Here is a 144,179-nt window from a genome sequence, read left to right as displayed (position 1 = left end):
ATATGATATCACTTATATGTGGAATCTAAAAAAAATGATACAAGTGAACTTATTTACAAAATGGAAATAGACTCACAGACATAGAAAACAAATGTATGGTTACCAAAGGGGAAAGTGGGGGAGGGAGGGATATATTAGGAGATTGGGATTAAAATATACACACTACTATATATAAAATAGACATCCAACAAGGACCTACTATATAGCACAGGGAACTATATTCAATATCCTGTAATAAACCATAATGGAAAACAATACGAAAAAGAATATATATCTGAATCACTTTGCTGTGCACCTGAAACTAACACAACATTGTAAATCAACTATACTTCAAGTAAAGAAAAAAAAAAGAAAGGAAGAAATATGTAACTTGTTGTCCCACTGCTTTCCAGGCCCTGAGAGTACAAAGGTGAGTTAGCTGAGATCTCTGCAACTCACAGACAAATGTAAAAGGATGAGATAGGGCCCAACGGAGGCTATCAAAGACCAGCAAAGAGCACAAAGGTAGGAAGAACCGCTGAGGGAACTGGGGGTGGGGGCGGCAGGTTAGAAGACAGAGCCTGGACCCCCCCTCCCACCCCCCAACACATACACAAAACACATTTCAACTAAAGCAGCTGCACCTTTATCTTATTATTGTAGGTCCTTCAGCAACATTTTGTTTCAATAAGATATTCCACTGCTATGAAAAAAAAACTTGTTTGCAAAAATGGATAAATGATGGGAGAGACTGGAGGCAGATAAATCTAATAGGAGATAATTGTAATAGTCTGGGTGAGAATAATAAAACTGGTTCAGCCAAATCTAGTTGAATGGATGAATTAAACCTCATAAACCAATATGAATCACATTGCCTAGATATAAGGTCTTTCCATGATATATGTAATAGGAAACCATGCCTCTAATTTATTTTGGCATGAGATGGGGTACAAATGAATAAATAAAATAAATGAGAATAGCACTTCTCAAACTTTTGTGTATAGACATCACCTGGAGATCTTGTTAAAGTACAGATTCTGATTCCCAGGGTCTGGGGCGGCACCTGAGATCCTCCATTTCCAACAAGTTCCTAGGAGATATGTCCTCCAAGGACCATAATTTGAGTAGCAAAGTATCAGGGAATCTACAGAGAATTCCCAGTCCAATGAAAGAGCAGGGGCTTTGAAATCAGAGATGTTGGACTTAAGTCCAGGATTCACCACTTACAAATTACAGCTGACCTCTGAGTCTAAGTCCTCATCTAATGATGGTACCAGACTAGCTGGTGAGCTGTTGCGAGGATTAAGAAAGACAATACACATAAGCTATTAGCACAATGCCTAGCTCATAGCGAACATTTAGTAACCGGTAACTATTACTATTATTTTCTAAAAGCCAATTTTATAAAAGAGTGATCCACGAATCCCCTTTGCCAGAATCACTGGTGGTGCTGGGTTAAGATGTGGACACCTGGACCCCACATCCAATCTAATGAATCGGAACCTCTGAGGGAGGACTGGCCGGCATTTTTAACAAATCCCTTTGCACATCAAAGCTGAAGGATCACTGCTGGAAGCTACATGCATGTGTGGCCAGACTTGATCAGACCACTTCCAAATAACATTTATTTAGCACGCAGGGTAGAGCTTGGCTTATACCATGACCTGGCTTCCTGGAGTAGGTGAAAGGTGAAAGGCGGTGTGGTCACTGGGCCACAGAGATTACAACATTCTTAGAATTGAAGGAGAAATCTATGCTCTGCTTCCCTGTGTTCCTTGTCTGGTAAAAAGCTCATGTCCTAGGACAAAAAGTGTCCTCTCCAGCCTCCTTCCCCCCTTCCCCACGTTCACGCAAGATTTCTCATGAAGATAAGTTAGGAACTGCATCTTTTCAGACCAATTCTGGGCAAAGCTGACCCTGGACTGAATATCAAAGTCGGTCCAAGTTATTTCTGAGGCCTTTCCACTTTGCCTTTTTTCCCCTTTCTCAGGCCTACCCTCTCTTCTCACCCCCTGGTGCCATGTGCTACCTTGTTTTTCTCCCTCAAGGTGTTCTCCCTCATCTACAGTCTCATCCTCCTTCTTACCTAGCACACACACTACTTCGGCAGAGGTGTAGGGATAAGCAGGTGGGAAGGTGTGCATCCTTTAGAAGAAGTGGGTAGGCTGAACCAAAGTCCCACCTCGAAGGATCCAACCTAACTCCATGACTAGAGGGACCAAAGCTGGTACAAGCTACAGACAAAGCCAGGACTGTACTTAGGAAACAAGGTTAAATCCGCTCTAACACATGATTAAATGACCAGTGAGGTCCCCAGAATTACAGGGTATAACTTAGATGACTTTAGCCTAGAAAGAAGCAGATATTACTAGTTGTCCACCATAGCCACAGAAAAATCTCAAAAGTGGTCCAGAAGAAGATCTTTTCTTCCCCCTTTGCTAAATTCATTTTACTTTTTCATTTAAAAATTGTTTGGAAAATTTTCAAAATTACTTAAAAGTAGAGAGCCTAGCACAGTGCACCTTCATGTCCCCAGGAGCAATTATCAGGATTTTTGTCAATCCTTTTTTTCCCTGGAATCATTTGAAGCAAATATAAAAAAGACCACATCATTTTGTCCACAAGTATTTCTTAGGTCAATACACTGTAAAAGATGCCTCTATTTGACATTTCTGTCCTCAAGAAGATCCATTTTTGATCAAATAAACTTTTCAATGAACCTGTTAGGGCCAATTACTCATGTTCTAAAATCTCTTGCACCCATACATATTAGGCTAGTCAACAAGTTATCTGGGGCATTGTTCTAGGCTCTGGGGATGCTACTGCATAGATTGCACTTATGTGTTTATTTTTTAAACACATAAATAAGTTGATTTTAGTTGATCATAGAATCATACACTAGTAAATACTACTAGGAAGAGAAAACAGGATACGATGACTGGACATGCGGGTGGGGTGGCATTCAAGTTGAGATCTCTATAAGGGGAAGGTGGTAGCCATGTAAACATCCAGGGGAAGAGCATTCTCAACAGAATGACAGTAACGCAAAGACCTTGAGATGAGAACAAGCTTGGCATGTTTCAGGGACAGAATGAAGGCACCCGATATGTGTTTGCATTAAATACGTGGATGTCTAATATCTCCTGAAAAATGTGATTGGAGCCTCATGAGAATCTGAACTGTGGCATTAACACATTATTAATTGCTTTTCTTTTAATTCAATGAGTACTAATTACCCCTCGGGTGGCAGGCTCTATGCTAGACGCAGATGATAAGAGGTGCGTTTGGAAGTGTTTTCCCTGAGTAGCTCATAACTGGTGGTGAAGACAGATACTTGAGCACACAGATAAAGCAACCTTCCAAGTGAGTTACAGCCCTGGAGTGGGAGTGTCACAAGGGTCCATGGAAGCTCAGAGGAAGGTCTACTCCTTCAGGAGAATGCAGGAAGCTCTTACATAAGAGGTGACCTGTGAATTGAACCTGTAAAGATGAATAGGATTTAAAAAGATGAATTGTTCCCAGCAATACTGTGGAATAAATATCCTAAAAAACCCTCTAGTTACAAAATACCAGAACTGTTGAATTAAATACAATAACTATCCTTTGAAAATCAGGAACGTAGAATGGTGAACCAGTGCTGAAGTCCTTGCTTTATTGAAGGCATTTGCTGAAACTAGGAACCCAGAGCCCTTGGGTAAGGCTGGGTGGGGGCTTCTGGGGAATAGGACACAGGAGACAGGAACTGGAAGTGAGACACCCACATAAAGTCAGGAACCTGAAGGGTCACACCCTCCTCACAAAGGTAGGAGAGAAAACTCTCTGCCCCTTAACAAAGGCAAAGCATGAAAAAATGTAACTTATTTGTCTCAGTCCTGGTGCTGGGAAAGGAAAAAAAAGGAAAAGATAGGTCTCCTGAGAGAAGTAGTAACCAGAATCAGTCCCCTCACTCAGACTGGGGCTTGATTACATTACTAACTCAATATACACCCCAGAATCCCCAAAGGCTCAAGAATGGGCAGTACCACATACTTCACGAAGATGGCATGAAGGATGGGCTAAAATTAGGACTGTTTGAGAAGCAGTTAGTTAGGTCCACCCTGAAAATCTGTGCATTTCTCTCTATGTACATTATATCTCAATAAAGTTTTTTTCAGAAAAGAAGAAAAGGAGGAAGAGTAGGATGAGGAGAAAGAGGAGAAGGAGGAAGAGGAAGAGGAAGAGTTAAATGTCCAGATCTATTCCCTGGTTTAGGTCTCTAGACAACCTCCCCTAGACTAGAGCTCTCCTCTCTGGAGAGGGCAAAAGACCGTCTGTAGAGGGGAACATCAGGCATAGTTGAGGGTACAAATACAATGAGCAAAAACAATAGGTGAGCATGTGTACTACCCTAGTCTTCTTTCCTCCACTTGGTTCCCAGAACTTGGCAGCTACAGTCAAAAGATAAGGACCCTGCAGTCTCCCTAATAAAATGGCCCAGCCAGGTTACCCTAAAGGGAAGGCAAATTCCACCCTGTGCTCAGAGCTTCCAATCAGCTTTTTAGTCTTTCTCTCTTAAGCACAAGCAGACAACCAAAGGTTACTAGACATCTAAAGAAAACCTCCACTGTGGAAGATAGAGGTCCACTCAAGCAAGAAAGCAAACAAACAAGCAGCATACAAAAACAGAAACCAGGGCTTCCCTGGTGGTGCAGTGGTTGAGAGTCCGCCTGCCGATGCAGGGGACACGGGTTCGTGCCCCGGTCCGGGAAGATCCCGCGTGCCATGGAGCGGCTAGGCCCGTGAGCCATGGCCGCTGAGCCTGCGCGTCCGGAGCCTGTGCTCCGCAATGGGAGGGGCCACAACGGTGAGAGGCCCGTGTACCGAAAAAAAAAAAAAAAAATAGAAACCAACCAGAGGAAATAAAACTTTTTAAATTTGAAAAAGATCCTTACAGACATGGGTATTGCAATCACAAAATAAGAACAGGATGCTATAAAAAGGAACATTTAGAAGGAAAAAAAGAAGAGGTCTTAAAATTTTAAAATATGAAAGCAGAAATGAAACACTCAATAGCAGAGTTGGAACATAATGTTGAATTTTTCTACAAAAGTAAAGTAAAATGACAGAGGCAGAACATAGGAGAAAAAGATTACAAAAATTAGTGTCTTTGTCAGTTTGGGCTGCTATAATAGAGTAGCATACTCTGAGAGGCCTGTGAACAATAGAAATTTATCTCCCACAGTTCTGGAGGCTGGAAGTCCGAGATCAGGGTACCAACATGGTCGGGTTCTGGTTCTGGTCCCGGTCAGGTTAGGGTTGCAGACTTCTTGATATCTTCACATGACAGAAAGAGAGTGAGTTAGCTCTTTGGTCTCTTCTTATAAGGGCACTATTTCCATTCGTGAGGGCTCCACCCTCATGACCTAACTACCTTCTAAGGACCCCACCTCCTAATACCATCACATTAGATTTTAACCTATGAATTTTTGGGGACACACACATCAATCCATAACAGAGGGCCAGTATATGAGGTAAAATATCTAATAGGCATTCCTAGAAGGAGAACATAGAAAGCTGAGTGAAGTAAATATTTAGTGAAGTAATTCAAGGACGTTTCTTAGAATCTAAGGATGTGATCTGCAGACTGAAAGGGCCCACTGACAGCTCAGCACAATGGATAAAATAGACACACATCAAAGCACAACATTATGAAATTTTACAATACTAACATGAGCTTCCAGGGATGAAGTAAAAATAACAGCAACAACAAAAAATAACTGATCATATATAAAGGATCAAGAATCAGAATGGCTTTGGACTTCTTAACGGTAATACTGGAAGCAAGAAATCAGTGGAGCATTTCTGTTTCCAGTTAATGGCACGCCAGGAAACTGAGCCATCGTCCTGCTGAAAAACTGGACAAAATTTATTTCTGAAAATAAAAACACTTTAAAAACAGTAAAGATATAAAAAGGCAGTTAGGAACTCTCAGGTCACTTTTCAGACTAGAGCTTGTAGCCAGAGAGGCAAGCAGAACATCAGAGCAATAATGGCAAACCTGAACTAGACTCGCCCTGCTTCCCCTGAGCCGCAGGGACCTGGGGGGAGGACAGCAGAGGAAAAAGGGGGGAAAAGGAAAAGAAGGTGTCCTAGGGAGGTTGTACCCATGGATTGGTCCTCACGTGAAATTGTATTTAGAATATATCCAACCTGGTTGGGCCAGGAACTCTCAAACCTTGATGTGGTCCTTCCTGACAGTGCCCATAGGCACCTGGCAGAAACATATGCAAAGCCCTGCAAGAAGGCACATCCAATCAAGGACTCAGAGAACCACAACAAATCATTTTTCTAGGGTGATGTCCAGTAAGCAGTGGAAACACACCGGAAAACAGAACATGAACCTCAATGAGAATCAATGTTGGAATGATCAGTCATGAACTTTAAACTATGCTTACCAAGTTTAAAGAACTAAACTTAAAATATCTTCAGAAAACAAGGCACTGTGAGAATGACATAGCAGTTTTGAAAAAGAAGCAGAGAATTTTCAGAAATGAACAAAAATTTTTTAAAGGCAGTAGAGTCATGCCTTCATAATTCAGAAGGAAAAGGATTGCTGATCTAAAATTCTCAACCCAGTTAAACTATTCATAAATTACCAGGCTAGGATAATGAGAATTTCAACAGGCAATATTTCAAAAAACTTACCTCTCATGCACCCTTTCTGGTGAGGTTACTATAGGGTGTGGTCTGTCAAAGTCAAACCCTAGACAAAGAAGATATGGGAAACAGAAAACAGGAGATCCAACACACCAGCGAGGCAAAGGGAATCTCCAGGAGGATGTTGAAAGGAGATACCAGGATGATAGCCACTCACCAGGTACAGAGGAAACCTGTCTCTACCAGAGAAGTGGAATGCAAGAAACAGACATATTGAAAACCATCATCACCAAAATCTCTGCCACCATTCTATGTTTCTTTTCCTTTTTGGTTTAACCTGAAGACAGAATGTCTGGCCATAGTCTTATATATATTTAACTTTTTTTGACCATTGCTATAAAAATTCCTGTTCTCCCCTCCATGTTTTTTGCTTGGATACACTAAGGAGCTCATTCATTTCTAAGTGATTTGACCTACTCCTGAGAGCAGGAGGCAGGTCATCTGATCTTAGAAGCAGGAAATACAGGGCATCCCACTTCCTTTGATACTATTTTTTATGACAATCTGTATGTACCACCCTGCTGCCCTGCCAGACGCTCCAACTGTGGTCAGCCATCTATTTCCCAGAACTCATTCTTTTCCTAAAAGTTCTCAGAACTCAATTTCCTAAAATCAAACAGTAAAACACCAACATACCTACATGAAAGTAAACTCCCATATTAGGATGTATGATAATTAAACCACCACTTATTTGGACCTTACAATGAGTAAGACTGTTGCAAACCCTTGACTTGTGAGATCCAGCGACATCCAACCTGCACACTTGGTGCCCTTTTCAAATCATCCTCAAGTCATTCTGCCATCTCCCAATTGTTTGGGGGAAGTAATTTGAGACTTTACCTATGTATAATTTTGTTTAAGCTATTGGATTTAGGGGCATAAATAAAATTTTTTTCTCCACAAACTTCAGCTGAAAAACGTGTTGAGAGGCTGCACTCTGTGAAGTTGGAGTATTAAAAGCCAAGGGGTTGGGGGACTTCCCTGGTGGTCCAGCGGGTAATAAGACTCTGCGCTCCCAACGCAGGGGGCCCGGGGTTCGATCCCTGTTTGGGGAACTAGACCCTGCATGCATGCAGCAACTAAGAAGCCCGCATGCTGCAACTAAAAGATCCCACGTGCCACAACCAAGACCCGGTGCGGCCAAAATCAATCAAAAAAAAAAAAAAAAAAAAGCCAAGGGGTTGTCCAGCAGGAAAACATCACCAGAGAAACATTGCCAGCTGCCTTGTGCCCTGGAAATCCTTCCTTCCATGATATCACCCAGAGCTGAACGCCAAGCCAGCCTCAGCAGGAGGGAAGGCCTACTATCAACTTTGTTCCTGGGAGTTTCCACCACCCAAAATAAAGGCTGCCTTAATGGGGGAGGGGGAATGCTCACTGAGAAATTCAGATACCCAGATGTTTTCCTCCTCTTGTCTGACTGGTGAGTTAAAGTTTGATGATTCAAGTAGTTCCAGGAAATAAGATTCATGAAGTCAATTTGTGCTGACAAGTGTCTCAGCCATTCGGTTCCCTCCTTGTGAGGGGCTGCACTTAGCGGCATTACAAAGCCAGGTGGGGTCAATTACCGCATAAATTTCACTAGATACTTATTTTAGCGCCCACACCATTAGAAGAAATTCTGCCAAGAAATTCTCCCAGTCTTAAATGAATTAATATGACCCTGACACAATTTTTAAACAATTGTTATGCTTCAGGTTGGAAGTTTGCCAAGAAAATAAAGTCCCGGGTGCATCTGTCTATATTTCAAGGGTTAAAGTGATTACATAACTGAGTTGAATCATGATTTGCTAATTGAAAGCAAGCTATTTTTAATGGTTTAAATAATTGGGTTACTTTTACTTTTTCAGGCTTTTAAATTTGAAAGTAAAATGTCTCATTGACGTTTTCCTTAAAGTCTTTCATTAAAATTAGGAAACATTCACTTTGCTGTTTAATAAATGCCTGATGATGATAAGGGTTTATTTTAAATGGTTTGTTTTAAATGGTTTATTTTAAAATTAATGGTTTATTTTTAAAAAGCAGGATGAGAAGTTGTAAGGTAACGATTCTGACTGCCAATTCCAACGGTGGGGAGTGTCAGTGGGCAGCTGGGCGCGGGGGGAGAGGAGGGTGATGGGCGTGTCTGGGACTGCTGCTCTCCCATACCACCAAGCAATTCTCCGACACCACCTGGGTGTCATACAATTTAATTTAATTCTGACACTATGTACCTGAAGACAACATCAGATTCCACAGGTTATGGGCGCAGTCCTACAAGAATATCCCACACTTCAGATGCCAATCAGTAGTACTGGTGGTCACCTGGGCTTCTGACCCATGGGTGGATCAGTAGTTTCAGTGAGCCCCCTGGTCCGGTTCAATTACTTTGCAAGAGCAGCTCACAGAACTCGCAGAAACATCTTACTTACCTGATCACTGGTTATCATGAAAAGATGTAACTCAGGAACAGCAAGATGGAAGAGATACATAGGGCGAGGTATGGAGAAAGGGCTCAGAGCTTCCATGCCCTCCGGGTGTGCCACTCTCCCTGAATCTCCGTGTGTTCACCAACCTGGAAGTTCTCCAAACGCTCTCTTTTCGGGTTTTTTTGGAGGCTTTATTACATGGGCATAACTGAGTAAATCACTGGCCAGTGGTGATTGATTCGACAACCTCTAGCATCTCTCCCTCCCCTCCCGGGGGGATGGGACTAAAAGTTACAACACTCTAATCACATGGTTGGTTCTCCTGGTAACTAGCCCCTAACCTTAAGTGGGTCCAAAGTCACCTCATTAATATAACAAAAGACACCTCTCTGGCTCTCATTACTTAAGAAATCCAAGGGTTTTAGAAGCTTCGTGCCAGAAACAGGGATATTCTTATGACAGATCACAATATTACATAAGGTATATAACTTAAATGATTATATGCTTGGTCAGAGTTTGAGCTGAAGGAAGACATACAAATGATAAAAATCAAATATTTTGGATTGCTGCAGTTTCTCTAAAGGCAATATATTAGTCAGGATAGGCTAATTGCTTTAACTAACAGCCCCAAAATATCAATGGTTTAATATAGTAGAAGTTTATTTCTCACTCATGCAAAGTCCAGGGCAGATGTTCCTGAGGACTTAAGGAAGTTACCTTTTCAAGGAAGAGACTCGAGAATTTAGCATCCTTCCATCTTGCAGCTCTAACCATCTTCCTCATGAGGCCACCAAGTTCTGAGAGAGTGAGAGTGGAGAAAGGAGGTCACCTGCACACAGTTCCTTCCCTGTTAAGTGACACATCTTGGTAAGAACTAGTCACAATCTCAATGGTGTGCTGTAACCAGCTGGTCCCAGCTTCCGAAAGTTGCTTATGTGCCTTTTTTCCCCAATTCCACATTCAATGACATCATGTTGCTGGCTTGAAACAGGCCTTTGTGGAAGATTTACACAAGGGAAATAGGCAAATACTGCAGATGAAGCCTTTTCCTATCCGGAAAGCCACGTGTTAAAACATTTACCAGCACAGCACACAGTTCCACCCAGCTAGAGGCAAAGGGTCCTGGAGAGGCGTTTAGTTGTGCATCTGAGAGGGATGAACGGGTTTGGTGAATATCTAGCCTCTCTCTGTCACGTGAAACAAATGAGAAAAGGATAAATAATTTCATTTGACTTTGGAAATGATCTCTTGTAACTATTCTTTAAAAAGGAACATTACTCTGTTTTTGGCTTTTTATTATCGTGTCTCTGTGTCATTTATATACCCTAAACTCAGGGAAATTGTTTATGAATTGCCTAACTGAAAATATATTGCTGTTAGGTAAGTAAGATGCCATCCTGTATGTGGGATTTTCTTCAGGGCAAGTTCCTTTCTCTTTTATTTGATGTTTTTGGTCTTCTCTTCCCCACTCAAAATACTACATACCTCATACAATCCCTTAAAAATATTTATGAGCGGGCTTCCCTGGTGGCGCAGTGGTTGAGAGTCCGCCTGCCGATGCAGGGGACATGGGTTCGTGCCCCAGTCCGGGAAGATCCCACATGCCGCGGAGCAGCTGGGCCCGTGAGCCATGGCCGCTGAGCCTGCGCGTCCGGAGCCTGTGCTCTGCAACGGAAGAGGCCACAACAGTGAGAGGCCCGTGTACTGCAAAAAAAAAAAAAAATTTATGAGCATTTTTTTCTGATTTTTTAAAAATAAAGTGGCCCATACACAATTAGTGTTTTTGCAGGTAATAAATGATCAAATATCAGCAATTTCGTATGGCTCAACCTATACTAAGCATAGTTTCTGTTTTCAAGTCCCATCGGAATTTCCTATCATCTTTTGATTTGTTTGATAAAGTTTATTGGATTACCTTCCAGGACTCCTTATTAGCAATATAAATGACCAGAAGTTAAAAATTTGTTAACCTTCCTTCACAATTCAAACCTCTATAACTCTTTGAAACTTCCAAGGGGACTGGCTTCATAGTCTCTGTACAATCCCCATGATGATGCCCTTGCTCTTTTCTGAGGGACAGAGACCCCATTTTTGCCACAAAGGCGTCTGGCCACACATAGTACTGTTTTTCTCCTGGAGTCCACAAGGCTGCTTTTCTATGGCTCTCTCTACTTTTGTCTACTTTTTGGAACTTGTAGAATTCTTGAGAACTGTACTGGGACTTCTTGCAAAGCAATATATAAGAATCATTATTCACTGTCATGGTTGGTTGCAAGGAGTAGGTTATGTATCGAGAACCAAAAGGGTACAGACCCTGCTGGGAAGCCAGAAGAACATAGGCTGTTTGTCTTCCCCAGACTGAGCCTCTCCCCATCTCTCTCCTCCCCGCTGGCTTCAGGCAACATCCCCTAGGCTTACATGATACGCAGTCATCCCATCCCCCAAGATGATGGGAAGTTTTATCCTTATCCAACCCCTTCCCAGAGAGATAGCAAGAGAAGATGCACAGTTGTCTCTGCTTGTTCAGGGTGGTGGCACTGGGGCTAGGAAGAAGTTGAACAGGATACCCCAGAGGGGGTTCAGACTGTCACCTGGTCTGGTATGGGAGTGATCCAAGCATGAACACAAACAGATCTTGACTCATGCTTACCCCGGGGCTGCCTTTCTCCTTCTGTTTGCCTGTCCCCACTTTCTGTGCCTTTCACTTTTCCATCATTCAAGTCTTCTCATTCACCTTCTGCCAGCTCTCCCATCTGACATTCTAGAGTTCGTAAGCTCTCAGATACAAAATGGGATTGTAGGGTAGGTAGGAAGATATGTATACACCCACTTCAAATTTTACCCAGGACACCAATTGGTCTGTCTCCAGGGAACCTTTAAATATGCCTTATACACATCATTGTTCTTCAAAATACTAGTGATAATAATGTGACATTTTGTCCTCTGCACCTCTTTGTTGTTTGGACTTGAGAAATGATTGAGGTCCATTGTGATATTTATACAGGTCACTGTCATGTTAGTTATTTTCTTTGATATCACAATAATTTTGTGAGGGAGGTAAATAGGGTAAGTAGTAACCCCTTAAAGTGCTGAAATGGGCCGTCAGAAAATTTGGGCTTTTCCCAAGGCCCCATATCTAGTTAGAGCTGATAAGTGGTGATTGGGGGTAAGGAAGAGAGGACTTGAACCCAAGTCCAAGGGCTTCTAATTTCAAGATAGGGTGCATTCCCTTACTGGGCTTTGCCTCATCTAGTGTAAATGCTAAGACAGCGTTACTGTAGTCTTCATTTGCCACTGTTTGATACTACATTTAGGTCCTTATCTTTATCCAAAACACATCTGGGCAAAACACATTTGAGAAGCATGTCACCGTTTTTCTGTATTCCAGGTGCTTTGTTTTCCCTTGCCACTTTTTATTTCTAGTAATGTAATGTAAATTCTCTATGTGAGAATTAGGTTAATAATTCTCAGATTTTCCTTTCTATATTATCAAAATTTATTTCCCTCATATGAATTATTTCTCTCATGAAATATACTCTTTATTCCCTGACTTCAAAACAATTACTAGGATGTCATCATCATTTTCTAATCATATAAACACGAGGGCTCATTTGTTTCTTCTTTGTAACTTTTGACAAACTTTGAATCTGTGATCAAAATCTCCCACCATGATGGACCATTTGTCTATTTCTCCTTGCAATGTGTCCAAGTTTGTTTTACATATTTTTAAGCTATGGTGTTTTTTTTTTTTTTTTTTTTTTTTTTTGCTGTACGAGGGCCTCTCACTGTTGTGGCCTCTCCCATTGCGGAGCACAGGCTCCGGACACGCAGGTTCAGCGGCCATGGCTCACGGGCCTAGCCGCTCCGCGGCATGTGGGATCTTCCCGGACCGGGGCACGAACCCGTGTCCCCTGCATCGGGAGGCGGACTCTCAACCACTGCGCCACCAGGGAAGCCCTGAAGCTATGTTTTTAAATGCATAATAAAAAATTAACATTTTTAAATATTCATGATTTTTTTTCAGTCAGAATGAAGTGATTCTTTCTCTTCTATTGCTTTTGTCTGATATCAATATAGCTACTGCAGCATTCTTTTGATTAATATTGCTTTTTTTCCCCACCCCTTTCCCTTCAACCTTTCAATATTTTGGTATGTAAGATATGTCTCTTGCAAAGAACATACTTATTTTCCCAGTCACAATATTTCTTTTGCCTTTTTATTGGAGTATTCTGTTTCTGTTCTAAGTATGATTATTAGTATATTTGTATTTAAATCTATCTTATTTTGTGTCCAATCTGTTGTTATATTTCTTTTCCCTTTTCTTGCCTTCCAATTTTTTTAAAAAATAAATTTATTTATTTATTTTGGCTGTGCTGGGTTTTGTTTTTTATTTTTATTGGAGTATAATTGCTTTAAAATGGTGTGTTACTTGCTGCTTTATAACAAAGTGAATCAGTCATACATATACATATATCCCCATATCTCTTCCCTCTTGCATCTCCCTCCCATCCACCCTCTCTATCCCACCCTTCTAGCTGGTCACAAAGCTGAGCTGATCTCCCTGTGCTATGCGACTGCTTCCCACTAGCTATCTATTTTACGTTTGGTAGTGTATATATATCCATATATACACTACCACTCTCATACTTTGTCCCAGCTTACCCTTTCCCCTCCCCGTGTCCTCAGGTCCATTCTCTACTAGGTCTGTGTCTTTATTCCCATCTTGCCCCTAGGTTCTTCATGACCATTTTTTTTCTTTAGATTCCATATATATGTGTTAGCATACGGTATTTGTTTTCCTCTTTCTGACTTACTTCACTCTGTATGACAGACTCTAGGTCCACCCACCTCACTATAAATAACTCAATTTCATTTCTTTTTACGGCTGAGTAATATTCCATTGTATATATGGGCACATCTTCTTTATCCATTCATCTGTCGATAGACACTAGGTTGCTTCCAAGTCCTGACTATTGTAAATAGAGCTGCAATGAACATTGTGGTACATGACTCTTTCTGCATTATGGTTTTCTCAGGGTATATGCCCAGTAGTGGGATTGCTGAGTCGTATGGTAGTTCTTTTTTTACTTCTTTAAGGAACCTCCATACTGTTCTCCATAGTAGCTGTATCAATTTACATTCCCACCAACAGTGTATGAGGGTTCCCTTTTCTCCACACCCTCTCCAGCATTTATTGTTTGTAGAGTTTTTGATGATGGCCATTCTGACCGGTGTGAGATGATATCTCATTGTAGTTTTGATTTGCATTTCTCTAATGATTAATGATGTTGAGAATTCTTTCCTGTATTTGTTGGCAGTCTGTATATCTTCTTTGGAGAAATGTCTATTTAGGTATTCTGCCCAGTTTTGGATTGGGTTGTTTGTTTCTTTGATATTGAGCTGCATGAGCTGCTTGTAAATTTTGGAGATTAATCTTTTGTCAGTTGCTTCATTTGCAAATATTTTCTCCCATTCTGAGGGTTGTCTTTTTGTCTTCTTTATGGTTTCCTTTGCTGTGCAAAAGCTATGAAGTTTCATTAGGCCCCATTTGTTTATTTTTGTTTTTACTTCCATTTCTGTAGGAGGTGGGTCAAAAAGGATCTTGCTGTGATTTATATCATAGAGTGTTCTGCCTATGTTTTCCTCTAAGCGTTTTATAGTGTCTGGCCTTCCATTTAGGTCTTTAATCCATTTTGAGTGTATTTTTGTCTGTGATGTTAGGGAGTGTTCTAATTTCATTCTTTTACATATAGTCCAGTTTTCCCAGCACCACTTATTGAAGAGGCTGTCTTTTCTCTACTGTATATTCTTGCCTCCCTTATCAAAGATAAGGTGACCATATGTGCATGGGTTTATCTCTGGGCTTTCTATCCTGTTCCATTGATCTATGTTTCTGTTTTTGTGCCAGTACCATACTGCCTTGATTACTGTAGCTTTGTAGTATAGTCTGAAGTCCGGGAACATGATTACTCCACCTGCATTTTTCGTTCTCAAGATTGCTTTGGCTATTCGGGGTCTTTTGTGTTTCCATACAGATTGTGAAATTTTTTGTTCTAGTTCTGTGAAAAATGCCAGTGGTAGTTTGATAGGGATTGCATTGAATCTGTAGATTGATTTGGGTAGTATAGTTATTTTCACAATGTTGATTCTTCCAATCCAAGAACATGGTATATCTCTCCATCTATTTGTATCATCTTTAATTTCTTTCATCAGTGTCTTATAATTTTCTGCATACAGGTCTTTTGTCTCCTTAGGTAGGTTTATGCCTAGGTATTTTATTCTTTTTGTTGTAATGGTAAATGGGAGTGTTTCCTTAATTTCACTTTCAGATTTTTCATCATTAGTGTATAGGAATGCAAGAGATTTTTGTGCATTAATTTTGTATCCTGCTACTTTACAAAATTGATTGATTAGCTCTAGTAGTTTTCTGGTAGCATCTTTAGGATTCTCTATCTATAGTATCATGTCATCTGCAAACAGTGACAGCTTTACTTCTTTTCCGATTTGGATTCCTTTTATCTCTTTTTCTTCTCTGACTGCTGTGGCTAAAACTTCCAAAACTATGTTGAATAATAGTGGTGAGAGTGGGCAACCTTGTCTTGTTCCTCATCTTAGTGGAAATGGTTTCAGTTTTTCACCACTGAGGATGATGTTGGCTGTGGGTATGTCATATATGGCCTTTATTATGTTGAGGTAAGTTCCCTCTATGCCTACTTTCTGGAGGATCTTTTTTTTTTTATTATAAATGGGTGTTGAATTTTGTGAAAAGCTTTTCCTGCATCTACTGAGATGATCATATGGTTTTTCTTCCTCAATTTGTTAATATGGTGTATCACATTGATTGATTTGCATATATTGAAGAATCCTTGCATTCCTGGGATAAACCCCACTTGATCATGGTGTATGATACTTTTAATGTGCTGTTGGATTCTGTTTGCTAGTATTTTGTTGAGGATTTTTGCATCTAAGTTCATCAGTGATATTGGTCTGTAGTTTTCCTTTTTTTTGACATCTTTGTCTGGTTTTGGTATCAGGGTGATGGTGGCCTCGTAGAATAAGCTTGGGAGTGTTCCTCCCTCTGCTATATTTTGGAAGAGTTTGAGAAGGATAGGTGTTAGCTCTTCTCTAAATGTTTGATAGAATTCATCTGTGAAGCCATCTGGTCCTGGACTTTTGTTTGTTGGAAGATTTTAATCACAGTTTCAATTTCAGTGCTTGTGATTGGTCTGTTTATATTTTCTATTTCTTCCTGGCTCAGTCTTGGAAGGTTGTGCTTTTCTAAGAATGTGTCCATTTCTTCTGGGCTGTCCATTTTATTGGCATAGAGTTGCTTGTAATCTCTCATGATTCTCTGTATTTCTGAAGTGTCAGTTGTTACTTCCTCTTTTTCATTTCTAATTCTATTGATTTGAGTCTTCTCCCTTTTTTTCTTGATGAGTCTGGCTAATGGTTTATCAATTTTGTTTATCTTCTCAAAGAACAAGCTTGTAGTTTTATTGATCTTTGCCTCCGTTTCCTTCATTTCTTTTTTATTTATTTCTAATCTGATCTTTATGATTTCTTTCCGTCTGCTAACTTTGGTGTTTTTTTGTTCCTTTTTTCTAATTGCTTTAGGTGTAAGGTTAGGTTGTTTATTTGAGATGTTTCTTGTTTCTTGAGGTAGGATTGTATTGCTATAAAATTCCCCCTTAGAACTGCTTTTGCTGCATCCCATAGGTTTTGGGTCATCATGTTTTCATTGTCATTTGTTTCTAGGTATTTTTTGATTTCCTCTTTGATTTCTTCAGTGATCTCTTGGTTATTAAGTAGTGTATTCTTTAGCCTGCATGTGTTTCTATTTTTTACAGATTTTTTCCAATAATTGATATCTAGTCTCATAGTGTTGTGGTCAGAAAAGATACTTGATATGATTTCAATTTTCTTAAATTTACCAAGGCTTGATTTGTGACCCAAGATATGATCCATCCTGGAGAATGTTCCATGAGCACTTGAGAAGAATGTGTATTCTGTTGTTTTTTGGTTGGAATGTCCTATAAATATCAATTAAGTCCATCTTGTTTAATGTATTATTTAAAGCTTGTGTTTCCTTATTTATTTTCATTTTGGATGATCTGTCCATTGGTGAAAGTGGGGTGTTAAAGTCCCCTACTATTATTGTGTTACTGTCTATTTCCCCTTTTATGGCTGTTAGCATCTGCCTCATGTATTGAGGTGCTCCTATGTTGGCTGCATAAATATTTACAATTGTTATTCTTCTTCTTGGATTGATCCCTTGATCATTATGTATTGTCCTTCTTTGTCTCTTGTAATAGTCTTTGTTTTAAAGTCTATGTTGTCTGATATGAGAATTGCTACTCCAGCTTTCTTTTGATTTCCCTTTGCATGGAATATCTTGTTCCATCCCCTCACTTTCAGTCTGGATGTTCTTAGGTCTGAAGTGGGTCTCTTGTAGACAGCATATATATGGGTCTTGTTTTTGTATCCATTCAGCCAGTCTATGTCTTTTGGTTGGAGCATTTAATTCATTTACATTTAAGGTAATTATCGATATGTATGTTCCTATTCCCATTTTCTTAATTGTTTTGGGTTTGTTATTGTAGGTCTTTTCCTTCTCTTGTGTTTCCAGCCTAGAGAAGTTCCTTTAGCAGTTGTTTTAAAGCTGGTTTGGTGGTGCTGAATTCTCTTAGCTTTTGCTTGTCTGTAAAGATTTTAGTTTCTCCATCAAATCTGAATGAGATCCTTGCTGGGTAGAGTAATTTTGGTTGTAGGTTTTTCCCTGTCATCACTTTAAATGTGTCCTGTCACTCCCTTCTGGTTTGCAGAGTTTCTGCTGAAAGATCAGCTATGAACCTTATGGGGATTCCCTTATGTGTTATTTGTTGTTTTTCCCTTGCTTTTAATATTTTTTCTGTGTATTTAATTTTTGATAGTTTGATTAATATGTGTCGTGGCGTGTTTCTCCTTGGATTTATCCTGTATGGTACTCTCTGTCCTTCCTGCACTTGATTAACTACTTCCTTTCCCATATTAGGGAAGTTTTCAAAAATAATCTCTTCAAATATTCTCTCAGTCCCTTTCTGTTTCTCTTCTTCTTCTGGGACGCCTATAAGTTGAATGTTGGTGCGTTTAATATTGTCCCAGAGGTCTCTGAGACTGTCCTCAATTCTTTTCATTCTTTTTCCTTTATTCTGCTCTGCAGTAGTTATTTCCACTATTTTATTTTCCAGGTCACTTCTCCGTTCTTCTGGCTCAGTTATTCTGCTATTGATCCCTTCTAGAGAATTTTTAATTTCATTTATTGTGTTGTTCATGATTGTTTGTTTGCTCTTTAGTTCTTCTAGGTCCTTGTTAAACATTTCTTGTATTATCTCCATTCTATTTCCAAGATTTTGGATCATCTTTACTATCATTATTCTGAATTCTTTTTCAGGTAGACTGCCTATTCATTTGTGAGGTCTGCTGGGTTTTTACCTTGCTCCTTCATCTGCTGTGTGTTTCTTTGTCTTCTCATTTTGCTTAACTTACTGTGTTCAGGGTCTCCTTTTCGCAGGCTGTAGGTTCGTAGTTCCAGTTGTTTCTTGTGTCTGTCCCCAGTGAGTAAGGTTGGTTCAGTGGGTTGTGTAGGCTTCCTGGTGGAGGGAAATGGTGCCAGTGTTCTGGTGGATGAGGCTGGATCTTGTCCTTCTGGTGGGCAGGTCCACGTCTGGTGGTGTGTTTTGGGGTGTCTGTGACCTTATTATGATTTTAGGCAGCCTCTCTACTAATAGGTGGGGTTGTGTTCCTGTCTTGCTAGTTGTTTGGCATAGGGTGTCCAGCACTGTAGCTTGCTGGTCGTTGAGTGGAGCTGGGTCATGGCATTGAGGTGGAGATCTCTGGGAGATTTTTCCACTTGATATTACGTGGAGCTGGGAGGTCTCTGGTGAACCAATGTCCTGAACTTGGCTCTCCCACCTCAGAGGTACAGCCCTGACACCTGGCTAGAACACCAAGAGCCTGTCATCTACACGGCTTAGAATAAAAGAGAGAAAAAAAGAAAGAAAAAGATAAAATTAAATTTTAAAAAGAGTTATTAAAATAAAAATCAAAACATAAGTATTAAAAAATTTATTTTAAGTAATTTAAAAAAAGAAAGAACAACCAAACCAAAAACAAATTCACCAATGACAACAAGCATTGAAAACTATATTAAAAAAAAAAAAAAAAGGACAGACAGAACCCTAGGGCAAATGGTAAAAGCAAAGCTATACAGACAAAACTGCACACAGAAGCATACGCATACCACTCACAAAAAGAGAAAAAGGAAAAAAAATATATATATATCATTGCTCCCAAAGTCCGCCTCTTCAATTTGGGATGATTTGTTGTCTATTCAGGTATTCCACAGATTCAGGGTACATCACATTGACTGTGGAGATTTAATCCACTGCTCCTGAGGCTGCTGGGAGAGATTTCTCTTTCTCTTCTTTTTTCTCACAGCTCCTGGGATTCAGCTTTTGATTTGGCCCTGCCTCTGCGTGTAGGTTGCCTGAGGGCATCTGTTCTTCACTCAGACAGGACGGGATTAAAGGAGCAGCTGCTTCAGGGGCTCTGGTTCACTCAGGCCGGGGGGAGGGAGGGGTAGGGAGTGCAGGGCGAGCCTGCAGCGGCAGAGGCCAGCATGCTTTTCTTGGCTTCTTTTGAATGAACTTTTTTATCATTCAAATCCCTACTCCCCAATAGTTTAGAACAATATACTCTGTTTCTTTTCTTTTGTTACTTTATTTAGTTATTTTGCTCTTTGGATCTCTTTTTTTAAATAAATAATTAATTAATTAATTAATTTTTTTGCTGCGTTGGGTCCTTGTTGCTGTGCGTGGGCTTTCTCTAGTTGTAGCGAGCGGGGGCTACTCTTCATTGTGGTGTGTGGGCTTCTCATTGTGGTGGCTTCTCTTGTTGCGGAGCATGGGCTGTAGGCACGTGGGCTTCAGTAGTTGCAGCATGTGGGCTCAGCAGTCGTGGCTCATGGGCTCTAGAGCACAGGCTCAGTAGTTGTGGCACATGGGCTTAGTTGCTCCATGGCATATGGGATCTTCCCAGACCAGGGCTCAAACCCATGTCTCCTAAATTGGCAGGCGGATTCTTAACCACTGCGCCACCAGGGAAGTCCCTGGTTTTCTTATGGTAACTCACACCTTCTATACAGGATCATTTTCCTTTTGCCTGAAATACATCCTTTAGTGTTTCCTTTGGTGATAGAATGCAGATGATGAATTCTGATTTTGTTTATCTAAAAACATCTTTGTTTGGCTCTCATTCCACTATAAGACTCTTAGAGGAAAACACAGGCAGAACACTCTTTGATATAAATCACTGAAAGATATTTGTTGACCCACCTCCTACTAATGAAAATAAAAACAAAACTAACAAATAGGATGAAAATAAAACAAAACTAACAAATAGGACCTAATTAAACTTAAAAGCTTTTGCACAGCAAATGAAACCATAGACAAGACGAAAAGACAACCCTCAGAATGGGAGAAAATATTTGCAAACGAAGCAACTGACAAAGGATTAATCTCCAAAATATACAAACAGCTCATGTAGCTCAATATCAAAAAAATAAACAACCCAATCAAAAAATGGGCAGAAGACCTACATAGACATTACTCTAAAGGAGACATACAGATGGCCAACAAACACATGAAAAGATGCTCAACATCACTAATTATTAGAGAAATGAAAATCAAAACTGCAGTGAAGTATCACCTCACACCAGTCAGAATGGCCATCATTTAAAAATCTACAAACAATAAATGCTGGAGAGGGTGTGGAGAAAAGGGAACCCTCTTGAACTGTTGGTGGGAATGTAAATTGATACAGCCACTATGGGAAACAGTATGGAAATTCCTTAAGACTAACAATATAACTACCATATGACCCAGCAATCTCACTCCAGGGCATATACCCAGAGAAAACCATAATTCAAACAGACACGTGAACCCCAGTGTTCATTGCAGCACTATTTACAATAGCCAGGACATGGAAGTAACCTAAATGTTCATCAACAGAGGAATGGATAAAAAAGATGTGGTACATATATACAATGGAATATTACTCAGCCATAAAAAGGAACAAAACTGGGTCATTTGTAGAGACGTGGATGGACATAGAAACTGTCATACAGAGTGAAGTCAGACAGAAAGAGGAAAACAAATATCGCATATTAACACATATATGTGGAACCTAAAAAATACTGGTATATATGTTCTTATTTACAAAGCAGAAATAGGGACACAGACGTAGAGAACAAATGTATGGACACCAAGGGGGGAAGGGAGGGTGGGATTCATTGGGAGATTGGGATTGACATATGTACACTGTTGATACTATATATAAAATAGCTAACTAATGAAAACCTACTGTATACCTCAGGGAACTCTACTCAATGCTCTGTGGTGACCTAAATGGGAAGGAAATCTGAAAAAGAGGGGATATAGGGATATATATATATATATATATATATATATATATATATATATATAGCTGATTCAGTTTGCTGTACAGTAGAAACTAACACAACATTGTAAAGCAACTACACTCCAATAAAAATTAATTTTTTAAAAAAGGGGGGTTGCTCTGAAGGTGTTTTGTAGATGTGTAAAGTCCAGAATCAGTTGATTTTAAGTTAGGAAAATTATCCTAGATAATCTGAGTGGGCCTGATTCAATAATGGAAAGGCCTTAAAAACAGAGCTGAGGCTTCCCAGATTGAAGAAGAAATTCTGCCAATGGACTGCTGTTTCAGCCTGTTTCAATGAGTTCCGGTCCACGCTTCTGAGGGCCTGCCATAGAGATTTCAGACTTACCTAGCCAGGCCCCACAATTGTGTAAGCAGATCCCTTGCAACAAGTACCTTCATATGTATCTCCTGCTCGTTCTGCTTCTCTGCTTGAACTCTAATGCAGCAGTTATTTTCTTTCAGCTGATTTTCTTTGAGACATTATGGCATTGTTTCCTGGCTTTCATTTTTTCTGTCAAGAACTCAGTTGTCAGTTTAACTGCTATTGCTTTGAAGATATACTCTCTTTCCTTCACCCTCTGGCTTCTTTTACAATTATGATGTATTTCAGTGTGAAAATCCCAAGCGGCAAAAATAAAAAGATATTCTGAGTCTCTGGAATCTGTGGATTGGTATCTTTCTGAAAAATGCTCTGCTATATATTATCTCTTCAGATATTGCCTCTTCCCAGTCTCTGTCTCCTTCTGGGATTCCAATCACAAACAGGTAAGAATTTCCCACCCTGTCTTTCATGTCTCTTACTTCTCCACAGTATTTTTCATCCTTACATTTGTTACACATTCTGAGTAATCTTTTTTTTTTTTTTTTTTTTTTTTGGCTGCGTTGGGTCTTTGTTGCTGTGCGCGGGCTTTCTCTAGTTGTGGTGAGTGGGGGCTACTCTTTGTTGAAATGCGTGGGCTTCTCATTGTGGTGGCTTCTCTTGTTGCGGAGCATGGGCTCTAGGCACATGGGCTTCAGGAGTTGTGGCACATGGGCTCAGTTGCTCCACGGCATGTGGGATCTTCCCAGACCAGGGCTCAAACCCATGTCCCCTGCATTGGCAGGTGGATTCTTAACCACTTTGCCACCAGGGAAGTCCCCTGAGTAATCTATTTTGATCCATCTTTCAGCTCATGAATTTTTCTGTTACCAAACATGTCTTTGAGTTTTCATTTGGATTGCTGTAGCATTCATTTCTAGAATTGCATTTCCCAAATCTGCTGTCACTTTTAATGATTTCCTTCAGATAGTTTCAAGCTTGTCATTTATATAATTCGTGCCTGATAATTCTGACATCTTAGATTTAGTTGAGTCTGTTTCTGCTGTCATGTTTTTCTACTGGTTTTCATTCATGTTACCTTGCTTTCTTGTGTATGTTTGCTTGCTGATCATCACCTTTAAGAAAAACTTGGTGGGTTCTCTGGTTTCTAGGCTAAATGAACCTTATGTCATAGAGGTTTTCTGCCAAGTGCTCAGGCACCCCAGACGTGGACCATCTCACCTTGAGATTCTCTGGTTCACCCAGGCTATGCTTATGCAGGATACAAATTCTTTTAAGGACCAGCCTATGACTATAACTTTTTTTTAAAAAATAAATTTATTTATTTATTTTTGGCTGTATTGGGTCTTCATTGCTGTGCGTGGGCTTTTCTCTAGTTGCGGTGAGCGGGGGGCTACTCTTTGTTGCAGTGCTCGGGCTTCTCATTGTGGTGGCTTCTCTTGTTGTGGAGCACAGGCTCTAGGCACATGGGCTTCAGTAGTTCTGGTACATGGGCTCAGGAGTTGTGGCTTATGGACTCTACAGTGCAGGGTCAGTAGTTGTGGCACACGGGCTTAGTTGCTCCGCGGCATGTGGGATCTTCCCAGACCAGGGATCGAACCCATGTCCCCTGCATTGGCAGGTGGATTCTTAACCACTGCACCACCAGGGAAGTCCACTATAACTTCTTAGGGACTCTTTCCTTGTTACTTTTTGTTTTTGTTTGCTTGCTTGTTTTTTTTCCTTTCTGTTACTTCAGGGAGGTGGGAGCTTTGTTCTGATTTACCATTTCTTTAATTATGTAACTAATATTCTGTCTCCAATTACAATGTGTGGGGCTCCCCTTCACACACCCCTGCACCCCCCCCATACCAAGCAGCTCTCTGACACCAGCTTAGCGTCCTACAATTCAACTCAATACTGACACCAGCTACCTAGAGATAGCATCAGATCCCATGGGTTAAGGGTTTATTCCCACAAGACTGTCCCCATGTTAGATGTCAAACACAAGTCAAGGTTGTTATCTGTGCTTCTGAATAATGGGGGGTAAACCAAAGGTTCCCATGACCCCCTCCTTGGGTTTGACTAATTTACTAGAGTGGCTCTCAGAATTCAGGAAACCAGTTTACTCACTAGATAATTGGTTTATTATAAAGGGTATGAATCAACAGCCAGATGAAGAGATGCATAGGGCAAGGTATGGGCAAAGGGCTCAGAGCTTCCATGCCCTCTCCAAATATGCCACTCTCTCCAATTCTCCACATGTTCACTAACTTGGAAGCTCTCCAAACCACATCCTTTTGGATTTTTATAGAGGCTTCATTATGTAGGCATGGTTGATTAAATTATTGGTATTGGTGAATGATTCCATCTATAACCCCTCTTTCATCCCCAGAAATCGGGGGGTGGGGCGGGTGGGACTGAAAGTTCCAACCCTCTGTTTATAGTTTGTTCTCCTGGCAACCAGTCCTCATACTTAGGTGGATCCAAATGTCACCTCATTAACATAACAAAAGACACCTATGTTGCTCTCTTTGCTTAGGAAATTCCAAGGGTTTTAGGATCTCTTTGCTGGAAATGGGGACAAAGACAGAATATATGTTTTTATTATAAATGACAATATCACAGTAGGCTTTTTGGGTCCCTATGATGTAGGTAATGTCCCCTCTTAGTTTCCTCTTCTTGGGTGGACCCTGAACGTTGACTGTCTCCTTTGCCACATGAGACCGGGGAACTGAAGACTGAGTGTTCAGCATTAGGAGACACCTGAGCACAAAGAGGTTTCGGTGCTCAGGTACTTTCCCTTGACTTTTAGGTTCAGGCTTTCCCCCAAAATTTAGCATGGCAGGTCCCACTCTTTTTTCAATTCTTTATTGTTTTTAATGTGATTTTAAATATATTTTATCCAACATTTTTCATTTTAGAGAAAATGATTATCTAGCCCATCATGATGGAAACTGAATTATTGTTTGTATAGGATGTTACAACACACAAACTAACTTTCGACTTTCTTTTAACACTCCCCAGTCAGCTAGCCTGGGAGTGAAGAATCTTAGAACTGCATGCTAGATCTGTACTTCATCATCATTTCATCCAACAGGTAATACCTTTTCTAAAACTGGCTTCCAGGTACCCAAACCCCAACCATTAAAATAAACAAATTCAATTGTGAGCTCATCTACAGGCACGTTCTAGCAGGAAGGTACTATGCAGGGTCGGGTGGGATGGTTTCCCTGAGAGCTTCTTTCTGAGAGTGTGGAGCTTGCAGAGACATATGGAGGGTGAGACAGAGATAGAACCTGGACTGAGAGTCAGTTCCTGGCAGGTGATCTTGCTGGTGATACAGGCAGTTAGAGGGGACCCTCAATATCCAGTGATTAGAGAAGGTAGCTAACTTCACCTGGAACTGGGGAGACTGGTTTCACTTGAAGCTAGGCTTAACAAGAAAGAGGCTTGAACCTTCTTAGAGAAGGAATAAGACTTGGTGGAAAGCATGGTGTGGTGTGGTTAAGAGAACAGAGCTGGGTCTGCAGGAGCTATTTGCTTTTGTCAGGGGTGGAGCAATGGGAGTTATCTGGGGGTGGGAGGAGTGTTTAGCAGCAGTGTTTTCAGGCGCAGAAGGCTTGGGAATGAGAGTCTGAATAGCCTAGAGGAGACGAAGGGCTTGGTGGGCTAGAACTGTTCCCCTGTACCTCTCTTCTGGCAACTTATCTTGTCTACCAACAGCTTTTCCTCTCTGCCATTTCTGTTTCCTGCCCATGTAGGTCTCCTTTTCTCTGCTTACTTGAACTATGGATATAAATAGAGGTGAATTCTGATGGCAGATCCTACGAATTAGTGTGCTCTAGTATCATGCTTCTCAAAGAATATGCAAAGTTCTGCTGGGAGGTACAGAAAACTATAGGACAAGGGAACATCTTCAAGTTTTACTTCTGTTTGGAAGATCTGGGGAACAAAATTCTTTCTTTTTCTTTTTTTAAAGACTTTTTTTGATGTTGACTTTTTGTTTTAAAGTCTTTATTGAATTTATTACAATACTGCTTCTGTTTCATGTTTTGGTTCTTTGGCCGTGGGGCATGTGGAATCCCAGCTCTCCGACCAGGGATCGAACCCACACCCCCAGCGTTGGAAGCGGAGTCCTAACAACTGGACCACCAGGGAAGTCCCCAAAATTATTTCTTTATTCAAAGGAATCATTTACTTTATAGTCTTCTACTACCCACCTTCTTTTCTTAGCTTTCTCCATTCACTTTTCCAGGGGATCATTTCAAGACCAGGGCTTCAGTTACCAAATATATGCAGTTAACTCTCCAATTAACATTTATAGCCCTGGTATCTTTCTGAGGCTCCAGGCTCTTACACCTCAAGCTTTACAGGTCTAAAACTCAGCACAATCTGCTCTTCCCAAAGCATACATGTTCTTCTCCTGCATTCATTCATTCCTTCATCTACTCATTCAAATAGCTATTGGGCTCCAGGTACTACATTACACTAGGCACCGTAAGATGAATAATGAGCAAGATATATATGGTCCCTGCCTTCATCAAGCTTCTAGTTCAGTGAAGTATATTCATAAGAAAAGAAAAAAACTTCTCAGAACTGAAGAACATGAATCTCCAGGTTAAAAAGACCCACCAAGGGCCCAGAACAATAAAATTTTAAGACTGACCAAGAAAAAGATCATAAAATACCAAGACTTGGAACAAAGAAAGTATTTTTTTTTCAGAGATTTTTTTTTTCACATTCATTCAAAGAAATTGGACTAGAATGACAATAAGACTTTTAGTACCAACTGTAAAATTTGAAGACCACAGAAGAATGTCAACATTCTGAAGAATTGTTATTTTCCAGGGAGATTAATATGTCTTTCAAACTAGCAATTATGTATGAGTGTATTAGTCAGCTTCTTCAGAGAAACAGAGACAACAGTTTGTGTATTTACATACAAAAAGATTTATTTTAAGGAACTGGCCCATCTGATTATGGATTCTGGCAAGTCCAAAATCTTTAGGGTGCACCTGAAGGCTGGGGACCAGGGAAGAGCCAATTCAAGTCAGAAAGCCATCTGCTGGCAGAATTCCCTCTTGCTCAGGAGATCAGTCTTTGGTGTCATTGAGCCCTTCAACTGATTAGATTAGGCTCACCATGTTATGGAGTGCATTCTGCTTTACTCCAAGTCCACTGTAGTGTGTCTGACATTAAGCTTTTTTTTTATTGTAATGTATTGCCTGACATTAAGCTTTGATTACCAAGACATCCATTTCAAAGACCTCCATGCCAAATAAGCATGTTGCCAGCTCTATGACACAGCTACTAGTCAAACAACTAGATAAGAACCCAGGCCACCCTACCTATGAAGTTCCCTTTTCAGAAACCCTTGGGTAACCTAGATGACTGACCACTTGAATGGTTCCACTTTTCCCTTCCTGGGCCCTAATTGCCACTCTTACATTTTAAATTCGCCAATAAAAAGCGAACCCTAGGCACCTCACCCTCAGACCCCAATTAAGGCAGAACCCCAGGTCTGCGCCCCCCTCCCTCTTTTTCTACCTTTGACCTCAGTGTGTGGCCATTGGGTATGCCATGTATCCTTCAGGACCTGTAATACATTTTGTTCTTCAAAGTTCCCTCATGGTGTTTGCTTAGGTGTGTCTTCTGATCATAGTAAGAATCACAAGGGCCAGTCCAGCCACAACACTGGCTCCAGTCAAGGAAATGTCAGTGGGGGCCTCACCACAAGTAGTACGGACCAGGCAAGTGCCTCAGGCATCCCTAGCTGACAGCATCACTATCAACAGGCAGAGACTGACAGAACATCTACCTACGTAAACATTAATCTCATCCAAATACACTCTCAGAGAAACATCCAAAAAACTGTTGGACACATATCTGGGCACTGTGGCCCAACCAAGCTGACACATAAAATTAACCATCACAATGAGGGAAGAAGAAAATATTTTTAAAAATTCAAGGCCTCCAAAAGTTAACCTCCCATGTATCCTTTCCTATGAGCCCCTTAGAAAGCTTCAGAAAACAAGAGAGTAAACTAAGAAAGAAAAGCCACAGATACAGGAAAAGGTTCTCACAGGCTAGTCTCAGGGCAATAGCAATACAGAAGGCAGAGGAAGCAACCTGGGCAGACAGGAGCAGCAGGATGGCGCTGTTCAGGGGAAGTAAATGGAAGATGGACTCTCTGATGTATTCCTGTATTTTTTCTCAGAGAGTCTCTGTGGGATGGTTACTAAGGGCACAGACACTGGAGCCATACTTCTGGGGTTTAAATCCTGGCTTTACTCCTTTGTAGCTGAGTAATATTAATCTCCCAGTCTTCTGTTTCTTCACATGCAAAACTAGGAAGATTACACTATGTTCTGTTGGGAGGGCTGGTGGATAGACAGGATGAGCTAGGTTGTGTTTCTTAACAACCCTGACATCTCAATGACTTATAACCACAAAGATATTTTTCTTTCTCATGCTGTATGTCCCGTGGGTTGGCTGGGGGGTCCACACTTAAGCATGCAAGTGGAGGGCGTCTCCATCACCTGGAATGACAGTGTTTTCTGTGGTAGGGGAAAGCAAAGTGGGAGTTACATACCAGCTCTGAAAGACTTCTGTCCAAAAATAACATGTCATTTCTGCTCATGTTCCATTGGCTAAAGCAAGGAACAGGCAGGGACAGGCAACTCTACCTTATGTCCAGGTGGAAGAGAAGGACGAGAATGCTGAAAGACACTCTACTGACCACCACAGACCCCCAAGCCCTCCCACCACAGGGAAGGAATCTGAAACTTTATATAAGAAGTGCACCATCTCAACGGAGGAACAAATGGGTCCTTGAGGAGGGAATAAGGAGAAGGCCGGAGGGAGGGCAAGGAGCCGTGAGTCCAGGGACACGGGTTTGGAGTTTGAGAGAGAGAAGAGAAATGTATGATTTCCTATGAGAAGTAGAAACTTAGAGAACATGAGAGAGCTCTGACTAGGGTTGACAGGAATTCTTGTTAGATGATTGCCATGTAACAACACATATCAGAGAGGAACCCTCTGATAGCTCCTCAAGAAAACTTAGCAGACTTTCGTTAGGTTTCTTTAAATGTATCTAATCCCATTTAATTACATCTTCATATATTTATGGCTCATTTAACAAAGTCCCTCTTTCCCATATTCAACTTGTTCTGCAAATATATTGTTTTTAAAATATTTTCCATGGTTCCAAAAAGAAAAAGAAGGGAAATTAGGTTCTTGTCTCACTTTTTAAAATGTATTTTAAAAATAAACTTATTTTGGAACAGTTTAGACTTACAGAACAGTTATAAAAATACTAAGTTCCCACATACCTTATGCCCATTTTCTTCTATTGTTAACATCTTACATTAGTATGGTATATTTGTCACAATTAATGAACCAATATTGATACATTATTAATAACTAAAGTCAATACTTTATTCAGATTTCCTTAGTTTTTGCGTTATGTCCTTTTCTCTTCCAGGATCTCACCCAAGATAACACATTGCATTTAGTCATCATGTATCTTCATTTTATTTTTATACAGATGAAAATCGCACACATTCACTTGTACTGAAAATAAACTGAATTCAGAGCTAGCTGACTGCGAGTTGGTATTTAAAACGCTTCAAGAGTTTTTTTTTGGGGGGTGGGGGTAGGGCTGGTGGAGAGGGAGTGGAAAAGAAAACAAAAAACAAAAAACAAAAAACCACCACTCCAAGAGAAAACAAGATCTCCCCCTAGTGTTTAGAATAGAAAACAGCACCTTGACTTTCCAACTTAGTACTAATACAGAACAAATCGTCCTAAAAAAGTTTTTTTTGGAAATAATAAACATCATAGTTTAAATATCACCCACAGAAAGAGAAGGCACAGTCAACTACTAACAAAAATGTCAAACAACCTCAACAACAAAATGTCCTTGAAGAGAGAGGGAGCTGCAGACCTGGTCGGGGGTGTCTGTAAAAGTGAGCAGGGCTGGCGGGCAGGTATCCTCTGCGGCGCCCAGTATCACGCCTCCTAATGGGTAATCAAGGACTGAATGAGCAGTTTTCTGTGGGCTTACATTTTTTATATTCATTATAATATAATAGAATCAGGATTAATGAATATAAAAGGTAAGGCATTCAACTCCTGTGCTGTCTACTTCCCTAGTCTTGATGAGCATTACAGTTAGCAGCACTTTTCCCCTTCCCCACCCCCAATGACTGGGTATCAGATTTCTGGCTATTCAAACATTTGAACATAGTGAAAAATCAAAAAGCATGTCAAGGGAGACTTGTGAAATAACTGTCCCAAAGAAAGAGAAACAGAAACTTGGCATCCATGCAGAAATAGACATAGTCAAGGACATAGAACTTACTGGCTTTTCTTATATGTAATTCTAATAATTAGGATGATGTGATTTGGGTCCACAGGAAGAAAGACAGCATCTTTGTAAGGGTGGCTTCAACACTGGCTTTCTGGCAGTAGGAGTGACAACTGGTAGCCAGAGAAGAAACAAATCTACCAAACACAGAATATAGTCATTGATTTTACTGATGAGCTTAAATCATTAAGCAATATTCACATCATAATCAGCATCACATCACATCATCAACATTGATGAAAAAAGTTGAAGAAGACACAAATAAATGGAAAGATACTCCATACTCATGGATTGGAAGAATTGATATTGTTAAAATGTCCATACTACCAAAAGCAATCTGCAGATTCAATGCAATTCCTATCAAAATTCCAATGGCATTTTTCACATAAATAGAACAATCCTAAAATTCGTATGGAACCATAAAAGACCCCAAGTAGCCACAGCAATCTTGAGAAAGAAGAAAAAAACTGGAGGCATCATACTCCCTGGTTTCAAACTATATTACAAAACCATAGTAATCAAAAGAGTATAGTATGGGCATTAAAAACAGGCACATAGGGCTTCCCTGGTGGCGCAGTGGTTGAGAGTCTGCCTGCCGATGCAGGGGACACGGGTTCGTGCCCCGGTCCGGGAAGATCCCACATGCCGCGGAGCAGCTGGGCCCGTGAGCCATGGCCGCTCAGTCTGCGCGTCCGGAGCCTGTGCTCCACAACGGGAGAGGCCACAACAGTGACAGGCCCGCATACCGCAAAAAAAAAAAAAAAAAACAGGCACATAAATCAATGGAACAGAATAGAAAGCCCTGAAAAAAACCCACACATATATGGTCAATTAATTTATAACAAAGGAGCCAAAAATATACAGTGGGGAAAGGACAGTCTCTTCAATAAATGGTGTTGGAAAAACTGGACAGTCACGTGCAAAAGAATGAAACTGGACCACTATCTTACACCATACATAAAAATTAACTCAAAATGGGTCAAAGATTTGAACATGACCTGAAACAATTAACACTCCTATAATAAGAAAACATAGGGGACTTCCCTGGTGGTCCAGTGGTTAAGAATTTGCCTTCCAGTGCAGGGGACACAGGTTCAATCCCCGGATGGGGAACTAAGATCCCACATGCCACAGGGCAACTAAGCCCATGCATCACAACTACTGAGCCCTCGCACTCTGGAGCCCGCGTACCACAACTAGAGAGCCCGTGCGCTGCAACTACTGAGGCCGCACGCTCTGGAGGCTGTGCCACAACTAGAGAGAAGCCCGCAGACTGCAACAAAAGATCCCACATGCCACAACTAAGACCCGATGCAGCCAAATAAATAAATAAATTTTTTAAAAAAAGAAAGAAAGAAAACATAGGCCACAAGTTCCTTGACATCACTCTTAGTGATGAATTTTTTGGATTTGACACCAAAAGCAAAGGCAACAGAAGCAAAAATAAACAAGTGAGACTACATCAAACCAAAAAGCTTCTGCACAGCAAAGGAAACCATCAACAAAATGAAAAGTTAACCTACCAAATGGGAGAAAATATTTGCAAATCATATATGATAAGGGGTTAATATCCAAAATATATAAAGAACTCGTAAAACTCAATAGCAAAAAAACCAAACAATTCTATTAAAAAATGGGCAGCAGATCTGAAAGACATTTTTCCAAAGACAGAGGATCTGAATAGACATTTTCCTAAAGATGGGCAATAGGCACATGAAAAGATGCTCAAAATCACTAATCAATACGGAAATGCAAATCAGATCCACAATGACCTATCACTTCCCACCTGTTAGAATGGCTATTATCAAAAACACTAGAAATAATAAGCGTTGGCAAGGATGTGGAGGGAAACTTTGCATTGTTAATGGGAATATAAATTGGTGCAGCCACTATGGAAAACAGTATGGAGGTTCCTCAAAAAATTAAAAATAGAGTTGCCATATGATCCAGCAATTCCACTTCTGGGTATTTATCTGAAGGAAACAAAAACACTAACTTGAAAAGATATATGCACCCCCATGTTCACTGCAGCATTATTTACAATAGCCAAGCTATGAAAGCTACCTAAGTGTCCATCAACAGATAAATGGATAAAGAAAATATGGCATACACACACACACACTCTCTCTCTCTCTCTCTCTCTCTCTCTGGAATATTATTCAGCCATAAAAAAGGGAGGCAATCTTGCCACTTGAAATAGCATGGATGGACCTTGAGGGCATTATGCTAAGTGAAATAAGTCAGCCAGAGAAAAACAAATATTGTATGATCTCACTTATATATAGAATTTAAAACAAAACAAAACAAATCCAAAATACAAACAACCGAGTTCATGGACAGAGAACAGACTGCTGGTTACCAGAGGTGGGGAGGGGAATTAGGAGGGGGTGTGGGAAGTGGGTGAAGTGGCTGAAAGGGGTTAAAAAGTGGAAACTCCCAGCTATAAAATAAATAAGTCATAGGGATATAATGTACAACATGGGGACTACAGTTAATAATGCTGTATTGTCTATTTGAAAGTTGCTAAGAGAGTAGATCTTAAAAGTTTTCTTCACAAGAAAAAAAAATTTTGTAACTAGGTATAGTGATGGATATTAACTAGAGTTATTGTGGTGGTCATTTTGCAATATACACAAATAACAAATCATTATGTTGTACACCTGAAATGAATATAATGCTATATGCCAATTATATCTAAATTTAAAAAATAGATAAATAAAAGAGACAGTGTTAAAAAGAACTCTTTCTAGTTATTTGTAAGTCTGCCTGGTTTGGTATCATCTACATGGGAATAACCTATAGGTATTTCCTTTTATCTAAAAGATGAAGTGTAAACACTCTAAGTAGCTGCTGGCCAAGTTACCAATTCTCAAATATAACTTTCCCTCTCCCCTACAACTTTCTAAAAGTGTATATTAAAAGAAGGATGTCTACCATAGAAAATCAAGTTTTCTAACTAAAACTTTCATGTTATTTTAAAGGAGTCAAGACAAAGAAACTCCTATAGCAAAACTTTTTGTAAGGGACTTTAACAGATTTTGCTTACACTTATTTAGTAGAGTCTCCTTTATTTACTATAAACCAATAGTATAACTTCATATAATTATATTATATAATTATATGAATATAATTTCATAATTTCTCAGTCCACAGCTTAGGGCTGTGCAGAATAAGTTAAATCTACAGAAGACTTCCTGGCTTGCTGAAGAATGAAAATAGGTGGAAAATTTTAACATTTAGGTTAAAAATATAAATATGGATTCTTCACTTATGTTCACCTTACTTCTAAGAGAATAGTTGTATTATAAAATAAAAATACAATCAGTGCTCTGAAAAGGAAAAGGAAGCAAATATGCCACATGAGGTTTCTCCTATTTTCTTCAGCTTCATGATATTTTCCTTTCTAATAAAAACTTCTTCTTGGGCTTCCCTGGTGGTGCGGTGGTTGGGGGTCCGCCTGCCGGTGCAGGGGACGTGGGTTCGTGCCCCTGTCCAGGAGGATCCCGCGTGCCGTGGAGCGGCTGGGCCCGTGAGCCGTGGCCGCTGGGCCTGCGCGTCCGGAGCCTGTGCTCCGCGACGGGAGAGGCCACGGCAGTGAGAGGCCCACGTACCGCAAAAAAACAAAAAACAAAACAAAACAAAAACTTCTTCTTGTATTTATGTAAACCACCTTATATTTTTTTGGACCAAAGTAGGCTATAAAGAAATAAATTCAGTTACTACAATTAAGCATCATTTATACATCTACTCTTTCTGGCAACAGGGAGAAAACTGCAAGCATGACAAAGCACAAAGGTCTTGTAATCAAGGTGGGGGGCACCCTCAGTTCCTCAAGAGAGACTATGATTTTCCAGGTACTGCATTCTAGACTAAAGTTCTCACATGGGCCCTCATATAGGGGATGTTAAGCCATATAATGAGCAATGCTCCTGGTAATTTTACGCCAGAGAGAAGCAGCTTTTGTGGCTGTTCTTCATAAAATTCTGGATAAAGCCCAAAGCATAACATTAAAGTAAAATTTATGAAAATGCCTTTTGTGGCCCAAATATATAAACTTAAGATGACATAAATAAGAAGGCTAAGACAAAGAAGAGCATCTCCCACAAACCAGATTCTACTCGTTAAACTAAAGTCAAAATTTTAGTTTTTTTAGGAGGGGTGGGGAAGTTAGAAGGAGAGCTACATTTCTCTTACTTTTTGAAAAACCAGTAGGTGTACATATGCACATGGTAAAGAATTCAAAAGTACAAAAAAGTATGCTGGTAAAATAAGTATTTTTACTACTATTAACCTAGTCCCCAGTTCCCCTCTCCACAGGTCAGTCACCAGTTTCTTTTGCTTTCCTCTAGAGACAGTCGCTGTTAATCAAGCAAATATCACACACAAATCTTTTTATTCCACAAATGGCACTGTTTGGCACTTTGTTTTCACTTTTAACACTGTATCCTTGGTATCATTCCACAGCATTATATAGAATTATTGTATCTTGATCTTCCTTATGGCTACATGATACTTCAGTGAATAATGTATCATAATTTATCCAGTGTCCTACTGATTCTCATTTAAGTTCGGCCTTTGCCACAAATAACACTATAATAAATGTTCTATATTCACATCTATACAAGCACACATACAGGTGTAATATAAATTCTTGGAAATCACTGGATCTACATTTTAATCTACATTGTAAATTTTGTTAAGTGTTACAAATTGCTCTCTCAAGAGATTCTCACCAACAATGCTTTCATTCAATATTTAAGTGCCTACAATGTGCTAGGCACTGTTCTAGGCACTTGAGGTACAATGATAAACAAATCAACGATCTCTGCTCCTGTGAAACTTATATCGTGTGTGTGTGTGTGAGAGAGAGAGACAGACAGAGACAGAGAGACAGAGGAGTTATCAAGAATGACTCCAAAGTTTTCAGCCTGTTGCCATCAGCCAAGATGGATGCAGAAGGTTTGCAAGATCAGAAGTTTGTTTTGCATATGTACACCCTGAGACTTCTGTTGGATATCCAAGTGAAGATACTGAATCAGCAGATGGGTGTGTAAATCTGGAGTGCAGGAGATGGGTCTGAATTCCAGACATATAATAGATGATTTCTAAGCTATGAACCATTGAGTGAGTAGAGAGAGAGAAGTTGACCAAGGACTGGGTCCTGGGATACATCAAATTAATTGCTGCAATTAAAAAACTGAGAAACTCTTGGTGAAACTGATAAGGGAGGAGAGGTGGGAGAAGGACAGGGAGAATGCAAGAATCCCCAAATATCAATACAGGAAATGAAAGGGACATCACTTCTGATTATATATTCATTAAAAAGAATCATGAAAAACTTTACTGAAAACTATCTAAATGTACTTATCCAGGATATAGAACTCCTACTAATCAGTAAGAGAAAGAAAACTCAGAAAATCAGGCAAGCTATTTGAACCAACTTCACAAGAGGATATCTAAATGATCAATGATCATATGGAAAAGTACTCAACCACATAAATTACCAAAGAAATGAAAATTTAACCCACAAAGATATCACAACACACTCTGAATGACTACAGACTGTCAATACCAAACATTGGCAAAGATGTGGAGCACTGCAGGTAGGAATGGGAGCTGGCACACCACTGTGGAAAACAGCTGCACATCATTTTATCCAGAAATTCCACTCATATACATATACCTAGTAGAAATGCATGCACATGTACAAGGAAGTTCATAGCAGCAGTACTTTGACTCCACTGATTTCCTCAATTGTTGAGGAACAACACTGCTTGCACTGAACACACCTGGACAGTCTCCCCATCTCAACGTCAGCAGATTAACCTGAATTCCATCTACAACTCAATGCTCCTTTGCCATGAAATCTAACACACTCATAGGTTCTAGGGATTAGGATGTGAATATCGTTGGCGAGCTATTATTCTGCCAACCACATTTTTACTTAATATAAGCATTTAATACTATAAATTTCCTTCAAGTTACTTTAGCTGCTTTCCCCAAATATCAATGTTTTGTACCTTCATTTTCATTCAACTCAAAATATTTCCTAATTTCTCTTGTGACTTTGATGTGTGGTTATTTAAATGTTTTATATAAAATTTCCAGAAACTTGTATTTTCCAGTTATCAATCTTACTGTAATCTATTTGTTTTTTATTTTTAAATTTTATTTTATTATCACTTATTTATTTTTGGCTGCGTTGGGTCTTTGATTCTGTACACGGGCTTTCTCTAGTTGTTGTGAGCAGAGGGTTACTCTTCGTTGTGGTGTCTGGGCTTCTCATTGCAGTGGCTTCTCTTGTTGCAGAGCACAGGCTCTAGGCGCCAGGCTTCAGGAGTTGTGGCTCGCAGGCTCTGGCGTGCAGGCTCAGTAGTTGTGGTGTTCACGGGCTTAGTTGCTCCGTGGCATGTGGGATCTTCCCGGACCAGGGCTTGAACCCATGTCCCCTGCATTGGCAGGTGGATTCTTAACCACTGCGCCACCAGGGAAGCCCCTATTTCTGTTTTATTCAGAGAATAAAATGTGTTAAAAAGTTGTTCTTTTTGTTTTCTATAATCCAGCATATATTTTGGTTACTATTCCATTTGTACTTAAAAAAATATGTATTATGCTGTTATTGGATTGAGTATTCTTTAAATGTCAATTCCACCAAGTTGCTTGATAGTGTTGTTCAAGTCTTCCAAATCCTAATATTGTCTATTTCCTCTTTCAGCTCCATCAGTTTTTGCCTCATGAATTTGAAGATTTTTAGGTGCGTACATTTTTAGGACTGTTACAGCTTCTTGGTGAATTGACCTTTTATCATTATGTAATTTCTCTTTTTTATTCCTGGCTAATCTTCCCTGTTCAGAAGTCTACTTCGACAAATGCAGTCACTCTAGCTTTCTTTTGATTGATGTTTGCATGGTACGTCATTCTTCATCTTTGTATTTTTAACCTACACGTTCATATTTATATAAAACATATAGTTATGAAGCATATAGCTGAGTCTTTTTATGCAATCTGACAATCTAATTTGGTGTGCTTAAATCATTTACAGTTAACGTAATTATTGGTATGGATGGATTTAAGTCTTCCATTTTAATATGTTTGTCCTGTTTTTGTTCTTCTATTCCACCTTTCCTGCCTTCTTTTAGATTATGTGAACTTAAATTATAACATCTATTTTCTCTCTCTTAATTGCAATTGCAATATACATATTCTAGAGATTACGATATATACACCTGACCTTTCACAGTCTATTTAGAGTTAGTATTTTGTCATTTCAGGTAAAATATAGAAGCCTTACAACTATACAGGTCTCTTTACTATTCTTATAGTTGTCATATGCATTATTGCTAAATGCACTGAAAACTTCTTTTGACAAAGTTATAGTTTTTGCTTTCAACAGTCATACATATTTTAAAGAACTCAGAAAATTTTTCTTTTATTTTTAACCACATAATTAACATTTATGCTGGTTTTCCTTCATTCTTGCAGTTCTAAGTTTCCCTCATATGCCATCATTTTCTTTAAGTCTGCAGACAATAAATTCTTAGTTTTCCCTCACCTGAAAATGTCTTTACTTTGCTTTGATTACTGAAGAAAATTTTCAATGGATAGAAAATTGAGTGGATTATTCTTTTTTTCAGCACTTTAAAGATCTTTTTCAGTATTTTCTGGCCTTCAGAGTTTCTGACGAGAAATCTGTGATCATTTAAATTGTTGTTCCACGGGCTTCCCTGGTGGTGCAGTGGTTGGGAGTCCACCTGCCAATGCAGGGGACATGGGTTCGTGCCCCGGTCCGGGAGGATCCCACATGCCGCAGAGCGGCTGGGCCCGTGAGCCATGGTCGCTGAGCCTGCGCATCCGGAGCTTGCGCTCCGCAACGGGAGAGGCCGCGGTGGTGAGAGGCCTGTGTACGGCCAAAAAAAAAAAAAAAAAAAAAAGTTGTTCCACGATACATAAAGTGGTTTTTTCTTTGCGCTGTGTTGGGTCTCTGTTGCTGTATGCGGGCTTTCTCTAGCTGAGGCGAGCGGGGGCTACTCTTCATTGTGGTGTGCGGGTTTCTCATTGTGGTGGCTTCTCTTGTTGTGGAGCACGGGCTCTAGGCACAGGGGCTTCAGTAGTTGCAGCACACAGGCTCACCAGTTGCAGCATGCAGGCCCTAGAGCACACAGGCTTCGGTAGTTGCGGTGCATGGGCTCAGCAGTTGTGGCACACGGGCTCTAGAGCACAGGCTCAGTAGTTGCGGTGCATGGGCTTAGTTGCTCTGCAGCATGTGGGATCTTCCCGGACCAGGGATCGAACCTGTGTCCCTTGCATTGGCAGGCAGATTCTTAACCACTGCCCCACCAGGGAAGTCCCCATAAAGTGTTTTAATCTAGCTGCTTTCAAGATTTTTTTTTCTTTATCTCTGGTTGTCTGCACTTTAATTATGATGTGTGTCTGTGTGTATTTCTTTTGAGTTTTTCCTTTTTGAGTTAAGCAGTTTAATTATGATGTGTCTTGGTGTGGTTTTCTTTCAGTTTATCCTGTTATCAACCCAGGTAGGTTCAGTTCACTGAGATTTCTGAATCTGTAAATTTATGTCTTTCATCAAATTTGGCAAGTTTTATCCATTACTTCTTCAAATAATTGTCCCATACCTAGCTCTTTCTCCTCCTTTTCTGGGATCCCAACATTGCTGTGCTAGAGCCAGCTTGTACCAACTCACAAGCTGATTTTGTACAACTCTTCCCAATACTATGTTCAATGACATCATGTTGATAGCTTGAAAATGGCCATGGTGGGAATATTTACCTGGACATTGGAAAGCATTACAAATAACTTTTTTTTTTTTTTTTTTTTTGCGGTACGCGGGCCTCTCACTGTTGTGGCCTCTCCCGTTGTGGAGCACAGGCTCCGGATGCGCAGGCTCAGCGGCCATGGCTCACGGGCCCTGGCTCACGGGCCCAGCCGCTCCGCAGCATGAGGGATCCTCCCGGACCGGGGCACAAACCCGTGTCCCCTGCATCGGCAGGCGGACTCCCAACCACTGCGCCACCAGGGAAGCCCCTACAAATGACTTTTTTTGAGAGCTAGTTTACTACTAGACTCCAGTGAAACCAATGTTATGCCTTTTGATATTGGTCCTCTGGTTCCTGAGGCTCTGCTCATTTTTTCAATCTTTTGTTACTCTGTTATCTAGGTTTAATAAATTCTATTGATCTCCCTTCAATATCACTGACTCTTCTGTCATCTTCAGTTAGCTATTGGATCCATCTAGCAAATTTTTTAAATTTCAGATACCTTTTCAGTTCTAAAATTTTGTTTTGAAAAAAAAATTTCTACTTTGTTGAGAACTTCTATAGTTCCATTCATCTCAAGAGTGTTTTCATTTGTCTCATGTTATAGTTATAATGGCTACCTTAAGGTTTGATAATTCTAACATCTGGACCATATTGGTGTCGATATTTGTTGTCGTACTTCTTGAGGAATGATCTCATTTCCTTGGTTCTTTACAGGCTGAGTAATTTCAGATTATATGCTAGACATTTTGAATATTACACTTTAGACTCTAGGTCCCATTAAAATGTTCTGGACAATGTTGATTTTTGTTTGTTTAAACAGTCAACCTAGATAGGTTCAGAATGCAACTTCTGTTCCATCTTCTGTGGGCTTGGTTCCAATGTCAGTTTAGTTTACAAAGGCTTTGTTATTCTATGTTGGATCTACCTCACACATGCACTGCTCAGTGCATGACAGACACAGTTAGGCTGTGTCATGTTCAGTGGTTTAAATTAGTTCAGTTCTCAAAGGCTTTGCTGTGCTGCTTTGGGTCTGAGTATGTGTAGCTCAGGCGTAAGCCCGGTGCTTGCACTAATCAAAACATAAAGGACCGCTTTCTCCAGCTCTCTCATCAGTTCCCCCCTTGCCCCAAAGGGCACCTCTGCCCTGTCCTCTGACCAGATATAAGGGTTCTCTCAGAATTTTAGCTCCATCACTATTACTGTGCAGTTGCCACAACTCAGTTTACCTTCAGGACAAAGAGAGTACAGAAAAATGGGGATTATCTTCACATTCTTCAAACTGCAGAGGTTCTTTTCCCATTTCCTCTGTCAGAAAAACAGGCTTCCCATCAATTTTAACTGTTGGCACTGTTTGCTACCAGGGCTTAACTGGGGTGCTCACCAGTGACAAATCATGAAAGAAAAGCAAAAATAAAAGCCCCCAACATGCCCTAGCTTCCAAGAGCTATTTTTTTTTCTCATTTTTTGGGATTTTCCTTTCATAGGTTTTCCCTCAGAATTTCCTCTGGTTCAAACTACCAGAGGAGTCCTTATGACAGCTCTGTTGGGTGCCCTCTCTGAGCTCAGGGCTAAGATAAAAGAGGGAAAAAAATGGAAAACTCATCCCTGTATGGGTCTTTTCTCCAGGTTTGACTCTCCTCCCAATCCACCTGCTTTTGTTTACTTTTCAGTGTCCTCAGGTAGGTGTCTTTTGCATTTTGTCCAAAATTTTTAGTTGTAAGTGGGAGAGAAGGGCTTTTGAGGGCTTACTCCATCTTGGTTATCCCTGAAGTCAAAATCTGCATTATTTTCAAGAGACTTAAACTGGAAACAACCAAATTGTCCTTCAACATTAGAATAGATAAATTGTAATATATTTATAAAATGGCATATAATATGGCAAGGAGAATGAACACACTACAGTGACATCAGAAACATAGGTGAATCTCACATTATCTTTGTTGTTTACTGCCAAGTCTGACAGAAACACCACTTTTAGCCTTTAATCAAAATGATAGGCAGAAAAAAATTACAAAGTATCTGGTTACATTTAGATAAAGTTCAAAAATAGGCAAAACTAAATTATAATGTTGGAAGTCAGGATACCTGCTATCTTTGAAGGGGAGGAAGGAAGTAGTGATTGGCAGATGGCATTAGGGGAGTATTTTTGGGGTGCTCTTAATAGTCTAATTCTTGCCTACATGGTGGTTACACATGTATTATAGTTACTCACTAATTCATTCAGCTGAACATTTGTTTTGTACATTTTTCTGTACATATTTTATATATCAATTTAAAAAACACTTAAAAAGTTAAAAAAATTAACTTCCTTCTGGTGGCAGATGCCAGAATCTTAGCTTAAATCAACCTTTGTATTAATGGGAACTTATAATAAGGATACTGAGGTGCTTTGTGGAATTCAAGCCAGGAATGATACTAGGCTGCATGAACAATTTGAGCCAAGGGCTCAAAAATACTATCGGAACCTTCCCTCTCACTACAAATGTTTTCTCCAGGAAAACATGACCATTGACATGAAATAACCATTCTATACGATATACACTGAGACATTTGTGTAAGTACCTACTGTTTTGTTTGCTCAAGACTAGGCCTACTTACTGGGGATAGCACCACTTTCAGGGAAAACGGTCTTCCCTCATTCTCTCCATATGGTTTTCACAAGAGCTACCTGGTTTTTGCTACGTGGTTTTTACTTAACCCCAATCACCTGCCATAGTCAATTAGCCCAGTAATGGGCACCTGACCTGTGCTGGGGAATCCTATTCCTAGAAGTTTTGTTCTTGGGACCAGCGTTCTATTTTTAATCAGGAATGCTTAGGGTAGGGTGCAGAAATTTGCATTTTAGCAGTCTGTCAGGTGATTCTAAAGTCTGAGAACTCTAATCTAGACTATCTTGATTCTTTATTTGGTTGTGCCTATTTCTTCAGAGGTATTTTATTTTGAAACGGGAGCTGTACTCAACCAATACTGTCAATTCATGGCTTGGTAGACTGGGGTGGGGTAGGGTGGAAGCTCAAGTGTCAATAAAAGATACTATATAAAGAATATGAGAATATAAATTTGGTAAAGTTTTGGAATATTTGTATACTCTTTCTGGAACTTATTTCTCCCCGAGCAGAACCAATCTAAATGATGGCAGTCCTCAGTGACCTCAGAATTAAGAAAAAGTTACAATGTCAATCATGAATATAATCCCAATTTCATTAGGGGGAAAAAAGACAATATCCTTAAATTTAAGTGAGTGATTACCTATGGAATTAGTGCTTTTTCTTCTTTGTAATTTACTGTTTCTCTACTTTCCTAAAATAATTTTTCATAACAGAAACCAACTGATGTTATAAAGATACAAACAATATATTTTTTTAAATCAAGGAATATCTACAATCAGGAATTGAGAAATGTGTCATGCTTTCAGTAGGCAGTTAATATACACCTCTGTTCAAAAGCAAACTCATGTCAGCATTGTAAGTGAAAAGTATTTTCTCATCTTAAACATAAGACTTCTTACCCTTCCTCTTAATACAGTTTTCTCCTGCTACTGAAAGTAGAAGCATTTCTATGAAATCTTTCCTAAGCTGAAATGGCATAAAGTGAAGAAGCAATTATCTGAGGACACATCTTACTAACAGATACACAAAATAAATCAAGATAAAGCACAGATGCTCACATAGTTCCAAGCTATGGTGGCTTGATGCTGAGATGCTGAGTAGTTCCTGATGAAGGACTTCGTAGTGGGGGGCACACTGCTCCCTGCAAAATAAACACTGAATGCTATTTTTGCTTTCCCCTTTTTCCATAAAAGCAAAAATACTCTTCAGATTTCTTTTGATTAGTGAAAACAGCTACTAATACGTCTTTCATAAAAGCAAACTGGCATACAATGAACCTTTGAAATATGGGAGATACCTGCATTTTATAACCATGTTAAGGTCAGCACTTAAATATTTACTTCTGGAAGGTGGGATTGCAGGATCGCAAGGTGAAATGTGTGATCATTTCCCCTTTTATATTTCTTAGTATTTTCAGTTAAGTAAAAAAGTAATGGGTCTATTATTTTTAAAATCAGAAGAAATAAGCTCTTTTCCCCTTCTTTTTAAAGAGAAAACATTAAAGTTATCCAGTGTAAAGAACTGCTGTGAAATTAGCATGCAGTTAATAGTTTTAACTGAGTTGCATTAGCTAAGGTCCATGAGTGAAATCCGTTCCATTTTCATACTAGTAACCAGAGGGCCATTTAGTCTACTCAGACTTTTATTTAGATCATTCAAATATGTTAGTGGTTGCTAACTTCGGCTTCATGCTCATGTGAACATGCTGTTCACTACCTCCCTCCAAGTTAGTTTCACTATCATTTATTCTTATTCTATTTTGTAATTCAAAGCTAAACTTTGATACAGCAAATAATTCACAAGAACCACCATAAACATTTTCCTGTTACACAGGGTATATAACAAGTTTAAGTAAACTTTTCATTCATTAATTTACAAGTATAATGGCATTTATTTTAAATGGTTCTTAAAAGTTTTCAGGTTGGCTTGGGAGAAAATTCAAGCAGGAAGGTGTCATTTCTTATGACTCATTAGTGAGACTAATTTTAACATGGAGGACAGTAAAAACTTCCAAAAGGGATGCGGGGAACTAATAAAATAGTGTACGATTCTTGATATTTTCTGTTTATCCATAAGAGAAAGATGCACATGATCAACTAAACAAATATTCATATTTGGTTTGAAAAAGTAATTAACTTTCCCTCTTGGATACTCTTATATAATAGTTTTTTGCTTGTTTTACGTATGCTACCTTTTTCTAACTAGATATCAATTCACAGCAAGTTAAAAAGTTCCAGGAAAATAGCAATTTTGAGTAAACTACAAATTTTACCCCCAAATAATCCACATATGAAATAACTAGGGCAGAGAGAATACATGATATATTCCAACCTCACAGAGATCAAGTCTGGAGGGCAATATGATTTGGGTTTGTGTTTTTAAAAAATCAACTGAGCTACTTATTATTACCAATTGTAGGCAACTGGTGGGAAGGGGGGGCAGATCTTACCATATCCAGAAATTAATAAAACACTTAAAAAAACAAATATAAATTTAATAATAAACATTATGGTCAGGTTGTTTATTAAGGAGGCAACCACACGTACAAGTTCGGCTATAGAAATGTTTTTGCAAATCAAACTTCATGTGATCTAAAAGGACCATGCATAATGTCAAAAATGGACACCTGTACATTCAATAAAAAGTTAAATATACATAGTCTAGATCATTCTAGAGTTATACAAACATCTGGGGACACATGTATCTAATTTCCTTTCAGAAAAACTTTTTTATAAAAGTGACGTACTGAGATAATAATTTTAAAAAGTATCTGACAATTATGAATGGTCCCCAGTATTACAAAATGTGATTTCCAGGGTATGAAAACCAAAAAAAGCCAACCCTTCAGAGAGCGTTTTATATTATACAAACAAGTTTTGTAGAAAAATGATCCAGCAAATGCTTGAGTTAAGAATATTTATATTTTTTCCAATTCTTTACACTTTTATTAACACACTTACAAAAAATAACATTCAAACACTGAGAAAATTAAATAACTTTGGAAGCAGAGCTCACAGGTTTCTGCTTACATATAAGTGACAATTCTGGGCTGTTGGCACAAAAAATAATCAACATTCATAAAACCCTTACTACTATATATCAAACATAAGTTAAAATCATAGGCACTAGTTTATCAAATCCACACTTCATCTGTAAGACTAACCACAGTGAATCCTTAGATTTTTCCCAAACAGAAAAATTGGCAATACACAAAGGCTTTCTAGTAAATAGGCAATTTTTCTCTTTAGGAAACTAAAAGCCAATAGTCTGTGGTAGTACAACAGCAGGTAAAATAATACTTTACCCAACTCAGATCCAAATATGTTTTTAACAAGTGATGAAATATTTTAATTAAAAAAAAATAGACATTTTTTTTCTGATGCAGCCATTTAAAAACAAAGTTAAATAACCTGAATATTCCTTTTGAAACTGATAATCTAACTTAAAAATGTAATGGGTGTTTTGTAATACGGTTAAAATTCCTTTTAATTAGTAGATTGCAGCATTTTTTTTTCCAATGTTGCACTGAAAACTGAGACCTATTTTCTTTTGTGTATATGTGGTTTCAAAAAGAGACAGTGGCTAGTTCTTTCTTTTACTTACTTAGATTTTTACATGCAATACCCCTCTACCCGAAACAGATGCTTCCTCTGAAAAGCAACATTTTTAAGTTCATCATCATGTGGAATTCTGGCGCCATCCTTTCCTGACCCATCCCCATCACCCTCAAATCCATGGATAAAATTTCTTCCTTGCATGAAACACCAAAATACATTAGCACTGGCATTTTGAATCTCCAGCTGTTTGTGCTAACTGAATGACTCCCTACTGGTCAAGCTAATAAAGACTACCATGGGGTCCATCATGGCAGAACAGGGGTCTTGGTTTTAGAAGTTTTATCATTCTCTCAACCTATCAACCTCAGTGCTATCCTGAATATAAGCTTCCCATTTCTCTCTCAATTTCTTTTGCCAACTTACAGAATGTGTTTGACTAATAGGAAATGAACTTATGTTCAAATATCTAAAATTCTTTAGTGACCCAGCTGCCAATATTTTAAAGCTGTTCAAATTAAATACTTAAAAACAGACTTCACCATGAAAAATGAGAAGCCTGCTGAAGAAGAAGTTTTAGTCTGGTAATAGTCGAATAAAAACCAAAATAAGTGATTTCCAAGATATACATAAGGGCCATCATAGAGCAAGTGTTTAACAGCTTAGAGTCATATGCAGTAGGTTTCATTTGTTACCAAAAAGGCAAAAAATTGATGTCAGGCAGAATCTAAAAGGGGCAGTATTTTCAAAGGATGGTTTTGAAACAGTTAGTTTAAAGTGGATCGACTTAAGTAGGATTCAGTAGGCTATAATTTCCCACCACATAATAGGCTACTGTGTCAATTAATAGTAACAATACAACTGTCATTACCAGAGATTTTGTAAGGTAAGTGCATAGATTTCCCTCCCCGGTTTTATTGTATGGTTTTGTTCCAGGTTGTAAGCACTGAGGTGGTGTTATTTATATCAAGAATAAACATACATACTACTTGCTCTTTCCCATCGTGGAAACCTGTTAATAAAAACAAGAACTCTTAGTTCTGTAACAGATGACAGCACGTGAAGAAGTTGGCTTCAATAGCAAAGGCTATCTTTCCTGAGCCAGGAGCTATAAAGTTTAGAAAGATTGTACAACTGATATTAAGCCCTTTTGGCAATCAAAACAAACACACAGAAGTCCGATGTGTCAATGCAACATGATGGATGCATGCTGTAACACTAACTTGTGGTGGTGATATGTGAGCTACACCCAAAACTTAAGATTAAACAAAATAATTTTTCTAATGAATCTGCAAAAATAACTTATAGGATTCTTCCAAATTTAGGTATCATGTTTTAAATCTCTAGCCCAGGTTTCTTCCCACCCTGCCCCCCTGCCATCTCAATCTAGTTTCCTGGAGAACTAGTGAAACACTAGTGAAGCATTTTAGATAAGTAGTCAGAATATTACTTCTCATTAACACAAATATTTATTGATACTATTTATACAGTAAATTAGGTTGAATGTGAAGTTTTGGATAGCTTGAATTCACCAGTTTCTTGTGCACAAAGGTACTCTCTCATTTACAAATGGGCATTTCTCTTTGGCATCCATTAGTTTTTTGCCCAGATATTGGCCTCTGTCAAATATTAAAAAATCAACCTAGTTTCTATTAAACAAAACTAAAAGTGATTCCGTGGAGAGTGATTGTATGATTACCAAACACATCTGATGTTAAATGTCATTAAAGTGCTGCTTGATCATCTCTGTCAGTTTGTGCTAATTAAGACAGAGAGGGCTGGGATTTTATAAATCCCAAGAGTCTTATCTGAACAGTCTGCATATAAAAGTTGTCTCTTAGCCTGGTGAAGGGGTATCCATGAAGCTGTGGACTCTGCATTCTTGTCTTTGCTGGTCAATAACAGCCATCTTTCCAACTGTCATCTTTCATGCTACTGTAGGTTTTAGGAGCTGGCAAGGATCTGAAATAAAGCAATTTATAAAGTGATTTGCAAGTTTTAATGGAACATTACCATTTTATCTTCCATATATATTAATTACTTTGCAGGTGGCATCACGATCCAATGTTCTAGGGCACTGCTGAGATCAAAGCTCTAAACAGCTATTAGCGCAACCATCCCACACTCAACATGTCTACAACTTTCAAGTTTCACTGGGCATCAGGTGACTGCACTAACCTCTTTTTTGTTAACATAGCCACTTGAGTAAGAGAAAAGATTGTCTTGTCTTTTCCAATTGAATGGATCACCAAGCTTATTATTTACTTATTTATTTGAGGGGCAAATTAATGAATGTGATATTAGAGGTGTAGTGTCACCATCACGAGAGAGGCAGAATGGGACAGTGCTTAAAACGACTCTGAAGTCAGACATACTTAGAACTGAAGGTCTTACTAGCTGAAGTCTTAGGTAAATTACTTAACCTCATTAAATTTTAATATTCTCCTCTGAAAAATAGGCATAATAACAGTACCTACATGTTTAAAGCTATTGTAAAAACTAAATAAGGTACAGATATGTTATTTAGCATAGTACGTAGCAAAAAGCTGTTATACTCTATTGAATTCAGAAATGTAATATGTTATCTTAGAATAAAAGAGGTACGGGTAATTCAGTTTCAACGCTTACAGCACAAAAGCACTTTTTTCATGCAAATAAATATTTCAAGTTTAATTATATTTGATACCTAAGTTTACTGATAGTGGTAAGCACATTTCTGAAAGGTAGATGAAGACTACAGATACATGGTTCCAAACCTGGCTAGGCTCAGAATCACCTGAAGATTAAACAAACAAATTTAAAAACAGCATACCTACAGATTTTGGGCTTCATACCAGATCTACTCTCTGTGGGTAAAACTTAGGCCTCTATATTTACATAAATTCCACAGAAGATTCTGAATTGTAGCGAGGTTTGAAAACCACCCTCCTGGATTACATACTCAGACCTGATGGCTAGAAGTTTTATCTTAAATCTCATTCTAGGTTCTATTATGCTTTTAGTATCTTTATTGAATATCAATATATTCAAAATGAACAAATACCACATCCAAATGAAGTGGTTCTAACAATTTTTTCTAGAAGTTCACCAAGATACTTAGTCATGTTAGGCATCTGGGCAAATTTAACCTGTACCAAAGTGATATAATACCCCAATGTCCCAAGTGAGAATTTCTTAAGTAAGGAAAGTAATGTTTTATTCAAATTGTACTAAGATGCTAGTGGGAACCCACTAGGACTCTCGATCTTCACTACCAAATGCAGAGATGAGGATAATTCCAGTCTACCCACTTCCCTATGCTCAAGAAGATCAAAGCAGGGCATTTGCCACTTACCTGCGAACAGGCTGTGCAAGTTTGCTGCGAGGCACTGGTATACCCCCAGCAGAAGGGGCACTGGGTCTGGGCAAGCCACTTCTCATCACAGTTGTCCCTGCAGGTCTGGTTAGAGTAGTGCTGTTGATATTGCTGGGAGGATTTGCTGGGACTGTGTTCTGAACCATGGGAGGCCCAGGTGAGGAGGTGGTTTGCATGAGTTGTGTTGTTTCTTGGCTACCAGGAGAACCAGAGCCATGGTTACTAAATGCTTTTACTGGTTGCCGGAGAGCCAAAGGAGATGGTGCTGCAGGGGAGCGGAATTTGCCTGGAGAAGGTACTGTAGAATGGCAAAGAAAAATCAATGTTTTCAGTGGAAACCAAGTGCAAGTGAAACCACTGCTTTATGACTGGGCACCAGTACATCTGTATTCATGAAAACTCACTCTACAGAAATGCAAGGAATAAAGAATATTTCTAGGGAGATAGATAGATAGATAGATAGATAGATAGATAGATAGATAGATAGATAGATAGATCACTGGTAGCTCTTAAGTAACCAAGTCCTTACTCAGAGGATTGCAACTATCCTTGACAACAGTGTTTTAACTAGATCAGCTAGGAATCTACAAAACCAGAAAAGGCACTGCAGCATTCTGTTTTACTGTGGAAACCAACCTGAGCCATATTCTAGAGGTGAAAAAAATGCTGACTACTAGACAGCTGACTGGAATTTGAAACACACTTTCCCCTCAAAGAAACATTCATGTAAACATGTATCAAGTATCTGGAGAGTGTACCTCCAAGTCCTGCATCATCCATAGTGTAACTTATAATTTAGAAACTAAACCTGCTTCTATTGTTGTGCTTCACCAAGTAGGGAAGTTATAAATCTAGTTAGGGGCATATCAAGAGGTATATGAAGTCACAGGATAAAAATGGTACATGTTGCTGGAATGTCAATTCTACTAAGTGGTTATTTAAAATACATGTTGAAACAAATAATGATATATGAAAGAATTAAATGTACAATTTGCATTAATTTTTAAGTCAAAATAAGACTTCAAATAAATTTTATTCTTGTAGTGGTCCCTTAGCATTGTAAGTTCAGATGTCCTGGGGGACATTCATCCTTTCCTGTTTATCCTATTTGGATAAATCATCTCTGGAAGGTTTCTTCAAATGCCCATGAATGGCTATATACAATATAAATAAAAAATATTACCTTAACATGCTTTACCTAGCAAAGAACTCTGGGGTGAGGTTCAGAGTGAATTGGGCGGGGGGGAGAGGAAGGGAGGAGAGTGCAGGGGAGAAATGAATCAGAGTCACCATATTCTCTCTCAACCTCCATTAGTTTGCCAAGGATGTGAGTAGAGGAAAGTTTGACTGTGTGTCAGGATCCGTAGAAACTTTAAAAAAAGGTTGGCGGGGTGAGGGGGGAGCCCAGGCACCACCCCTAGAGAATCTAGTCTGGAATGGAAATCAAGATATTTATTTTAAAACCACCATAGGCACTTCCAACCATGTTGACAAAAACAGGACAGGGCTTACCCAGTTAAGATACATAAGAACAGTTTTCAAATATTGGACAACAGGCAGTACGGGACTGTAATCCCTGAGAGAGGGAAAATAAATGTGGTGAGCTCTACTGGCACCCTGGCTTATTTTTTTGGGGGGGGGCCTGGATTATAGAGTGAGGAGGAGGATCCAGAGTAGATCAAAGTTATCTTGCTGACTTGAGAAGACTAAACTTGGAATCTGAGGGGAAGATTACCTTAGAGGAGGGAGGTGCTCCAGAAGACCTATATAACTCAGCTTAGAGGTCTGCTTGAACCTTTGCTGGAATATTGAGCTGTGCATGCACCAAGTGAAGCTCCATGACACTGGGCAAAGGAGGCCTGGAGCACTGTAAACTGAACAGTTTCCAAAGCTCATACAGGACTAGGAAACATCTGAGTTTCAACCAATTAGATCAGAGAATCCTTGTCAAACACCCAGGGCAATCAGGGGACACTCCAAAAGGAATAAACTAGTTCTAGAATAAAGCTACCCCAAATCCACTCAAACAAAACTTAAAAACAAGCCACTAAAACAGGGGTCAGCAAGCTACCACCATGGGAAAGTAAAATGCTTTTTTCAAAAAATTTTTATTAGAATATGGCAAAACTCATGTGTTTCTATATTGTCTATGGCTGCTTTCCAGCTACAAGAGTAGCTGAAAATTTACAACAGAGACCATATCACCCACAATCCTAAAATATTTACTATTGGGCCCTTTAAGAAAACGTTTGCTGATCCCTGCTATAAAGGATTAAACTAACCCATAAAAAACTTACCTGTTTATCACAACAAAGTCTACACGATTTAAAATAAGGTAACAAAATCCAGCACAGAACATAAAACTTCACAATGTCCACTAACCAATAAAAAATTAGTAGACATATAAAGAAATAGTAAAATGATAACCAAAACTAGGATAAAAATTAGTCAAGAGAAACAGATTAAGAAGTCACAGGAATGACTGAATTACCACGCAAGGACTTTAAAAAGAACTATTACACATATGCTTAAGGATATAAAATATATATATAAATATGAGGTTAATAAAAGATTTTTTAAAGAGCTAGATAGAACTTTAAAAAAAAACATTTTTTCTATTATTATTGTTATTATTATTAGCCATGCCCTAAAGCTTGCAGGATCTTAGTTCCCGAACAGGGATCGAACCTGGGCCCCCTGCAGTGGAAGCATAGAGTCCTAACCACTGGACCGCCAGGGAATTCCCAATAGAACTTTTAAAGATGAAAAACTTATAATATATTCCAAGTGCTAAGTTCACTGGATGGGAATTAATAACAATTTAGATGTTGCAGAAGAAGAGGTAGCTGAAGACATAACAATAAGAATTATCTAAACTAAAGCATACAGAGAATAAAAAGACTCAAAAAAGAAATGAAAAAGACTCAAAAAAGAAATGATAAAGCCTTACTGATCTACACGTCAAAATCATGTGGTCTAATACATGCCACTGGAGTCCCAGATGAAAGGGGTTATAAGTGGGACAGAAAAGATTTGAAGAATGGCTGAAAATCTTCCAAATTTGATGATAACTATAAACTCAAGTATCTAAGTAGTTTAAAAAACAAACTTTTTTTTTTTTTTCCGACACAGACCTACTGGAGAATGGACTTGAGGATATGGGGAGGGGGACGGGTAAGCTGCGACAAAGCGAGAGAGAGGCATGAACATATATACACTACCAAACGTAAGGTAGATAGCTAGTGGGAAGCAGCCGCATAGCACAGGGAGATCGGCTCGGCTCGGTGCTTTGTGACCACCTGGAGGGGTGGGATAGGGAGGGTGGGAGGGAGGGAGACGCAAGAGGGAAGAGATATGGGAACATATGCATATGTATAACTGATTCACTTTGTTATAAAGCAGAAAGTAACACACCATTGTAAAGCAATTATACTCTAATAAAGATGTAAAAAAAACAACTCAGACTTCGATCTAGAGTTCTATATCCAGCAAAATTATCATTCAAAACTAACATCAAAGTAAAGACTTTTAAAGACAAACAAAATCTGAGAATATTTGTTGCCAGCAAGTCTTTCACTAACAGAAATACTAAAGGAAGTTCTTCAGGCAGAAGGAAAATGATACCAAATGGTAACCCTGATCTGCATAAAGCAATGAACAGTGCCAGGAATGGTAAATATTTTGGGAAACATAAAAGATCTTTAATAAATCATTTTTAATTTCACTAAAAGATAACTCTGTAAAATAAAACTAACAAAAACATTCTCTGTGATTTAATATAATATATATAAAGAGAGTAAAAGTAAATGATAAATGTAGCACAAAAAATAGGAAGGAATGGAAATATACTGTTCTGAGGTTCTTACATTATAAGTGAAGTGGTATATTACTTGAAGATAACTGTAATAAGTTAAATATGTACACTGCACACTCTAAAGCAACCACTTAATAAAAAGAAAAAAAAAGAGATAGAAAGTAAGCCAACCATGAAAATAAAATGTAATATATAAAAAGTACTCAGATATTCCAAAAGACTGAAAGCAAAGGAGAAAAGGAACAAAAATCTGAAGAGACAAAGAAAACAAGTTGTGAGACAGATTTTAAACCAACCATATTAATAACTGCATTAAATGTGAATAGTGATCACTCCAATTAAAAGGTAAATATTGCCAGTATGGACAAAAAAGCAAGAGCAACATGCTATCTAAAAGAAACACATTTTAGATATAAAGACACAGGTTAAAAGTAAAAAGACAGAAAAAGTTACCTTATACAAAACCGATTATGAAAAAGATGGAGTGTTTACAATATCAGAAAGCAATTACCATCAGAGATAGAGTTCATAAAGTTAAAGGGGTCGATTCAGCAAGAGGACATAAGAATACTAGCTATGTATACCCCAAAACAAATATACAAAACACATGAAACAGACATAACTGAAAGGAACTAAAAAAGTCCAGAATTAGTTAGATATTTCAACACTCCTTAGTAATAGATGAAACAAATAGGTAGAAAATCAGAAAGGACAAAGACATGACCAACACCATCAATCAAGCTGACCTGACATTTATAGAACACTCCATTCAATTGGACACAGCTCAAATGTCCATCAGCAGGTGAATAGGTAAACAAATTGTGGTATATCCATACAACAGAATACCACTCAGCAACAAAGAGGAGAAAACTGCTGATAAAACAAGGATGATTCTCAAAAATTTGGCAAATCTAACTTATGGTAACTAAGCACAAATCAGATATTTGCCTGAGGCTGGGAAAACTGACTGGGAGGAAGTACAAAAAAAACTTTGGGGGATGATGTAAATGTTCCATAACTTTACTGGGCTGGCTGCATGAATGTATACTCTTGTAATTAAAATTGTGCATTTAAAATTCCACCTGAGTAAAGCTGATTAAAAAAAAAAAAACTCCAGGACTTCCCTTGTGGTCTAGTGGTTAAGACTCCGTGCTTCCCCATGCTTCCACTGCAGTGGGTGCAGGTTCAATCCCTGGTTGGGGAAGTTCTGGATGCTGCAGGGTGCAGCCAAAAAAAAAACCAAAAAACCCCCCAAAACTCCATAAGGGGCTCTAAAGTAAGGCCATAATTGAGAATAATTATGAACCAATTGTATCTTGAATCAATTATATCCAACAAACTGTTACAGTCTCTTCTAGTAGAAAACTGAAGACAAGATGTCCACAGGATCCAAGTACCCTGAATTGCAAATTCCATGATCTTCACAGTTGTTTTTTTTTTTTTTTTACCTTACATAATCCATCTTCCCCTTTCTATAGGTGTCTATGAAAGTGTTCTCTCAATTCTATTCCCTACAGTCCCACTTTTGTCTCTGCCCAAGTTGTTTCACTGTCTTCCTGGAAGCTCACTGAATAACTGAGACTCTATGTCTAAGTTATCCTCTAGCCACTATCTAAGGGTGGTGCCTAGACCTGCTCCTTCCAGTACCAACTCCAGAAAAGCCACCTTCAGTCCTAGTTTTTTTTACCATACTTGGCAGCCTTTTGACTGGGATTTTGTTTTGGTGGGGATGCAGGTTTCAGATAGGAGGCAAGAACAGTAAAGTTCAGAGGAGGATCACTGAGTTTCAAGGAGTATTTTGGAAAAGTCTGGAGAGCTGGGGATAGACAGAAAATGAGGTCAGGTTAAGAGATTCACTAAGACATTGTGAACGACAATCTAGTAGGTGAGAGACGACCAAGGAGTCCTAGGCTTCTTTCTTATGGTGACTGATGTAGAGGGTATGGTGAAATTAGGCAGATCATCTTGATGAGGCTGACAGTGTTTCATTTCTTTCTTTCTTTTTTTTTTAACAGTATTTATTTATTTGCTTGCTCCAGGTCTTAGTTGCAGCAGGCAGGCTCCTTAGTTGCGGCTCGTGGGCTCCTTAGTTGTGGCATGTGAACTCTTAGTTGCCACATGCATGTGGGATCTAGTTCCCTGACCAAGGATCGAACCCGGGCCCCCTGCATTGGGAGCACAGAGTCTTAACCACTGCGCCACCAGGGAAGTCCCTGAGAGTGCTTCATTTCTACATCACAGCTTTATAAATACTGGAATATATCTATAATGTTTGGAATGTCTCACCAAAGCTTATCTTGAAAATAGGCTTTGTGAAAGCCTTTTCCTCTGGAAAAGCTTCTGACCACCATTTTAACTATTAATAGTTATGCCAGGGAAATGGTTGTCTCCTGAAATTTTTTAAGAACGTGAATCTCAGACTTCCACTTGGAAAATGGAATAGATGAACTTTCCCCTATTTCTCCCAGTAAGTATAATTTAAGACCTTGGACACTGTATATAAAACAGACATAAGACTGAAACATGGAGAGAAGAAGAAACACTACCCAGGAACCTTGAGATCTGAGGGATGACATGGTAATGAGTTCCCAGGATTTTCTTCTGCCTCATATATCCCAGATTAAAGCTGAAGAAGGCAGCAACCCAAAAAGACCTTTGGGTATGACAGACCAAAAACAAATCTGCTCTCTCTAGCCAAAGGACTAGGAAGAGAACTTTTAGATAACTGCTCTGCTCCAGCCAAACACCACAGAAAAAACTGTGGCACTACTGTCACCAATGCCAACAAAGGCTAGTGGGGAGCCTGGACTTCTATCCTTTTGAGACTGAACAAGGCCTACAAACACCTTATCCAGGGAGGTAAGAGAGAAGGAAGTAATGAGGTGCTCTTTTCCCTCCTCTTGGGTTGGTGTCAGAGGAGGACTAATGGAGAGTCAGGACTTTCATGATTGCTCACTGGTAGTAAGACCACCCTCAACACAGTTTCAGTGGAGACCATATGGGGAGCCAAAATTTCTACCTCCACCCTGTCGGTCCCTCCCCATTGGGTGTCAACAGGAACTGAGTGGGGAACCTGGGCGTCTATTCCCATAGCAGTAATGAAATCCCCTGCCCCATATCCACCAAATGCCTGAGTGGTGTCAGAGAAAGACATACCCTTTCATAAAAGGGTAGGTTTAAATAAGATCTAGACTCTCATAATCTGAAAATGTCCAGATTTCAATTTTTAAAAAAATTCATCATACCAAGAACCAGGAAGATCTTAAACTAAATAAAGAAATACAATCAAGAGATGTGAACACCAAGATGACAGAGACGTTAGAATTATTTGACAAAGATTTTAAAGTAGCTATCACATATAAGGAATCTAAAACAACAGTACTGAAAAACCTAGTGGCAGGGCAGTAATAAAGACACAGATGTAGAGAACAGACTTGAGAACACAGGGAGGGGAGGGGAAGCTGGGACGAAGTGAGAGAGTAGCACTGACAAATATACACTACCAAATGTAAAATAGGTGGCTAGTGGGAAGCTGCTGCATAGCACAGGGAGATCAGCTCTGTGCTTTGTGACCACCTAGAGGGGTGGGATAGGAAGGGTGGGAGGGAGGCTCAAGAGGGAGGGGATATGGGGATACATGTATACATATAGCTGATTCACTTTGTTGTACAGCATAAACTAACATAACATTGTAAAGCAATTATACTCCAATAAAGATATTTAAAAAAAATAAAGTAGCTATCATAAAATTTTTTGAATGAGTAATTCTTAACACTTGAAATATGCAAAAATACAAAGTCTCAACAAATAAATAGAAGACACAGAGAATCGGGAATCAAATGTAAATTTTAAAACTTAAAAATGCATTAACCAAAATAAAAAACTCAGTGGATGAGCTCAGTAGCAGAATGGGGGCTGGGGGAACGCCAGTGAACTGGAAGATAGAACAAAAGAAATTACCCAATTTGAACATAGAAAAAATAGACTTAAAAAAAAAAAAGCCTCCCAATGAAATAGAAATACAAGTGAAAATAAACAAATAGGACCTAATCAAACTTACAAGCTTTTGTACAGCAAAGGAAACCATCAACAAAACAAAAAGACAGCCTACAGAATGGGAGAAAATATTTGCAGATGATGTGACTGACAAGGGCTTAATTTCCAAACTATACAAACAGCTCATACAGCTCAACAACAAAAAACAATTGAAACAACCCAATTGAAAAATGGGCAGAAGACCTAAATAGACATTTCTCCAAAGAAGACATACAGATGGCCAATAGGCACATGAAACGAAACTCAACATTGCTAATTATTAGAGAAATGCAAATCAAAACTACAATGAGGTACCACCTCACACTGGTCAGGGTCACAGGGTCATCATTAAAGAGTCCACAAATAACAAGTGCTGGAGAGGGTGTAGAGAAAAGGGAACCCTCCTACAGTATTTGTGGGAATGTAAGTTGGTGCAGCCACCTTGGAAAACAGTATGGAAGTTCCTCAAAAAACTCAAAATATATCTAGCATATGATCCAGCAATCCCACTCCTGGGCATATATCTGGATAAAACTACAATTCAAAAAGATACATGCACCCCTATATTTATAGCAGCACTATTCAGAATAGCCAAGACATGGAAACAACCTAAATGTTCATCAACAAATGAATGGATAAACAAGATGTGTTAAATATATACAATGGAATACTACTCAGTTGTAAAAAAGAATGAAATAATGCCATTTTCAGCAACATGGATGGACTTAGAGATTATCATACTAAGTACGATAATATAACTAAGTATGATAAGTATGATTATCAGAAAGAGAAACACAAATACCATATGATATTACTTATATGTGGAATCTAAAATATGACACAAATGAACCTATTTACGAAACATTAACAGACTCACAGACATAGAGAAAAGACTTGTGGCTGCCAAGGGAGAGGGCAGTAGGGGAGGGATGGATTGGGAGTTCGGGATTAGCAGATACAAACCATTATATCTAGAATGGATAAACAACAAGGTCCTACTGTATAACGCAAGGAACTACATTCAATATCCTGTGATAAACCATAATGAAGAAGAATTTTTAGAAGAATGTGTGTGTATATATATATAAGTGAATCACTCTGCTGTACAGTAGAAATTAACGAAACACTGTAAATCAACTACTTCAATAAAAAAAGAAAAAACTGAACAGAATTTTTGGGGACCTGTGGGACTACAAGAAAAGACCCACATTTTCTTGCCAATGGAGTACTGGGAGGAAAGAAGAAAGAGAGGACAAAAAGTACTGTGAGAAATAATGACTTCCCATATACGAAAACTTCCCATATTTGTCAAAGGACATAAACCTGCAGATTCAAAAAACTGGGAGAACACCAACTAGGTAAATCCAAAGCAATCCATGCCAAGACACATCATAGTTATAAACTTCTGAAAATGAAACACAAGAAAAAACCTTGAAATCAGAGAAAGAAATAATACCTAACCTATAGGGGAAAATGAATTCTAACAACAGTGGATTTCGCATCATAGCCCTCAGAGGCCAAGAGAAAAGTAGCAAATATTTTTCAAGAGTTAAAAGAAATGTCAACCCAGAATCCTATACTCAGAGAAAATATCCCAGAAGAACTAAGGGAAAATCAAGACATTCTCAGACAAAAGAAAACCAACACAATTTGTGGCCAGCAGACTCCCCTCCCCCCCAAAATCCCCAGCTAAACAAATTCTATAAACAGAAAGAAAATGATAAAAACATGGAAACTTGGAATATCAGAAAAGAAGAAAGAACAAGGTAAGCAAAAATATGGGCAGACACATAGGATTTCCCTCTCCTTGAGTTTTCAAAATAATACGTGCAGGTTGAAGAAAAAATTATAACACTGATGTTGTTGAAATATTATTTAAAGAAAATATTTAAGACAATTATAAATGGGGTGAGGGTAAAGGTACATGAAAAAAGTTAAGGTTTGGGCTTCCCTGGTGGCACAGTAGTTGAGAGTCCGCCTGCCGATGCAGGGAACATGGGTTTGTGCTCTGTTCCGGGAAGATCCCACATGCCGCGGAGCGGCTGGGCCCATGAGCCATGGCTGCTGAGCCTGCGCGTCTGGAGCCTGTGCTCCACAACGGGAGAGGCCACAGCAGTGAGAGGCCTGCGTACCGCAAAAAAAAAAGGTAAGGTTTACATATTTGAACTGATAAAATGATAACATCAACAGACTGTGATATGTATATATGATGTTATGTATACATAATGTAATGCAACCACTACATATGCAAACATATGGACTAAAAAACACTATATATAAGTCAAAACGGAATTCTAAAGAATGTTCAAATAACCCACAGGAATGCAGGAAAAAGAAAATAGAGAAATGAAAAAGAGAAAAAACAATAAACAAATAAAATGGCAGACTTAAGCATATCAATAATTACATGAAATGTAAATGGTCCATCTACACCAATTATTAAGACAGAGATTTGGTAGAAATGCATTTAAAACATAACCTAAGTTTATGCTGTCTTTATGAAACTCACTTCAAATATAAAAATAGGGCTTCCCTGGTGGCGCAGTGGTTGAGAGTCCACCTGCCAATGCAGGGGACACGGGTTCGTGCCCTGGTCCGGGAAGATCCCACATGCCGCGGAGCAGCTAGGCCCATGAGCCATGGCCACTGAGCCTGTGTGTCTAGAGCCTGTGCTCCACAACGGGAGAGGCCACAACAGTGGCCTTTTATATATATATAAAAATATAAATATAGGGAGGTTGAAAGTTAAGGGATGGAAAAAATATATCAAGCAAATAATACAAAAGGAAAGCATGATGGTTATATTAACATCAGATAACGCAAAAGAAAATTATCAGGGACAAAGAGGGATAATACACAATGAAAGCAGGGTCAAATTACCAAGAAGGCAAAACAATCCTAAATGTGTATGTACTAAACAGAGCTATAAAAATGTGAAGGATAAACTTACAGAACTGAAAGGAGAAACAGACAAATCCACAATAGTTGGAGACTTAAACATCCCCCTCTTAACAACTGATAGAACATGTAAGAACTCAACATCACCACCACCAACCACAGAATCTAACTGACATTTATAGAACAATCCACTAAACAACAGCAGAATATACATTCTTTTCAAGTGTCCACAGAATATAAGCCAAAATAAGACTATGCCCTGGGCCATAAAGTAAATTACAACAATTTTTTAAAAACTGAAATTACAAAGAGTACTTTCTCTGACCATAATACAATCAAACTAGAAATCAATAACTAAAAGGTAACAAAAAGATGAAAAAAATCACTTGAAAACTAAATGATATACTTCTCGATAGAAATTTTATAATACATGGAACGGAATAAAAATTAAAATACAAAATATCAAAGTTTGTGGGTCATAATTAGGAAAAAGAAAAGTCTTAAATCAGTAATCTAAGTTCCTACTTCAAAAAGCTAGAGAAAGTAAAATAAACTCAAAGCAAGCAGAAGAAGATAATAAAGAGCACAATTCAATGAGACTGAATAAAGAAAAACAGAGAAATCAAAGAAATAAAGATTTCTTTCAAGAGGACAATAAAATTGACAAGCCTGACAAAATAAAAAGGAGAGAAAACACAAATTACCAATATCAGTAATGAAATCGGATATCACTGCAGACCCTGAAGACATCAAAAGGATCATAAGGGAGTACTAAGAACAATCCTACACACATTAATTTGACAATTTAGATGAAATGAACCGATTCTTCAAAAAACTAGCACGACTCATCTTGTATATAACAGATAAACTGAATGGCCATATAATTATTAAGGAAACTGATTTCATAATTCAAAACTCTCTGAAAGAGAAACCTCCAGGCCCAGATGGTTTTGCTGGAAAATTCTACCAAAGGTTTAAAGAAGAATTAACACCAATTCTATACACTCTCTATCAGAAAACAGAAGAGGAGGGAACACATCACAATTCATTTTATTAAAGTAGTATCACCAGTAGTACCAAAAACTACTGTGTCACTAGATAGTGACAAAAAAGATAGTGTCAAAAAAGAAACCTATGGACCAATATCTGTCAGGAAAATAGACATAAACCTCTTTAACAAAATATTAGCAAACAGAACTCAGGGATACATAAAAAAAAATTATATACGATGATTGAGTGGGATTTATTCCAGGATGCAAAGTTGGTTCAGTATTTGAAAATCAATCCATGTAATCTACCACCATAACAGGCTAAAGAAGAAAAATCACATGAGCCTATTTATTGATGTAAAAAAAGTGTCTGACAAAATTTAACACATATTCATGACAAAATTTTCAGAAAAACAGGGAATAGGAACTTTAACTTGATAAAGAGCACCTACAAAAAATCTACAGCTAACATATTTAATGATGAAAGACCGAACGCTTCCCCTCTAAGATCAGGAACAAGGCAAGGATATAGGCTCTCACCACTCTTATGTAACACATGCTGGAAGTTCTAGCCAGTGCAATAAACAAGAAAAGGAAATAACGGACATATAGATTAGAAAGAAAGAAAGAAACTTTCTCCATGATTGTTTACAAAGAAAATCCCAAGGAATCTAAAAACAAAAGAACAAAAAAAACCTTCCAGAAATTTCAGTTCAGGAAAGTCACAGGATGGAAGATTAACATACAAAAATCGATTGTATTTCTATACGCTGGCAGAAGATTAACATACAAAAATCGATTGTATTTCTATACGCTGGCAATAAATGCACGGAAATAAAAATTTTAAATGCAATACCATTTGCACTGCACCCCAAAAAAGAGAAAATAGATATACAGATGTAAATCTAATAAAACAAATCTCGGCAAATATCACAGGTTAGCTGCAAAGATCAAATGAGCAATGTGTAAGTAAACTGTTGGTAAAATGTAAAATATTATAGGATTTGTAAGGTGTATCATATCCATGCCTCCCTTATCTAAGGAAGATGGTGCTTTTCAGCCTGCTGCAGCTCAGTTATCTGGAAAGATATTCAACAATGTCACTCAGGACAGTCTCCTAAGCTGTCCTTATAAATTAACTAAAATATAGGGATTAAGTAAATTAGGCTCCATTACCCAAATTAATTATGACAGCAGGCTATAGTTTCTCTTTACTCATTGTGGATACCGAGAATTACACTTGAATCAAGGCACAAAATGAAGGAATGTTATCGGCTCCAAGCAAGAATTAGAATTCTATTTATAAAACTGAGATATGACTAAGAATGTTAACTGTGGTGTCTAAGTCATCTCTAAAATGGAATGGTGGGTGATATGAGGATTCTTAATTTTTCAATATTCATTTTTGTCTTTCAATAAGCATTTAATAAAAATGGTAAGTTTATTTTCTAATTAAGGCTTGTATAATTCAGCAGGCACTTTAAAATGGAGAAATTGAGTAAACTGTATACTGTTCTTAGCTTGATACTCACTGAATACAAAATGTTTTACAAATAATATATCTCAATATTAAACACTATCTTGCAATATAAAAACTAGACACTTCAAGTGGTTATCTTCACAGTCATGTGTCAACCAAACTACAAATTACATTAATTGTATAATTTTTAAAAATATGTAAATATCCAATAAATGCACAGTTTGCAATAAAAATACACACATTGCCAAACACTGGCTACCAAGACTGATGGGGAGCAAAGTACATATGCCATTCAATTATTTAAAAAATAAAGACAAAAATACTTCCTTGTTGGGCTTCCCTGGTGGCGCAGTGGTTGAGAGTCCGCCTGCCAATGCAGGGGACATGGGCTTGTGCCCCGGTCCGAGAAGATCCCACGTGTCGTGGAGTGGCTGGGCCCATGAGCCATGGCTGCTGAGCCTGTGCGTCCGGAGCCTGTGCTCCGCAATGGGAGAGGCCGCAACAGTGAGAGGCCCGCGTACCGCAAAAAAAAAAAAAAAAAAAAACTTCCTTGTCAACTATCCCTTACTTTATAGGTATATCATTCCAGTCACTCAATGGTCTATGCACCATAAATGATGGCAACAGGTTACTGACATAATAAGGACTTTAAAATAATTTCTGGTTATTAAAGACCACAGAGATGAAGTAAATATGATTCTCTCATTACAGAGTTAAAGAATCCTTGTTAGGACTTCCCTGGTGGCGCAGTGGTTAAGAATCCACCTGGCAATGCACGGGACACGGGTTCAAGCCCTGATCCAGGAAGATCCCACATGCTGCGGAGCAGCTAAGCTTGTGTGCCAGAACTACTGAGCCTGTGCTCTAGAGCCCATGTGCCACAACTACTGAGCCCATGAGCAGCAACTACTGAAACCCGTGTGCTCTAGGGTCCGCGTGCTGCAACTACTGAGCCCATGAGCAGCAACTACTGAAACCCATGTCCTCTAGAGCCCGTGAGCCACAACTACTAAGCCTGAGCACCACAACTACTGAAGCCCGCATGTTCTAGAGCCTGCGTGCCGCAACTACTGAGCCCACAAGCCGCAAATGCTGAAACTGGTGTGCTCTAGGGCCCATGTGCTACAACTACTGAAGCCCGTGTGCCCAGAGGCTGTGCTCTGCAACAAGAGAAGCCACCACAATGAGAAGCTTGAGCACCACAACGAAGAGCAGTCCCCACTCACCACAACTAGAGAAAGCCCACGCGCAGCAACAAAGACCCAACACAGCCAAAAATAAATAAATAGATAAATAATTTTTAAAAAATCCTTGTTAAAAGAGATACTAGTAACTACTACAACCCTTCCACTTTACAGAGACGGAAAATTGCCACAACCACAGAAATCAACTGAGCAAATAAACAGGAAAGTCAGGACTTGAATTCAGGTCTCCTGATTCCCAGATTGGTGTTCTTTACCTCTCGGTAATACCAAAAGAGAAACACCTCTGGGAGTAGACATTAAAGTGTCTTTTTCGCCATTTTAATTTTCAACTAGACTCAGAAAGTTTATTTGTGGGGCTACTATCCTATGCAGGTTTTATAATAATGTTTACATAATGTTTATAATGTTTACAACACCAAGGCATATTAAGTTTGTAATGGCTGACAAGTAATCATAAAAAAACAAGACATAGAATCCCTTGATTTCTTCTTTCATTAGGGTACAGTACTTACCATTATTTTTGTAAGCATATATTTATCAAGAGAATATTTATTATACATAAGAGGCAGAAGAAACCCCTGGGAACAGGTTTTGCTAGCTTTTCTTCCATACATACAAAAAGACTGACAGATAAGAATAAATAAGCTACCAGCAAACATCTGCAGCATTAGCAGCATTATTTACAACAGGTACAAAGTGAAAACAACTCAAATGTCCACCAACTGATGAATGGATAGACAAAATTTGTTTGAAAGAAGCCAGTTGCAAAGACCACATATTGTATGATTCCACTGATATGAAATGTTCAGAACAGGCAAATCCAGAATCAGAAAGATTAGTGGTTGCCAGTGACTGGAAGGAGTGGGGAATGGGAGTGACTGTTAATGGGCATGGTGTTTCTTATGGGGTGATGATAATCTCTAAAATCAGACAGTGGTTAACAGTTGCTCAACTCTGTGAATATACAGTTGACCTTTGAGCAATTCAGGGGGTTAGGGGTGCTGACCCTCTGCACACTGGAAAATCCACATATAAGTTTGCAGTTGGCCCTCTACATGCATGGTTCTGCACCTGTGGATTCAACCAACTACAGATTGTGTAGTATTGTAGCACACACTTAGTTAAAAAAGTCCGTGTATAAATGAACCCATACAGTTCAAACCCGTGTTGTTCAAGGGTCAACTGTACTAAAAAACACTGATTTATACACTTTAAAAGGATGAATTTTAAAACAGGGGAGGGGAGTAAAAGCAAGAAATCTCAGAAAATAAACAGCCATATATATATTTTTTTGCGGTACGCGGGCCTCTTACTGTTGTGGCCTCTCCCATTGCGGAGCACAGGCTCCGGACACGCAGGCTCAGCGGCCATGGCTCACAGGCCCAGCCACTCCGCAAACAGCCATATTTTTGAACAGTTTCCTAAAACAAAAGAAGAGGGAGCACTAGAGCCATAAATTAGAAAATCTTAAACTCCCTTTCTAAACATTTAGAAAAACCAATTTCACAGAAAAATGAGCAATAGAAAAAGAGTAAGGCAAAATCCCATATAAAGTTATTAAATAAAAAATAGAATAAGGAATAGAATAACATTCCTACTAATGGTGAAACCTTGCCAAATATGTCCACCATGCACACACACAAAAAGATGAAAATTACGAGATATGAAAGAACATAAATCAGAATGAATGAACACTCAAAAGGGAGGTGGTGGAACACAGAAAAGAATCAGACATAAAATAAATCATTTCAAAATGAAGTCTAAGACAGAAGGAATACAAGAGTCACCATACACAGGACCTTATGCTTTAAAAGAAATAAACAATGAAAATAAACTTATAGAACAAGAAGAAATGAAGAAAGATGAAAAGGATTCAAGAGAAGGCAAGAAACACAGAAGAAAGGCAAAGAACACCCAACATGTGTACAAGAAGAGTCCCCACAAAAAAAGAAAGCCAAAACAAAAGAACACAATAAAAAAAAACTATAATTCTAAAGAACTTGCCTAAAATTTTTAAAACTCTGCAATTTCAAATTGAAATAACACACATATCTGGGGAAATCAACTCAGAATGACAAACACTAAGACATATTCTAATAAACTATTGAACTTTAAAGGAGAAAAAAACAACCTTTGGACATCCAGATAAAAAGACCAAACGATTGGAATGGAAACAATTCTTTATTCCTGACAAAAATGGAGTCATATATTTAAGATACTCAAGGAAAGAAAATGTGAGCCAAAGATTTCGTATCTAGCTAATGACTTTCAAATATAAAAAGAGCAGACAAGCTGTCATCAACATGCAAAAACTGAGGGAATGGATATTGTTCCCATAACTCCTTAAGGAATCTAACTGAGGATAAGCTTTAAACAAGAAAACTGACTGGTGAGACAATATCAACAGACAGGTAGCAAGCATCAAATATTATTTAAATGTAGGGCTGAGACTAAATGAGGCATATAAAGAAGAGTATATAATAGTTATTTATGGAAAAAGTTTTTTTATTTTTATTGGAGTATAGTTGATTTACAATGTTGTGTTAATTTCAGGTGTACAGCAAAGTGAATCAGCTATACATACACATATAACCACTCTTTTTTTAGATTCTTTTCCGATATAGGCATTACAGAGTATTGAGTAGAGTTCCCTGTGCTATACAGCAGGTTCTTATTAGTCATCTATTTTATATATAGTAGTGAATATATGTCAATCTCCCAATTTATCCCTTCCCCCCTTATCCCCTAGTAACCTATTTATGGAAAAAGTTTTATAAACTGCTTTTAGTAACCATATTGTATGGTATTACACTAATGTTATCCCCAGAAGATTCTGTGTAAAATGTGGGAGAAAACAAATTATTAAATGATAGTCTATTTCTATGTGTTTCTGAGAGACAGACTTCTCGGAGCAGAATAAAAGAAAGCAAACTTTAAGTTAAAAGAGGTTAAGTAATTATCCTCAAGCCCTAAATTTGATTAGGAAGTATCAGCATGAACTCATTAAGGCATTCAATCTTAAAAAATATACAAACACAAATCTACACATATATATTTCTAGTAATTGAAAAGAACTAGAAATAATGACCAACTGGATAGTAAACAGCACAACTAAAAACTCAGACTTTGGTTTTGAAATTCCATTTCCTACCAAAAGAAATCAGGATTTTTTTTTTGAGAAATAACTAAATTCAGGTCTGTGGCAGGAAGTGTATAAGATGAGCCTATCTTGTCATACCAGTTATCAAGACGTTATCAAAGACTACTAGGGTTGTGTCAAAAAGACCTGAACACCAACTTGAAGATGCTTCTACCAAAGTTGGGAAAATACTCAGATCGAAACACATTAAAAAATGTTTAAATCTGTAAGTTTATAATGATATATATACATATATATATATATATATGTATGTGTGTGTGTATATATATATGAAAAATATTGGTCACCTTTGGAGGATCCTAGATTGCCAATTTTTTATTTTGTAAACTGGTAAATAAAGGGAAAGAACAAGTATTGAAATAAAACCTCAGTGCTGGTTAACCAAAGAATAAGGTAAAGTTTCTCTTAGGAATGTTAGAATTGAAATAACCCAATTCTGCAATTCCTAATAAAGTAAGGATATAGGCATTATGCATCAATGCCTGCTAATATCATATGAAACAGGCAACGCCAAGAAGTACCACCACCTATATAGTAGTCTTGCCAAAAATAACAACTGAATCTAATTAAGCATGTGGATAACTAACAATTTATAGGAAATACAGAGGAACCTGATAAATGACACCATGGAAAATCCAGTCTGTGTGAACATCTACAGGACAAGTGATTTGGTGGTTTCTTCAAACAACAAGGGGGAGTAAAGAGTTGGAGGAAAACTATAAATTAAGAGAAACTTAAAAAAGACATATATTAAAGAGGCAAAACTATAATTTCATTACTTGGATGATAAAAATTATACAGAAAAGTAAGGAAGTGATCGCTGTAAAAATCTGGAAGAATGGCTATTCTTGGGAGAGGGGGTCAAGAGAGGATTGTGTTTGGAAGCAGATGGGTATAGAGTATCTGAGGTAGTAAGTTCTAGTCTCCTGATATGAATGGTAGTTACAAGGGGGTCACCTTATAGGAATTCATTAAGCTCTCTATGTATTATATGGTTTTCTGAATTTGTGCTATATTTTAAAATAACAAAGATTAAAAAATAGATTTATAAATTAGAAATCCTTTTAAATTTATTAATCCTTATATTCTTAGATAAATGTACTACAGTTTATGAAAGGACAAGTCAAAAAGTTCTACAATCTCCAGATATGGAGAGAAATGCTTTAATAAGGTTAAAGTATAAACTGAGGAAAACTACAGTATATGAAGAGGTGCACTAAGCTGTAGTTTTACTATTGTAAAAAATGTTTCCTCCTCTAATGGTAGCAGCATTTTGCCTTATCTATAAACTTGGGAGTTAGGGAGGAATAAAAATATAATGAGGGTTAATTGGAATCAGGTGATCTTTTAAAACCACAGAATGTTAAAGGCTTTTAATATTTTAAAATGCAGTCCTATTTAATCAGGAAAATCAAGGCACAAATTTCAGAGAGGTGGAAATTTTGATCTAGGACTTTCTCAGCAAAGGAAATTGATAGATGTAGTCAAGATTTAACTAAAGAGGAAAAAAGAATCTTAGAAAATCATAAAAGCCTTAGCAAGTCTAAATATAAGTAAAATCTATTCAAGTATCATTACAAAGACAGCATGAAATGATCTAACAGAAATTTGTGTGTTTGGAGGGAGCCCCAAGAACAGCCCCCATGCTCTCTCCTTTCCTTCTCCCAATTGTATGTAACAGTCATGGGAGGGAGAGCAACTCCTTCAATTTTAACTGTATCTAAAAACTGTTTATGGCAGAGGCTGGCTTTGATCACAACTTTTAACAGAAGAAAAAGTAAAGAGGGGCTAGAACAGAGGAAAAAAAGTGAAAAGAATGTAATGCATGTATCTTGTTCATGCTTCAGATTCAATATGTGTTAGTTGATAGAAAAGGGAACACGAAATTTAAAATTTCGGATCCAGGGTAATGACAAAATTCCTGGGTTCATATCAATAAGGCCTCTTATAAATATTGCTTATGTCACCTTAAATATCTCAAAATACAGTGAATTAGAAAATTAAAGCAGTATTAGACAACTACCATCATGAACTCCTCCTTAGTTGTTTCTTTCCTTCTAAATAAAAGTATGTTTGTACATTCAAATTTGTCCTTATCTCTACATTCACTTCTCTAATTTGTCTTCATTTTCTTCCCCTGACTTGTTGAGGTTTCTACCCTGTTTATCTCTACTTGACTGAGTTCCCAGCAACTGGAGATAAATAAAATATATCTTTATCAAAGCAGTTTAAGCAGTCACTTCTACGAAGTCTTAAAAAAACACAATGCGTTCTTTCCCTCAAAGAGAAAAGTGGGCTGAAGAAACACAAAAGCTTTGCAAGAAGAAAACGCAAAGAGGGATGTGTCCAGCCCTTCCTGAGTTAGTGGCATGACTGTGTTCATCAAGAAATGTTTATGGAGTGTTTCTTTGTGCCAGGCAACACAGTTTTACTTCCCTTCCTATATTCAAACTCCAGCTACTACTAAATGCAATTAAAATCAAAGTGACCATTTTTCCAATAGTTAAGGAAACCATCTTCTTCCTCTTCCCATGATTCTGTGAGCCCTTAAAATAAGTAAATCAGCTTTCTAGAAAATGTTATAGGCTCATCCCCAGGAAGAGGAACAACTTATTTATGTGGCAATTTACTATCTAGTCCATGTTTCTCTACTGGATGGGATTAATGTGCAAAGGTACCTATGAAAACGTGGTGTCTGAATCCTGTCTGCTTCACATCCCTACAAGAGCAGAGAATCCCACAGTCCAATGCAGACTCCTCTCTCTCAAAGTCTAGACATGAGGGTAAATTAGAAAATCCATTTTGACCTTGGATCCAAGAGATATTCTCCAGCTCAGCTTTACCAGTAATTAAACTGGTATTTTAAATCCTATCATATATTGTTCCTTTTTCAATTGGTTTAGAACTTACAGTGTAAAATGATCATCACCAAGCCACAGTACTGACCAGAAAATAAGGGAGTCTGGATTAAGATAAATGAGAGATTAAACAAAATGAAACAAAAAGGAACAAAAAAATCAAACATGCACACGCACAAACTTCTCTTTCTTTACCATGTCATCTAGACAGCGAGAGGTACCAGGAATTATGAGACTGGGTTTTCCTGTTATCTTATCACAGAGGGCAGGCAGTTTGGTAGTTCAGAATCACAAAAATAATGTAACCTCCACAGGCGTCCCCCACCCCCGCAAAAAAAATCAGCCAGAAGTTATGATCTTCTCGATCTAATAAATAGTAACGTAAAATCTTCAAGTAAAATTTTTAAATTATATAAGCGTACCTAATGCCAAAAAACATTATGAAGCAGCTTATAGAGGCATACAAAAAATAAAATTTATATAAACTTAAAATCCTCTCTTGCCCTGGTATAGATACTACAATCCTTTTATAATCATCTGTTTTCACCTACCTTCTACACCTAGAAGTACTCAAAAGTATCTGGAAATCTCAAAAAAGAGGTTTAAGGTCCTCAAATAATTTAAGAACCGTTTCTATAATGATCCTTAATAAATCACCTTCTTCTCCATCAAAAGAGCGTAATCTATTCAGTTTGTTATTATTTCTGACAGTGGCACCAAAACAGACCCCTACTGGAGGCCTATAATCAGCCCCTGACATCCAAAACACAAACATTCCAACATTCTACTTTTCTATTTGACTATTCTCTTTTCTTTGGATTCTAATATCTAAAACTATTTCCTTAAATTATACTTAATCCACCAAATCATTGCTAAAACATCTGCATTAGTGAACTTGCTGAAGTACCTATTTCAGTACTTTTATAACCATATTAACTAAATCATTTTTTCAACAAATCAAATCCCAAACCTCCTCTTTCCATATAATGTCCTGTTAGTGTTTTATCCTTCTTATATATATCTTTGTTATTTATTGAGTTCTGAAGCTACCAGGAAATCTACATGTCCTGGATAGGGGAAATATTTTTCCTCCTTGCCTATATTTGTTCTGTACCATTTCCTCTGAGGCTTCTATTCATTCTTATTACTGCTGGTCTATCTAATCCCACAGTGTTTCTCCCAATTCTACTTCTTCCTAGCTGTCCATACATCCAATCTCTTGAAACCAACATGATAACTTTGATGTCAACCTTCATATATTTCTTCAGCTGTCAGTTCTTACAAAAGCTACCATTCCATGAATATTCCAAACATCATCAGTTAACAACTCTGCTTTAACGTCAATCAATTTCTAATATGAAAACATGCTTGTTTCATCCTACAGATAAGTAAATCCAAAAACCAAAGACAGAAGAAAAAACATAACATACAGAATGTCTGGCATTTGGTTCATTTTAAAGCATTTATTAGTTTACCTAACAAAGTTAAAACAATAACCTTCAGTTTTAGGTAAGAAAAATGATAAATTCTCTAATATTAAATGCTATATATCACTTATTCCTTTTAGAATTGCAACCCAATACATACCTCTGTAGAAAATGAGTTTCTTCTGGATTTATCCAAGTAACAGAGAATGAATACATATTATTTTAGTATTAAAAAAAAAAGACTAAAATGTGCCTTATAGACATCACTGACTCAGTATGCCAAAAGGTAAAAGATTTAACTAACTTGACCATTTGCTGAAATTTAAAACTTAGTAAGAGGCTGTAGTTACCTCTTTTTGTAGATGAAGTTTGAAGCAACTGTTTGGCTTTGAGGGAAGTACGAGGCAAATTTTTCAGCCTTTGCGAAGCTGTTGAAAAATAAGGAACTGTAATATTTGCCTGGAAGGACAAGATAAAGACTATAGCTTCTGTAAACTTGAATATTTTAATACAAACTTGAAAATTTATCAAGGAACAGATAAGGTGAGACTATGTTAGAATCCTAGAAGCAGAGGAATCTTAAAGTGATGCTTAGTGCATTAAGTTGGAAAAGAAAGGGAATGGAAACCTTAGTGCAAAGTGCATACTTTCCAAAATTATTTCTTATAGATGAGAAAATCTATAATATGTAAACCAATCAAAATATCAAAGAGAAAACAAACCACCAGCAAACATGCTACAGGATGCAAAGAATACAAAGCTAATAAGTAAAGTGATGAACGCAAGCACACAGTACAGAAAAAAAAATAAACGTAGTACTTGTTCAGCGCAAAAAGCAGACTTTGGCAAAGCAGTTATTGTTAGATGAACTGTCCTAACATGAAATAGTAATCCCCATACTCAAAAAGGAGAAGAAAACTCAGAACCAGGCAGGTCCTCAAGGGAGTAAACAATCTAGTTGCTTTAATATGTTCAACATCATCTTGCCGTAGAATTCAACTAATTGCACTTTAGACTTTGAGTAGCAACATATCTGGACTATGCACACATGCATACGGGGTGGGCAGGGGTGTGTATGTGTTGGGGTTGAGGGATTTGTAAGAGTCAGAGCATCTGGTTTTTAAAGTGATCAATGAGGAGTTCTAAGCTTTCTTTGTAACTCCTAATCTATTAACTGCAGCGAAACTCTCATAACCGGCAATTAAGCAGCAGTTTAGAGCCATCTGGAGTTAAATCTCCTTGGCTCCAATGAACTGATGATTCCCACATGTACCAGTGCAGTCACCTATTTAAGTGGCTCTAAAATGTCATTCTACCCATTTGAAAGTCAGACTTCATACACCTCTAGGATTTATATGCAATGCCCCCAACCCGCCCCCAAAAAGAGATCTCAAACCATAAATCTGGCCAGAGTTTAAACAATCATTGGGTTGATAAATGGATTACTTGATATATCACCAAAAAGAATTAAGGAGAATTTTTCTTTCCCTCTATTGCTTAACCGTATCAATGCTGATAGGATTTTCTCACTGTCTAATAGTAAACATTTTTAAAAAGTACCAAATGCATTTGATTTCAATTTCTGTAACACTTACTACAACACATTACTGCTGCTAAACAATATTGTATGCCAATTTAAGTTAAATATATTGCCAGGCAGACAAGCAAAAAATTCTCCAAACCTAAAAAACACCAATTTTATAATGCATTACCTCATATCTATCCCACAGAAATATAGGATGCTATCGTCATTGAATATTCTTCATTTACATATTTATTCATACATGCTTTCAACCATTCATATTTTCATTCATTCACTCATTCATTCATTCCTGCTTTCTTTCATTCTTTCAAGTAATTATCTACTTTATTAGAGGCACTGTTTTAGGAACAATGGATTCAGTATCCAGCTAGATAGACAAAGTTCCTACTTTCATGTAACTAAGATTTTAGGGAAGGGGAAACAATAAACAAAGAGTAAAATATATGGCCTGCAAGATGGTGATAGCTGCTAAGGAGAATATTAAGTAGGAAAGGGGGACAAGAAGTAGGAAATTTAAGTTGCAATTACAAATAGAGTCATCAGGAAATATTTCCCTGAGATGGCATTTGCCCAAAGATCTGAAGGAAGAGAGGAAGTGAGCCATACAGATATCAGGGGAATGCATTCGATATGGAAGGAAAAGCAGCAGTAAGGACCTGAGGTAGGAGTGTGCCTGCTATATTTGAAGAACAGAAGTAGGCCATGGTGATTGGAGTGGAGTAAATGAGGGCAAAAGGTAACCAACTGTACATACACTGGCAATCCACAGTATCTATTAACTATTAAAATTTTTTAAACGAGGGTTTAACATATCACCTCTAATCAACTGTCCTGGAAAGATCTTATTTAAATTAATAGCTACAATAACTCCAATGGACCTTATTTATCCCTCAAGTTTCATGGGTGATGCCACAAGAACAGCATCTACAGACAAGTGAAAACTGTCCAACAATAAGTCAAAGAATCAGATAGGATCCTGTTTATAGCAAATAGGATCAGGCAGTATACTCTAAATTTGCCTGATACAGATGGAATGAAATGAATGATCTTCATGAGATACCACAAAGTCACATAATGTTACTCAAACAAGAACAAAAACTAAATTTTAATCTGAATTATCAATCGTAATTTGATCTGTTTTCTAATGACGAAACCACTTTTTATTTATTTATTTTGTCCGCACAGCTTGCGGGATCTTAGTTCCCCAACCGGGATCAAACCCAGGCCCAGGCAGTGAAAGTGTCAAGTCCTAACCACTGGACCGCCAGAGAAGTCCCCAAAATCACTTTTTAAAGATAAATTATAGTAGTTAAACTGAAAGTCTCCAAATCCTTCTAGAACTTTAATCCATTCTCCACATTGCTACCAGACTGAGTTTCTTAAGAAGTAACCCTGATTAAAAGCCTATGATGGCTCGCCATGCTTATAAGATGAAATCTAAACTCCTTAATATGAAATTTATTTGAATCATTTATTTTTTTGGCTGCACCGCGCGGCTCGTGGGATCTTAGTTCCCTGACCAGGGATCGAACCCGCACCCTCGGCAATGAAAGCGTGCAGTCTTAACCACTGGACCGCCGGGGAATTCCCAACATGATATTTAAAAGCTCCCACAATCTAACCCCTACCTACATCTCTCGTCCTTGGTCACTGCACCAACTAACCATCCTGTGACCCACACTTTAGTCAAACAAAACCACTATAATCAGGGTGCCATTCTTAAGACTTCATTACTGGTCCCACTGTTTGGAAAACTTATACTTCCTTTCCTCGTGTGACAACTCCTCCAGAGTTGGCTGAGACATCTTTCAATACCTTTCCTGAAAACCTCTTCATACCTGCTGTGTAATGCCTCTCCTGTTCCCACATCACTTCCTGCCTATCACTTCCTCTTTTCGAAGGCATGAGCTGTCTCTTTCACATTTATATTCCCAATGCTTGGAACATATACACCCAATAAATATCTGCTGAATAATTAAGAAACACATAAGTGACTGAGTACTGGATAAAATCCAGAGATTCAAACTAAATATTCGAGATCCTCCACAGCTGAGGTCCAATTGAGTGGTTCTCAAACTTAAATATGCCAGAGTCAGCTAAGACACTTCTAAAAAATAGATTCTGGGTCCCCATCCTAGATGTATTCAATCAACATTTCCAGAAGTAAAGGTCAGAAAAACTACATTTATAAAATCTCTTCGTGATAACTGACAACATCATTACACTACTTATCCTTAAACAGGAGTTCTACAAGTATCTCACTCATTTGTACATTAGCCAATTACACAGATTTATCATGACTTATTTATTTCAATTTATATTTCATAATTATATAAAATTTGAGTGTAACCTTTTAGTGTTTTGGTTACAAGTGAAATCTGGATGAGAATTCCTTCCCCATGGGCCTAAGTGCAGTCTGGCCTATGTATAAGCTGACAACTGCCCTGGACACTTCCTCTTCAGTGAGAGGTCCAGAGTACAATACTGATCCTATACATCTCTTCTTTGGGAGTATACTCTGTATCCTATTCAAATATATTCTTCCATTTAGTTAAATGTAAGCAAGCAAGTGGATAAATATTACAATGACTTATTTTACTCTTGTGGTAATTCACAAAGTATTTATAGTTCGGTCTCAAATCATGCTCCAGTAGAGTCATCCAAGAATATTTTCCAAGATGCCTCCTCATTTGAAATTAGGTCAGCATGATGTAATCCAAACAATGATTGGGAGGAAGTCAGGAGACTCATGGAGGAGTTGAGAAGAGGGAGTAATTTGGCTTGGTTTTGCCACTTTTCTAGTTACTTGACATTGTACATATAATTTATATGGGTCTTTCTCCCTCTCTATAAAAATGAAAAATGAGATGTTGTGAGGTTCAAATGGGACAATACATGTGAAAGTAAACTCATACTACTTTTTATAAAACCAGCAGATTGCCTTGGGTTTTTCTCTCTTCTCTTATTTCTGAACCAGTAATTCCTATATTTTTCTGAAAATTAAACTTTCTATTAAACCTGTGCTCCAGTGGTCTTAGAAAGCAAGCACTAGTCTTTTGAAAAACTGTCGATGAGAAACATTCCTTCCTTTAACTGGAGAATCTGAGAAAATTACATGTATCCATGATCTCTGCAATGCTCTGGTTTTCTTAAACTTTTTAAGTTACTCATATTTTCCAAATATAAAAGTCAAGAATTGGTAATAGCTATCAAAATGAAAATATATTAGAACTCTCATAATATTCATATTTGAATGCCAACATCCACAATAATGCAGCCATAGCAAATAAGCATATAAAAATAGTGATTGGCATAGTAACAAGGCAAAAGAAGTGGTCCCTTAGGTGGAAATAAAGCAACCTTGCAAAGTTAGGTTCATGCAGACCAGCAACTAAGAACCAAAGCTTTACCACTTAAGAGCTGGAAAAATACTTGTAAGAAAATAAAATGCAGCAAATATATAAACTTGGTTTATATAAAATATTTAAAATGCTAATTCATATATAAAACTTGCCATTGTAATATCTGTACATAATTATATATCAAAATAAAAAGGTTATTATGAAAACAGTACACCTATATACACACACTAGTTAAAACACACATATATATTATGTATCAAAGATGTCTGTAAAATTTTCAGAAAAATAGGTAACACTTTATTTTGCTTTATATTAACTTTAAACAAAACGTTTTAAATTTTTTTTTCTTTTTTTTGGGCCGTGCCGCACGGCTTCCGTTATCTTAGTTCCCCAACCAGGGACTGAACCTGGGGCCACGGCAGTGAAAGCCCAAGTCCTAACTACTGGACCTCCAAGGAACTCTCAAGTTTTAAATATTTTTATAAAATAAACTTTATTAATTTTAACCTGCCAATATTCTGGATTTACTACTTTCCAAATACGTTTTTGTGAGTAGTGTGATTCTATACTAAAATAAATATTTGTGACATTTTCATCATAAATAAACTTCACTACAGCTACATATATAAAAATAAACAAGTATATGCAATTTTTAAAACAGGATGGTACCTTACTTTTTCTTCTGCCTATACATTATTCAAATATTGAAATACGACTATGAAACAGTATACATATATCCCACTTAAAAGTAAATTAGTGATTAGAATCTCATTATGTTTCTTTATGTATTTTTCTTAATTATCTACTTCTGGGGAAAAAGAAAAAAATAATTTACCTACAGGAAAAAAAAATTCTAGGGAATCAGCAGTTGATTATACAATGGTAATTCTACCACTAGAGAAGGTGAGTAGTTATCATAAAGTTTAAGATATGGTCAATATATTCTTTTTTTATTAACATTTTTATCCTAGGTTCTCAATCTTTTATTGTTCCTTCTCTTTTTGTAAAGAGTTATTTTTCATTTCCATACAGCTTTAAGATGCTAGAATAGTTTAAATAAACAAACAGCATGTATGAGGGCATGACGGAACAAATGTGAGTAAAGATTTGGTACTGACAATAATGGAATGAGGTAAAAAGGATATAGATATAGCTGGTTTCATCAAAGAACTGGGAAGCTGTCTGAAAATATGTCATGGAAAGATTTGAGAAATTCAGAATTTAACAATTTCAAACTAAGTATTAAAGCACCTCTGAAAGCCAAGTGAAAATGGTGTTTTGGATTATCTGTGCATAGACTGTAAAAGTGTAGCTTATAATATACGTGAGTTTTGTTACTTAATATTCTTAACGATATAAAAGTTTCTTTCCTGTTTTATTAACACTGTGGATTGCTCTTCCCAAGGGGGAAGAAAACCCCAGAAACAGGATATTATTAAATCAAATTAACTTAATTTGCAGGTTTAAAGGCACAAAACCTATCACTCACCATTTCAGCAATAACTTAGAGTTCAAACTGTATCTTTACTTTCATTTTTTAAATTTTGTGAATCTCTATTTTCTACACCATTTATGAGTACCACATGAGTACCATAACGGCACTCTTAAACACACAGTTCACATGGTCTGTGTGTTTAAAATTTAATGTGATATAAAAACATGTTTTTGCGCACCTCCATCTAAAAAAATGAGGTACCCAAATCTCTAGGTATCAGTTTTCTACAACGCCTTAAATTTTAGAGTTTATCTTAGAAAAAAAAAGAAATAATATTTCTGGATAATTTTTATGTCTTAGTACTAAACCACTGATGTGACAAATCTCTCTAAATGGGCTTTGGCTTTCAATCAGGATCAACATCGGTCTGAATCCTAACTTGCTACTTATAAGCTGTATGGTATGATAATAGATGACTTATGTAACCTTTCAAAGCTTCAATTTCCTAATTTGTAAAATGTGTTAGTAATTGAACCTACTTCATAGAATTGTTCAGAGGATTAAACAGAATTATGAATGTTTGGTACTGTACAATGTGAGTTCGATAATAAAAATAATATTATATGCAATTTGTAAATAGGGAAAATTTATCAATATATCACAAAAGTCATTTTGGTTCAAATGTATTTTTTTCTGGACTGGATTTTTGAGCCACCAAGTACCAGCAGCTTAATACAAACTACACAAAGTCAGCTAAACACAATAGAGCCAAGGAAGAGTGCAAGGGGATTTAAAAAGAGTTGAATGCTTTCAAAGTTGTATTACTCAATACACAAGTTATAAATGGACAGTCAATAACCTCATGTCTGTATCACTTCTTTGTCACAGCTTTGAGGAAATGAAGGAACACATCACAGTGACCACTTCAACCACTGACAGTAAACATGCTACAAAGGAACTGAATGAATCAAACTACAAAACTGATGTGAACTGTGGGATAGAAGGCATGCATATTGAGCATTTCTAAGATTGTAGAAATAACTCTGATAGTTGTTTAAAACTGGTTTGACTGCATGCTCATATCTACCCTACTTAATACGCAATACTTTTTGGAAAGTATTCAATTCTGTTTTAGTCTCTCTGTAAAGTACAGAGTGCCATCTACTCCCACATCACTTCTTAGCTCAGTTTGGCCACTTTGTCTTAGAAGTTCCTTCTGCATGATTATCTGATCTTTGTTTATGGTGCATATGTCTCCTTAATTCAACGGTCTCAATGTTCCTTTCCATCAGGTTACCTTCAACTTTTTTTAAAAATGAAATTCTACATTTGCTGGAGTATTTATTTTATTTATTAAGAATTTAACATGCCTTTAATTGTGCTATTATTTTCATGGGATCATTATTGTTTTTATTAATGTTCTAGTAAGAAAGCTCCTTGGGTTTTAAGTGGTCTGCTTCAGGACTATTTCCCCCCAAAATCCTGTCATTTTTAATGTGCAGTATTGCAGAATATAAGATTTTTAAGGCATATATATTTATACATTAAACAGCTAGAACATGCTTATTTTAGAATTCTAGAGAGACCACAGTTTCATACAGATTTAAGTATTGATACAATTGGGTATTTCATAGGGACAAATTTTAAATTTTAATATAGCTATGATCATCTTATAGCAATTGATAATCACTACATTTTACTATAGTTTAATACAGCTATTCAGCACAAAATTAAAATCTACAATTTTCATTTATCTTTAAATAACTGATACATAAAAGATACTTACTGGCTGAAGCCTGAGGTTGCATGCGAGGTATTCCTCCATTTGGCACTTGAAAATTTGAGTCACTTCTGCTGCTTTTCACTGAGTCAACTTGTGTACTGGATGTTCGGGATAGGTTTGGAAGACTGCGTCTTAGTTTTTCTATGACAACAGAAATTTAATTAAAAGAAAAAATCAAAACATTCTTTCCGATGAAGAAAATTAAAATGTTAATTAACATTCAAAAATCAAATTCTTGGGCCTCTCTGTAGTGCAGTGGTTAAGAATTCACCTGCCAATGCAGGGAACACAGGTTTGAGCCCTGGTCTGGGAAGATCCCACATGCCATGGAGCAACTAAGCCTGTGCCCCACAACTACTGAGCCTGTGTTCTAGAGCCTGCAAGACACAACTACTGAGCCCATGCACCTAGAGCCCGTGCTCTGCAACAAGAGAAGCCACCGCAATGAGAAGCCTGAGTAGCGCAACGAAGAGTAGCCCCTGCTTGCCGCAACTAGAGAAAGCCCGCCTACAGCAACAAAGACCCAACACAGCCAAAAATAAAAATTAAATAAAATAAATAAATTAAAAAAAAATAAAATTCTTTATTTAAGTGTTATGCATATTTTAGAAGAGCTAACAGGAAGTACACGTCTTATAAAAATAAACAATACAGTTTCTATAAATGGGTAGAACTGTTAAAAAGAACCATAAATTACTTAATCAAAATCTATACACAGGGACTTCCTTGGTGGCTCAGTGGTTAAGAATCCGCCTGCCAATGCAGGAGACACGGGTTTGATTCCCTGGTCCGGGAAGATCCCACATGCCACAGAGCAACTAAGCCCGTGCGCCACAACTACTGAGTCTGTGCTCTAGAGCCCTCGAGCCACAACTACTGAGCCCATATGCTGCAAGTACTGAGGCCCGCGTGCCTAGAGCCCATGCTCCGCAACAAGAGAAGCCACCACAATGAGGAGCACGCACACTGCAACGAAGAGCAGCCCCCGCTCGCCACAACTAGAGAAAGCCCGCGCGGAGCAACAAAGATCCAATGCAGCCAAAAATAAATTTAAAAAAAAAATCTATACACAGATCACTTCATGAGTATAACGAAGCAAAACTAACATAATCAAGCAAAATTAAATTCACTTCTTCCTTTATTTTTGCATTGACTCAGTATTTTTTAAATAAATTTATTTATTTTATTGTATTTATTTTTGGCTGCGTTGGGTCTTCGCTGCTGCGCGTGGGCTTTTTCTAGTTGCGGCAAGCGGGGGCTACTCTTCCTTGCGGTGCACAGGCTTCTCATTGTGGTGGCTCCTCCTGTGATGGAGCACAGGCCCTAGGCTCGTGGGCTTCAGTAGCTGTGGCTCGCAGGCTCAGTAATTGTGGCTCGGGGACTCTAGAGCACAGGCTCAGTAGTTGTGGTGCACGGGCTTAGTTGCTCCATGGCATGTGGGATCTTCCCAGACCAGGGCGCAAACCCACGTCCCCTCCATTGGCAGGCGGATTCTTAACCACTGTGCCACCAGGGAAGTCCCTGACTCAGTATTAATAAAACAATAAACTGTCTAAATTGTTGATCTACTTTCTAAAATACAGAACCTTGGTAAAAATTGTTACTTTCATACTGGAATATGAAGGACAAATTTTTTTTTTTTTTTTTTGCGGTACGCGGGCCTCTCACTGTTGTGGCCTCTCCCATTGCGGAGCACAGGCTCTGGACGCGCAGGCTCAGCGGCCATGGCTCAACGGGCCCAGCCGCTCCGCGGCACGTGGGATCTTTCCAGACCGCGGCACGAACCCACGTCCCCTGCATCAGCAGCATCGGCAGGCGGACTCTCAACCACTGGGCCACCAGGGAAGCCCTGAAGGACAAAGTTTTTCCAGACATTATAGTTACCTTCATTTTTAACACTGGTTGTCTGTAAATCTGTGGGATGGCCTTGAAGGGAAAGGCGAGGTTGCTGTAAGCGGCTAATCATAGGCTGTGGGGACACTCTACTATATTCTATTCCCCGAGCAGGAGATCGAGAACGAGGTGAATTTCGGGGTGACTGCTTAGGTGATGGTCGAGGTGAATTGCGTGGTGATGGTGAAAACCTGTTAACAGCAGGGTATACTGCATGATGCATATTGTCATCTTCATCATCTAAACTTTGTGCATCAAGTTCCTGATCACTAAAAGTACCCCGTCTTGTAGAATTGCAAGATGAACCAGAACTGCGCCGAGACGCGGTGGCTGCATATTCTTGCCGGAGACCTGACAATAATGAATGTGTTATTTTATTTCTTTAGTTTTATTTTTAAACATTTAAATATTTTTTAAGGTTTAAAAGCAAAAGATTATCATTTAGAAATTCAAATAGGGTATAACGTGTAAAGGAAAACTCCCTTTCACTTGATTCACCTTAGACTTTCCCACACATAAGGATGCATATACCACATCTAAAAGGCTATTTTTAAATTAAATGAAATTCATAAATTTTTGCCCAATTTCAACATTTCTTCTTGAATCTGAAATCTATATTAAAAATAGAACAATAAATTTAAAAATATTTCTACTCCAAAAGACAGTAATCCAAATTTGAGATTAACGTTAAAGGAATACTGAAGGAAAACAATTACTGCCCAACCAGTGTAAAGAATACATCAGTGAGTAAATATACTCCCTGGATACTGAATCCTTGCATTAATCTTACTCAAGAAGATGATGAAGGAAACTTCTATCCCACTCTTAGGAATTCAATACTTGGACACAAACATAATTTCAGTTGTTTCATAACCTAAGAGACTTCAATAAAACAAGATAAATTCTAAGCCATCAAGTAAGAATTTTCAAAGGAGGCCCTTAATTATATTGATACCTCCAGAAATACCCAAGCAACCTTAGGAGCCCTTCAAATAGTATAAAACCTTCTAGAATAAAAACAAATGCTGATAGATATTCAACGAGAAAAAAAATTACAATTGAAAAAATGTATGGAATTTAGATAACATTTTGAGGAAGTCCTGCTAACTATTGGCAGTTTAGCCCAAAAGATCTGTTCTAGAGAATTATCAAACTTTTAAGTTATATATTCATTCACAGAAAGTGATATCAACATGGTTCCCCAAAGTAGTGGATGAGAATCACACCAAGGTACCTGTAAAACTAGATTCCTAGGGCCCGTCTAGCCCTTTGGTCAGGTTTGGGGACCACTGTAGTAACCAACAAATTACTTAGTGTCATGTTATAGCAAACATGGCACTAAAGTCACCTAGCAAAAGATGACAGACCAGTGAGAAGAGCGGTGTTTCAAAAAAGAAAAATCCAGATCCCAATGCAGGTTCTCCATTAACAAGGGGGTCTTAGGGAAGTCACAACCACTATGGGATTGTGTGTTTCTCATTTTAAAAATGAGGGAGCTTAACCAGGCAAACGCCCAAATCTGTTACTCTTCATTTTTGTTACCAAAGAATGGGAGAAACAATGTTGTAAAAAGGAAAATCATTCTCTCTTTAAAAAAAAAAAAAAAAAAAAAAAAAAGCTGGTGTTTTCAAGGAGGTATCACACACATTTTCAGCATTTTTTGTTTTATTTTTTAAAAAATTCACCAGGAAAAGAAATATTTGTGCGTGTGAATAGCTTAGAAAGGATTTTTCAAGTAAGACTAAAATTTCTATTATGCATTACCAACACACAATATGAAAACTACAGCAAATAGCTGGTTGAATTTCTAACAAAATACTGCAGTCTAAAAAGTCTGGATTCAAAGAAGAAATGAGTGAGTTTATTCTAACTGGTAGTTACACAGCATTCTTTATTCTTTTTTCACATCCATGATAGTAAGTAACCCCTCACTAGCTGACAATACCATACTCCCAGTGAGGAGTTACATACACAAAGTTACAGAAGAAAAGGGTAAAATGTTATTAGTTTCTAGGGCTAAAGATAGATAAAACAAGCACCAAAGCTTTCTATCTTTCTAAGGGAAGATGTGTGAAAATGAGACAAGAATTAGCAGAGTGAGAAACATTGCAGTTTCTTAATAAATGTTATAGCTTGATAAAACTTACTACATATTTACATAAAAGAAAGGACCTAAACAGAAAAATTTTGAACTAAACTATAGCATTGCTCCATTACCTCAGCCAACTGTCAAGACTCTGAAATCTGTGTTTCAAGGATCTTTTCATTATGAAGGTTAGAGAGACTGCTTCCTTCACAGTTAAGCCTATGGCATCATACAATAAAATATACAGGCAAGAATAATACTATCACCAACATCTTACATTCAGATGAGAGTCAGGGCACTAATGAGCCCTTGAAATAGTATGAAAAATTTTGTGCGTATGCATATTTTGGGAATGACAGGGGACAACACTTTTACCAGATTCTCAAAGGTATATGTGACCTAAAAAGTTGCAAGGACCACTTTGCAAAGCAACATCACATGCTTCATTTAACTTAATGTCACAATCCCGATTTTCCCATGAAGGTCTTTTTTACAGACTACACCAAACATTCTAAGAAAGAAAATTTGCCCCCATGGAGAAAAAAAATGATTTGGGGGATGTGAAAAAAATCTTCGATATCATTATAGTTTGTGGCCCTTACAGTACAAAAAGAGATATACAGTATATCAACGGTATTAAAATTTAACAGGAGTTGGGGTGGGTAAAAAGGGGGAAAAATGTCTAAATCGGCTCCTTGGGGAGGCAATAATGAAAGAACAGTTGAGAAACTCTGGTCTACACTAAGAAAACACAGAGCAACCGAGTAATAACTACAGAGTTACAGTGTAGAGTAACATGCAGGGTATGATTACCAGTCACAGAAGCAGAGCATAGCCTGTTTTTCTTTGCTCCTCACACAGCAAACTGCTCTACATACTATGGATTCTAAAAACAAGTTAATGAACAAACCAGTCCACTTGTTGAAAAAGCCTCTGAAATTTCAACATTTCTATTCTTACTACGTTATTATTCCACAACACTTTGACATATTTAATAACAACAACAAAATTGTACAGTAATGAAAGACCACAACTTTAACAATTAAAATACTTACTTTCTTCCTGCATCCGAGCTAGAATCTGCACATCAGTTACATCATTTAGCTTATAATTGGATCCAATTGAATCTTCATCTAATTCTGAAGCACTTAATTCACTGTCTATAGAGGATTGAGGACTGAGTGGAGGATTTCTGTCTGACGAACTTTTCAAATTACCTTAAAAAAGAAAATGATTCAAACTTCAGTGAAACAAAAGTTGAATAAACATCTGTTGCAATTAACTTGATATTATATCTTTGGATTCAGTTCATTGTTATTCTGCCTTTTCTGTTTATAAAATTCCCAAATGTTAAAATTAAAAATTGTCCTGATTAAGTATAAAGAGGGCTACAGAGACTCCTTCATATATAATGACAAATACAAAACACATTTTCTTATAGCTGTAACTTATCTATGTTCTTATGAAACAATTAAGTTTTCAAAACAGTACCTGGCAAGTAATTAATGTTCAATAATACATGCTATAGGATTTCAACTTTTACAAGGTAGCCAATGAAACTACTCTATAAATAGATGAATTTAAGATGTGTTTTCTCCTCCCAAATTCAGTCACTAGCAAATACCACCATCGTTTCCCTTGAATAAAGCACCTACTTTTCCTAAACAAGAAAGCTATAATTTGAGGAAAATCAGGACTCCTTAGAGATTTAGGAACAAACCAAAAAAAGAACACTACGCTCATTCCTCCTACATTATGCCATGTTTACAAAATTCCTTCGCTAAACTAGTAATGGGGATCCAAGGAGTTCTCTGAAGTTAACTAGTGAAGCACAAAGATGGGATGAAGAAAATGACTGGATGAAAAAACTCATTTTATCATTAAACCAAAAGGGGGATAAAAGACAGGTCAGAGGAATAAAGCATATACATATCCAAAAGACTCTAATTTGTTCCTAAGGAAATGCTTTCATCAGATCATCAACTTCTAATGAAGAATTTTAAAAATCCCAGGACTGTCACTAATATTTCTAATACAGATTTATTTGAAACTTGTTTTCCAGAATTCTTCACCATAAGAGCCAGCTCCAACACGAATGGCACATAAAAAGAGCAAGAAGAATACGAAACAGTTTATGTTGTCAAGAAGAGCATAGTGCACATGATAGGAAAAGTACTATAAGGTCAGTCTCAAATAGTGCCTGAATAAAATTCTCTATATTAAACAAATACAACCTTTTTAGTACAACAGTCATGGGTGAAATAAGTAGCAAGTAACAACCTACGTACAGAACAAACTTCAGGGTCAATAAGTGATGAGACTAGGGAGTATACAAGTCAAAAGTTTGAGGTGGTTAATAATACTTTAATTTTTAAGGAAGCTATGATAATTAATCATACCAATAGCAGTAATAAGAGTAACTGAATGGTGAAATCTAAAGAACAGTAAGCTACAGAATAACAGTCTCAGTCACAGAACCACAGCAGAACATTCTTCCCCCAATTATAGCAATCTATCCCTCTCCCATATCATTTAGAGCTCTAAACACCCTCTTGGCACATTCATATACAGCCTTGTACTATTATTTAACTACAATATCAAAGCTTATTAAAACTCCTATTAGAAGAGTTTAACTCTGTAGCTTTTACAACCTAACTAAGCAAGCTACTCAGTAAGCATCTACTGGTTAAAAAAATAAAGGCTGTGACGCTATTTTTCTCAAGCCACATTAAAAAACTTTTACACACATGCTAAAGAAAACTTTATGAATGTAACTTGGCTTATCTGTATCACTGGTGCCTAGTACCATACTACCTGGTGCTAAGTAGCACCTCAATGATATCTTCTCTAACCAGTTGGAGGTTTCATAAATAAAGGAACTTGAACTACTGATGAGTAAGTTATTTTCTGAGGCAGGGCAGTAAGTTAAAAACCATTTCTTAATTACTCCATTTCGTCTCTCCTTACCTGAATTTCCAGGAAGTATTAGCTGTTTGACTATAGGAGGTCGCACTGGGGTTGAGGACGGAGAATTGAAACCACTGCTGTATGGGCTACTGGCATTTGGACTGTAAGGACTTGTGTAACTGATGGAGTTGAAAGGATTATTATACAAATTCTGCCTCTTGAGAGCTGCATTAATGACAAGGGGAAAAATCAAATTGAAGAAAAGGCTAATAACATCGCAAAAGTTTTCCTACTGGGGGACTTCCCTGGTGGCAGAGCGGTTAAGAATCCGCCTGCCAATGCAGGGGACAAGGGTTCGAGCCCTGGTCCGGGAAGATTCCACATGCTGCGGAGCAACCAAGCCTGTGCGCCACAACTACTAAGCCTGTGCTCTAGAGCTTGCGAGCCACGACTACTGAGCCCATGTGCCACAACTACTGAAGCCCATGCACCTAGAGCCCATGCTCTGCAACAAGAGAAGCCACTGCAATGAGAAGCCCGCGCACCGCAATGAAGAGTAGGCCCCACTCGCTCCAACTAGAGAAAGCCCGTGCGCAGCAACGAAGACCCAACGCAGCCAAAAATTAAAAATATAAATAAAAATAAATTTATAAAAAAAATTTTTCCAATTAGGAAATTCAGTAAGTCATTATCTCAGTTTAAACACAGAAACATTTCTATAGTAGTGGAGAGAAATATATCACATTAATAATCCCAACAAAATACTTCTACTATCTTAAATTTTGTTATGCAAATAAAACAGGAGCCACACCAAACAGAAATAATACTATAGGAAGAATATCTCCTCAACAAATTATTAGCTACTAAATTAAGTTACTTCTATCTTGTTGGAAAGTTTATTCCAACTGTGTCAACCTTGAATGGCCTTTAAAAATAAAATGAATATAAAAGCATATTTGTGTTGTCTCATTTTTCTATAACAAACACACACTGCTAATAACAACAAAAAACTATGAAATAATGAGTTTTAAAAATAGTCGTTCCAAAGTTTGGATTTTTAAAAAAATAAAGCAATACTGACTATTTAGGCCAGATTAAGGTCAAACATACAAGAATTCCTTTTTTAAAAAGAACCCCCCCACCCCATTTTCTGGACCAAGGAGAATACTTCTGCCAAAAAAGGGGAAAAATTTGTGCTATGCATATAAAATTATAAAAATAGTATGAAAGTAGGGCTAAGATATCAATTATATACAAGAAAAATTAATACTTAAAATATTTTTTCTTTTCTTCACCCTATTCTAAAATCTACAGCTTATTCACATTTATGACCATCACCAAAGTACTATGCAGAATAAATACACAAATGTGACATGGTACTTCTTCTCAAGAGGCCTAAAGCCAAGTAGTGCAGGCAGAAAAAACAGTGATTTCAAGGCAAAATGAAATGAGTACTATCATAAAGGCGCAAAGAGGCTAATGGAAATGATGAGATAGGAGTAATTCATTACAACTGAGAGAAAGTAGGTAGTAAGGCTTTTTGGAAGGAGAGGCACTGGAGCAGTCTTGAGAGGATAATTTGGTAGGACACTGGAAGTGGGGAAAGTATATGTTTTCATCTGTGTTTATAACATAAACTAAAACCATGTCTTGAAAATGCATAGTGTCCAGGGAATAACAGTGAGTAATCTAGAAAGGTAAAGTTCATGGTGAGCGACAAAACAGGAACAACCAGCTGGGGCCAGGTCACAGGAGGCCTGGAATACTATCCTCAGGAGTCTGAAATTTGTTCAGTAGCAGTGATAACACCATCGGGGACTTTTGAGCAAGAGTAATATGATCCAATCAGCTTAAGGATAAAAAACTGATGGAAATTCTAATGTTAAATAGATTAGACTGAACTAGGCAATAAAAGTGGCCAAAAAAAAAAAAAGGAAGAAAAGGATAAATATTAAAAACCGGGGCTTCCCTGGTGGCGCAGTGGTTGGGAGTCCGCCTGCCGATGCAGGGGACACGGGTTCGTGCCCCGGTCCGGGAAGATCCCACACGCCTTGGAGCGGCTGGGCCCGTTGAGCCATGGCCGCTGAGCCTGCGCGTCTGGAGCCTGTGCTCCGCAACAGGAGAGGCCACAACAGTGAGAGGCCTGCGTATCGCAAAAAAAAAAAAAAAAAAAACAACAAAAAAACCCGGTAAGGATTTCTAAAAGGAAAAAACAATAAGATGTTTCTGAAGTTTCTGGTTTGCCTATAAGCAGAGCACTGGTTTTGGGAGGAGGAACACATGCTTTCTGTTTAGTTTTTCTGTTTAGTTGGATAGTGTGGTAAGTTGGTCAGTATAGTTTTCTACATATTTTTCTACATATTCACCATGAGACAAGACACCACGAAACATATATTTAGTATGTAGCATGATCTCAATATATCAACCTGAGCAGAAATACGGGTGTTCATTCCTTCCTATCTCTTTACTCTTCTATTTCCTTTGAAGCGCAGTCTCTCTTTATTTGGTTATTTAATCACTAGCATTTCAAGTTCTCAACTCTTTTATCTTCTCACTCTAAACCATATTCTTTTTCTTGAGAAATCTCATTCATACTCACAACATTAGTTATTATCTCTATTCCCCCAAATATCCATTATTTATATCTCCAGGCCTAAGTTTCCATGAGCTTCAGTCCCATATATGCTGCCCATTTAATGTCTCCCCTGAGGGTATGGCAAATGCACCCCAGAGCCAACAAGTCCAAATCCAAACTCATTATTTTCGAACTAAAACAAATTCTCTTCCTGGGGTCTCTATCTCAGAATGATAACAACATTCATCCTATTACACAAGCTGGAAACCTAGAAATCACTGCTGATACTTTCTTCTCCCTCATTTCCTCATATTTGGTTCATTCCTTTTTCCTTTCACACCTTTTCATCTCCACTACGACCCTTTCCCCCCAACACGCACTACGCAGCTATCATCATCAACCCCCCTCAAAAGCATCCTACGGTTCACTTTTGGCCCTCTCCAATCTACTCTCCATACAACAGCTAAGCATGTCCTCATCAACGTGCAAATCCTATCATTTCTTCTTCCTGCCAACACATACCATACCCTTGAATAAAACCCTTCAGTATCTTCCCATTGCTTTTAGAATATTAGAATAAAGTCCAAAACCTTTAACATGGTCTCTAAGGCCTTGCAGAGTCTGGCTCCTACATATTGTTCTGACCTCATGTCCAGTTCCTCATGTACACTAGGCTCCCTCCCATATGCTCCCAAAGGCCTCCCACAGAGCCTTTGCACAAGCTGTTCTCACCACCTGGAACACTCTACTCCCTCTGTCGCCTTCCCCTTTAGCCCACTTAAATTTTCCTGAATCTTTAGGACTCAGGCCAAACATTACTTCCTGAAGTAAAATTCTAATTTCTCCAAGCTCAAAGCACTGTAGATCATTCTTTTATTACATATCACCAGTTATAAAAATTATTTTATTAACATGTTTCCCCTACTAGATGCCAAACTCCGTGAGTGCAGGTACAGTGTTAGTCTTTCTTCATCATGTATCCGCTACCCTTTCCCCAACGCCTGATACATAACAGGTTCTCAAAAAATATTGAATATGCATAAATAAAGGAGATTAGTTTGAATAAAGATGATACTGGATATAGTATGAATGGATGAAATCATCAAAACAGAGAGAAATGGGGCAAAAGAGAGACCTGGGCAGATGGGGCGGGGGTGGGGGGAAGGCAGGAAGAATGGGAAGTTTAATGGGTACAGAATTTTAGTATGGGATAACAAAAAAGTTCTGGAGATAGAGAGTGGTGATGGCAATGTGAATGTACTTAATGCCACTGAACTGTATGAACTGTATATTTAAAAATGGTGAAAGTGGGAAATTTGTGCTATATAAATATTATCTCCCCCCCCAAAACACACACAAAAAGATGGGCAGAGAAGGGAGAAACTTTAAAGAAGACTGAAAAGAAAACCGGAGGGAGAATAAGGGTAAAAAAGATAATGTGCTATCAAAAAAACAAGAGAAGAATATCTTAGGAACAGGTGCTGGTACACTAAAGAGAAGCTGAGTATGATGGAGTAGAAAACGGCTGTGCTAGAATATAATAGCTAAGTTCCTAGGAAGCTTTGCCTTATCAAAAAAATACATTTAAAAAACAATCTTCCCTTTAACTTGGGAAAAGAGAGGTTTAGGACTACAAGGTTCAAACTTGCAACAGCCAAATTATTTTTCTTTGAATATATACAGCTATAGCTATTGCTCTGTGCATACAGCTATAAAATCTAAACACTGTTAAGCAGATCCAGTACTTGATTACACCTAGTTTTGGTTCAAGAGTAACAGCTTTTCTTACATGCTCCTACTATCTTTAATGCCTTTGTTATAATAAAGCAAAAAGCTACTCACTCCAATTGCTACTTTTGAAGTGCAACAGCTTTGGTTTTCTCCCCTATGTCCATCCCATACGTTATTTTCTTATAATAACCACTGCTCCTGCCACAACAAACTATGCTTTACTATATGACAGTTTAACTGTGTAGGCTCCCCCCTGCTTCCCCTGACCATTTGCAGCTTACACTCTAAAAAAGAGGACGTACCTCAGTAATAAAGCCAAAAAAAAGCAATTTTAAGGACATGGCTGCCAAGTAAACACAAAGCAAAAAACAAAACTCTATTTAGGATTAGTAATCATGCATCAATCTTTTACTACATGAGCATTCCAGGAAACTGATATTCTTTCTTTTTTTTTTTTTGGCCTCGCTGCGAGGCTTGCAGGATCTTAGTTCCCTGACCAGGGACTGAACCAAGGCCCCAGCACTGAAAGCGTTGAGTACTATCCACCGGACCCCCAGGGAATTCCCAGAAACTGATATTCTTTTTTTTAATTTTTTAATTTTTTTTGAAACATATTTTTAAAAGATTGAGAGTAATTCCAAGAAAGAGTCAATAATATTTTTCCTACATTTCTAACACACTGGCATGCTACATTAAATGCCATTAGAGTGACACATTTTGTCAGCTTTGTGAATGCTATTAAACAATAGAACATAAAAGCAGTTTAACTTAAAATGTCAAGTTAAAAAAAAAAAAAGAGGGGAAACGAATACATTTACTAAGCACTATCATGAGCCAGAAAAACATGCTAGGCTCTTTCAACATTATCATTTAATCCTTAAATAACACTTGCAGGGTTCATCATGCTTATAAGAAAACTGAGCTTATAGGAGTTAAATAATTCGCGGAGTCACATAGCAACAAAGCGACAGAGTGAGAATGAGGGCTCTTTGGTTCTCAACCTGTATCTTTCTACCACATCAGAATTTCCCTGAGGCTGGTGAGATGATTTTAGATGATATCAGACAAAACATTTTTTTAAAATAATTATTTATTTTAGCTTGCACCAGAAAAAACCTTATTACATAAAATCCATTATTTCATGGATATTTTTTAGGATGAAGCTAAATAAAAATACGGAGATTTTTTTTAAAGGCTATTAAGAAAATAACAGAACAGGGTTATGTGCATATGGCAAAAACTCACGATGGCATGCACAATGTGATTTGGAAAACACCCCCCAAGCAAAGAACTGCCTTCCTAAAAACATACCAGTCAACATTTATCTGTTTTTTGATTAAAGAAAGCAAAGAGATGAATTTACAAGTAAAATTATAGACATACCTGACATAGTTTGATCAAGTTTGTGGATAAGAGACTTTTTAGCACATTCAACATCAGGACTTGGGTAATCCAAAACTTGCCTGCACCAAACTAAAGGACTAACTGATTTCTGCATTGGTGTAAGTTTTTTCTTTGGTGATGAATACAGCCTAGAAGAAAACAAAAAACAACAACAAAAAAGGGTAATGTTAATTATTAAGCACAAGGTTATAAAATAGGGATCCTTTGGAACAGATTTAAATTGGGGAATGGGGAGTAAAAATGATGGAGTATGTTTAAAATCACCCACATTTACTTTCTGCACAGGAAGAAAATGACACTACAATCATCAATATAAGCCCAAATCTCAACTATTAAATGAACCCAAATGAGGCCAACTGTCCAGTCCTAAAATGTGCCTTTATTTTTCTCTTTTACTCTCATTTCAAAAACTATGAAGAAACATGTCTTTACAATATTTTATTCTGTCTTCAATAGTTCTTAACTCCCTAATATAACCATATCATTAAGTCCTGTCTAGAAGGCAGATAAATACCTTGCTTTCCAACTCCCAGTTCCTTTCCTACCACAAACCACACATTCACCATTAGTAATGCATTCCTTTTACTTAAGCAGTACCCACTCTGTAGCCCTTTTTTCAAATGATACGTCAGAGAAAAGCAATACATTAAAAAATCCTTAATAACAATATGAATCAATTTATGAAATTACTCCAGTTTCAGTAAAGAAGAAAGGAAAAGTATTTTATAAGCTCCTGGGGAAGGCATATAAAAACAAAAAGGTGAGAAGATACTTCCTACTTCATTTGTTTTTCCTCAGATTAGTTCAGATTACATCAATTGATGTTAATTTATTTCAAATGTTACTGTATATGAAAAATGTGAAGTTACTTGAATTCTAACCAGAGTGGTTTCCAAATTAAGATACTTAAGTGAAATCTATGATGTAAACAAAATTACTGCACTTCCAGATGGATGGGATGTAAAATCAGCTCCTTTACTGCACCTGACTAACTCATGGAGGATGGGGAAAAGGGAGAAAAAGTGCCCCATCTGACATTGCCTCCTCCTGTCTTGTTGATGCTGCATAGAGGTGGAGGTTCAGCTCTCCCACTGGGCCTCTATGACTTAATTTTAGCAGAAATAGGCGAATAAAGCAATATTTTTCAAGTTTTCTTGACAAGTAAAATCTTGACAATCTCAACTTATAAGTTACATTAGCCATCAATAAATTGGCTGTGTCCATCAGAAAACAGTCCCTCTTGACTGAACTGTATATTATTATTTAAGAAATTCAAAAGCATCAGTGAAAAAAAATGTTTTTAGTAGGCAAATTGATAAGGGTAGGAAATAAAAAAAGATGGAAGAATACAAAATTACTCTTAAATTTTTAGCTGTTGTAACTGAAAGAATTATAGTGCCATTGACAAAAACAGGAAAGCTACCATTCACCTGGTATAGGCGAGATTATGATGTTTTAAACTGATTTTGAATTATTGATGTTTTATTCATTTAGTTTATAGTAGTTTCTGTATTTTTAAAGATGCTAAAAGTACCTTACAACTTTTTTTAAAAACAGCCTTTTCAAGATGTAATTTACATACCATAAAATTTGCCTGTGTAATTTCTGCACCATAAAATTCATTGTATAATTTGATGAATTTAGTATTTAGCTACCCAAACCATCACCACCATGTAATTTTAGAACATTTTTATCACCCTAAAAAGAAACCCCCTTTCCGTTTCTACCTCCAGCCCTAGGCAATAACAAATCTGCTTTCTGCTCCATGTTCCTTTCTAAACATTTCATATAAACAGAATCATACAATGTGTGTTTTGTGTGTCTGGCTTCTTTCACATGAATTGCCAAAGTGTGAAAGAAAAAGTGATACACACTACTATATATAACTAATAAGGACCTACTGTATAGTACAGACTATAGTAGAGACAATGTTTTGTAATGGCATTTATGGGAAAAGAATATAAATGGACATACATGTATGTATAACTGATTCACTTTGCTGTATACCTGAAACACAATACTGTAAATCAACTATACTCCAATTAAAAAAAAAAAAACAACCCAAAAAGCCCAACATTTCCTAAAAGTTCTCAACACAAGGAAAACAATTTTCTTCTTCCTCCCCCCCCTTTTGTATCTGTATGAGATGATGAATGTTAAATAAACTTATTGTGGTAATCATCTTGCAAAATACGTAAGTAATGTCATTACGCTGTACACCTTAAACTTATACAGTACTGTATCTCAATTATATCTCAATAAAACTAAAAAAAAAAGGAGTAAGCATTGCTACAAACACTACCAATATTAAAAGAATTGTAAGGAATATTTTGAAGAACTTTACGCCAACAAAACAGATAGACTGGAAGACTGGATACACAAATTCCTAGAAAGATACAAGTTATCAAATGGGACTCAAGAAGAAATAGAGACTCTGAAGAGATTTATAAAAATAAATTGAATTAGTAATGAGAAATCTTCCTGTAAAGAAAAGCCCAGTTCCAGATGCCTTCACTTATTAATTTTATCAATACTAAGGAAAAGTAATGCCAATCCTATACAAACTCTTTCAGAAAATAGATCTAATGGTAAAAGACTGAAGGCTTCTCCTAAGACTGGGAACAAAGTTAAGGATGCACACTAATCAACATCTCTATTCAATGTGGTACTACAGTGTCTAGCCAGTGCAGAAAGGCAAGAACAAGAAATTAAGGCATCCATGTGGGAAAGAAAAAAGTAAAATTGTCTTTATTCACAGACAGTATGATCCTGTACATAGAAAATCCTTTGTAGGAATCTACTGAAAGCAAACGAAATCAACTAGACTTAATTAATGTGTTTAGCAAGGTCACAGGATATGAGATCAACAGGCCAAAAAAAAAAAGAAAATCAACTTATTTCTATATATCAATGAACTCAAATATGAAATAAATATAACAATTCCATTCACAACAGCATCAAAAAGAATACTTAGGAATAAATTTAACAAATGAAGTGCAAGAGTTGTACACCGAAAACAACAAAACATTGCTGAGAGAAATGAAAGACTTAAATAAATGGAGAGATGTACCATGTTCCTGGATCTGAAGACTCAATGTTGTCAAGATGTCAATTCTTCCAAACTGATCAACAGAATACAATCCCTACAAAAATGTCAGCAAGCATTTTTATAGAAATGGACAACCTAATTCTAAAAGTTACATGAAAATGTAAAGACAAAGAATGGCCAGAAGAATTCTGAAAATGAACAATCTTCTAAAAATTTTAAAATCTCTGGTCTTGCTCCCTTCCAATCCATTCTATATATTGCAGCCAAATTGTTTTCTGAAATATGAATCTGACTATTAATATTCCTCTGCTAAAAATTCTATGCCAGTTTCCTTTTGCCCTTATGATAGTTTTTTCCAAAACACAGCCCCCGTGGCCCTTGAAACACAGCAATGATCTAACTGTTGCACTACCTTTTTTTTTTTTAGCTACATTTCTCACCCTTCTCCACCACTCAAATCTAAATAATAGCCATATGGTACTAATTTCTACTCCTGAAAAGCCCAACACTTTTGCTTCTAGGTCATTTTGTGCATGCTGTTCCCCTTGCCTTAAACAAACTCAATTCCACTTCTTGGTTACCTCACCCTCCCTTGCCCAACTTCGGCCAGCCCATTCGTACTTTCTACGAAGTCTCAACTTAAATGTCCCTTCTTCAAGGAAACCTTCCTTAAGTACCTGTCATAAGACTATATTAGGGGTTTCCCTGGTGGCGCAGTGGTTAAGAATCCACCTGCCAATGCAGGGGACACGGGTTTGAGCCCTGGTCCGGGAAGATCCCACATGCTGCGGAGCAACTAAGCCCGTGCACCAAAACTACTGAGCCCTCGTGCCACAACTACTGAAGCCCGAGAGCCTAGAGCCCATGCTCCGCGAAAAGAGAAGCCACTGCAATAAGAAGCATGCGCACCAACACAAAGAGTAGCCCCCGCTTGCTGCAACTAGAGAAAGCCTGCGCTCAGCAACAAAGAACCAATGCAGCCAAAAATAAATAAATAAATAAAAATTTTAAAATGTGTTATGGGGCAATAAAAATGCTACAATATGGATAAACCACAAAAACATTAAACTAAGTAAAAGAAGTCAGCCACAAAAGACCACATACTGCATGATACCATTCATATGGAATGTCTAGAATAGGCAAATCTATGAGACAAAACAGATTGGTGGTTGCCCAGGGATGGGAGAGGAGATGGGGAGAGAGAAATGGGAAATGACTGCTAATGGGTACAAAGATCCTTTCTGGGATACTGAAAATATTCTAAACCAAGATTATGGTCATGGTTGTACTATTCTGTAAATATACTAGAAATCACTCAATACTAAAAACAGGTGAATTTTATGTATGTAAATTCTATCTTAATAAAGCTGTTAAAAAATATGTTAGAAATAATTGGTCTCTCAAGATGTTGCTTTTTCCCTTAGGACAATTATTACAAAGGAATTAAACACCATTAAATATAATTTATGTCTATTGTTAATAGTGAGAGAACTAGTAAAGATGTAATTAAGAATATGAATGTTATGAAACTGATCATAACAAATCATATTTTGTCCGATATGTCACACATACCTGTATAATATGACTGGTGATAAAAACAACTAAGAATATAACTATTTTGTAAAAGTAACAACTTTAGGGACTTCCCTGGTGGCGCAGTGGTTAAGAATCTGCCTGCCAATGCAGGAGACACAGGTTTGATCCCTGGTCCAGGAGGATTCCACATGCCGTGGAGCAACTAAGGTCGTGAGCCACAACTACTGAGCCTGTGCTCTAGAGCCTGAGCCACAGCTACTGCACCTGTGTGCCGCAGCTACTGAGGCTCGCGTGCCTAGAGCCCGTGCTCAGCAACAAGAGAAGCCACCGCAATGAGAAATGAGAAGCCTGCGCACCGCAACGAAGAGTAGCCCCCGCTCACCACAACTAGAGAAAGCCCGCGCGCAGCACTGAGTACCCAACGCAGCCAAAAATTAAAAAACAAAACAAAACAAAAAAACTTTAATAATATAGAAATGTATAAATGTAAGGAGTGATAATAACCTCCCTCCCCCTACCAATTCTATCCTCCCAAGTTATTTACAGTTTGCAGTATGTCTCTTGGGACTTTTTTATGCATACACATAGCAGACATATTATTAAAAGACAGAGATAGGATGGGAAATTGGAGACATTTTACTGAATTTATAGTAACCACAGTAATCACTTTTCATGTTGCAGTCAGCTGAAAGTAGGCTAATAAAGCTAAGAACAACAAAGGTTTAACTTTATTTAAAGTAAAAATAAAAATTATATCAAAACTGTTATTGAAATAAATTTCTGTAGATTGGTATGGAAACTTTTTACAGGCTAAGGAAAATCATCAGATTTTAATACCTCAAAATCATACTTCTCTATTTACTGAGTAAGGTGTATTCAACGCAAAAGAAAAGAGCCTCTGTCTTCACAAAGTTCAATGTATATTCCCTGCAATAGTAATGACATTTACAGACTTATATATTTGCATCTGAATGAACCCTGAACAAAACACCAATGATTACAATGTTTTTTAAGTGCATATGAAAAAGATAAAGGAAACATAACAAAGTAAGTTCAAAGTGGCCATATTGAGATTGTAATTTTGTTTCTATTCTTATAATTTTATGGGTTTTTTTTTCAGATTGGAAATTTGAATTTATTTTTATTATTTATTTATTTTTAATTTTTATTTTATATTAGAGTATAGTTGATTTACAATGTTGTGTTAGTTTCAGGTATACAGCTAAGTGATTCAGTTATACATATACATATATCCATTATTTTCATATTCTTTTCCCATATAGGTTATTACAGAATATTGAGTAGAGTTCCCTGTGCTATACAGTAGGTCCTTGATTACCTATTTTATACATAGTAGAGTGTATATGTTAATCCCAAACTCCTAATTTATCCCTTCCCCCGACATTTCCCCTTTGGTAACCACAGGTTTGTTTTCGAAGTCTGTGAGTCTGCTTCTGTTTTGTAAATAAGTTCATTTTTATCACTTTTTTTTTAGATTCCACATATAAGTGATATCATATATTTGTCTTTCTCTGCCCAACTTACTTCACTTAGTATGATAATCTCTAGGTCCATCCGGAAAGGCTTGAATTTTTTTTTAAATTTTTTATTCAAGTGTAGTTGATTTACAACGTTATGTTAGTGTACAGCAAAGTGAATCAGTTATACATATACATATATGTGCTCTTTTTTAGATTCTTTTCCCATATAGGTCATTACAGAGCATTGAGTAGCATTCCCTGTACTATACAGTAGGTCAAGGAAAGGCTTATATTTAAATCAGGGTGATGGAAAGGCTTAAAGGTCTGCCCAGAGTGTGGAATCAATGGATCAGAGTTGGTGGTCTGTGGAGTAACTTCTTCAGAAAAGGCACTGGGAACAAGACCAAGGGTTGAGTAAAGACGGACAGATATGTCAAAGGGGTACTGCAGAAGGCTAAAGTTGGTCAGCTACACAAGGGAGCAGAGGAACAAGAAATAGATGTATGTTGAACTCATTTACTGTTTTTTTTAAGTTAATTTTTATTGGAGTATAGCTGCTTTATAATGTGTTAGTTTCTGCTATACAGCAAAGTTAATCAGTTATAAGTACACATATATCCTCTCTTTTTTTAGATTTCCTTCCCATTTAGGTCACCACAGAGCATTGAGTAGAGTTCCCAGTGCTATACAGTATGTTCTCATTAGTTATCTATTTTACACAGAGTAGTGTATATAAGTCAATCCCAATCTCCCAATTCATTCCACACCCCCCTTCCCGCCTTGGTATCCATAAGTTTGTTCTCTACATCTGTGTCTATTTCTGCTTTGCAAATAAGTTCATCTGTACCATTTTCTAGATTCCACATATAAGAGATATTATATGCTATTTGTTTTTCTCTTTCTGACTTATTTCACTTTATATGACAGTCTCTAGGTCTATCCACGTCTCTACAAATGGCACTATTTCATTCCTTTTTATGGCTGAGTAATATTCCATTGTATATGGTTTTTTTTAAACTTTCATTAATAAAAGTATCTTTGGCCGTACCCACACCTAAATATAATTTAATAAACTATTAGGATACATTGCTTTATAATGATTTAACAACCTTCCTGAGACAATGTGAAATAATAATTAATGTTATTATTAATCAAGGGCTTATTACATGGCAGGCATGGTTTCAGTATTTTATTTATTTATTTATTTTGGCTGCACCAGATTTTAGTTCCCCAACAAGGGATCGAACCCAGCCCCCCAGCATTGGGAGTTCAGAGTCTTGCCCACTGGACCACCAGGGAAGTTCCTCAGTATTTAAAATATACTAACCCTTTCAATCTTCCCAATAAGCTTATGAGATAGGTACTAATATAATCCCTGGTTTACAGATGAGGTCAAGAGGCACAGTGAGCTAAATGACTTGTCCAAGGTGACATAGCTGTTAAGTGGCAAAACAGGATTGCTTCAGAACCTAAGCTCTTAACTTTACCAACTAATACTTTACATACTTTACCAACTAATACATTTTCTAAAAGAATGTACAAGATCCTTGACTTAAAGGCTTCAATATAGTAATCATTCTAATGGCCTCCTGCTGTTCCCTGCTCTCTTCTAAGCCTTATGAACCACAAAATATAAAGTTGTAATAGATCCCACTATTAAATACAATTAAAAAAATCACAACTCAGTTGAAGAAAAATATCTTCAGTTCATATGTAGTAAGAGTCTTTTTGAAATTTTAGTAATAAATAATAGTGGTAATTATTTACAAGGCAAATTCATTAATAAAGTCTTAGAACAGTTTACAAGCCCTGAAGTGACAATGGCTGCAGGGCAGGATACAGACATAAACTGCTGGTATGACAGCAGAACACAACATGGTGAATCAACAAACAGGGCAGAGCGAGCAAAACAGATTGAAGAAAAGTTTTAAAGTAGTAAATCCCAAACTTTTAGACAGTGACACTCTATGCTTCCATTTTCATTTCATGATTCTCTTGATTCTCATTCTGGTATGGCATGGGTTTTTTAATTTTAAGAGTATCAAAACAATTTTGATATTCCTTGGGATGCCACAAAACTGAGGTTGGAAATTACTTCTTTAAAGAGACAAACATCTAGTGCTGAGGCATAATTGTGTACTGCTGGGAGACCAACTGGGAGTGTGGCAATCAGAAAATGAGTTGTTTTGTTTTGAGAAAAGACATCAGGAAGACTGGAAGTCTCAAACTATACCAGACTGCAAATTGTGGCAACAGCTGCAAAGAAAGAGACAGTTTTAATGTGTATTGACTAATACATAATACATATCTGCTTAGCTACAATTGCATCCATAGATAGCAATTACAAAAAAATAAATAATTAAATATCAGGTAATTAAAGTGCTAAAGAAAATTTGGCAATATCTTTACGCTACGCCACAGTAGGAAGAGAGAATACACTATACTCTGCTTATAGAACTAAAGTTAATATTAAGACCAGCCCAGGGACTTCCCTGGTGGCGTAGTGGTTAAGAATCCACCTGCTAATGCAGGGGACATGGGTTTGAGCCCTGGTCCGGGAAGATCCCACATGCCGCGGAGCAACTAAGCCCATGTGCCACAACTACTGAGCCCGTGTGCCACAACTACTGAAACCCGCGTGCCTAGAGCCCGTGTTCTGCAACAAGAGAAGCCACCACAATGAGAAGCCCGTGCACTGCAACGAAGAGTAGCTCCTGCTCTCCGCAACTAGAGAAAGTCCGCACACAGCAATGAAGACCCAACGCAGCCAAAAATAAATAAATAAATTTATTAAAAAAAAAAAACCTTTAAAGAAAAAAAAAAAAAGGCAGCCCAGACATTCTCTTTTCTCTCTCTCTCTCTCTTTTTTTTTTTTTTTTTTTTTTAAGTTTTTGGCCATCCTGAATGGCATGTGGGATCTTAGTTCCCCCAACCAGGGATCGAACCCCGCACACCTTGCAGTGGGAGTGTGGTGTCTTAATCACTGGACCACAAGGGAAGTCCCATCTCTTCTCTTTCTTTTGAGTTACATAGAAAGATAAGAATGGGTATGTGAGGATTCCTTATTATTAAAGTGTACGGGATACCAAGATGGTTAAAATGCATAAAATACATTTGGAGGGATGGGGGAAAGTAGTTGTGTGTATATATATAAGCTATATATAATTGTTTAACTCTCTCTCATATAGCACTCCAAGCATCTCAGGGACAGGAATATTTCACATCATTCCTTATGCCTCACCCTCACCCCCAAAGAAAACTGCCTGGCACACAGTATTATAGAAACGGAACACCATATTGCAGAATGAATGAAGGAAATAATTATACAAAAATTCATAATAGAGCACTGCCTTTTTCCTGAAAAATTATAATCATGGAAATTCTATAGTTATACTTGATGTACCAGTTAGGGACCCCAGTTGTAAGATCAGCAGAACTAAATTCTTCCTGTTTTAATTCATATCCATTTCTACCCTCCTCATTCCTTTCAAAATACCCATAACCACTGACCAGGATCTCTCTGACCAGGATCTCTCTCAAGTGACAGTAATCAAATCATCCCAGTGTCTTTAAGAGGCTAAATTTAACCTATTCTCCAGTCCCTTAACTTTCTTCCCTTTCCTACTAGTTTTCTCAAGATCACTTATTAATTACCAAAGGTAGAAGTGATGACATGAGGATCTGAAAATACACATTATAAGTGTAAAACCTGAGCTCCTCACACACTTCCTACATCACATTATTTTTGTTATTTTATCAACTGCTGCCTCATAAGATATAACCATATATTTATTCCTACTATTTTATGTTTACCAGAAACTTTTTTTTTTATTATTGGGTTTTTTTTGGCCTTGCCACGTTGGCAGTGAAAGTGCTGAGTCCTAACCACTGGACAGCCAGGGAATTCCCAGAAACTATTTTTTTTTTTTTTTTTTTTTTGCAGTACGCGGGCCTCTCACTGTTGTGGCCTCTCCCACTGCGGAGCACAGGCTCCGGACGCGCAGGCTCAGTGGCCACGGCTCATGGGCCCAGCCGCTCCGCGGCATGTGGGATCTTCCCGGACCAGGGCACGAACCCGCATCCCTTGCATCGGCAGGCGGACTCTCAACCACTGCGCCACCAGGGAAGCCCCCAGAAACTCTTTTAATTTGAAGAAATCTTTTGTTTGTTTCATCATAACCAATCATCATTTTTTGGACATACAATATGTTCTAATAGTTTTAGTACTAATTTTTCTCCTGGGTGTCAGTCACAGAGCTGTAAGTGCTTACTATAGACATTGTCTCAAAATCAAATATCCCCAAACAAACCTAAAATGACACCATTATTTTTTCCAGTCAACAAATGAAAATTTTTATAATGACCTTGACTGTTTTCTCACTCCATACATTCAATCAACACATTCTATCGATTCATTAAACTGGCTTCCCCACACCTACCAGACTTTCAACCTTCCAATCCATCCTCTACTACCACTTAGCTCTCCAAAACACAGGTCAGGATAAACATTGTTTCACAGCTCAAAAACTTTCTCACTGGATGTACTCCCCAACTTAATTTTCAAGATTCTGTGTTTTCGATGCAAAACCACATCCTTGATCTTCTCTCTCAAGTACTCCAATAAAAAACCCTCTTGTCCAGCCAAAATGGCCAAATAAATGTTCACTTCACACATCTGTTAAACCACAGATGTGTCTTTGCTTATAGCTCTTTTTACTACAGGGGCAAAAATAATTTCCTTTCCATTTTCCTTGTCTAACCCAAGCCTTACCTCTAGACCAATTCAAGACTCCATTTTTCATGAGGCTTTCCAACTGCCACAGTTCTTCTGACTACTCCTTATCATCTTAACACAGTGCTCTACTCATAGTAGGTACTCAATAAATGTTTTATGATTACTCCCATGGTGACTGTTCATCCCAGTTTGCCCAGGTGTAAGTCCTCATTTAAACCTGTTGTTTTGGCATCTCAGCACTCCCTTGACTCTCAAATAGTTTGTACAATAAATCACACAATCATTTTAATTTTTCCTAATTTTCAGAACATTATTTTATGACTTAGAAATGTAAATGGAGGAAAGTTACTAGAATAAGATACTTATTCCTGCAATACAGCACTAAATATTTCTGGTCAAGTAGACACCGTAAGTATGCTTTAAGGCAATACTTGGGGTGATTTTGCCCCCAGGAAACATCTGGCAATGTCTGACATTTTTGCTTGGCCAGGGATGTTGCTAGACATCATACCACACACAGCACAGCCCTCACAACAAAGAATTTATCATCGTTATTTAACGTCGATATCGACGTTATTTAACGTCGATACCCTTATATAAGAAAGCAAGATCAAAATGATATTTTTAAACAATGTAGATGTTTTATAAGAGGAACTAAACAAATCTGATCTTTATTCATTTAGCTTGAGATGATTGTTTTCATGCAATCAATTGTAAGTGGTTGGGATGAAATGGAAAGACTATCATTATGGACTCAATACTTTGGTTTGAATTTCAGTTTTGCTACGTGCGTCTGGGCCCAAGAGGCTGGTAAAGATCAGAGGTTCAGTTTTCTAGCCCACAAAAGTACCTACGTCTTCTCTTCCCACCTACATACTATTGCCACACTAATCTTTCCAAAACACGATTTTGTTAAGGATATTCCGACACTCAAAAATCTCCTCCTAGATTTCAAAAGCAATCCACAGTATGGTCTCCAACCCAATGATTCAAATTTCTTACTTGTTCCCCAACAAATTTGTATCTTCACAGACTTCGCTTTACCCTACTCAAATGAAGCACTCATTCTTTTCCCTGCACTTTTTGATTCTGACAGAGCAGCAAGAAATACCCTTCCGCCTATCTGTACCTAAATCCTAAGTCTCAGCTCTCACATTCAAGTCCATATAAACCTTTCTGCTGTGAACTCTCATTGCTGATTTCAGAGAGGACCGAATTCTGTGTTCATTCTGTCTCCAAGCTAAACTCTAAGCACTTGAAGGCTTAGTATCAAGCCACAATCAGTCATTTAAACAAATGTTTATGTGGCAGCTACCACTGGCCAGGCATGGTGCTCAACAGGAATTCAAAAATGAATTAAGGGGTTTCCCTGGTGGCGCAGTGGGTGACAGTCCTCCTGCTGATGCAGGGGACACGGGTTCGTGCCCCGGTCCGGGAAGATCCCACATACCGCAGAGCAGCTAGGCCCGTGAGCCATGGCCGCTGAGCCTGCGCTCCGCAATGGGAGAGGGAGGCCACAATAGTGAGAGGCCTGCGTACCGCAAAAAAAAAAAAAAAAAAAAAAAAACAATTAAGACAAAATTAAATGATTATACTTCTCATCGTGCTGGTTGTTAGCTCTCTCAGTCATAGGGGGTACTACCATAGAAACCTACAGCGCCTGCTCAACAAGTTCCAAACCTCTAGATTCAGGTTTCTAGGACTTACCTGTTTTTTTGGATTTTATTTTTTAATTCTCTCCAGATCAGCCCCAGCTAAAAATAACCAATAGCAAACAAGAGTTTCACTATGAGAAGTCAACGCAAGACCCATTATCTCCCTCCAAGGGGGGAAATTAGCGGGCTCACTCAAAAGATAGTCACATCCTAAAATTACTAAAGTACTCTCTCTATATCTACTAGTTATTAACAAAGACATAAAATATAATCTCTATAATTATAAAATGCAGTACGAATTAGGCACTAAACGCATTATACTTAAAAACCTCCTCACTAACTTAATAGCATCTATTAAATTCCATTCCTCAAATTTATCAGACTCATAGGTCATTTGTGGACTTAGCCTGGCCCACACCTGCTTCTTTTTTTTTGTATATATAAATTTTATTTATTTTATTTATTTTATTTTTGGCTGTGTTGGGTCTTTGTTGCTGCGAGTGGGCTTTCTCTAGTTGCAGAGAGCGGGCTTCTCACTACGGTGGCTTCTCTTTTTGCAGAGCATGGGCTCTAGGCGTGTGGGCTTCAGCAGTTGTGGCTCGCAGGCTCTAGAGCGCAGGCTCAGTAGTTGTGGTGCATAGGCTTAGTTGCTCCACGGCATGTGGGATCTTCCCGGACTAGGGCTTGAACCTGTGTCCCTTGCATCGGCAGGCAGATTCTTAACCACTGTGCCACCAAGGAAGCCCCACCCCCTGCTTCTTATTCACGCTTTCCAAACAAAACAACGCTTAACAGCCACACATGGTTGGGTACTTTCTAATTCTCTCACAGGCAGATGAGCAGAAGTTCATGAATGGAGCAGTGGAGGGCTGTGTGTGGGAGAGATTTCCTTCTAGTAACTGTAGAAGTGGGACATGGTTTGATTCATCCTCATGAATTCTAAACCTCTAATTTTTAACTAAACACTGTTTGTCTCTCTCCAAATATTTTCATAAACTTCATGGTACTGCATTATCTTGCTTCTATTATTTCCCACATTTCAAGAAGATATAATCACTTTTTTCTTTTCCTCCCTATAGTTCCTTAATACCCTCAAGAAGTCTCAATTTTACTCCAGAATTTGAACCCTTTCCAAGATCAAAGCAAATTGTATGTTTTGCATTTATTGAGCCTTCCTCTTAAATAAGCTAATTTGTTCCTAAAGGTATCCATTTCCTCCATAATTTAGATTCCCAAATGAAAGAGCACAGAGGATGTGATTTTACGTAAATAGAACAGGCAAAATAAGAACTTATATTACTGAAAGCCTTAAAACCTAAATGCTTCTACAAGTTCATTTTTGCTACTAAACTGTCACAACAGGAGTCAACATGCAGTGTGCTCTGGCTAGTACAAGTCATTACTATAAGGAACAGAACATTATTGTAACTCAATTCATTTACATTGAGACACTATTTAATGCTATTTACTACCCAAATTATTTTATTTTAAATCATGTCGAAATTAAACTGATTTACAGATATACTTATAGATATGGTCCTAGCAGAAAGGCAAGGAGGCAGGGATCTGGGTAAATAAAAGAGAAGGGAATGAGCCCTTTTAGGCTACCAGGGCATCGGCACCACCAGGGACCCTGGAAAGTTTGGCATAGGGATTTGCATGCAGAGTAGTCCCAAAAATAAGACTGAGGAGAGCAGCAACATCAGGAACCCCGAAGACTCACAAAATGTGAGCTCTGAAATTCCTTATCTGATATTCCTGGAAAGTAAGGAAGTTTGGGGTTTTTCCCCCTCAACAAAAACAGACTACAAATCACAGCAATATCTTATCTGATCCACCTCCTAGAGTAATGAAAATAAAAACAAAAATAAACAAATGGGACCTAATTAAGCTTCAAAGCTTCTGCACAGTAAAGGAAACCATAAACAAAAAGACAACCCACAGAATGGGAAAAATATTTGCAAATGAAGTGACCGACATGGGATTAATCTCCAAAATATACAAACAGCTCATGCAGCACAGCATCAAAAAAACAAAAAACCCAACCCAAAAATGGGTGGAAGATCTAAATAGGCATTTCTCCAAAGAAGACATACAGATGGCCAAAAAGCACATGAAAAGATGCTCAACGTCACTAATTACTGGAGAAAAGCACATCAAAACTACAATGAGGTATCACCTCACACCAGTCAGAATGGCCATCATCAAAAAATATATAAACAATAAATGCTGGAGAGGGTGTGGAGAAAAGGGAACCCTCCTATACTGTTGACAGGAATGTAAATTGGTACAACCATTATGGAGAACAGTATGGAGGTTCCTTGAAAAACTAAATACAGAACTACCATACGGGAGACTTCACTGGTGGCACAGTGGTTAAGACTATGCACTCCCAATGCAGGGGGCCCGGGTTCGATCCCTGGTCAGAGAACTAGATGCCACATGCGTGCTGCAACTAAGAGTTCGCATGCCACAACTAAGGAGCCGCCTGCCACAACCCAGAGCAACCAAATAAATAAATACTTAAAAAAAAACCCAAATCTACCATATCATACAGCAATCCCACTCCTGGGCATACATCTGGAGAAAACCATAATTCAAGAAGATACATGCACTCCAATGTTCACTGCAGCACTATTCACCATGGCCAAGACATGGAAGCAACCTCAATCAATGTCCATCGACAGAGGAGTGGGCAAAGAAGATGTGGTAGATATATACAATGGAATGTTAGTCAGCCATAAAAAAAGAATGAAACAGTGCCATTTGCAGCAACATGGAGGGATCTAGAGATTGTCATACTGGGTGAAGTCAGACAAAGACAGATATCATATGATATCGCTTATATGTGGAATCTAAAAAAAAAATGGTACAAATGAACTTATTTACAAAACAGAAATGGAGTCACAGATGTAGAAAACAAACTTCTGGTTACCAGAGGGGAAAGGGGGAGGAGGGATAAAGGGAGATTGGGATTGACGTATACACACTACTATATATAAAACAGATAACTAGTAAGGACCTACTATATAGCACAAAGAACTCTACTCAATATTCTATAATGACCTATATGGGAAAAGAATCTAAAAAAGAGTAAGTGTATGTCTATGTATAACTGATTCACTTTGCTGTACACCTGAAACTAACACAACATTGTAAATCAACTACACTCCAATAAAAATTAAAAAAAAAAGACTACATACTTTAGGTAAATCTGATAAACTTGTTAATATTTGCACTTGTGGAATCTCATTTTTAAAATGCAAAGTTAAAAACAAGGATAACGGATAAGATCATACACATCAGCTGACTTGGGCTCCAGTTCTATCAAAAACACATGTCTAAACTTACTGGAACCAAAATTTGTTCATCTGTGAAATATAATCTTACTGATTCTAAGTAACAAGGAAAACATCAATGGCTTTTTAATGTATCATGCTGTATTATGATCCTTACCCTATGTGACCACAGAGTAATGAAACTGACTTAAATCAGTAAGATTTATCAGGATTTTTTTAAATTATAAAAGTAATTTGTGGGATTCCCTGGTGGCGCGGTGGTTGAGAGTCCGCCTGCCGATGCAGGGGGTGCGGGTTCGTGCCCCGGTTCGGAAGGATCCCACGTGCTGTGGAGCGGCTGGGCCTGTGAGCCATGGCCGCTGAGCCTGTGCGACTGGAGCCTGTGCTCCGCAAGGGGAGAGGTCACAGCAGTGAGAGGCCCGCGTACCACAAAAAAGAAAAAAGAAAGGAAAAAGCAATTTGTGTTCGTAACAGAAAATTGAGAAATTACAAAAAGTACAAAGAAGTATAAAACAAGGTCTAACAGTTATCCTACAAAAGAGAGAATTTTAAAACTGATTTTAAACATCAGATACTGTATCTGGACAGAATTTTCTTTAATTCATTCATGGGAGAGTACAGTTTAAATATTGCCATTATGCAGAGTATGTATGAAATTCCTCATTTGTAACTGGCATAGGGGTCATGCAAGTCATGCAAGAAATCTGGTCTCATTATTTTACCTCGTTCACCTCGTTTCAACGTAACATATTGACAATCAGATTGATTCAATTTAATATAACTGAACTCTTACTACACACAAGATTCTGAGAGCCTGTTTTGACACACAAAGATGAATATGATACTGCTTCCTCTGCTTAAAATGCTCACCATCTAGACAAGACAAAGTACGAGGTTGTGGTGTTACATATACTCTAAAAAGATATATAAACAGTGATAGGCAACACTGAAGAGGAAGTAAACCAAGTGGGAAATTTAGAACTTCAGAAAGGAAAGAAAAAAGGTACTCTATACAGAATGAAAATTAAAAGGTAACAGGCATGAATGTTTATGAAGTTTTCTGACAACAGCAAGAAAATCCAGGAAAAAGGTGAATTGGAGTTGGACTGCTGAGGACTTCAAACATCTTGCTAACCCATTTTTATTCACGAGGCATAATAATGACTTTAACAGTTTTCAAAATTCAAACCTACCCTCAAGAGGAAAAGAATCTGCTATTACTATGGATATTCAGAGAAATGTGCCATAGATTTAGGAAAAGAAAAATCCATGATGCTTACATTGCTAAAGATCTCTCCCACATTTAAGCTTAGCAATTTGTGTTAGGGTATCTTATGTTCCAAAACAGATGACAATATTTTAATCACAGAAACACAGATTAAAAGAACACTTAGAAATAACCAAATTTAACTTTTACCTCTTTGAAACATCCCTTGTCACAGGACCATTAAGCAGTCTTTACTGCTAAAGGTTACTCACACTTTTTAAAGGCAGTCTATACTATCTAGGAACAGCTCTACTAGAAAATTCTTCCTTATGTTAAATAAATATTTGCTTACCTCTAACGTATACCTATTGTTCTAGTAATGATCTCCAGAGTTATACAGAATAAGTCTAAAAAATCTATCTACAGGTTAAATAAATCAAGATCAAATGTTTTATCAGGCACGGTTTTCAGGATTGGTATGAATCTCAACGCACTATATTAGCTATGTGACTTCGAGTTTAAGTTTCCTTACCTGTAAGATATAGATAACATGACACCTGCTACAACACAGATGAATTTTGAAGAGACAATGATAAATGAAATAAGCCAGACACTAAAAGATAAATACTATATGATTCCACTTATATGAGGTACCTAGAATAGTCAAATTCATAGACACAGAATGTAGAATGGTGGTTGCCAGGGGCTGGGGGCAGGGAGAATAGGGGAATGGAGAATTACTATTTATACAGAGTTTCAGTTTGTAAAGTTCTAGAGATGGACGGTGGTGATGACTGCACAACAATGTAAATGTATTTATATGCCACTGAACTGTACACTTAAAAGTGATTAAAATGGTAATTTTTGTCTTGTATATTTTACCCCAATTGAAAAAAATGGGGATAACAATAACTACAACTCAAAATTGTGCAGATTAAATTATTTAACATGCATAAAATGCCTTATACAATACTTGGTATATAGAACATGCTTAAACAATAATGATTGTAATATATTTTACCAATCATGTGGCCCTTCTTGGCCAAATTCAATTTTTTAAGAAAGCAAGAAAATGCATTATCATGTCTCTAAGTGTTCCCAGCAGTGCAATGCTCACACATAGGGGGTCTAAGTATTTTTTCCATTAAAGAAAAAAAAAAAAGTAAACCCATGTTAGAATCACTGGAAAACCACTGCTAAGAAGGGAATAAAATGATCATCTAGATGTATAACTTCTGATTCATTTAAAACACACACACACACACACACACACACACACACACACACGAACCACGTTACTTTAAAGTAACATCTCCCTGGTCTAGAAGAGTCTAGAAAACAAAACTTCAAGATGTTAATCAGCGAATGACTGCCAAATTATAAGTGGTGGCAATTATACAAATTAAATTGCTTTATAAACCTAGGCTCATCATATTAAATCACAGGCAAATTCTACCAATGGTCCCCTACAAAAAGTATACATAAAACAAAAAGGTCAGTAATAAAAGTCCATTATCAGAAGTGAAGGGCTATGAGAGAAAAAAATACAGTAAGAAAAAACCACCGACATATCTACCTCTGAGTTAGGGAAGTTTATCCATAAAATTTATTGATGAGAAGTCAGCATGAGTTCAAAGTGTCTTCATAAACTTAAAAGAAAACTGATTTAAAGTAAAATGGATTTAACGGGATATGAGGAACTTATTAGATTTCCAATCTCAAAAACCTTTAAGAAAAGAAGAAATAATCATCTGTCCTGACCAGCTTGAATATTAAATCAGCTTAAAAACAAGAGGCATGACCGCCTGGTCTCAAAGTCCATTTCTAATTTTATTTTCTATGATTTTATGTTCTGCAAAAGTTCCTAAGGGCCCCACAAAGAGTCAGACAGCTCATGTCTATTTTCCCTAAAATCATTATTGTCAATCTGTAGTCTTCTCTATAGATATAGAGAGTGTATGTCAGCAATAATGAATCTCTCAAAGAAAAAGTAAAAAAAAAAAAATAAAGCAACAAACTTCTAGATACTGACAAATAATTTTAATTAACAAATACTGATTAGATAATACAGTCTTTATGCATATATACACAATACTAAATTCTCATCTACAAAAATGCAGCAAAGTGGATGAATAAACAATCTAAAACTCATTTAGAAAGTATTTCACACATACACTCCCCTTTTGCCCACATGTAAATTCCTTTTCAATTAGCACAATTCACACTAGGAATGGAGAAAAGAATCTGGAGACTTGGAGAGGTGGAGAAGTCAGTTCCTAATCCTCCCCCTCAACAATGAATATTTTAAATAGTAACATAAAGATGTTTTATGTATTATATGTATTTGTTTATTCTTTTATATGAGGCTCTTGAGAAATTCTAATAAAAACCATTTAAAAAGGGTCCTTTCTTTGAGACCCACTACTGTTTCTTTCCTCAGTAAAAGTATACCTGTTTTAGGTAAATTTAATGAAGAACATGAGGATTTATGGAAAATTAGACTAAAATTATTTTGTTTTACAGAAACCTGGGAGCCTAAAAGTACAAGTACATGGATGAAAGCACAGAGACACTAAAACTAAATTTAACTAAAAATGTTATATAACTGTAAAAATAAGGATGATATTACAGGAGCTGATTACAGGCCAAGAGGCCAAAGGAAAATATGAATGATGTTACTCACCTAATTCAAATTTCAGTTCTAGTACAAAGAAAGTATGTAATAATGACATGGGATCACTTCAAGTCTTTAGACATCTGCCGAAAACCTCACCCTGCACGGAGAACACCTAAGAAATTCTTGATTTACCCAACAATTAACTTCTCAAAAGGCTTAGGAAGAAATGAGAACTGGACCTGTTCTGACCATCACCAACAACAAATTAACTGGGGATAACAAAATGATCAAAATACTGGAAGAAAGAGGCCACTTCATTTTGGAGTTTATAGCAAAATAGAAAAAAAATTCTAAACAAAGAAGTGCAAACCATTTTTTAGAAAATTTGATCTAAAAACATTCAGATCACATTTGATGATATTAAAGAATTATTTTTAATGGGGAGGGTAAACTGGTAGTGTAGTTATGTTTAAAAAGAGTCCTTATCTTCTACTACAATATTTAGTAATTAAATGATATGATGTTTGAGATGAAATTTGCTTCGAAATAGTCCAGAGGGTTGAGGTTTGAATGGTATAGATGAAACAAGAATGGCATGAGTTGGTAAGTGTTAAAGATGGGTTGTAAGTTAAGTGGAGGTTCATTTTACTGTTCACTCTATTTTTGTATATGTTTGAAATTTTTCAAAAAGTTTTTTTTTTTTAAGTTCACTGCAAAGACAGATCAGTCTAGAACTAAAATAAAATGGAGATGATAAAGACAAAGCTAACACTTATATATTTAATTTGTGTCAACAACTGTTCTAAACCCTTTACCTGTATTACATTTAATTCTATATGGTTGATACAATAATTAACTCTACTTTACAGATAATGAAAACTCTCAAGCACAGAGAGTAAGTGGCTAACAAGGTCATGCAGTTGACAAAGGTGGGAGCAGGGATTTCAACTCAGGCGACCTAGTTCCAGAGTCATGGCTCTTAGCTACAATCTGACTCCCAGGGGCTCCAAAGGCCAATTCAGCACAAGAATAGTGAGTACAAAAAGAGGTCATCAGATAAAGAAATTCATAAAAATGTACATAGGGCTCCGGTCGTTAAAGACAAATGATCAAAAAACAGAATTAGGGAATATAAAATAGCCAAAGGTGAATAACAGTACAAATGTACAAAGGATAACATGAAAAATACAGATAATTAAAATTAGGTAAGAGCTGAAAATGTTTAAACATAGTCAGACTAACTGTGTTCCAATCCTAGCTCATCCACATACTTGAGAGACTAAAAGCAAATTATTTAACCTAAGCTTTAATTTCATCATCTTTAAAATGGAGATTAATAATAGACTGACCATACTGGGTTATTAAGAAGATGAAATACTGTATATAAAGTGCTTAGCATGTATCTGCCATGTGTTAGTGCAATAAATAATTGTTAGCAGGGCTTCCCTGGTGGCACAGTGGTTGAGAGTCCGCCTGCCAATGCAGGGGACACGGGTTCGTGCCCCGGTCTGGGAAGATCCCACATGCTGCAGAGCGGCTAGGCCCGTGAGCCATGGCCGCTGAGCCTGCGCGTCTGGAGGCTGTGCTCCACAACGGGAGAGACAACAACAGTGAGAGGCCCGCGTACCACAAAATAATAATAATAATAATTGTTAGCAATTATTTAAAATAAAAGAGCAATAAAAATCACATTGAAGGATGTCCACTTTCAACACTTGGACCTAACATGATACTGGATGTTCTACTCAGGGCAATTAGACGGGAAGATGAAATAAAAGGCATCCAGATTGGAAAAAAGAAGTAAAATTATCTCTATTAGCAGATGACATGATATTTTTTTTTTTTTTTTTTTTTTTTTGCGGTACGCGGGCCTCTCACCGCCGTGGCCTCTCCCGTTGTGGAGCACAGGCTCCGGATGCGCAGGCTCAGCAGCCATGGCTCACGGGCCTAGCCGCTGTGCGGCATGTGGGATCTTCCCAGACCGGGACACGAACCCATGTGCCCTGCATTGGCGGGCGGACTCTCAACCACTGCGCCACCAGGGAAGCCCGACGTGATCTTTTATATAAAAAATCCAAAGGGGGCTGCCCTGGTGGCGCAGTGGTTGGGAGTCCGCCTGCCGATGCAGGGGACATGGGTTCGTGCCCCGGTCCGGGAGGATCCCACGTGCCAAGGAGCGGCTGGGCCCGTAAGCCATGGCTGCTGGGCTTGTGCGTCCGGAGCCTGTGCTCCGTAGTGGGAGAGGCCACGGTGGTGAGAGGCCCGCGTACCGCAAAGAAAAAAAAATCCAAAGGAATCCACACCAAAAAAAAATAAAAAAACTATTACAGCTGATAAATGACTTGGGGAAGGCTGCAGGAGACAATGACATCAATATACAAAAATCAACCATATTTCTATACAGTAGCAATGAAAAATCCAAAAATGAAATTGAGAAAAACAATTCCATTTACAGTGGCATTAAAAAAATAATAAAATGACTGAAAATAAAATTAAAAAAAGAAATGTAACACTTACACACTGAAAATTACAAAACACAGTTGAAAGAAATTAAAGACCTAAATGAATAGAAAGACATCCAATGTTCATGGATTGAAAAAACTCAATACTGTTAAGATCTCAAAAGTTAAGATCCCCAATTGATCTACAGATTCAATACAATCCCTATCAAAATTCCAGTTGCCTTTTATTTTTTGCTGAAATTTACAAGCTGATCCTAAAATTCACATGGAAATACAAGGGTCACTCTGAATAGCTAAAACAATCTTGAAAAAAACAAAACTGGAGGACTCACTCATTCCAGTTTCAAAACTACAGTAATCACGCTGGGCAGTAGTGGCATAAAAGATAGTCATAGATCAAGGAAATAGAATTGTGAGTCCATAAATAAACCCATACATTTTATGAGGAACTGATTATTTTTTTGAATTTTTGAATTTTACTTTATTTTTTATACAGCAGGTTCTTATTACTCATCCATTTTATACACATCAGTGTATACAAGTCAATCCCAACCTCCCAATTCATCACACCACCCCCCCCACCTGCCGCTGCTTTCCCCGCTCGCTGTCCGTACACTTGTTCTCTACATCTGTGTTTCAATTTCTGCCCTGCAAACTGGTTCATCTGTACCATTTTTCTAGGTTCCACATATATGTGTTAATATATATTTGTTTTTCTCTTTCTGACTTACTTCACCTTGTAAGACAGTCTCTAGATTCATCCACGTCTCTACAAATGACCCAATTTCGTTCCTTTTTATGGCTGAGTAATATTCCATTGTATATACGTACCACTTCTTCTTTATCCATTCGGCAGTGGATGGGCATTTAGGTTCCTTCCACAACCTGGCTATTGTAAATAGTGCTGCAATAAACATTGGGGTGCATGTGTCTTTTTGAATTATGGTTTTCTATGGGTATATGCCCAGTAGTGGGATTGCTGGGTCATATGGTAATTCTATTTTTAGTTATTAAGGAACCTCCATACTGTTCTCCATAGTGGCTGTATCAATTTACATTCCCACCAACAGTGCAAAAAGGGTTCCCTTTTCTCCACACCCTCTCCAGCATCTGTTGTTTGTAGATTTTCTGATGATGCCCATTCTAACTGGTGTGAGGTGATACCTCACTGTAGCTTTGATTTGCATTTCTCTAATAATTAGTGATGCTGAGCAGCTTTTCATGTGCTTCTTGGCCATGTGTATGTCTTCTTTGGAGAAATATCTATTTAGGTCTTCTGCCCATTTTTGGATTGGGTAGTTTGCTTTTTTAAATATTGAGCTGCATGAGCTGTTTATATATTTTGGAGATTAATCCTTTGTCTGTTGATTTGTTTGCAAAGATTTTCTCCCATTCTGAGAGCTCTCTTTTCGTCTTGTTTGTAGTTTCCTTTGCTTTGCAACAGCTTTTAAGTTTCATTAGGTCCCATTTGTTTACTTTTGTTTTTATTTCCATTGTTCTAGGAGGTGGATCAAAAAAGATCTTGCTGTGATTTATGTCAAAGAATGTTCTTCCTATGTTTTCCTCTAAGAATTTTATAGTGTCAGGTCTTACATTTAGGTCTCTAATCTATTTTAAGCTTATTTTTGTGTATGGTGTTAGGGAGTGTTCTAATTTCATTCTTTTACACATAGCTGTCCAGTTTTCCCAGGACCACTTATTGAATAGATTGTCTTTTCTCCATTGTATATCCTTGCCTCCTTTGTCATAGATTAGTTGACCATAGGTGTGTGGGTTTATCTCTGGGCTTTCTATCCTACTCCATTGATCTATACTTCTGTTTTTGTGCCAGTACCATATTGTCTTGATTACTGTAACTTTGTAGTATAGTCTGAAGTCAGGGAGCCTGATTCCTCCAGCTCCATTTTTTTCCCTCAAGACTGCTTTGGCTATTCGGGGTCTTTTGTGTCTCCATACACATCTTTAGATTTTTTTGTTCTAGTTCTGTAAAAAGTGCCATTGGTAATTTGACAGGGATTGCATTGAATCTGTAGATTGCTCTGGGTAGTATAGTCATTTTCACAATATTGATTCTTCCAATCCAAGAACATGGTATATCTCTCCATCTGTTGCTATCATCTTTAATTTCTTTCAACAGTGTCTTATAGTTTTCTGCATACAGGTCTTTTGTCTCCCTAGGTAGGTTTATTCCTAGGCATTTTACTCTTTTTGTTGCAATAGTAAATGGGAGTGTTTCCTTAATTTCACTTTCAGATTTTTCATCATTAGTGTATAGGAATGCAAGAGATTTCTGTGCATTAATTTTGTATCCTGCAACTTTACCAAATTCATTGATTAGCTCTAGTAGTTTTCTGGTGGCATCTTTAGGATTCTCTATGTATAGTATCATGTCATCTGCAAACAGTGACAGTTTCACTTCTTCTTTTCCAATTTGTATTCCCTTTATTTCTTTTTCTTCTCTGATTACTGTGGCTAGGACTTCCAAAACAGTGTTAAATAATAGTGGTGAGAGTGGACATCCTTGCCTTGTTCCTGATTTTAGAGGAAATGCTTTCAGTTTTTCACCATTGAGAATGATGTTTGCTGTGGGTTTGTCATATATGGCCTTTATTATGTTGAGGTAGGTTCCCTCTATGCCCACTTTCTGGAGAGTTTTTATCATAAATGGGTGTTGAATTTTGTCAAAAGCATTTTCTGCATCTACTGAGATGATCATATGGTTTTTCTTCTTCAATTTGTTACTATGGTGTATCATATGGATTGATTTGCGTATACTGAAGAATCCTTGAAACCCTGGGATAAATCCCACTTGATCATGGTGTATGATCCTTTTAATGTGTTGTTGGATTCTGTTTGCTAGTATTTTGTTGAGGATTTTTGCATCTATATTCATCAGTGATACTGATCTGTAATTTTCTTTTTTTTGTAGTATCTTTGTCTGGTTTTGTTATCAGGGTGATGGTGGCCTCATACAATGAGTTTGGGAGTATTCCTTCCTGTGCAATTTTTCGGAAGAGTTTAGAAGGATGGGTGTTAGCTCTTCTCTAAATATTTGATAGGATTCACCTGTGAAGCCATCTGGTCCTGGACTTTCGTTTGCTGGAAGATTTTCAATCACAGTTTCAATTTCATTACTTGTGATTGGTCTGCTCATATTTTCTATTTCATCCTGGTTCAGTCTTGGAAAGTTATACCTTCCTAAGAATTTGTCCATTTCTTCCAGGTTGTCCATTTTATTGGCATAGAGTTGCTTGTAGTAGTCTCTTAGGATACTTTATATTTCTGCAGTGACTGTTGTACCTTCTACTTTTTCATTTCTAATTTTATTGATTTGAGTTCTCTCTTTTTCTTGATGAGGCTGGCTAACAGTTTATCAATTTTGTTTACCTTCTCAAAGAACCAGCTTTTAGTTTTTTTATCTTCGCTATTGTTTTCTTTGTTTCTATTTCATTTATTTCTGCTCTGATCTTTATGATTTCTTTCCTTCTGCTAACTCCTGGTGCTGTTTGTTTTTCTTTCTCTAGTTCCTTTACGTGTAAGGTTAGATTGTTTGAGATTTTTTCTTGTTTCTTGAGGTAGGCTTGTATTGCTATAAACTTCCCTCTTAGAATTGCTTTTGCTGCATCCCATACGTTTTGGATTGTTGTATTTTCTTTGTCATTTGTCTCTATTTTTCTATTTCCTCTTTGATTTCTTCAGTGATCTCTTGGTTATTTAGGAAAGACTGTTTAGCCTCCATGTGTTTATGTTTTTTATGTTTTTTCCCTGTAATTGATTTCTAATCTCATAGCATTGTGATCAGAAGAGATTCTTGATATGATTTCAATTTTCTTAAATTTACTGAGGCTTGATTTGTGACCCAAGATGTGATCTATCCTGGAGAATGTTCCATGGGAACTTGAGAAGGCAGTGTAATCTGCTGTTTTTGGATGGAATGTCTCATAAATATCAATTAAATCTATCTGTTCTATTGTGTCACTTAAAGCTTGTGGTTCCTTATTAATTTTGTTTGAATGATCTGTTCATTTGTGTAAGTGAGGTGTTAAAGCCCCTCCCCCCTCGTATTATTGTGTTACTGTTGATTTCCTCTTTTATAGCTGTTAGCAGTTGCCTTATGTATTGAGGTGATCCTATGTTGGGTGCATATATATTTATAATTGTTATATTTTCTTCTTGGATTGATCCCTTGATCATTATGTAGTGTCCTTCCCTGTCTCTTGTATCATTCTTTATTCTAAAGTCTTTTATATGATATGAGGATTGCTACTCCAGCTTTCTTTTGATATCCATTTGCATAGAATATCTTTTTCCATCCCTCACTTTCAGTCTGAATGTGTCCCTAGGTCTGAAGTGGATGTCTTTTAGACAGCATATATATGGGTCTTGTGTTTGTATCCATTCAGCAATCCTGTGTCTTTTGCTTGGAGCTTTTAATCCATTCACGTTTAAGGTAATTGATGATATGTCTGTTCCTATTACCATTTTCTCAATTTTTTGGGTTTGTTTTTGTAGGTCCTTTTCTTCTCTTGTGTTTCCCACTTAGAGAAGTTCCTTTAGCATTTGTTGTACAGCTGGTTTGGTGGTGCTAATTTCTCTTAGCTTTTGCTTGTCTGTAAAGCTTTTGATTTCTCCATCAAATCTGAATGAGATCCTTGCCGGGTAGACTAATCTTGGTTGTAGGTTCTTCCCTTTCATCACTTTATCATGCCACTCCCTTCTGGCTTGTAGAGTTTCTGCTGAGATCAGCTGTTAACCTTATGGGAGTTCCCTTGTACGTTACCTGTCATTTTTCCCTTGCTGCTTTCAAAAATTTTTCTTTGTCTTTAATTTTTGCCAATTTGATTACTATGTGTCTCGGTGTGTTTCTCCTGTGTTTATCCTGTATGGGAGTCTCTGCACTTCCTGGACTTGGGTGGCTATTTCTTTTCCCATTTTGGGGAAGTTTTTGACTATAATCTCTTCAAATATTTTTTCGGGTCCTTTCTCTCTTCTCCTTCTGGGACCCCTATAATGTGAATGTTGTTGCGTTTAATGTTATCCCAGAGGTCTGTTAGGCTGTCTTCATTTCTTTTCATTCTTTTTTCTGTATTCTGTTCTGCAGCAGTGAATTCCACCATTCTGTATTCCAGGTCACTTATCTGTTCTTCTGCCTCAGATATTCTGCTATTGATTCCTTCTAGTATATATTTCATTTCAGTTATTGTATTGTTCATCTGTTTGTTTCTTCTTTAATTCTTCTAGGTCTTTGTTAAACATTTCTTGCATCTTCTCAATCTTTGCCTCTATTCTTTTTCCGAGGTCTTGGATCATCTTCACTACCATTATTCTGAATTCTTTTTCTGGAAGGTTGCCTATCTCCACTTCATTTAGCTACTTTTCTGGGGTTTTATCTTGTTCCTTCATCTGGTACATAGCCCTCTGCCTTTTCATTTTGTCTGTCTTTCTGTGAATGTGGTTTTCCTTCCACAGGCTGCAGAATTGTAGCTCTTCTTGCTTCTGCTGTGTGCTCTCTGGTGGATGAGGCTATCTAAGAGGCTTGTTTCCTGATGGGAGGGACTGGTGGTGGGAAGAGCTGGGTGTTGCTCTGGTGGGCGGCGCTCAGTAAAACTTTAATCCGCTTGTCTGCTGATGGGTGGGGCTGGGTTCCCTCCCTGTTGGTTTTTTGGCCTGAGGTGACCCAACACTGGAGTGTACCTGGGCTCTTTGGTGGGGCTAATGGCGGACTCTGGGAGGGCTCACGCCAAGGAGTACTTCCCAGGACTTCTACTGCCAGTGTCCTTGTCCTCACGTTGAGACACAGCCACCCCCCGCCTCTGCAGGAGACCCTCCAACACTAGCAGGTAGGTCTCGTTCAGTGTCCTTTGGGGTCACTGCTCCTTCCCCTGCGTCCCAATGTGCACACTACTTTGTGTATGCCCTCCAAGCATGGAGTCTCTGTTTCCCCCAGTCCTGTCAAAGTCCCGCAGTCAAATCCTGCTAGCCTTCAAAGTCTGATTCTCTAGGAAGTCCTCCTCCCGTTGCTGGACCCCCAGGTTGGGAAGCCTGACGTGGGGCTCAGAACCTTCACTCCAGTGGGTGGACTTCTGCGGTATAAGTGTTCTCCAGTTTGTGAGTCACCCACCCAGCAGTTATGGGATTTGATTTTATTGTGATTGCGCCCCTCCTACCGTCTCATTGTGGCTTCTCCATTGTCTTTGGATGTGGGGTATCTTTTTTTGCTGAGTTCCAGTGTCTTCCTGTCAATGGTTGTTCAGCAGGTAGTTGTGATTCAGTGTTCTAGCAAGAGGGAGTGGGAGCACGTCCTTCTACTCCACCATCTGAACCAATCTCTGAGCAACTGATTTTTGACAAGGGTACCGAGACAATTTAACGGAACAGAAAAGTCTTCTCAACAAATGGTACAGGGACAACTGGATATCCACATGCAAAATAAATGATGTTGGACTCCTACCTCACACCACATAAAAACTCAGAATGAATCAAAGCAAGTGTTGGCAAGGATATGGAAAAACTGGAACTCTTGTATAATGCTGGTTGGAATGTACAATGGTACAGCTGCTGTGGAAAACAGTATGGTGGCTCCTCAAAAAATTAAACATAGAATTACCATTTGATCCAAAAATTCCACTTTTGGGTATATACCCACAAGAAGTGAAAGCATGGATTTGCACAGGTTATTTGTAGATTCCCATTCACAGCAGCATTATTCACAACAGCCAAGAAATGGAGGCAATCCAAGTGTCCACCAACAGATGAAAGGATAAAGAAAATGTGTTATATACTATAACGGAATATTATTCAGCCTTCAAAAAGGGGTAAACCATGTCATATGCTACAACATGGATGAACCTTAAGACATTATACTAAATGAAATAAGCTAGTCACAAAAAGACAAATTCTACATGATCTACCTATAGGTATCTAAAGGGGTTAAACTCATAGAAACACAGTAGAACAGTGCTTTCCAGGAGCAGGGGGAAGGGGAGTTACTCTTCTGTGAGTGTAGAGTTTCAGTCATGCAGGATGGGAGGGTTCTGGGGATCTGTTGCACAACAATGTACATGTAGTTGACAGTACTGAACTATAAACTTGGAATTTTGGGGAGGCTAAATTGAGGGAAATTGTAGTTCAAATGAGGCAAGGTGATACACAGTAAGCCAAAAGGTAGCTTGGAACAGGTTTAAGTCTACTCTTCCAAATAATGGAAGATAACTGAAATTTTATCACCAAATTATTGTTGACCTGAAATTTGTTGTTCTGAAATATCAATATTATGGCAAGCTCAAAAGCCTGGATAAGACAAAATAGGATAATTTCTAAAGAGAAAAACAAGCAATGTTTAGAAATTCCAGACCAGACTGATTCCTTGCAAAATTCAAAACTAGGTTAAACAAAATGTTTGTAAAGTTAGAATAGGAAAAACCCAGAAGATTCATCATGAACAAGTCAAACCAAATTAACTGCAATGTCTATGCTAATAAGTTTACTTCATTGAAGGTAAGAACTCTTTAAGGCATCATATAGCTTAATTATAGCAAGCCACTTGGCAAAATCTTTCATAATATCCATACAGGCAAAATGGCATATGGGCTTGATAATAATAAGTAGTACTAACAGTTACTGAACAACCACTGTGTGAGTTGATTAATGATGTTCATTAATCTGGAGGGAGTCTAGTCAAGCTGCATACTTCAGAGCCCTTTATTCTGTCATTTTAATATTTTTATCAACAACTTAAATGAAGACCCAGTAGGTATGCTTATGAAATATGAAAATGACAAAAAAATTTGGAAGGAACAGATATTAAATGCCTAAATCAAGACTAACAAAATGAAATATAAAAGCCTAATATTCAAGCTAAAAAAATTCATTACAGAAAACCAGCGTTAGGAAGACTTAGTGTAACAGCCTATGTATAAAACATATGGGGTGTAACTGAAACTACTCACTCATTTTAAGCATAAATAACAGAAATTAAAACAGTTAATGAAATATTTGGTTTCAAAATAATAGCATTTAGCTCAAGCAAGACATATCCACCACACACTGTCTGGTCAAATACCATCTAAAATGCTGAGTACAGTTCTGGGTACCACGTTTAATGACAAGGAGCAACCCAAATTCATTAAGAGAAAAATGACCACAGTTGAAAGATCAGAGAATTACATTATCTAAGGAATGATTAAGTAAACTGGGATTGTATTACTCTGAAGAAGAGATGAGAATGCTCAGAGTGTGTGGTGGGGAGGAGTCAGCAGGGTCATGATGGTAGTATTCAAATATCGTAAGGGGTCATTCATGTGGAAAAGGAATCAGACTTGGAGAAAGCAAAATATAATGGAAACAGCATAAGCTATGATGTCATAAAGACCTAGATTCAAATCCTGACTCCATCATTTACCATCTGTTATTTGATGCTTGGAGAGAGAAGAAGTGTCGTTACCTAAAAAATGATACCTACCTCATAAATGGATAAAAATTAAATGCAATTAAGTGTAAAAATGTTTATAAGTTGCCTGGCATAGACTGACACACTGTGATACACAATAATGTTAGTTCCCTTCTCTAGACTTTTCTGAGTTGTTCTATAAGAGCATTTTTCAAACTGATAATTAGCCATTAATGGGTCACCACATCAGCTCAGTGGGCTGTAACCAGCATTTTTTCCTAAAGAAACAGAACAGAAAACATTAGCGCTTTACCACATATACCAAGTATAGTTTTGTGAAACTTTTGTTTCAATTATTCATAAACATGTGTGTACTAGGCTATGGTATAAAATGTATTTCTTATCATGAAGCTGGAATTGAGAAAAAAGCAAAACAAAACCGTGAAAGCCACTGCTGTAAATACAATACTGTTTTCTAAGTGTGTTCTAAAGATACTAGTTACTTGGGAGAGCAAATAAGTTTAGGAAACAAACCGTACCACTTAGAGACTTACTATATTCAATACATATTAGCATATTTAAAAAGCCCAGCATTAAAGAAATCTGGTGGGTTTTTTTGGTTGTTGTTGTTGAACCTTGTTTTTCCCAGATATATTTGATCTCAGACCCACAATTATTTTTTTCACACAATATCTACTAACACCTTCAGGACTGACATTTTGTGGTATACATTTGGGAAAAAATATTCCTCTAGATGAAAAGGAAGGAAATGGGTATAAGTTATAGAAAGTAGACTTTTAGCTTGCTAAGAAAAACTCTTGACTCTTTAAATCTTTCCCTCACTGCTACTAACACCCACTACCCCTTATAACTTATACTCCATACACATACTCCAAAGCACTTTAAATATGATTTTCAAACTTTCAATTCACACAAATCTTTTCAGAAAAAGCACAGGACATCTATAACATCAAGATATGTAACCAGGATCAAAGTAGTAAGCAGGAATCAATTGGCCAAAAGAAACTTCTGGCATAGTATTTTAAAAGACTTGCTTTACCTGAACAAAAACACTGTGATCAGAAACCAAAGCAGCAAAAGACTTAATCAGCTTCTCCAAGGGGAGTCAATGTGTTCTAAGAATACATAGTCTAAAATGGGCTAATGAGTGCAGCTAATCTTCATTATTATTATGGGCATCATTATCATCATCACTTGGAAGAGGCATGTGATATTAGATGATTCCGACTTCTTTTAAAGTGTATACATAACTAGGATTCCTTTGTAAGGACGTGATTTCACACTAATATGAAAACTGTCACTACCACAGTCAGTTCTAATAATATTTGGTATCACTTGGCAATAAAATAAAGGCTTGACATCATATATTCAAGAGCATCTCTGTAACTCAAACCTTTCTAATTGAGTTACAAATACCTCTGACTCTGCTCTAGCAGTTGTCAGAGCATAATATGCCCTTCCCACTCTTTCTCCACTCTCAGGCTCCAAAACCACTTCTCCTCAAAGTCTGCCCCAACTAGACTATTATTTTCTTCTCAATTTCTGAGCACTCTCAGTACTTTTTGTCCCTATCACTCTTTTAAGCAATTCACTGTGTATTTCCTAGCTTATTTCTTTATTCCTCCATAAAACTTGGCTCCCAACAAGACCATAACTTCCTTAATGAACAGGGATCAACATTTAAGAACCTCCCTCAAGATCCTGAAAGCACTCACTAAATATTTCTTGATTTAAACAACTAGGTTTAAGAGTAATAGTGGCTAGTCTCACAGAGCTCATATACCAGACCCATGCTAAAAGCATACATGGATTAGCTCACATAATCTTCACAACTCTACAGAGGTAAGAACTATTATCTTCTCCATCAAACAGAGGAAGAAAATGAGGCTCTGATTAACTTGCCCAAAGCTGTACAGCTACTAAGTAGCAGAGCCAGGACCTGAATCCAGGCAAAGCTCTTAACTACCTCAGTACACTCTGTAAGGGTTGCAGCCCTGCGAAACCGGAGTCTATGAAGGATTTCAACCTTACTAAGTTAGAAGTTTCAGTTTCAACAAAGAGCAGAGATACTTTAGCTAAAAATTAAAACTTTAAAAAAGGATAAATTAAGACAAATTAAGAATTTCCCGTTGACATCTTTATGCAATTACAATAAAACATGAGGGAAACTGCCTCTCATGTCCTTTCTATATATGGAAATGATGTTACGGTGTGGGTCATAATTTTATCAAGAAGTAGCTTATGACAATACAGTTCGGTTTAGATTTTTAAATACGGCTGTTTTTCTCTGCCCCTAGGATGACATGGAAATGAAAGATAGATAACTGTCACTTCACAGCTTCGAAAAATGCCAGACCCAATTCTTGTTTAAAAAATGAGAGCCAGGGCTCTTGTTCCACCCTTGACTCGTCACACAAAGCAGCACCATCCTCTGCCCTCTTCACACAAAGCAAGCGTCACCCTACTACCCAAGGGGGAGTGCTGCTGATCCACACGGTTTCCCCATCGCCGCCAGAAATGTACCCATCTCCCACGGGTCCAAAACACTGACCGCTGCCCGGACTTAGATTACCCTGGTCTGCTCCGCGCACCGGGTGACACCTCATCACACCCAAAATGCCCAGGCCGCCATCCGAAAGCCAGTATTTCACACAAAGCTGGATCCCTTCCTACAAAGCAGTTTCCCATCTCCGACTCCTCCCACGGCGAGCAGCCCTTCCTAGGCTGTGCCAGACCCCAGACCCCAACGGGGTCCAAAGCTCAGAGGGTCCCCAATCCAGAGGAGAACTAGCTACAAAGCCTATTCCTCTTCCAAGCCTCGAACCCCCAACTCTCGCTGACCGTTCCGCAGCCAAAGCAAGAAAACCATGAATCAGAGAGCGGACCCCGCTACACAAAGCGAGGTGTCTTACCAGGGGGCCCTCGGAAGACGCTCTCCGCCCCCCGGGCCCGTCCCCGCCCAGCTCCGGCCCGGAGCCCCGCGCTCACCAGCTCTCCTCCTCCTCCTCCCAGCCTGACAGGCGCTCCAGCTCCTCGGGCCGCAGCGGCTCCACCTCGTCCAGCAAGCCGCCCTCGCCCGCTGCCAGCAAGGAGGTGGTGTCCCGCAGCTCCTCGCTACTCGTCCGCCTCGGGCCCGACCCGGCCCCGCAGCCCGACTTGGCGCTGAGGCCCAAGGGGAAGCCCCTAGGGGACGCCGCTCCGGAGGAGGGAGTGGACGCGCCGGCCCGAACCGGGCTGCCAGGCCCAAGGGAGCCGGCGCCCTGCACGGCCCCGGAGCGGCTCCTCAGCTGTTCGTTCTGCTTCTCCAGCTTCTTCACCAGCTCCTGCAGCTTCCGCACCTCCTGGTCCGCGTTCACATTGGAGTTAATGTCCTCCATCCCGGCCCCGCCGCCTCGGCCGCCCGCCACCCGCTCAGACTCACAGCGACAGGGAAAGAGCCGGAGGAAAGAGGCGCCGCCGCCACTCACTCTAGCCGAGGCGCCGGCATATATCAGGGCCAGGCCCCACTGCCAGGGTTCCCCCCTGCTCCGGTTCCGACGCGCCGCTGGCCCCAGCCGAGCCGCCTCATCTGCGCCGGCTCCAGGATTGGGGGAGGCGGCGCCAATATCCGGCCTCGGCCGCCATCTTCCCTCTGTCCCTCCGCCCACCTCAGCCCGGCCCCGTCGGTGACCTCAGAGCGTCGTGGGGTGGACCGGCCGGCGGCGGGCGCTGAGAGGACCCGGCGGCGATCTCGCGGAGGGGTGGGGCCACGGGCGAGGCCGGTGGGGCGGGGCTTAAACCGGAAGGGGCGGCCCGGAGCGTCGGCGGAGGCGGGTCGCTGCCCTGGTGGCTGAGAAGAGCGATTACGGCCGCAGGCGGGGCCCGAGGGGAGTGTGGACTTGGCGGCGGGTGGCGCTAAGATTGCAAATCGAGACTCTCCCTCAACCCCGCCTGTTGGTCTTGGATGAGCACCCGCTTCTGGGTCCAGCATCCGAGCCTGTCCTCCCTCCCGGCTGGTTCCCTGGTGGGCGCTCAGCCCGGCTCCGTGGAGAGACAGTTTGCTTCGTCTGTTTGTTCAGCAAATATTTATTCGATGCCTCCTTGAAATAGGAAATTGTCGGGGCTGGCAGGATCCTCAGACCATCTGTGACCCATTTATTCCTCTGAAAATGAGAAAGCAGAATCGCAATGGTTAAGAGAGGTCTAAGGTCAAAATAATAACCATAAATTGTTAAGTGCTTACTACGGGGAGACACTGTGCACTTTGAAGGCATTATCTAGAATAGTTTTCCCGACTTCACTGCAGTTTACTGCACACTGGCACGGAAGCGGCGATAGAAAACTGCTCCTCTCTCAACTTTGTCTGTTAATTGATGCAGAATCTGCTCTTTGTATCGTTTTCTTCTGAAAATCTTTTTCATAGTCTTGAAAACAGTTGTGTATTGAAAGTACTTAATAAACGTGTTGACAAATACTGATGAATGCTGAGAGAAGTATGACTAAGAATCTGCCTTCAGTCGCACCTGTTTATAATTCGTACTACTGACAGCAAACAAAACACCTAAATTCTTTGTTGTGATCACATTAACTGCTCTTGAGTTGTCAGTTGTGAACTACTGGTTTATGTTTGCAGCTTTCCTCTAATTGCCTCCTCCACCCTTTGCTAATAATGATCCAGTCCTATTACATACACCTGGGTGTGGACTCGCATGCCATGTCACTTGCTTCTACCCTTTAGCCTTCCTGTGCTATATTTTCCTTACTTAGAATGTTCTACCAAATCTGATTCCTTTTCATAAAACTGCTAAATCCGATTCCTTTTCTTAAAACTCATGCTCACCCATCTAGGAAAATTTTTCCTGACAATTCCACAACGATCTAGTGGTTCTGTTTACTCTAGCATTGCCTGATCAATAGTTTGCAACAGGTGTCTGCACTTTTAAAAATTTTGCTTCTTTTTCTAAGTCACTTTCAGTTGTTTTTGTGTACCTGATGAAAAGGGACCATTTATTTTAGTTTTTCATGTCTAGTAGAGTGTCTGACACAGTGGACATTGAATATCTGGTTTGTTGAAAGTTATGAGGAATGTAAATTCTGATAGGTCAAGGACCAGATAGATGGTTATTCATAGCAAAAAAATGCATTGAGTATTTTTGACGTTTGCTGACCAATTATAAATAAGTAGGATATCGGGACTTCCCTGGTGGTCCAGTGCGTTAAGACTCCACGCTCCCAACGCAGGGGGCCCAGTTTCCATCCCTGATCAGGAAACTAGATCCTGCATACATTCAGCAACTAGGGGTCCGCATGCCCCAACTAAGAAGTCCGCATGCCACAGTGAAGATCCTGAGTGCTGCAACTAAGACCCGGAGCTGCCTAAATAAATAAGTAGAATATTTTCCTAGCTATGCACACCTAGTCAAAGGATATCTTTGCGTCACAATAATTGTATAATCTATATAATGCACATCTAAATATTATTGCTGTCTCTGGCACATCTGAACTAGTCACCAGAGGGTTAAACAACACAGCTGCTTCATGTATAGCACTTTCACTTGCATTTAATAGTTTGTGAAATAGATCCCAACTAGCCAGGTTCTGTAACAAGAACATTTCAAATATATTCCTTGAAAAGAATAGTTCATATAACATTATGAAGTTCATGGGGGCAAGGAGAGGTTGGTGTAATGTGGAAAAATGAATGGAGCATCAGAACACTGGATGGCAGATCCTAGCTATACCACAAATCTGGTACTTAACTTTAATCTCTGATCCTTACACAGGTCATTCTGGCTCTATATTCAAAATATGCCTGAATACTTCCTAGCACCACCACTGGTACAGCTGTAGTTCAAGTTGCCATCTTTTCTTGTGTAGCTTATTGTGGTATTCTCTTAATGGGCTGTTCCACTTTGCTGCTTACAATCTGTGATGCACAGAGCAACCAGATGGTCCTTTGTGTAAGTCAGATCAGGTCACCCCTTTGCTAGGGATCCTTTACTTGATTTCCAACATACTTAAAAATCCCAAATCCTCTCCTTGGCCTAAAAGATTTGATACTTGGCAACTTCTGCAGGTATCTCATTGACTACCCTATTCTTCCCCTCCGTCACTCTACTCCAGCCACACTGGCCTTTCTGATGTTCTTCAAACCTGCAAGCATGTTTCTACTTTAGGAACTTTGCACTTGCTATTCCCACTATCTAGGGTCAATTCTTCCTCCACACTGTCACATTACTAACTCTCTCCCTTCATTCAGATCTCAACTCAAATATCACCACCTAAGTTCACTATCCTCATTATTATGACCCTCATAAAATAGCATCCCTATCATTCCCCATCCTCTTAGCCTGTTTCGTTTTTCCTCAGACACATCATCTATTTCTTCCTTTGTTTATTGCCTATCTCTCCCCAGTAGAATGTAAACTGTGTGAAAACAGGATTCACTGATGTATCCTTGGTGCCTAGAATAGTGCCTACTGTGTGGTAGGTGTTCAGTAAATGTTGAATGAATGGATGGATTTAGGTCAAGTGAATTTCAGATAAATGCATTTATTATGTCTCAAATCATTAAAGTGGAGATTCCTAATAATGTTGAATGGTTGATTTTCTTAATTATATTTTCCTCTTTCCAAAGAGCAATATGTCACACTACATATGTCATCTTCAAAACTAGGTCATTCTTCACATCCTGAATGCCAATAGCCCTTAAGAATTGCTGAGGAGAGAAAGTCTTAGGTTCTCACTGAGACGTATGAGGACAAGAATACTTCCATTCCATCCTAAACCTGTCTTTCTCTTTCGGGTTAACTACAATTCTCTGGTGACTCAGAAGTGTTACAGCATGTTTTTTTGTTTTGTTTTGTTTTGTTTTGTTTTGTTTTGTTTTTACAGCATGTTTTTTAAAAGTCACTCTAAAAGTGACTCTCAGGTAGACATGAGGAGTAAAGCTAGGTGGTGTCTGCAGTATGCACAATTATCCCAACTGGCTCTTCAGGTGTTGTCTTTTTTGATAAGCTTGCTTTGTTCCTGGATGAAGGAGTTGCTTTTTTTCTAAGCAGGTGTGTCCCTTTCCATAACTTGTTTCTACTTGTATGTTACCTCTTGGGAAGCTCCTGACAAAGTGGAAAATATTACAACCACTAAAATTATTTAAGTAAATAAACTATTATTCAATGGCTTAAAGGTATTTAGCAATCCTAAACAAAGATGTGTGTGTGTGTGTGTGTGTGTGTGTGTGTACGGGTGCGCTCATATGAGCACATGCCCAAAAGGAATTTAGAAATTGCTAGGCACTTACAGAAATATTTGCATTTGTTTAAAAAATGCTCCAATTCTTTGAAGAAAGCTTTACTATCCAGTACATTTATTTTGTCTTCACAGGCACACACTGCACCAGTCATTTCCTACATGTTCTTTCTCACCTATTCCTCACCAGCATTCTTCCCAGAGATCTACCTCCCTCTGGTCTATCAAGAGGGCTCTTCTTTACTGTCTTGGCACATGCAACTTTAAGGAGGAATCTCAAGAACTTTAAAGGCTATGTGTATAAGAAATTCCGAATTGAAATCTTGGGGACAAAAAGAAGAGAGGCACAGGATTTGACCCTAGAATTTTTCCAGTCAGCATCGATCAAATCTTAAAGTTATGGGATGCCTCAAAAGTGACCATAATGGCAGGCATCACTTCCTTAAGAAAGTCCTCCGGCCAAGGGTGGCCCCCTATCACACTGTTGGGGGTATGTATTATATTGATGTAAAATGGGAAGGTCCACGATAAGGGCAGAGGTAAACAGGCTCTCAGACTCTTAGAAGGCTGCCGTCTTAACCCCAAATGGAACAATACCTAGTCTCCCACCTTTTTGTGGTAGCAAGAGGGAGGGTAACATTGTTAAATAAAATTTATTATTTCCTCCTTTCTTTAAGTAGTATATCAGATAGTGAAGTTGGAAAAGTAGAATATGAACCACTTCTGGATATCCATGATGTTCTAGAGAACCTACCATTCAAGGATAGGAGAAAACTTAAGAATCATCTAAATCTCCAAGTTGATACAAGTCACAGTAATCTGATCTAAGATTTTAAATATATTATTCTGAGTATTGACTTAGAGATGCTAGAGAGATAATAGGCTATGAACAGAGGCTTGTATTAGGCTAAAGTAAATTAAGGTGTCATAGAGATATTTATACAGTTACTCTTCTATCTAAGAAGTTGTAGAGAATTCCATTCCTGAGTCTTTGGGATACTCCTGGAATATTACACAGACAGAAAGACATAATCAACTATTCAATTTGCTGAAGCACATCTAGAAATTTCCTTTCTTATTCATCATCATCCTTATGTAAACAAAGTTATATGTACCCTGGAAGTGTAATTCTGTAAATATCTAGGTCTTTTTGAATTAGCCCAATAATAATAGTAGCTAACAATTATTGACCACTTTTATGATATGTAATAATGCATTTAAAACTCACAATTGTCCTTTGAGGCAGCAGCTATTAGTATCATCATCTCCATTTTACAAATGAGGAAACTGAGACAGAAATGTTAAATAATTTCCCAGAATCCCATAGCCAGGAAGTAGTAGAGCTGGTTTTGAACACAGGTGGTCGGACTTCAGAATCCGCACTCATAATCTCCAATAGTTCATGACCAAGATGAGTTCTCCATTGTTCTCCTTACAAGAATATTGATACCTCAGTCAGCTACCATCTGGAGTGGGAATTGGGAGCAAGGGTTATTGCTTTTTTTTTTTTTTTTTTTTTTTTGCGGTACACGGTCCTCTCACTGTTGTGGCCTCTCCCGCCGCGGAGCACAGGCTCCGGACGCGCAGGCTCAGCGGCTATGGCTCACGGGCACAGCCACTCCGCGGCATGTGGGATCTTCCCGGACCGGGGCACGAACCCGTGTCCCCTGCATCGGCAGGCGGACTCTCAACCACTGTGCCACCAGGGAAGCCCAGGGTTATTGCTTTTATGATACCCAACAACTTGATCCTCTTGCTCTAAGAGCAAGTTTGCCAGTTTTGAAGTCTCAGCGACTCAACAAATTGAAACAATCTGTTCCTTAGAGAGGGAAGCAATTCCTTTATCTCTTGCTCAAAAGACTTCCTAGTAGGCCATTTACTCCGCTAGTACTCCAGATACTCCAGAGAGGTGGGCGGAAGAGTCCTGAAGACCATGTCCCTCCCACCCCCTGTCAGCAGTTTACTAAGATGAAGCTTCAGCATCTGAGCTTCTTACTGGAAAGGCTGATAGACTAGTCCAGCCTGTAGGAGTTTTATGGGGAAGAAGCTAGCAGAAGGAGTCTTTTACCTAGGGCAGTAATATTACCCCACAATCAATAAAGCAGGAAGATTTAAAGGTCAGAATTTAATGGCAGGAGTTCTAGGCTTATACATGAGAGAAGGAAAAACTGAACTGGCCCTGAAACAAGCGAGACAAACGCAGATATCAAAAGACAAAGTATAGAGCCAGGGAAACAGATGAGAATAGGAGGAATGGTCTCAACAGTAGATGAGAGGGGTGATTCTCTGCTAAAGCTAAGTGGTTGCAGGCTTTTTAGCAGGTTGTGTGGGCGGAAGAGTTGCATTTAAAGGTCCAGTGATGCTGCTGCCTGTCTGGGTTGTGAGTTTCTAGTCTTGGGACACACTGGTAACCAGATATGTTGGACTAGGGCCTGCTCTTCAGAGCTCCCTGATGCACAGGAGTCCACCATTGTGTCGATCTGTAAACAGATTCCATCTCCCCAAAGTTCCTGGAAACCAGATAGCTCTCATCTCACATCTGCACTCTAGTCTAGAGAAACGAGGGTAGGGTGTCGGGCAGGGAAGAGATGAGTAGTAGGGCATGGCACAGGTGGTTCCCCTGTTATCAGTGGGTATGGTTTCCTTCAGATAGGGCACCTGCACATGAAGAGGTGGCTCTCAGTTCAAACAGACCTGCTCTGTCTGTCGGCACGGTTGTCTACCCCAGAATTATGGAAGACTTGTTTCCTCTTTTCTACCATCACCATTCTCCCATATCGATGGCACTTTCACTATTGCCAGTTTTTGCAGCCCCCGTCAGTTGATCAGGAGGTGTGGCCAGGTATTCAGGCAACCTTCAGTCACACACAGCTGTCAGTTCGCAGTTCTGCTTCAGCATCCTCTGGTCCTTCAATACTGGACCCAAATTATGATGTGATATCTTTGTAAACAACTCTTGAGAAAACCACCAAAATTCTGCTGTGCATTGGCAGCAGGACAGATCATGGTGCTGCTGGCAATGATACTGGCAGGGAGAGGGTATGTATTCTATGGGATAGCAGGGCAATGCGTATTGCTTTCAAAGATGGGATTGCAGGCTGCGTGGAAGGCGATAAATTTCTCAACCTCTCCACCCGGCAGGATAAAAGAGATGCTCTTCTACTTCTCCACCACAGATGCATTCAGAGCTACATCATAATGTTGCACAAGGTCCCCTCCAAGAGTGGGCGTAGCCTATTAGACTCCAGGCAGATAAAACAACTCCTCCTGCACTTAAGTCAAAAGGCTGATAAAGGCCACCACCTCCACACAGAAGCGGATGTGCTCCCTGAGCACAGTGATGTAGTTGCCAGATCTTCCACATGACTGTAGTGATGGGCTTGGCTCTGGAGCCTTATATTTGGGCAAGAACATTGTCATCCCTTGAAGGGTCAGCCCAGCCATTAACCAGCCAGGATTAGTACCATGAGCAGAGAATATGGGCAGGAGCTATGTGAGAAGACCCCTAATGATGGGCTAGAGGGCTCCAGGCTCATTTTTACTGGGTCAGTCTAGCTTAAAGCCACAGAGTTCAGACAGTCCTTTCCCTGACCTCTAAACAAATGCTAAATATCATACCTGTTTTTCTTATAGTTTCTTAGAATTCTTCCATTCAACTCTTCAGTTGACATGGGATTTATTCTGGTGGGTTGTGTGAGGCATATCTCTAAATGGACAGTTTTATATGGGGCATTGTCGTATGCTGGATTATACTCTATGTATTTATTTGGTCACTGTTACTAGTTCAAGGTACACTGTTAAAGGCCAGAGATGATAAAGGTCATAAGGACAGTGCTCCTTGCTCTGGAGCAGCTTATTGTCCAATTAAGGGGATGAAATGTACACAAGATAACAATACATACAAAGAACCATGTGAGCCATATGGACAAGAGAGAATATAAGGGCTTTTTTGGTGTGTTTGTTTTTCCTCTGTTTTTTTTTTTTTTTTGAGAGTATTAAGGGAATAGAAGTGGAGTCTTTCTGCTTGAGATAATAAGAGCTTTCCCAGAAGAAGTGTGATTTCAGATGGGCCTTCAGGGATAGGTAGCTATTTTAATCTTGACTTGTTGGTTGCAAAGAACAGAAAACCACTTGAATAATCTCCATTTAATCTCATCTCACTTGTAAGAATTGATTCCAAAAGGAAACTGGAAAAAAATATGAACAGAAATATGCACAAGGCAGTTTACTATTTTTATGCCATTATCTGTAATATCAAAAGACTGAGAGCAACCCCGATGTTATCAATATGGGACTAGTTGAGAAAATCATGAAGCATCCACACAATGGAGGACTAAGCCTCAATAAAAAGGAAAGAGAAAAATATCCATATGTCTCCAAGATAACTGGTTCAGAATGGTGCTTAGTGTCAACAGCAGGAGGGATACAAAATATATACATATATGCTTATATATGTACAAAAATACACATATAAATAAAAAATAAACAATGGAAGCCTAAACCAAAAATCGATTTAAAAAAATGGTGACCCAATGAGGAAGGAGGAAACAGAGTGAAGGGCAAAGAAATTGTGAAATAAACTTCATATTTTATGGCAAGACAAGAAAAATTTAAACATGAAAAGAATTTTCTCTGCCCTTTGGCCTCCTCTCTCCCCTCACTGTGTGCGGTGTATCTGCATGGTGCCTCAACCACAGCTCCCCATCAGCAGAAATACCTGCTCAACCATAAAGAGCAACATTCTCCTAGCACCAGCTAGACAACTCCTTTAAAGATTACATTCCTCGTTGATCTTTCAAAGGGGTCTCAATGATCCACCACTGTGTACTTGCAGATCTGGATTGTGTAAACTGTTGATAATACATCATTTAATGTACAGCCTTCTGTCTCAAAAAATTTTCATAATTGTACTTTGACTTCTAATAGGTGGAACAGTTCTCAGAGCTTTCTGAGGAGCCGTTCCCAGGTTATAATCCTCAATTTGGCTCAAATAAAAATTTCCATTTCTTTTTTAGATTGATTGATTAATTTTTCATCAACAAAATATAATTTATCTTGAGTTTATCTTGTAACATGCTTTTGACTTTGGAACCATGTAAATATTGACATGCTTAAGAAAAAAAATTAAAAGTAAAAAAGGGGAGATATTAAAAAGTTGTATCATACAAAAATAAACTCAAAATGGATTAGAGACCTAAGTGTAAAACTGGACCCTATAAAACTCTTAGAGGAAAACATAGGAAGAACACTCTTTGACATAAATCACAGCAAGATCTTTTTTGATCCACCTCCTAGAGAAATGGAAATAAAAACAAAAATAAACAAATGGGACCTAAAGAAACTTAAAAGATTTTGCAAAGCAAAGGAAACTTCAAACAAGACGAGAAGACAACCCTCAGAATGGGAGAAAATATTTTCAAATGAAGCAACTGACAAAGGATTAATCTTCAAAATTTACAAGCAACTCATACAGCTCAATATCAAAAAAACAAACAACCCAATCCAAAAATGGGCAGAAGACCTAACTAGACATTTCTCCAAAGAAGATAGACAGATTGCCAACAAACACATGAAAGGATGCTCAACATCACTAATCATTAGAGAAATGCAAATCAAAACCACAATGAGGTATCACCTCACACCGGTCAGAATGGCCACCATCAAAAAATCTACAAACAATAAATGCTGGAGAGGGTGTGGAGAAAAAGGAACCCTCCTGCACTGTTGGTGGGAATGTAAATTGATGCAGCCACTATGGAGAACAGTATGGAGGTTCCTTAAAAAACTAAAAATAGAAATATCATATGACTCAGCAATCCCACTACTGGGCATATACCCTGAGAAAACCATAATTCAAAAAGAGTCATGTACCACAATGTTCATTGCAGCACTATTTCTATTAGCCAGGACATGGAAGCAACCTAAGTGTACATCAACAGATGAATGGATAAAGAAGATGTGGCACATATATACAATGGAATATTACTCAGCCATAAAAAGAAATGAAATTGAGTTATTTGTAGTGGGGTGGATCGATCTAGAGTCTGTCATACAGAGTGAAGTAAGTCAGAAAGAGAAAAACAAATACCGTATGCTAACACATATATATGGAATCTAAAAAAAAAAAAAAGGCTCTGAAGAACCTAGGGGCAGGACAGGAATAAAGATGCAGACATAGAGAATGGACTTGAGGATACGGGGAGGGAGAAGGGTAAGCTGGGAAGAAGTGAGAGAGTGGCATTGACATATATACACTACCAAATGTAAAATAGATAGCTAGTGAGAAGCAGCCCCATAGCACAGGGAGATCAGCTCTGTGCTTTGTGACCACCTAGAGGGGTGGGATAGGGAGGGTGGGAGGGAGACACAAGAGGGAGGGGGTATGGGGATATACGTATACATATAGCTGATTCACTTTGTTATACAGCAGAAACTAACACAATGAAAAGCAATTATACTCCAATAAAGATGTTAAAATTTTTTTAATAATAATAACAGCAAAAAGATAAATTATATTACCTACAAAACCAAATTATCTTCCAGTTATCACTTGAGATATTAATATTAAAAAATTGCTATCCTATTAAGAAGCAGTCAGAGATGATGAAGCCAAAACATGTAAGAGAAATAAGCATTATAGTTGTGTATCATGTGTCCTCATTTATTTTGAAAAAACAAAAAAGATTTTTCTGGATATTATAATGCTAGTGGTATATGTCAACTATTAAAAAATCTAATGAGTAAAAAAAAAAAATGTTGTATTATAACATCGGAGAGTAGGTAATACAGTGTGGCCAGGCCACTTGAGGAACAGAACTATAAAGTAAGAAACCAAGGAAATGTCCTCCATCTCCTTTAATGAGTCATTCATTTATTTATCCAACATAGTTATTGAGCACGTACTATGTACCAGGAATTATTCTAGGCAGTGGGCACAGAGCAAAAAAATCAGAGGAAAAAGACCTGACTTCACGGAGCTTACATTTTACTGATGGGTGACAGACAATAAACACATAATTAAAATGTAGAGTATGCCATATGATGATGGTGCTATTGAGAAAAATAAATCAGAGAAGAGAATAAGGAATGTGGGCAGGGGTGGTATTGAATTTTTAAATAGTGTGGTTAGAGAAAGCATTGCAGAGAAGATGACATTTGAGCAAAGGTCTGAAGGAGGTGAGAGAGCAAGACATGCAGGTAACTTAGGAAGAGCATGCCAACAGAATAGCAAGTGCAAAGGCCCTGAGGCAATAATGTGCCTGGCTTCAAGGAAGAACAACACCTATGTGGCTAAACTGGAGTGAGTGATGGGGAGAGTCTTGGAAGATGAAAGTCAGAGGGATGGAAGAAAGAGTCTATAGGACCTACTAGGCTCTTGTAAAGACTTTGGCTTTTACTCCAGCTAAAATGAGAAGAAAAGGGAAGATTTTGAGCTGAAGAGTGACATGACCTGATTTACATTTTAATAAGAGCCCTCTCTTCTCTGCTTCTTGCGTGTTTGCCAGTTGCTCCATTCCCCTAATTCTCTCTCAAAACTTCTGCCTACTCATGGCTTGTGAGTTCCCTTCACAATATCAGTTTACATGTGGGTTTTTGTTTGGTCTTGTAACGACTGTTGACATTTGTGTGCCTACTGTGACCTAATCACTCAGTCTCTCAGTGTCTCAGTTCCAGATTCTTGGGTGACATAATATTAGACTCACGTATTATTAGGCTAAGATTAGTCCACTGTGGGAGAACAAGATGAGGTGGGGGTGGGGGCAGAGGTCAACAGAATACTATAGCATTTCCAGGAAGGGATTATGGGCAGAAAGGCAATAGTTAGCACATCAACTTCATCAGGTACCTCAAATATTTTGGGTTTTCAAGGAATACATAACAGGGCTTCCCTGGTGGCTCAGTGGTTAAGAATTCACCTGCGAACGCAGGAGACACGGTTTCGAGCCCTGGTCCGGGAAGATCCCACATGCCATGGAGCAACTAAGCCCATGCGCCACAACTGCTGAGCTGTGCTCTACAGCCCGCGTGCCACAACTACTGAGGCCTGCGTGCCTGGATCCTGTGCTCCGCAACAAGAGAGGCCACCACGGTAAGAAGCACGCCGCAAGGAGGAGTGGCCCCCGCTCACCGCAACTGGAGAAAGCCTGTGCGCAGCAACGAAGACACAACGCAGCCAAAAAGAAAGAAAATAAAATAAGTAAATTAAAAAAAAAAGAATATATTCAGTTTTATAAAAGATAATATGTAATTTGTTCTATTTAAATTTTCTGTTACAGATTAACTCTACTGCTAAATATAGCTGAAATAAATTCTAGTTTCTCTTGGGTTAGAAATGGGACCAACAAGGGGAAAAAGAAAATATATTTTCTTAAATTTCAGAGATAGACAACAAAAAAGTACTAACACTAAGTTAGAGGAAATGGTGCTTCTAAGTATTCGTCTTTCATTAAGATTGAAAATCTTGGTTCTATAATTGATTTGTGGACCATTTTCTAATTTAGCTAATATTTAAGCACTCAATTACTATGCTAAGTTCTCTATAAAGTGAATTAAACTGGTTAATTCAGTATTTTATGGTTTCATCATCTAAGACATACGTATCAATAAGTGTAACTGAAGAAACAGTAAATAAATCATTGATTTGTTTACAAACTACCATTCCATAATCACTGATTGGAGATAAATCATAGAATAAGGTTACTCTGATAGCTGGTTTATTTCCTAAGACTATATGACTTTCTTCATCTACAGAGTTCTGGGTAACCAGAATTTCAAATTCATGTACAAACATAATTTTAAAAATCTGAAATGGTCATGAGGGATTAAATGAGGGCATTTAAGTCCCTTAGTACTGCCTTGAATTTCTTTTAAAGACAGCTATAAATGTTCCAAGTTTTGTTTTTATTCATACAGAATCAGAGTAGTTCAGATTCCCTTAAGCATGAAAAACATAAAACCATACCCTTCTTGACCCTTTGCCACAATCTACTCTTTATTTATTTATTTTAAAAATATTTATTTATTTGGCTGCACTGGGTCTTAGTTGCGACACATGGGATCCTCGTTGCCGCATGCAAGATCTTCGTTGCGGCATGTGGGATCTTTAGTTGTTGCATGCGAACTCTTAGTTGTGGAAGTGGTATCTTTAGTTGCAGCATGCAAACTCTTAGTTGTGGCATGTGGACCAGGAATTGAACCGAGGGCCCCTGCATTGGGAGTGCGGAATCTTTAGCCACTGGACCACCAGGTAAGTCCCCACAGTACACTCTTTGGAAAAAGAAAATTTAAAAAGTGAAATTAGTTTTAAAGAATTATTTCAAATGCATCATTGCCAGGAATTTAAATTGTTCTCCTCCATACCAATTGTTGTGAAAACACATTAATATTGTTTTCAAAATATTCTATACCTTTTGGGAAGAGTTTTTTTTTTTAAGAAAAACAGGTTCTACGGGACTTCCCTGGTGGCGCAGTGGTTAATAATCTGCCTGCCAATGCAGGGAACACGGGTTCAATCCCTGGTCCAGGGAGATCCCACATGCGGCAGAGCAACTAAGGCCGTGCACCACAACTACTGAGCCTGCGCTCTAGGGCCTGCGTGCCGCAACTACTGAGCACGCGTGCTGCAACTACTGAAGCCTGCGCGCCTAGAGCCCATTCTCTGCAACAAGAGAATCCACCGCAATGAGAAGCCCTTGCACTGCAATGAAGAGTAGCCCCCGCTTGCCATAACCAGAGAAAGCCCGGGCGCAGCAACGAAGACCCAACGCAGCCAAAAAAGAAAAAAGAAAAATAGTTTCTAATGGTAAGGTTCTATAAGATAAAAACTAGTAAATATTCCCTGAATTCATTTGTAAAAAGTGCTAAACTTATTCCCACAACCATTCTAAAGCTACCACGGTCCAGAGATTTTGGTGGATGTCCGTTATTTTTTTGGGCTTAGGGCATCCTGTCCCCCTCACCTGCCTGGTGGGAGCCATTTCTCCCTGGATCTCTTGCATTTCTGCATATCTTGTGAGTGAGGCACTGCCACCCTTGTTCTGGATTATCTTTTCAAGGATGTTTATACAACAAACAACCTTGGAATATAAAGATAATGTCTCTCTGTAGCAAAAAAGCAGGTTTGTTTATGATCCAATACAATAAAAATAATGTTTCCTCCCAGGGCCAAGGTCAGGCATGCATCCTGCCCATTATAAAAAATTTGGGTTCCCTAAACTTGGAGTTTCTCGCCTGCAACACAACACACTGGGTGTGTAAGCACCACCTGGCTCTCTTCATGTCGCCCTGTGGGAACTGGAGCTCAGAACCAGTGCAAATGCTGATACTCTGGCTACTGCTATGGGTATGAATGATACATTGTTCTTTGTCTCTGACTCAGGAACCTTCTGTCTTCTGCCAGAATGTAACGGTGGCAGGCTAACTTGTTAGCTTGCATGTAGGGTAAAATCCCCAGGTTCCCTACAGTACCCGAACTCCTGTGTTGAGTTCTTTCCTAAGACACATCTGTACCTTTGCCCTTCAGCTTCCTGAGAGAATCCTGTATCTGCATCTTTTTTTTTTTTTTTTACAGCTTTATTGGAGTATAATTGCTTTACAATGGTGTGTTACTTTCTGCTTTATAACAAAGTGAATCAGCTATACATATACATATATCCCCATATCTCCTCCCTCTTGCGTCTCCCTCCCACCCTCCCTATCCCACCCCTCTAGGCGGTCACAAAGCACTGAGCTGATCTCCCTGTGCTATGCAGCTGCTTCCCACTAGCTATCTATTTTACATTTGGTAGTGTATATATGTCCATGCCACTCTCTCACTTTGTCCCAGCTTACCCTTCCCCCTCCCCATATCCTCAAGTCCATTCTCTAGTAGGTCTGCATCTTTATTTCTGTCTCTGTATCTGCATCTTAAATGGGCTTCCTCTACTTGTAAACAAAATAGTCCTGATATGACCAAGAAAATGTTTCTTTTTGAAAACTGAACAATAGGGGGAAATATTCAAGTGGTTTTCTAAGTGTTTTCATTCAACAAATCTTTATTGAGCCATTCCAGGTATTTTGCTGTACGCTACAATACGTAAGTAGCGTGTGGTTCATAGAGGTTTAATTCTCATAAGAGAAACAGCCTAAAGTATAAGTAAAGCAACACATAATAGTTGCAAATTGTGAGAAGTGTTGTGAAGAAAATGAAAAGGAGATGAAGGAAGGGAAAAAAAAGGGAGGTTGCTTTACAAAAAGTGATTGGAGAAGGTGACTTTGTGAGAGGCATATTTAAGCTGAAACGTGAAGAATGAGAAGGCAAAAGAAAGGTACAAATTGAAGGAACAGTAAGTGCCAAAGCCTTGAGATGGGAAGCGCTTAGGAAATGTGAAAATTGAGAGAAGAACAAATGTGAATAAATGTAGTGAGGAATGGGAAGAATGCCAGGTGGGGACTTAGGCCAGATTCAGGGATTTACTCTGTGTACAATAGGAAGCTATTGGAGAGTCTTAGGGATTTAAGTGATAGGACACAATTTACATTTAAGAAAACAAGTTTTGCTGTTGTGTGTGGGACAGGCTGGAGGAAAGCAAAAGTGGAAGCAGAGAGGCCAGTCAAGAGTTTGTTGCTTTGTCCAGGAGAGAAATTATGGTGGCCGAGAACAAGTGGTAGCAGTGGAGATAGAGAAAGTGAATTCTGTGTACTGGGGAGACTGGGACAGTGGATGTGGATGGGGGTGGCAACCTGGGGGAATGGTGGGTGGGGAGGTTTGGGGCTGTAGAGATCAAGATTGCCATTTGGGGCTATGTTTAGTTGTATATTTCTGTGCAATGCCCAAGGGAAGATATCAGGTTGGCCATTGGAAATTGGAGCCTAGAGTTAGATGTGAGATATTAATTTGAGGGTCATCAACAGATACATGGTATATGGTCCCAGGATCATAATTTCCAGGATTTGGTGCCTACTCTCCCCAAATTGGGGCATGCAGGAACTTCTGAATCTCCTGCAAACCACCCACAGAACATGAAGCGCTGGGAGCACCATCTCCAGATTTCTCTCTGCCTAATGGTGCCACCATTACTATTTTTTTTTTTTCTATTATGACTATTCCAGGTTGGTGAGGGTCTTCCTGTAAGGTGGCCTCCTCCCAGAGACCCTGACAGAAAGGTGCCTTTGATTTCAGCCTCTACCTCAACCTACCTGGAGGGTTTTTACTGACATAGTTTAATGGGGTAGAGTTCTGGGTCCTTTCTCAGAATTATATCTATCCATGTTCATGTCTGTAATCTAAAATAACATTCCCAGGCTTCTCTGGTGGCGCAGTGGTTGAGAGTCCGCCTGACGATGCGGGGGACACGGGTTCGTGCCCCGGTCCGGGAAGATCCCACATGCGGCGGAGCGTGAGCCATGGCCGCTGAGCCTGCGCTTCCGGAGCCTGTGCTCCGCAACGGGAGAGGCCACAACAGTGAGAGGCCCGCGTACCGCAAAAAATAAAATAAAATAAAATAAAATAACATTCCCTCCCTCTCCCCCATGCATAAGTGTTTATTCTTTAAAGACTTTTTAAAAACAGTGGGGGTTTTTTTGGACATATAAGTTACGTACTCTAACATTCACCCATTTTAGGTTTATAATTCAATGAATTTTAATAACTCACAAAGTAATATACAAAGTTGTGCAACCATCATCACCATCCAGTTGTAGAATATTTCCATCACCCCCTAAAAATCTTCTGTGCCCATTGGCAGGCACTTTGTTTCCTCTCCCATGGCTCCAGGCAAACACTAATCTATTTTAGGCCCTTTTTTGGCCTTTTCTTAGACATTTCACATAAATGGAATCATACAATATGTGGTCATTTCTGTCTGGCTCCTTCTACTGAGCATAATGTTTTTGAATTTCATCTGAGTTGTAACATATATCAACATTTCATTGCTTTTTTATTGCTGAATTTCCGTCCTTTGTATGGATATACAACATTTTGTTTATCCATTTGCTTGCTGATGGCCATTTGGGTTGATTTTGGCTATTATGAATAACGCTGCAGAAATAACATTCTTATTCACCAACCTCATTGTGTTGGTGAAAGAATTACATAATTTTTTTAAATTGAAGTATAGCTGATTTACAATGTTGTTGCAATCACTGCTGTACAGCAAAGTGACTCAGTTATACACACATATACATTCTTTTTTTATATTCTTTTCCATTATGGTTTATCACAGGATATTGAATATAATTCCCTGTGCTATACATTAGGACCTTGTTGTTTATCCATTCTAAATGCAACTGTTTGCGTCTACCAACCCCAAACTCCCAGTCCATCCCTCTCCCTCCCCCGCCCTCCTTGGCAACCACAAGTCTGTTCTCTATGTCTATGAGTCTGTTTCTGTTTTGTAGATAGGTTCACTTGTGCCATATTTTAGATTCCACATATAAGTGATGTCACATGGTATTTGTTTTTCTCTTTCTGACTTACTTCACTTAGTATGATAATCTCTAGTTGTATACATATTGCTGCAAATGGCATTATTTAGTTCTTTTTAATGGCTGAGTAGTATTCCATTGAATATATGTGCCACATCTTCTTTATCCATTCATCTGTTGATGGACATTTAGGTTTTTCCATGTTTTGGCTATTGTGAATAGTGCTGCTATGAACATAGGGGTGCATGTATCTTTTTGAATTATAGTTTTGTCCAGGTATATTCCCAGGAGTGGGATTGCTGGATAATAAGAATTACATAATTTTTTAAAATTGTGGGGTATTGTTAAGGGTATGATTTGGGGTGAATTTTCCTCTATTTTCCAATTTTTTGGGGAAATTTGGTTACACTGTGTGTATAGTTTTAAAGCTAAACTTTATTTATTTGATTTAAAATTTATCATGAAATAGTTTAGCCATACACAAAGGCATAAGGATTATAATAAAAAAAATCATGTACCTACCACAGCTCAAGAAATAGATGTGGGAAATTCCTCTGGGAATTCCCTGGTGGTCCAGTGGTTAGGACATGGCGCTTTCACTGCCAGGGCCTGGATTCAATCCCTGCTCAGGGAACTAAGATCCCGCAAGCTGCACAGTGCAGCAAAAAAAAAAGAAAAAAAAAGAAATAGCTCTTTGTCCAGGAGATAACTGCTACCATTAATTTGTATTTTCATTCACATTCATATCTATGTGCTTTTACATGTATACATTCTTACAAAATACCCAGTATTTTTGGCATGATTTTAGACTGAAGATACACTGTATGAAAAATAATGGTACTATGTATTCTTCTCAGTACTTTAGTACTCACTAATTTTTCTTTTCATAATAACCACATTAAGTAGAACAATTATTATCCCCATTTCACAGAGAAGGAAACTGAGGCCAAGATGGGTTAAGTTACTTGCCAAGGTCACACATGTAGTAAATAGTGGAGATGGCTTTGAATTCAGGAGTCTGACTCCAGAGTATCTGCATGACTAAGCCACACTGTTTCAAATACTGTTATATTGTTATACTATGTTTCTTTTGCAACCTGCTTTCCCCTTCATCAACATTATATTTGCAAGATTCCTCCATAATGATACAGGAAGTCATAGTTCAGTCCTTTTCATTACAGCACAGTATTTTGTTCAATCAATAGGCCACAATTCAGTTATTTATTCTACTATTAATAGAGATTATAACCAACAATACTGCAAGTACATTCTTGTACAGGTCTCCCTGTGCATATATGCAAGAGTTCTAGGATATATATCTATGGGAAGGATTTCTGGGTCGCATGGTATGTGCATCTTCAAACTAACTAGATATTTCCAATTATTCTCCATAATGGATATCATTTTACTTTATCAGCTTGTAAAAAATTCTGCTGTCTCTGGTTACAATATAAAAAATAACCAAGCACTACAAGAAAGTGGAATAATATGTCAAGAAAGGTGACAAGAAATGGAAGTTAAACAGAATAGTATAGTAACCCAAATCTGCCATTTATCAATTCAACTATATTCAACACTTGGATCTTCCCTGAAAAGCATGAATGTGATGTATTACTATAAATATTAAAATCCCTGAATTCTTTCCAGAGAAAGGAGTGAATAATGTTAAAGTGGAGCACCTTCACAATCCAGTGTTTCATTGACCCCCTCTTTTCCTTAAACATTGCCATAGGTTTCCTCTCTACTAGTCTGAAACTTGTTGCTTTATTTTATACTCACAATCATGTAGTACTAAAGGGTTGAAACTCTCTTTCACATACAGATACAGATATAATATAGAGATATAGGTCTCAAGTAAGTTTTCTCAGTGAAGAACTTGTAAAGTTGTAAGCAAACAACATGTTTACTGTAAGAAATTTTAGTCCAATTGTTTGATAATTTACATGAACTTTAACACTGCATAAGAAAAA

General features: G+C 38.3%; 1 protein-coding gene across 3 annotated transcripts; it reads right to left on the bottom strand.

Moving 5' to 3' along the window:
- Positions 1 to 46,588: 46,588 nt before the first annotated feature.
- On the bottom strand, positions 46,589 to 125,163 carry SLAIN2 (SLAIN motif family member 2). Of its 3 annotated transcripts, XM_082837780.1 has the most exons (9): positions 124,567 to 125,163; positions 91,107 to 91,255; positions 85,478 to 85,642; positions 83,566 to 83,727; positions 80,416 to 80,775; positions 78,535 to 78,672; positions 70,759 to 70,836; positions 48,522 to 48,840; positions 46,589 to 47,149 (listed from the first exon to the last, which is right to left on the bottom strand). In XM_082837780.1, exons 1-9 carry the CDS (start codon positions 124,953 to 124,955, stop codon positions 47,083 to 47,085), a joined length of 1,827 nt encoding a protein of 608 aa, XP_082693906.1. In that variant the 5' UTR covers positions 124,956 to 125,163; the 3' UTR covers positions 46,589 to 47,082. The 3 variants fall into 3 exon arrangements, with proteins under 3 accessions (XP_082693906.1, XP_082693907.1, XP_082693908.1); XM_082837781.1 differs by lacking the exon at positions 70,759 to 70,836; XM_082837782.1 differs by lacking the exon at positions 85,478 to 85,642.
- Between the last annotated feature and the right edge of the window lie 19,016 nt (positions 125,164 to 144,179).

This window comes from Leucopleurus acutus, assembly GCF_964270905.1.
Source record: "Leucopleurus acutus genome assembly, chromosome: 4".
Taxonomy (NCBI): domain Eukaryota; kingdom Metazoa; phylum Chordata; class Mammalia; order Artiodactyla; family Delphinidae; genus Leucopleurus; species Leucopleurus acutus.
The sequence above is the reverse complement of the archived record's forward strand: the minus strand, read 5'-3'. Positions and strand labels throughout refer to the sequence as shown.

What these genes read in the sequence shown, in the direction of transcription:
- SLAIN2 (XM_082837780.1), bottom strand. Translation starts at nt 124,955, where the DNA reads ATGGAGGACATTAACTCCAATGTGAACGCGGACCAGGAGGTGCGGAAG. An exon ending in AATACTTCCTGGAAATTCAG is followed by an intron (nt 83,728 to 85,477) that starts GTAAGGAGAGAC and finishes TTCTTTTTTAAG; the next exon opens with GTAATTTGAAAAGTTCGTCA. An exon ending in CTTGCACAGCCTGTTCGCAG is followed by an intron (nt 47,150 to 48,521) that starts GTAAGTGGCAAA and finishes GCTTTATTTCAG; the next exon opens with ATCCTTGCCAGCTCCTAAAA.